The sequence below is a fragment of the Quercus suber genome, unplaced genomic scaffold (genome assembly GCF_002906115.3).
Source record: "Quercus suber isolate HL8 unplaced genomic scaffold, Cork oak 2.0 scaffold_4, whole genome shotgun sequence".
In the NCBI taxonomy this organism is placed as follows: Eukaryota; Viridiplantae; Streptophyta; class Magnoliopsida; order Fagales; family Fagaceae; genus Quercus; species Quercus suber.
Genome location: NW_027069470.1, coordinates 491,305 through 635,483, shown reverse-complemented (window position 1 = coordinate 635,483; position 144,179 = coordinate 491,305). Strand labels below are relative to the sequence as shown.

The 144,179-nt window shown below is 34.3% G+C and overlaps 10 protein-coding genes across 15 annotated transcripts; 3 read left to right on the top strand and 7 right to left on the bottom strand.

The window, feature by feature from the left end:
• The first annotated feature begins 4,537 nt into the window (after nt 1-4,537).
• LOC112028245 (protein DETOXIFICATION 55) lies at nt 4,538-6,520 on the top strand. Its single transcript, XM_024060922.2, has 2 exons — nt 4,538-4,797; nt 5,006-6,520. Exons 1-2 carry the CDS (start codon nt 4,753-4,755, stop codon nt 6,491-6,493), a joined length of 1,533 nt encoding a protein of 510 aa, XP_023916690.1. The 5' UTR covers nt 4,538-4,752; the 3' UTR covers nt 6,494-6,520.
• A 24,473-nt stretch (nt 6,521-30,993) lies between these two features.
• Nucleotides 30,994-31,941, top strand: LOC112028246 (FCS-Like Zinc finger 15). Its single transcript, XM_024060923.2, has 2 exons — nt 30,994-31,433; nt 31,566-31,941. Exons 1-2 carry the CDS (start codon nt 31,156-31,158, stop codon nt 31,753-31,755), a joined length of 468 nt encoding a protein of 155 aa, XP_023916691.1. The 5' UTR covers nt 30,994-31,155; the 3' UTR covers nt 31,756-31,941.
• Nucleotides 31,942-36,203: 4,262 nt separating this feature from the next.
• Nucleotides 36,204-41,204, bottom strand: LOC112026495 (uncharacterized). The gene is made up of 3 exons (XM_024059183.2): nt 40,810-41,204; nt 40,514-40,619; nt 36,204-36,488 (listed from the first exon to the last, which is right to left on the bottom strand). The coding sequence occupies exons 1-3, from the start codon at nt 40,990-40,992 to the stop codon at nt 36,406-36,408; spliced, it is 372 nt and encodes a 123-aa protein (XP_023914951.2). The 5' UTR covers nt 40,993-41,204; the 3' UTR covers nt 36,204-36,405.
• Nucleotides 41,205-42,234: 1,030 nt separating this feature from the next.
• Nucleotides 42,235-43,713, bottom strand: LOC136066378 (uncharacterized). Its single transcript, XM_065770565.1, has 3 exons — nt 43,575-43,713; nt 43,307-43,497; nt 42,235-43,230 (listed from the first exon to the last, which is right to left on the bottom strand). The coding sequence occupies exons 1-3, from the start codon at nt 43,585-43,587 to the stop codon at nt 42,796-42,798; spliced, it is 639 nt and encodes a 212-aa protein (XP_065626637.1). The 5' UTR covers nt 43,588-43,713; the 3' UTR covers nt 42,235-42,795.
• Nucleotides 43,714-43,718: 5 nt separating this feature from the next.
• LOC136066375 (uncharacterized) lies at nt 43,719-50,439 on the bottom strand. The gene is made up of 13 exons (XM_065770561.1): nt 49,316-50,439; nt 48,503-48,584; nt 48,197-48,388; nt 48,063-48,127; nt 47,825-47,984; nt 47,185-47,430; nt 46,967-47,083; nt 46,608-46,799; nt 46,431-46,512; nt 45,383-46,308; nt 44,752-45,253; nt 44,484-44,674; nt 43,719-44,399 (listed from the first exon to the last, which is right to left on the bottom strand). The coding sequence occupies exons 1-13, from the start codon at nt 50,338-50,340 to the stop codon at nt 43,965-43,967; spliced, it is 4,215 nt and encodes a 1,404-aa protein (XP_065626633.1). The 5' UTR covers nt 50,341-50,439; the 3' UTR covers nt 43,719-43,964.
• Nucleotides 50,440-68,307: 17,868 nt separating this feature from the next.
• LOC112007288 (uncharacterized) lies at nt 68,308-91,645 on the top strand. Of its 2 annotated transcripts, none has more exons than XM_024039621.2 (25): nt 68,308-68,669; nt 68,857-68,965; nt 70,703-71,054; nt 71,286-71,440; nt 71,776-72,015; nt 73,811-73,920; nt 74,063-74,140; nt 74,243-74,349; nt 77,602-77,696; nt 77,780-77,895; nt 78,085-78,188; nt 78,269-78,346; nt 78,554-78,632; nt 78,913-79,081; nt 80,502-80,572; nt 82,259-82,339; nt 82,421-82,491; nt 86,352-86,448; nt 86,623-86,682; nt 87,567-87,621; nt 87,723-88,120; nt 88,203-90,053; nt 90,215-90,793; nt 90,870-90,928; nt 91,124-91,645. In XM_024039621.2, exons 2-25 carry the CDS (start codon nt 68,950-68,952, stop codon nt 91,317-91,319), a joined length of 5,217 nt encoding a protein of 1,738 aa, XP_023895389.2. In that variant the 5' UTR covers nt 68,308-68,669; nt 68,857-68,949; the 3' UTR covers nt 91,320-91,645. The 2 variants fall into 2 exon arrangements, with proteins under 2 accessions (XP_023895389.2, XP_065626623.1); XM_065770551.1 differs by having other exon boundaries at nt 70,694-71,054.
• A 640-nt stretch (nt 91,646-92,285) lies between these two features.
• On the bottom strand, nt 92,286-97,491 carry LOC112007307 (DNA-directed RNA polymerases II, IV and V subunit 9A). The gene is made up of 4 exons (XM_065770557.1): nt 97,313-97,491; nt 97,052-97,127; nt 95,447-95,605; nt 92,286-92,744 (listed from the first exon to the last, which is right to left on the bottom strand). Exons 1-4 carry the CDS (start codon nt 97,339-97,341, stop codon nt 92,664-92,666), a joined length of 345 nt encoding a protein of 114 aa, XP_065626629.1. The 5' UTR covers nt 97,342-97,491; the 3' UTR covers nt 92,286-92,663.
• Nucleotides 97,492-100,183: 2,692 nt separating this feature from the next.
• Nucleotides 100,184-103,048, bottom strand: LOC112007295 (uncharacterized). Its single transcript, XM_024039628.2, has 2 exons — nt 102,862-103,048; nt 100,184-101,289 (listed from the first exon to the last, which is right to left on the bottom strand). Exon 2 carries the CDS (start codon nt 101,224-101,226, stop codon nt 100,441-100,443), a length of 786 nt encoding a protein of 261 aa, XP_023895396.1. The 5' UTR covers nt 101,227-101,289; nt 102,862-103,048; the 3' UTR covers nt 100,184-100,440.
• A 3,990-nt stretch (nt 103,049-107,038) lies between these two features.
• On the bottom strand, nt 107,039-111,679 carry LOC112007333 (outer envelope pore protein 16-2, chloroplastic). Of its 2 annotated transcripts, none has more exons than XM_065770581.1 (7): nt 111,369-111,679; nt 110,490-110,541; nt 110,265-110,339; nt 109,055-109,086; nt 108,712-108,745; nt 107,882-107,949; nt 107,039-107,329 (listed from the first exon to the last, which is right to left on the bottom strand). In XM_065770581.1, the coding sequence occupies exons 1-7, from the start codon at nt 111,498-111,500 to the stop codon at nt 107,186-107,188; spliced, it is 537 nt and encodes a 178-aa protein (XP_065626653.1). In that variant the 5' UTR covers nt 111,501-111,679; the 3' UTR covers nt 107,039-107,185. The 2 variants fall into 2 exon arrangements, with proteins under 2 accessions (XP_065626653.1, XP_023895441.1); XM_024039673.2 differs by having other exon boundaries at nt 110,265-110,345; nt 111,369-111,677.
• Nucleotides 111,680-114,713: 3,034 nt separating this feature from the next.
• On the bottom strand, nt 114,714-131,381 carry LOC112007285 (uncharacterized). 4 transcript variants are annotated; one of them, XM_065770536.1, is made up of 25 exons: nt 130,936-131,377; nt 130,014-130,037; nt 128,166-128,246; nt 127,930-128,029; nt 127,731-127,815; nt 127,575-127,624; nt 125,890-125,969; nt 122,945-123,004; nt 122,559-122,658; nt 122,386-122,463; nt 121,756-121,823; nt 121,574-121,642; nt 121,413-121,490; nt 121,237-121,332; nt 119,957-120,027; nt 119,704-119,781; nt 119,485-119,578; nt 118,309-118,407; nt 117,431-117,648; nt 117,220-117,334; nt 116,516-116,647; nt 116,325-116,432; nt 116,143-116,252; nt 115,960-116,061; nt 114,714-115,858 (listed from the first exon to the last, which is right to left on the bottom strand). In XM_065770536.1, exons 1-25 carry the CDS (start codon nt 130,981-130,983, stop codon nt 115,327-115,329), a joined length of 2,676 nt encoding a protein of 891 aa, XP_065626608.1. In that variant the 5' UTR covers nt 130,984-131,377; the 3' UTR covers nt 114,714-115,326. The 4 variants fall into 4 exon arrangements, with proteins under 4 accessions (XP_065626608.1, XP_065626614.1, XP_023895385.1 ...); XM_065770542.1 differs by lacking the exon at nt 116,325-116,432 and having other exon boundaries at nt 130,936-131,378; XM_024039617.2 differs by lacking the exon at nt 130,014-130,037.
• Nucleotides 131,382-144,179: the final 12,798 nt, after the last annotated feature.

Genomic DNA, 144,179 nt, shown 5'->3' with positions numbered 1-144,179 from the left:
GAACTAACTGGAACCAGCCTTAAGATAATAATTTTAAGTGACGCATTTTTTTAAATATTTGAATAGAAATTTAAATAAATACTATAAAAAATTGAAGTTTAAAAGTTGTACTTTGAAAAGATAGATCTCAATCCTCTCCATTTCAAGGCCATGATTTAGATTTAGCCACCTCATTTAACTCTAGTTTAATTTAACTGCACATTTAAAAATTTTAAAGCTAAAATGCAAAATTCATTTTCTAAGTTTTACCAAAATTCATTTCAATTCTCTAAACTTACTTTCGTTTATTTCAGTCCTCTAAGTTTCAACTTTATTCAATTAAGAAATTTTCATCGATCAACTTCCATTAAATTTTTTTTTCTTAAAATTCTAGAAAATATTTTTCAATCATTAATTGGACTGTTTAATTTAAAAATTGTGAACAATTAACTACAATATTTAACAAAAGTTAACGAAGAGACCTTAATTGAATAAGCTTGAAATTTAGAGAACCGAAACAAATAAAAGTAAAGTTAAATGACTGAAATAATTGATGAAATATAGATGATAAGTTTTGCATTTTAGCCAAAATTAAATGAGTTGGCAAAATCTAGGCTTTTGATTTATTTTCAACTTCAAATGATTGCTATTGAAATTGATTCTTTCCATTTCAAAGTGTGATGTAGAGGATTCAAATCCTGAAAAGATATAGTTTGACAAAGTTTTACCAAACTGCAATTAGTCCCTCTTTATTTATTTATTTCAATAAATGACAAATTTATTTGTATGCTTTTTGTGTTATCTAATATTAAAAAACGGTTTAGATTTTGTGAGTGCAGCTTAAAAAAATAAAAGGAAGTGATTATGTGGACTGATCCTTCAAATAAACATATATAGATTATTATTGAGACACAACTTGGGGGGAATTAGCTCTGGAAAGTGTTGAAAGCTTCCATTGTTGTCATGTTTGCAACAAATACTTACAGGACATCTCTAGTGGTACATTCTTTTCCAACTTGTTTCCCATTAAAATAAAGGGAGTCAAAGAGATTAGATAAAGCATCGATCCCACATTTTGAAAAAACATTCCATGTTCAATCTTAGAATTTTTTTTTATATATTTTGATCCGTAGGAAGGAGATGAGTGCAGGTCAAAAGGCCTATATATGGTTCACTAGTAATCTTCTTCTTTTGACTCAAAGATCCACCTCTAGCAATATTTTGGCACTTGATAAGGCCAAGAGACCAAATAATGTGGACAATATCGAAGAGAAAGATTTTCTCCACTGAGATATCCCATTATAGGTGTGCTATCATCATATTTAGGGTTTAATACAAATGAAACCATTTTGACTAAATCAAACAAAGAGAAATTAGTACCATATCAAGTAAGAAAAATCAAACCTATGGGCTCCCACCAAGGATTATTACCCTAAGATACACAAAATCTCTTTATTTAGCTCTAGCTAGGTTTTTAATTTCACTTAAGTCGGTGTCACTAAAGTATATTTGTCTTAGCTTTAAGCAAATAAACTGGTTAAACGCACACAGAATAGTGAAAACGTTCCTTTTTTGTTATTTTTTAGTTTCTACGATTCATATCTTTTTCAACCAAATAACACGGTATGCAAGCAACCAACACGTTAATGTGGGGGCATAGATGAAGGCATCATATCAACTATAGTGCAAGATGTGTATTAATATTTGCCTATTAAGCTTTTGGACTGAGATAATGGATCTCTACAATGTGATTGGTAGTTAGTGATATCCTTCTCTATCAAATATTGAGGGGATTCTACGTCAGACTTCTCCACGAAATGATGGAAGATATGAGTACTCTTTGTCACTTGTAAGGGGGGAAGTGGGAAAGGCGTTGATATATTGTTGTAGTTCTTCCACACAAATGTCTGAGACTGTGGTCTCTCTGTGGGACTGATGAAACTTTAACTACACAGCCTCATCAACACCCTGAAAGATGTGACTGCTTGAAACACTATAATTTCCTCCCTAACAACCATTTGATTATTATATGTGTTGAAATGGCCGGTATTGGCTCGGAAGGTATGAAATCCCATCTAATTTTAGTTTAGACATTATAGAAAAGGTGATTGAAATGCAAAATTGTCAACAAGATTATCAAAAGTTGGGTGTAATAACTTTTTTATAAGGATTGATTCCTTTACGGATTTGGTGTAACTAGATGCACATGCATGGTCCCATGTAAGTGTGACAAGAAGATAATTTCTGTAGGTAGTGATGATGATTCTAAATATCATTTGTATAAGCATGCAACTAAAAAGAGAGAGAGTATTAATGGGAGCATATGTTGCTGAGTTTTGTGTAGAGTGAGTGTGGGACATTTGTACACATATATATAGTTAATAACTGTGTTGGGAGAGGCTCAGATATTTCAAAGCAGTGAGTTGAATAATTTCAAGATGATTATCTATTAAAACTTTGATTCTAATAGTCTCAAAGGGTTTGTACATTCTTGACAATATGAACAACCAAAAGGAAGAATAGTAGATAAGATAACCATGCCTAGCTGCCACGTAAAAAAAGCATTCAAAGTTCAAACTTGGCACCGCCTTTAGGTTTGAAAATTATTACGTCAATGCATACTTTTAAAACTATGTTGCCCATCGAAATGATCAAACTGCTTTTCAGTTTTCACCCTGATATCGTATTGGAAGAAGGAACTTTGAACTATGATAAAAAACAAAGAAAAATTCAAAACTACGGAAAGATTGCAAGCAACTCAGTGACAGAGTAAACTACAAAACCAACTAACTAGTATGATAATTATTATGGTTTTGTAAATAGGATAGAGAGGTGCCATTTCGTCAATATTCAAACCAAACTGATAAAATTATAGAAGAAATTTATAGAATATGATAAGAAAAGGAATTGCTGGTTGTAGTAACTTTTTTGGACAAGGTGTGTGTGCTTCTATTCAAACGTGGGGGGTGATTGGTCCTATATAGATCTATTGGTTTTGGATCCATCCAAGATATATTGGGAACACATGTGCAAAAAAGCTTCTTGCTTCCAATTCAATTTAAATCTTCTACAATGTGATGTGGACGCAGAGGTACCACACCCCTCCCAACGTTCATTATAGGCCCTAGTGATGATATAAGAAAGTGACCTAATACTATCAGTTGAAATGTTCTTCTCAAGATCCCTCAAGAAGTCTAGAATATAGCTTAATGTTACAATGTACAGGCATATATATGTTTTGGCTTAATACACTTGATGGATAATTGAAGTATATATAGAGCAATGAGCTTATCATTGGACATATTTTAGATGTTTATGTACAAATCAATGCCAAACCTAATCTAAACATGATCCAGTTATATATGATATAACTCTTTTTAATGCCACACTACTTCATATATATTTTAAATTTCAATGTTGGATTATATGTTACTTACTATTGGTCTTAACATGTACACCAAATTTAATGTAAATTGAATATTATTTATCATTCAATCTATAAATTCAAGTCTTATCTCAGTATAGTTTTAAAAGACAAAAAAGAAGAAGATATTTAAGCATTTTATAGATGAGAGAATTCTTTATATCTAATTATATAAAAAATTTACAAATATATTAAGGGAAAAGAAGAAAAAGTATTTCAACAATAAATTTATCATAATATATATCCAACAAATTAAAAATAGTTAAATACCGTAACAAGTCCAAATTAAAGTTACAACATATAATTTAAAATGTAGCTTAATTGGTGTCTTCTAATATTTTTAATAAAGACAATCAGATTTAAAATAATCAAATTTAAATTACACAGTATATTATCTTCACCCTAAAAAGGACAGCCCATTAAAGATGTACTATCAAGCAGTTGCCTTCAATGCTCGGAAAAAATAAATTGTGAAGACAGTTAAAAAGAATTTGATACACGCAAAAAAACACATGGGAAAGGCCAAAGAATAGTAGATGCCAGAAGAACATCTCCCGCAAACATGTAAAACTCCAGATTAACCGATTAAAAAGACATACAAAACACCAAATATAATTTAACCTATTATCAAGTACACATACAAGACACCAGATATAATTGATGATAATAATGATATGGTCACAATCACCTCGCGTGAATAAAGATTCAGGAACTATAAACGTATCTGTATGATTTTTCCGAAGAGAAGGTGGATCTGATTGATCTATTTTGGAAAAATGACAAATTAAATTATGGAAATAGTAGGGGCTTGGCACGACTTCTTCGATAGCACACTATTCAAGTTTTAAACAAGATTGAGCAGTGATTGTTGCACACAGTGTATGTACGTATACACTGTGTGCACCAGGAATTACGGTCTATTTTTATCAAAATGACATCAAGCACTTGATATATAGAGTGCAATGCTATACTTTTTTTTAATTTTCTTAGAAGACAATGCTATACAAAACAGATGTTAAATATATGCAAGTGGGATTTTTTTTTTTTTTCCATATAATATAAAAGAAGATGAAACCCCACCACCTCCGCTCCTTATAAAATTTAAATACTTCTCACTCTTCTAAGTCTAACCATTGAGCTATTGAGCACATACACACACTGTCTCTCTCTCGCTCCCTCTCTCTCTCTCTCTCTCTCTCTCTCTCTCTCTCTCTCTGTGTGGTGTGAGCGTGCGTTAGAAAAAAGGAGATCCCACCATCAAACACATAGCTCTACAAATCCTTCATATTGCTCAGACACTGAAAACACAAAGGAAACAAGAAAAGAAGACCAGGCCAAAAGAAACAAAGATGGTTGCAGCAGAGAAGCCCCAAAAGCACCCGACAATGCAAGAGGTACGAAATCTCATATATTCCTACAAAATCTTCTTATCTTTTCCAAGTCCAATATGGGGTTGGAGCTTTAACCCAGCCCAGTAGTACCAACACCTTCTATGGTACTCAGTGCTTGGAGTTCGAATCCCAACTTCCCCTTATTTGCGTACCTAAAATAAATTCAATATACAATGTGATACTTTTTGCTTTTTTTTTTTTTAATCTTTAGGTGGTGGAGGAGCTAAAGAGAACGACCGGCATAGGATTCCCTTTAGCAGCCACAAGCTTGGTGGGCTATCTGAAAAACATGGTCTTAGTCGTGTGCATGGGAAGACTAGGAAGCCTAGAGCTAGCAGGTGGGGCTTTAGCTATTGGCTTCACCAACATCACTGGCTACTCAGTCCTCTCAGGCCTTGCCATGGGCATGGAGCCCCTTTGCAGCCAAGCGATTGGTTCAAGAAACTTCTCCATAGTAACTCTTACTTTACAAAGAACAATTCTCATGCTACTTCTTGCTTCGTTCTCCATTGGATTAATATGGATGAACCTTGAACCTCTCATGCTTATCCTTCACCAAAACCCAGAAATAACGAAAGTGGCAAGCCTATATTGCCGCTTTGCTATCCCTGATCTCATTGCCAATAGCCTTCTTCATCCCCTTCGTATTTACCTTCGTAGCAAAGGCACAACATGGCCTTTAATGTGGTGCAATCTACTAGCAATTCTTCTACACATTCCTATCACCATCTACTTGGCCTTCACACTTGGTCTTGGGGTACGAGGAATAGCAATCTCAACATTTGTAACCAACTTCAACACCCTGTTGTTTCTAATTTGTTACATTTTCTACACTCGTACCCCTGAGGATCCTTTGTACATGCCAATGTTATCACAACCTTTGCCTTTTCCGTTTCCTTTTACTACTTCCACATCATCTCAAAGAGAGGAATGGGCTACGTTGCTTGGATTTGCTATACCAAGCTGTCTAGCTGTTTGTTTAGAGTGGTGGTGGTACGAGTTTATGACAATCCTAGCTGGCTACCTTCAAAATCCAAGAGTGGCACTTGCAACATCAGCTATAGTAATACAAACCACATCACTCATGTATTCATTACCAACAGCACTGAGTGCATCAGCATCAACCCGAGTAGGGAATGAGCTTGGAGCAAATCGACCAGATAGGGCCCGTTTGGCCACAACGGTAGCCATAGGATTGGCCCTACTGAGTTCATTAGTGGGCTTGTTATGGACCACTCTTGGAAGAGAACCATGGGGAAGAGTGTTCACAAAGGATAATGAGGTTCTAAAACTAACTATGACTGTGCTGCCTATAATTGGACTATGTGAACTAGCAAATTGTCCACAAACCACAAGTTGTGGGATACTAAGAGGAAGTGCTAGGCCAGGTATCGGGGCAGGAATCAATTTTTATTCTTTCTACTTGGTGGGTGCACCCGTAGCTATAGTCTTAGCCTTTGTTTGGAAGCTAGGGTTTGTGGGTCTTTGTTATGGCCTTTTAGCAGCTCAAATTGCATGTGCAGTCTCCATCTTAGCTGTGGTGTTCAACACTGATTGGGAGAGAGAATCTTTAAAAGCCAAGGACTTGGTGGGAAAGACTAGTATTAGTGATGCATCTTCACTGGCAGACCAAACAGTCAAACAAGAAGAAGGTGGTACTGATCTTGGGTTTCTCAAAGAAAAGGAATTTGAAAAGTGAAAAAAAAAAAAAAAAAAAAAAATCAAACACAGATTTGAGGAACAACAAGCAGCAGAATTTGGATTTTAACATGACAAATTCAACGTACACTTTTATTTTATCAAGCCACCTTATATGTACGTGTCTCTTTTGCTTTGTCCTTTTATAATATTATTTTTGTCTCTATTGTCTGTCTCCATGCATATTGGTCTGATTAAAAGTTGGGTTGTAAGCAGATGATGCTAGAGTGACTAGATATTATTTCTTTTTTTTCTTTTTCTTTTTTTTCTTAAGCTGTTGTGAGGTGAGCTAATTAGGTCGACTTATTCTTCATTTTGCCAATGTAACAGCCTTCTTTCTCTACTTTTATTTCATCATGTGTAATATAGCCCATTTAGCCAATTAGCCGTATTCAACTGGAATTTTCTTTTTCATATATAAAAATTGAAGTGAATTATAAGTTCAAATTAAGCTTGTGTTTAACAAGGGACAATTTTTTGACAACATACTCAAATGAAAAATTGTGATTGAAACAATATCAGTTCCACATCAGTCTATAATTGATACCATTTTTGCTATGCACTAATCACACGTGACGTTAGCACTTGTAAACAATTTTATATTTTTAGATTTATTATTCAACAAAAGATGAATTGTCTTTATCTATATATGGACCTTCATAAAGCAATTATTATCTTACTTATCCTGGAAATTTTCTTCTTGTGTATTAATCTAAGAAGAGTATTATTGTGTTTCGATATGTTTATTTTTATTGGCTTATTTTGTTTAGAAGATTAAATTGTGTGAAAGCATATATATAGCATATAATTAGAAAGCAAAAAAGAAAAGAGTGAGGTTTATTAGTTTATAACTTACAACAAGTGTTTGGGAAATTACTAGACTTTTTCTAACAAAAGGTTTTAAAAAGTAGTAATACCTAATCAAACAACCAAAAGAAGTCAAAAAAAAAATATGCTTTCCTAATTAAGCACACACCTTTGTCCATGTGTGCAAATATTTTATAAAAAAAATGTTATATTCATAATATATTTACAACAATCTTAGTTGGTAAAATTATTATTTGTTCTAATTTAGGTCCATCTGACCCCTAGCTATAACAGTCAATAATGATTTATCATATAAGATTTATTGTGAAATTGTTGTAAAACTAATATGGGAGTAAATCAACAATTATGAAGCAGACGTGGAAACACATGCACATGTGGATATGTATGGGCACCTAATAAAATAAAGCATGCATGTGAGTAGGCAAGAGATGGTACCTTGATGACAATGGTACTAACCGAACGTGGAATATAATTCTGTAAGGTCATCACTCACCACGTTGGAATTACAGTAATATGATTCGAAATGCGAAACTTTATACATAGATCCATTTCATCTATATATATATATATATACACACACACACACGAGTAGCATAGTAACATATATACATAATAATATGGGTATAAAATGAAATTGTAAGAGACATGCAATTTTCCTATATGGTAATGAAAAATAATGCCTTATCCTCTGAAAATGACATACGAGTAGCATAGTAATATATATACGTAATAATATCAGCAGGGCCGGCTCAACGAATTTGGGGGTCCTAGGCGAAAGTTTTAAATGGGGCCCTTTATTATATTTAATTATAAATTTATATATTGTTTTTAATTAAAATTTTTTTTTTTTTTTGAGAAAGAAAATTTATTTTTCTTGATTTTGAAGAGGCAAAATTACTAATTAAATTTTTGCATTCAAGTAGACATTTGTAATTAAGAAATATTTATGAATAAATGAAACACAATCTATAATAAAAAAAAAATTACAATTTAACTAGAATAATATAAATTTAATGTATAAAACAATAGAACCTGGTTTATGAAATACACAATTGCAACTTTACTTAATATGATCACTTTACATTTTAAACCTGCACAAAAAAATTAAAATTAATATTAATACAAAGTAAATTATTCTAAATTTATAATTTTGTTATCAATACTTTTTTTTTTTTTTTTGTGTAGTATTATACTTTTTTTTTTTTTAGTAAAATGTATAAGACTCAACTTGCTTAGATCCCTTAAGACCAACCCACTGACAAAATGTGTAGGACTTAAACTTGATCCACACTAAGACTAAGACCAGCCTAGGGCCCAGTATCCCTCCATGGCTCCATCCCACTAAATCTGATTTCTTAAAAAAAAAAAAAAAATTGTGTAAGACTAGAGAAGTCTAGAATCCCTGCTTTAAATCTTTAAGGGGTCCATTCGGACCATTCCATAGCTAGATGGCCTTCTAGAGAATTCTAAATTTGAAAGAACAAACAAAAAAGAGTACAACTAAACAAGAGGCAAAATTACTAATTAAATTTCTGCATTCAAGTAGACATTTGTAATTAAGAAATATTTATGAATAAATGAAACACAATCTATAATAAAAAAAAAATTACAATTTAACTAGAATAATATAAATTTAATGTATAAAACAATAGAACCTGGTTTATGAAATACACAATTGCAACTTTACTTAATATGATCACTTTACATTTTAAACTTGCACAAAAAAATTAAAATTAATATTAATACAAAGTAAATTATTCTAAATTTATAATTTTGTTATCAATACTTTTTTTTTTTTTTTGTGTAGTATTATATTTTTTTTGTTTAGTAAAATGTATAAGACTCAACTTGATTAAGTCCCTTAAGACCAACCCACTGACAAAATGTGTAGGACTTAAACTTGATCCACACTAAGACTAAGACCAGCCTAGGGCCACTATCCCTCCATGGCTCCATCCCACTAAATCTGATTTCTTTAAAAAAAAAAAAAAAAAAAAAAAAACCCGTGTAAGACTAGAGAAGTCTAGAATCCCTACTTTAAATCTTTAAGGGGTCCATTCGGACCATTCCATAGCTAGATGGCCTTCTAGAGAATTCTAAATTTAAAAGAACAAACAAAAAAGAGTACAACTAAACTAAAAACCCAGCAGCTCCTCTTCAAAAAAAAAAAAAAAAAAACTCAGACACCCAGCAACTGAAGAAGATGAAAGAGGCAAAGGAAGAGAAAACAAAAAAGAACCTGAAATGAAGATCTGTGAACACTCTATTGCCAACACCAATCGATGAGTAAGTCAACTAAAAAGAGTGTTTTTTTTTTTTTTTTTTTTAGAATCAAGGTGGAGAGAGTCAGCGAGTGAGAGTGTATTTTTTTTTTTTTTTTCTAGCTTCTCTTATTTGTTTCTTCTTTCTGCGGTTCTGCCTTTAAGTTTAAGATTTTTGCCTTTTTGCAATCTTTTCTTCTACAAGCAAAAGATTTGGGGATGGGAATAGTGTCACTTCAGTGTGAGAAACAACTCTCTGCTTTTCTTTTTTTTTTCTTCAGATAATGGGAATTGGGATTAGCTTTCATGTCAGTTCACGGGCTCCCTTTTTTTTCTTTTTTTTTTAGCTGAGAAAGTATTATTATATAATATATTATTGCTATTTGGGGGCCCCTTACCAGCAAGGGGCCTTAGGCCGTGGCCTAAATGGCCTATAGCTTCAGCCGGCCCTGAATATCAGTATAAAATGAAATTGTAAGAGACATGCAATTTTCATATACAGTAATGAACAAATAATGCCTTATCATCTGAAAATGACTTGGTGGTGATGGTGATAATAATAAAAATTGAAAAAAATGGTGATCTTTTTTGACGTTATTACCTTGTGTTGCCAAAAATCTCTATCACGCAGATATCCCCATGCAATAAAGTTTTTAAAAGGTATGTTTGTACTTCTATGGCACGGGAAAACGACATTTTACCCAACAATAATGCTACCTTTTGGTTCAAAAAATATTTATAAAATTTAAAAACTCTTACAGATATGTCATATTTGGGTCGGTCCAACTCAAGATTTCGTTGAACCCTACCTGTAATTAATTAAAATCTAATTGCTTATATTAACTTTGGTCCCTCTTCTTCTTCTCAAAAAAAAAAACTTTGGTCCCTCTTCTTCTCAAAAAAAAAAAAAAAAAGGTTCCTCTTGCTTACTTTATCAGTCAATTAAATAGACTCAACTTTTATATTTTGAATCTAGGATTTTTATCTTGGTCGGTGTCGGTAAAACATTTCTTCCAATAGCAAGAGTTTCATAAATGAAAAGTGTGACATTAAAAATGGTGTGAAGGTCTCATTTTACCAAACTAGCTTTAGAAAGATTCACTATTTCTAATTTGAAATTCAGTAATCAGGGACTTATATATCAATTTTTAACTAGAGGCCAAATAAAATAGAAGATTAGGGGCATCCTATAATCAATATAGGTCGGTTAGTTAAGAATTATATAACTTGAGAATTATGATTAAGCAAGTCGGGCTAATAATTATGGGTGGAAAAACTGGCTATGTACTTTTAATGATTTTCTAGGTTGTAATAAAGAAGAAATCATTGCATAATGTCGGGGATTCACCCTGGATGGGTTGAGATTATAACATTATGGTAGAATGGTATGAAAAGATTACCTTATATTTGGACGGAGAGAAGAGACAAATAGTTACAAATAGAATGAAAAGTTAATTACCTATATTTTATATGAATTGAGATTTTAAAATTATGATTTAATGATTTTAAACTTAAAAGATTACCTTATAATTAGATTATCCTTTATTTTAACACGTATTGGGATTCTAAAACTATGGTTTAATGATGCAAAAAGATTAGTTTATATTTGGATGGAGAGAAAAGACAGATAATTTAATAGTGTGAAAAAATACCATATATTTAAATTAATATTAAGATTTTGATATTACGGCTTAATGATACGAAAAGAAAGGAAGTGGGAAACAGTTTCATAGTGTGAAAAGATCACACTATATTTAAACTTGTATTCAGATTTTAACAATATTGGTTGACTGTGTTCAGTGACGAAGCCAGGAATTTAGGTCGGGGGTCAAGATTAAAAGACAATATTGAAAGTAAAAAATTAATCTAAAAAAATTAATCAATATTAATAACAAAATAAATAAACTACTATATAATAATAATTGTCATACAAAATCTAACATAAAATGTAAATTTTAATTTATTTTTTTTTACCCCTATCTTATTTTACTCAATTGCCTTCGACGATTTTTTATATTTTGAAACTACTGCATGATTTCTTCACACTTAATAGTCTTGAATATATCTTTCTCAATATATGTGACTAAGCAATCATTCATCCACTGATCTCCTATTCAATTAGATAATTGATTTTAATTTTGTTCATTGCCCAAAAAACTCTTTCAACGATAACTGTTGCAATTAGTAAGATCAATGCCAAAGCCACTAATAAATAATCTTTTTTTTTTTTTTTTTTTAAGAAACCACTAATAAGTAAACTAATGGATATGTCATATGAAACATTTTTTTTTTAATTATTACCAACTGGGACCCATGGTTTTATACTATAGTTATACGTTTTTGTTTTAAAAAGTCCATCAAGCTATTATGTAGTGTGTTCAGACTCCTATTGAACTATTCAATGTAGAGATTTTTTTTTTTTTAATAAATGGGATCCATTGGTTTTATATATTAGAATTGTAGTAGGAGGAGACTGAGAAAAGGTACCATGAATTGATAAAAAAAAAAAATATAATAATAAATAAAAAAAAATTGTCTTTTGTGTCAAGGGGGGCAAATAAGGCCTTTTAGGTCATTATAATATTATTAGTAAAAAAATTTGAAAGTTCAGAGGGGGCACCTGCCCCCCTCGCCCCCCTTCCCTCCGCCCCTGACTGTGTTAGTGTAAAAAAATTAACCTATATTTGAAAAGAGATCGAGTTGAGAAGAAGAGAGTGAAAGGTAACTAAAATATAATTCTAAAAAAATGTGAATCTTAACGCTTTAGGTGCTGTAATTAGGAATTAATATTGTTTAATGAGATGTTATCCCCGCTAGCTATAACAATACTTGTACCTCTATCAAGTAATTTTGTGTGCTATTAAAAACAAATTGTGCTATTGGAAGATGGATCTAGTTAGGCTATTGAAAATAGGATTTTTAAGGCTTAATGTATATAATAGAACTTAATGGCTTAATGCAATGTCACATCAAAAGAAAGAAGAAGAAAAAAAGTGATTAAACTTTATTGAGCAATTCAACTACAAAAAAACCAAAAGACCCCACTTCAAAATTTTCAAATCCAATTGCCTTTTTTATACCTTGAGAAAGCTATAAAATATTGAATCATTTATTCAACAAAGTCCAACAAAAAGCTTCCTTCTAGTATGTAGAACCTAAATATTATAGGTAGAATGCATTAATGGACTTCGCATTGGCTTCATAAAGTTTCATGGATCCCATTTTTAAAGGGTTATTGTCCAAAATCACTGATTGCAATGCATGCATGTTGCATAATATTGCTTCCACTTGCCTTAAACTTTTTTTTTTTATATAGAATCTAAACCCCTAACCTGCCCTATAGAGGAGGCCTTTTCTTCCACTCACTTGGCCTATATGTTGGAGCCTAACTTTCTCTTATTAATTTCTTTTTTCTCTCATTTTATTGAATGCTAGCCCCTTTTTTTTAAAGAGAGAGAGAATGGTACCCATTTGACTTATAGATCATTAGCATTTGTCATGTTAGTGTGCCAAAGCCTAGAAAACTAAGAAAAGGCTTTGCGATCGAATTGAATTTTACTTCCATGACAATGATGTAACCCAACTTAATGGTGAACTAAATAGATAAGATAAAGTATTTGAACCTTTTTAATCCACAAGAAACTGTCACAATTAGGACATCCCTTGGCTTCAAGCTATGAGTTATATATATGTATGATATGACAAGAGGAATTTAGGGCTTAGTGCTAAAGATGGCCTGAATAAACTGACTTATTTTCTAGAGTGATTTTTAGATTTCAAAGTACACCAATTAAGACCAGACAATATGCTAAGATTAAATTATTAGCTAAAACTCATAAGCCAAACGGGTGCTCAAACTCTTAGACCAAATTTTCATTTAATTAAGCAATATGCAATCATTTAATGGCTAAACATCACTCATATAAAGCTAGATTACATAGATGTGCGCTAGACCAAATTGTAGCACGCTGTATTAATTTATTCACGTCCTCTAGTCCTAATTACTCCATCCTTTTTTATCTTCTCCTTTTAGGGTGAGTGCTTGGGGATTTTAGGGAGGATAAAATGTGTATATATATATATAATAAACTTTATGAAGAGTATTTGGTTGGAAGGGGGAGTGAAAATGTGTGGTAGGGCCCGACTATGTTCTCTCCAAACCCGCCAAAAAATTTTCTCTCCAAAATGGAGAGAAAACTAAGGAGAGAGAAAATCACTCACCTAAGCTTACCAAAATGTCCATCTGCGTAGTGCACATGCCACATGGGCCCCCTTTTTTTTCATCCAGAGCTCTTTTTTTCATCTAGGACTTTTTTTTTCCCACTTGCACTGCACATACACAATTATTTTTGCTAAAAAATGTGTTACTTTTTTGTTTGCAAATACACAATTTTTTTGCTAAAATATATATATATATATATATATTTTTTTAATTTATTTAATGAGGACATAATTGTAAATTTATACCAGTTTCACTTTTCCATCCTCTCATTTTTCTTCTTAACCTAACAAATAAGTTTTCATTTCTCCACTTTTCCATCCTCCCAACCAAAGACAAATAGGAGAAAACTAAATTTTTTTTCTATCCTCCCACTGTTCTATCCCCTCCTCATTTTCTATATCCTCCCACTTTTTCACTTCTCAAACCAAACAGACCCTTAGTTTTAAGTAGTACTTATTATACAGAAGGGCCTCAAGTGGTGACAACTACAACAACTTGAGAAAAATCTATTGAATTCTAAGTGGGATTAAGAATGTCTTAAACCAGTTTAAATCACTATTATATTCTAATTGATAAGGAATTAAAGATAGGATTTCTTTTAGTTATTATTATTATTATTATTATTATTATTATTATAGATACGGTAGAATTTAAATTTAAGCAATCCATTTCACGATGATTGCTCTTATCAAGCGAAAACATTAGTTAATTTTTAGTGTAGGTGGGATTCAAATCTCAGATCTTTCTTTTAGTGTAAGCAGGGTTTAAACCTCGAATCTATTATTTAACAATAAAAGACTTTACCGATTAAGTTAATTGGTAGCACTTATGTAATCTTTCTTTGATAAAGGAATATGTAGATTTTATTTATTTTAAAGTAACAAGTTTTATTTATCTCCTCTTCAGCTCAGAGGCGGGGTCCTCCAAAAGGACCAAAACTACACTAAATCCTTTGTAAACTTAAAATCTTCATATAGAAAAAAAAGATCTTTCTTATTCCATTGGCTAGATTTAAGAGTTCTTTTTTTATTTTAAAGCCAGATTTAAGATTTCTTAATTACCACCAGTAAGAGCATAGGCACAACCGGACAAACTATTTCGAAGCCTAAGTTTAGACTTTAAACGGAGCCGAAGAAATTTATTTGGGCTTTCAGGCCCACGAAGCCCATTACGTTAAAATTGGTCAAGAAAAAAAATTCTAAAGTGGGTAAGGCAGACCCAACTATCATGCCCAACTCAAAGTTCAACCAAACACTTTTTCTTTTTTGGGCAAAAAGCAGTCAGCCATTAGTCAAGGACTCAAACAAAAACAAATAATAATAACAATAATAATAATTTCACCTAAAAATCATAAACACCATGGTTTGCAAGTTTGGGCCTTATAAATGAAGCGACTCTTTGGATACTCATAGGCCCACTTAAAATATTGGTTGCACCACACTTTTTTTTTTTATAATATTGCTACGTAAGTTTAAAAACATGTTTTCAGTTTTTAAATAATATTACACGTATTTTTATATACTTTTTCACCCACACGTATTTTAAAAAAAATTAAAAACTGTTATTTAAACATATATACCAAACAGGCTCTTATTCTAAGACCATAACAAATTATACACATATTTTCACAACTATTTTAAAATGGCATATTGTAACTGACTGCTTATTACTTTTACTGTTTTACGTGGACCATTTTTTTTTCACTACTCATAGCCAATCACATCAGATTGTTATAAAAATGGGCATAGAATTGGTTGTGATCCTATAATTTTTTTTTTCCACCGTGAAATACTAAAGGCAGCTAAAGAATGTTGATTGAGTTTGTCATCTTATGTACATAACCAAATAACCAATCAATAAGTACACCTATTAAGCTATTATTATGGAACTAGAACATCATAGACATTCGAGTTGCGCTGCGAGTTAAATATAAGTAAGGTCATTGAGGGAGGCATGACCTCTTTGAAAGGTTGTGAGGTCAATCCTGGTGGTCCAAGCCTGTGAAACAAAGTTTGTAACTTGCAAGCCCTTTTTAGAAAAGCTTTTTCTTATTTTCACTTTATTTACATTTTACACCACCATTTTTCTTTTTTTTGATCAACAATGACAATGTCTACTTTTCCATTTGTTTTCATCTTTATGGTGATCAAAACTAACTAAGCTGACAGTGACTAATTGGGCATCATAAGTATGTACTTGGTCTTTCATTTCCCAAAAGGCCAAAATGAATAAGTACAATGTACATGCAGCTCTGGAGTTTTGCTCCTTGGTATGGGGATTGGGGACCAACCATATATCATCATGGTTCATTGAATACCAGTATACCACCAATGGATTATGGGGTCATTTTTATGTTGAAAGGAACTAATGGTATAAATAGAAAAACAATTTAACATAATTGTTTGGGGGTAGTGTTGGTTGCGTTTGTTTTATTTTTGTGAATTACAAAAAGAGAAGTTCAAAAATTGATGACATGGAACTCCATATGTAATTGTATATTCTCCAGTGGCGTTCATTAAATTGGGATAAAATATTGTTTTGGATAGGAACTAGGAAGGTATCTTTGTATGAAGTATAAGCTAATTTCAAGGTTATTTGCCACTGTAATGGCTGGCATGTTGGATTATGTTTTTTATTTGAGTTTTAATCCTCGGTTAAAGCGTGTCCTTAGGATATCTTTTAATGAGCCAAAGTTTTAATATTATTTTTATGAAAAATATAAAAATTGTTAAAAAAATAATTTGTTTTTTCTTTTTTCATAAAAATTTTCTAAAATTATTTCTTAAACCAATATTCTTAGAGCATCCATTAAATTCTCCATTAATTCCTAATAGAGCATAAAATGATTCTGCTTGATTATAAAATTATATATATATATATATATAATTTTAAAGGTCACAACCAAATACATGAAAACAAGCTAATTTTTCAAAAAAAAAAAGGGGGTTATTTTCTAGTAAATATTTTAGGCCAAATGAAAATAAGTGAGAATTTCATGTGGCTAATGAGTCTTAAGCCAGGAGTTAGTGTTTGAGTAAAAATCTTAATCCCACATTGATAAGGAGACTGAGTCCTTATTAATTTATAAATATTTTAAGCTATTGAGATTAATTTTGCTTGGATAATTTCTTATTGAACAAATCAGAGTTTGTTTATAAGTTATTTGAAATTTTTATTCCTTTTCCAGATTTAGAAAATACCACAACTAAAATTTTCTATCATTTTCAAATCATTTTAATAATTAATGAATATATTATAACCAAAAATATACCATACAGTAGATAAAATGATTTCATTTATGAAGTTATAAAACTTAGATTTATAAACATTGTATTAATATATATAGATACACACATAACATTTCATATTTTTTAAATTGAGTATCATGTTTATAAGTTTATTCACAAATATATTATAATGGTTGAATTTTAGTTCATTAAATAATTGAGTTTATATTATGATTTTTTTTTATTAGGTAAAAACACTACATAATTACCTCACCCTTCCCTCTCGCGGTTCGAATTGAGGCTCTCACGTTGGTATGGGAAGGTGTCATCAAACTCAACTCTGGTGGTAGTCTATATTAGAACTTGTTACTGGACTTATTTATTAAATAAACAAGTATAAATTTTTTTTTTCTTTTAACCTAGTGTGAGTTTGAATAGTGGCAGAAGTGGCATTTTGGGCTGCTGTATTTTTTTGGCTGACTCCCATATACAATTACGAAACTCGTAAATACGTAATTTTAAAAATTTTGCTTTAAAACTGAGCCTTATGATATTATTTATACATTTAAAAATTATTTTACTACAATATTTTTAACAATAAATTTTTAATTTTTAATAACAAACAATATTCAAACACATCTTTAATTCCTATCTATTGATTCACACCTTAGGCTCTAAACGTAGGAAGTAGGAACAAAGGAGAAAACAAAAAACAAAATGAAACCGACAAAAACATAAAGTAAGAAATCGTGCTTGACTTCAAAGTTCTTAACTTGCCTTTAAACTTTGGTCCTTGTATCCATGGATTGTCAACACGTATCATAAAGCTTTTTAGCTACGAAAATCTTGTGGAGGGCCCTTCTTTTTGTCTCAACGTTACAAAACAATTGGTCCCCTTACCGCTGGTCGGACCCGCTTATAAGTTTGATTGACCGCTCACCTTAGTTGTTATGTTTTTAGATAAATTTTAATTGGCAAATTATTATTTTTATATACATATATATAAATTATGTCTGTGATATACTAAGTTAAAATTAATAATAATATATTAATATGTAATTTAAGGTTTATCGTAAAAATGTTATTATATATCATGGTTTGGATGATAAGGGTTTTCCTTGTAAACCACCACGTGGCGGATTAGAATGATGGGGCGTAGGGTTGCACTGAGAACGATGGAACTGAGTTTGAAGTTGAAGTTGACATGACGTGTAAGTTTTTAACATAAATTGACCAGTGTTTGGAAACAAGTTATATTTATCTTGTAGGGTTTTCGGTTCAATTCCTAAAATTATCCCATCCTTAATTTAACCTAACCCAGTGTTGTAAGTCCCAACAAAAAACGAAACAAAAGAGTCCTTGTGCGCAGTCAGCGATGGCTACTTGACAAAGAACTTGTCATGGACACTAGCTTCGCAACTAAAAAGGAACATCAAGATGGGGATTTGAGATGGGGATTGGCGAACAGCCCAAAAGCGATGGAGATATTTATCTTTAGCGGAAATTAAAATTCAATCTTTAATACTTTTATGAATATTCTGCTATTAGTACAAATGGCAAACTTTCAGCATTATTTGGACAGAATGATATTGGACGGATACAAGATTGATGCGTATAATGTTTGTGTCGCATCTAGTGTATTCAAAACCTAATATAAAAATCTGAACACAAATTATCATTGGACGAGAATTAGCGTACTCACAAAACTTTTAAAGATGGAGCTTAACTCGTTAGAGCATCCACATTGATAGAGCTATAGTTTCAGCTATTTGATACTACAAAAAACTACTTTATCTATTTTACCTTCTTACTTTACAAAACATTCAATATCATTAATTTTATTTTAACTTTCAACACAATAAAATAATATATCAACTACAATAAAAATAAAAAAGTTTTTTTTTTTTTTTTTTTACTATTGAGCTACGGTGCATAGTTATCTTTGGCTGCCCACTATAGCAAAGAAGCCAAAAATTTTGGCTATAGCTCCGCCAATGGAGCCTTACTTTTGCATTTGCTAATGCTCTTATTTTACCGTGCCATGGGAATGTTTTATGGATTTGAATAAAAATACTAGCTAGTTCAACCTTGTGAAGTAAAATAACCCTGTCACGTGCCTTTAAGTTTAACTCCTTAGATACACTATAATTTATGTAGTCAAAAACTGTTAAAACTTGGAGTTAACTCATTATTCTAACATGCTATGGGAATGTTTTACGGATTTGATACTCACAAAACTTTAAAGTTTGAGCTAATTGTCACAAAACTTTCAAGGACTCAAGGTTTATTGACTTTAACATTGTTGATAAGCAAGACAAAATTACTAATAGTAAGTAAACATTTAGGTTTACTCTGAGTCCGTTTAGATAGCACTTATTGTTACTGAAAGTTGATAAAAACTGATTGTTGTTGAAAACACTGTAGCAAAATAATTTTTAAATGTGTAAATAGTATTGTGGGACCCACTTTTAATATTAAATATTGCGTAAACAGTACATAAACAGTGTATTTTGTCCCCCCAAAGTCAACAAGTGCGGCCAAAAAAAAAAAAAAAAAGAGAAAACACACAGGAAGAAAATGCACCACAACTAAACCTTCTATCCAAACCCACACTCTATCTTTTTGTTATACAGATGGTGGACCCAATGGTTAACATTATTGTGTACTCTTATCTATTTGTTAAACGGATGGCGGAACCCAATGTTTTACATTATTTTTTTATATTAAAAATAAAAACTATTCATACCAAACTATAATGTTTCTTATGTTAACTATAAAATTAGAAACACAATAAAAATTCATGATAATTTCATAAAATTTTAAATTAGTCTTAACTCTCATATAAGAATTCACCCCAATTTTTAATATAGATTGTTTTAATAGCCCATGTATGATGTCGTAGAAATATTTATCATCCAAAAAAAAAAAAGGAAAACCAGAGTTTTTGTTTAAAGAAATGCCTTGAGAAAGGAAAAATGTATAGAACTTTTCAATGAGATAGTGCTTTTACATAAACTTTTAAAAGTCCACATTTTTCGATGTCATTATTTTAGTATATGTTTTTCTATTTGAGTTTAACTTCAATAGATAATCTATATTTATAATATATATGATAATTTATATCTAACTCAAAAATGTAGTGAAATTGCTGTGAATTTTTGTTACGAAAGATTCACTAGTTGATTAAACTCAGTAGATAATTCCATTTTTTTTTTCTTTTCTATTTTTCTTGTCCATAATTTCACAATTAACATCAAGGAACATTTTGGAGCCATTCAATGGATAATCTATGTATAATGTATTATGTCATTCTTCATATAAGGGTAGGTTCCACTTAGCGTGCGTTTGTAACACACGAAAAATGTGCATTCCAGTGTTTAGCTGAAATAATGGTGGGTCTCATGCATTGTTCACGAGACTCGCAAGTACTTTTTTTTTTCAAAAAAATAACTTCAAAACTAAGTCCCACGGCACTATTTACACATTTAAAATTTATTTTACTACAGTGTTTTCAATTTTCAGCAATAAACAGTATTTAAACAGACTCTTATATGAAAGAAAGGCCTAATAGTTATTGGGTGCATAATGACATATTTCATATAAGATTAAGAAATAAGAATGCAAGTCCCCTTAGTCACATAAGCAAGTCTACCAAAAAGGAGTTGGGGGGGGGGGGGGCGGGGAGGAGAGGAGGGGTTTGCATATGAGACTCTAACATATGCACCTATCTAACATCCTCCCTGAAATCAAGCCTTTTATAAATGTTAGTAATTATAAGATTTTCACCAATTTTAATATATTTTACTTATGGATTGTTGGCTTATATAATAGAGTAATCACAATTCACATCCACGTGTTTTTTCTTATGATTTTATCTATGTATCTCGGTTTTATGAGAATCTCTAGTTTGCAAAGCCAATATCTAATGCACTAAACATATATAACACCCACCTCTCACATGGAGGTGGGTCCCAGGCTTATGGGGTCCACCCCCATCTCAGGGAGTTATTGTATATACACGTTACATCTTATACTATTTTTTATCCTAGCCATTTCTTTTTCTCTCAGGTAAAATAGATGCAACTTTGTTTCAAAGGCCAATCTTATTGATGTTATGGTGAGATAATATGGAGGTCCAAAGGAAACATGATTTGGGATAAAATATTAGGTTGATTTTGTGATTTTTGGATTTTATTTACTTGATTCTAGATATTTTAAAAACTTTCCTGGTTATATTAGAACTTTGTTATGGTAATGTATCAATTAAGATCTATTTAGGAGTATTCGTACCTGGAAAATAGTTTTGTAGTCTTTAAATATGCTTGTAATCTATAAAACAAAAATGAAATCTATTGTTAATAAGATTGTTATTAGTTTATTTTTCACTCATCCAGTGAATTTCAAAGTATTTCTTGTGAATTCAGAAAAACACCTCCTGGATTTAAAGAGATGATTTCCATTTTGCGTCAAAACGTGTTTATTGGGTGTTAAAAAAAAGTGACCACAAAATTGTTTATTTTAGGAATTAAAAAGAGAAGGGATTTAGAAGCAAGGGAGTCGATTCCGTACCGTACCAGCCGGTACCACCAGTATATACCGTACTAGCAAGCAAACCGGTACATATAACCCTCATGTTTCGTACCAGAAAAAAATACCGGCCGTACCGGCCAATTTCGGACAATACCGGTTGGTACCGGGCGTACCGGCCGGTACAGAAAAAAGTTTTTTTTTTTAATTTTATTTAGTTTTGTAATTTTTGAATTTTTGTTAGGGAAAAATGGTAATTTATTTGCATTAACTTATTAGCATTATTTGTTTTTTTAGTATGCAATGGTAACTTTTAAGCTTTTTTTTTTTTTTTTTCCTTTTAATTGATACTAAAGTCTAAAACCATGAATAATTAGTTCTGAATTGAGGAAATGTTTTATGGTAAACTTTTATATTTATTATAATATATACATATATACATATATTTATTTATTTATAAATATAAAAAATAGCGGTAAACCCGAAACGATACATCAGTATTGACCCGTATCCGAAATATATTGTATCGCTGGCCAAACTGGTACAACCTTCAGAACGGTATTGACTCCCTTGTTTAGAAGAGATCCTTTTTTCTCCCCCTATATAAGTAAAACATTTGAAATGGTATGATTATTAATAAAAATGTAGTGCAGGTACAATTAGTGCAGGATATGTAATCCAAGGGTGATTTTTTTTTTTTTTTTTTTTTTTTGTGGGGTGGAGGGGTATTGAGCTTCCAATGGGATTTATAGCTCATAAAGATTAAAAAAAAAAAAAAAAAAATTCGGTGAGTATGTTCAACACTCAACTAGTCGAATGCACTTCTCTCTGCCGTCTAGTACTGGATTTTGGCTCTTGGACAACAACTTAACAATGTGGGCCAAATTGGTCTTACTAATCTTAACGTTTCTCTAGAGGATACTGTTGTCGTGGACTCTTCCAGCTAGTTTGATTCATAGTGGCCAACAGGAATGCAAATAGGGTTATCGCAAATCTTTTCAAATTTGAGATAATGTGTGCCCAAAAAAAAAAAAGTTTTTCTTTCATAGAATTAAATAATATTACTTTCTAAAGTTTTAACTAAGAATTGCCTTGCGGTGAGTTATGTTTTAGTCTTATAAAATAGAGATTTTTATATTGAAAAGAATAAGATGAGTTATGATTGCCTAACGAAGTTAGTTTCGTCCGGGATAAATAAAGTCAAAATTTTCAAATCACATATGATATAAGCAACGATTTTAGGACAAATGGATAAAGACATAAAGTAATCACTTATCCTTAGAAGGAAAGAATATTACTTATAACAATGATATGCTTCAATACTAGTTGTTTAACGAAGAACTAATTAGCAAGAAAATGTTGATTAAAGAAAGAAAAGCAAGAAAATCTTCAAATGACAGATTAAACTTTCTTTTTCACACGACCTGATCCTTCCATATATATGTATCCTGGTCACAATTTACAACAAAACCCTTATCTGTTATCATCCATGAAAAACGAATAGAAAAAGAAAGCCCTCCTCTTAGTAGAGTGGATTTACATGATATCAATATGAAGTAATCAGGAGAGAACACGTGCCCCAATCCACACCAGTTCCCTGTAGCGCCGGCTTTTACATAAAGGAATCTTTGTACTGGGTAGCTACTGCAATAAAATTTTGTATTTTTGTGTAGTGTAGTAGTAGTAGGGATTTGTAGCAAAAGAGAAGGCAAAGCCAGAAGCCACATTGCTGCGACACCTCACCCTTTATTTGTAGCTCCGAGTTGTACCACCTGGAAAAAGCAGTGTTCTTTTACCTCCAAAGTAGCATTAAAACCCTCTCACCATCTCTATCTTTTCTTTTTTTCTTTTTTCTCTTTGAGCTTATCATCGAACACTGTGCTTACTTGCTCATCTACATCAAACAAATTATACTTGACAACTTTGTTATAACACTTGTTTTCTTCCACTCATGTTGGGGCCCCTATTGACATCGTTTCCTTAGAGCTAAAGTTTCCCATCCATTGCTTGATCATGAATTTATGGGATAAGACACACAGACACTATTTTTTTTTTTTTTTTTGTTATTATGTTCATGTTTATGGCATCTAGTTTTTTGTTTTTCAGTGTACTGATTTTGACTGTACTTATTGTCCTTAATCCCAATTCTATTTTATTGTAAGGTTGCAATATATACATGTTGCCAAAAATTCCAATGGGCTTCCAGGTTGTCGTTTTCCATTTATCCTTAATCCTTATCATAAATTTCGTGAATTATGTCTCATGTTAGTTGAATTTGTCAAGCTATAAATATATGTAACCATCACCCAGAAATATCTAAAAAAAGTATGTATGGGCTAAAGTATTAGTAGTCTACTGTCTACTTCTAGCTAGTTGATGGACATCATTTCATGCACTGTAAGATAAATCTCACCTTGTAATGTGTTTTATTTTTTAATTCACTCTTCCAATTATTTGAGGTGGCCCAGTTTCACCTTTAATTCAACTTTCAGTACTCCCAGAAAAAAGGAAAATCATTGTGCAGAGTCTGCAGACCAGTTAGCAGAAGCAATAATGGAAATTTTTTGACCACAAACCGTAAGATAGTTGTGAAAAATAATGTAATAAATATGATATGGTCTGTAATTACTATGAAAGAATTAGCTGAAGGAGAATTTTTGTGATATATTCTACCCACTTTTTAAGCCAACCTCTGGCATATGCAGCATGCAGTCTTGTAATCTAGCTTCTGGCACATGCATGTGAGTGTTGTTTACTCTAGATTATTTTGTTTTTAATATTTTGTTAATTTAAATTCCCCTTTCCACCCAAAAAAAAAAAATATTTCTACTAGATGAAAAAAAAAAGGAACAAATTAATAAAATTTTACTAACTTTGAGGAGTTTTACAAGAGGCTCACGTCCATTGGTTGAGGAGTTTGGCATTTCAATGGTGTGCTACAAAACATTCCTGAGTTTATCTTCCATCAGGATGGTGACTATGGAGTGATCAGGCTCCGTTGGCCTTAACTAAAATTGATTCTCGAAAAATAATTTTTGTATTTATGGGTATTTAAAAATAATTTCAAATTGTCGATAAAATAAAGACTTTTTTTGTGTAAAATATTTTACGCCCTAAGGGCTGTAATTTGTGGTCCTAAAATTTTCTATTCCAAAATCATTCACATTTGAGCAAGAGAATCCCCTACTCAACTACTAGACCTAATTGACCATCACGACCCACCCACGACCCAATTGGACTTCCGTGACTCACCTAGCCGCTACACCTTTGCTACTCTCTCCCATCCATGTCACCAATCGATTTGTGGTGGCCCACATATCTATGTTTATCCACATTGCCAACCACTTGTTGCCCCACCCAAGCACCATCTTGCTACCATTGGCATCGGTATGTTCTCAGCCACCACCCTAAGACCCTAGTAGATCTATGTTTCGCGACCTCCGTCATGCTTTCTCTCTTTTTTAACTTCTCCCTTTTAAAAAAAAAAAAAAAGATTTTTGGGTTGGAATGTAAATATTTTGGTTTATTATATACTTATTTGAGGGTAGAGAAAATAGTAGAAAATATGTTTTCTAGAACATTCTCAAGAACACAACCAAACACTTAAAACTATTTTCTTTTTCCAAAAATAATCTCAAATGAAACAAATGCAGTTTTATATACCAAATGTGAATCATAAATTCAAAATGGGCATAGCAAAACAAATGCAGTTTTATATACCAAATGTGAGTCAAAAATTTTAAAAGGGCACAACAAATTTCATAGCTGCTAAGGTGGCAGTTTGTGATTGGTGTGCAATAAAGTAATAACAGCTGTGAATGTCTAATGTGAAAGTGGTGTGTCACTAATCATAATTAATATGCCACCTCAACAAAAATTGTTTAAAAAAAAATTGTGAAATTTGTGTACGTAGCATTATTGTGAGTGAGTAGACAGTGAATTATTTCTAAGGTTAATGATGGGGAAGGTCAGAAAAATTAAGAGAACTTATAAATCAGATATTGACTGGCATGAAAAATGAAAGCGTGAGCAACAAAACAAGCTCTAGTTTCCTTCTATAGTGAAATTGAACCTATGCTTTGTTTGCCTTTGAAATGATTTTCTTGCTTCAAGACTCGAGATTTAGGATTCATAGTTGGGGTAGATAAAGAGGGAAAGTCTCGTACGGAAATTTAGTAGGTCTACTTTGAAATCATCAAGACTAGTAAAAGAAATCCAACCGTAAAAATCATTTTCAGGTAGAGATACAAATTGGATTTTAGATAATTCTGTTTCAGATCATTTTAAATAGCCGAATGGAATCTTCATTTTATAAAAAGGTTTCTTCAATACGCAATACAAAAATAAAATTATTGAATAGTTTATATATATATACACACACACATATTTTAGGTTTATTTGTAGGCTCCAGAATTTTTTTTGGGAACAAAAATATTCTATTTGAAAAATCCTAATAAAACCGTTTAAAGTAAGAAACTTAAACATCTAGAATCTGAAAATCCAAAAATTAGATTAAAACACACCTTGAACTTTTCTATCTCTTTTTTCCTACCATATATTATAAGAGTTATGAAGTGAATGTTACAGATTCAAATTCTATCCCTTGAAATTACCAATATCTCAGATGTTGGCTGGTATTTTTTTAATTGATATCAAATTAATGAACTATCTAGGTTGGATAGATGAAGATAAGATAAACAAAGAAAGTGCAAATATGAAAAGAACCTACTTGTATGTCGTATATATGTGATCTAATTTCATTACTTGTGTGTTCCGCTTTCTCTGGTTAAAGGTCCCTATATAATTGTATGCTATAAGTTAGGCCAGCAATGTATTGTAAAATAAAAGGCTTTGACCCTCCAATTAATTAAAATTAAAGCATGCACGTGCTACTTCGCCTATGGTTAATAAGACTTGAGATTGGATTGGAACATAAAGATTATTGGTAAGGATAACAGTTAAAGGTAGCTACTTATCAAACTCGATCGGTCTTAATGATTTGTTTTGTCAAAGCACCTTTGGAATGTTATACAAATAAAAGAGAGGTTTTTCTACTTCATCTGTGTGCTTCACCTCCTTTTAACCTAACCTTTTTTGGTTGACTAAGGTTAGGGACACTAAAAATTTCTAAATCATTTTTCTCAATGCTTGATATTATGATTGTTTTTAATGATATAATAGTTCTAACAGAGGTAGTAGATTTGAACACTACCTCTTTTTTTGGAAAAACCACCGTATATATTAGTTGAGTTTAACTTACAAGACTTTTGATAATTATGGTCTGTTTGGATACCGCTTATTACTGAAAACTGAAAATACTATAGCAAAATAATTTTTAAATATGTGAAATGTGCCATGGGATCCAATTTTATAGTTTTTTTTTTTTTTTTGCTGAAAAGTACTTGCAAGTGAACAGTGCACGAAACCCACTATTTTTCAACAAAACACAAAAACACACGTTTTCCGCGCGTTCCAAACACACACTCAGTGACATGATAAATTTGCAATTTGAACGACATTATTTTTAGACTAAACAACATTTTCAGTCCATAAAATTTTGGATTCTTTTTATTTTGGTCATTTATATTTCAAAATTTTCATTTTAATCATTTATGTTAATTAAGTTTTCTATTTAGTCTTTCATGAAAAATGAAAAATTTTGATAGGTAAAGAGTCAATATGAAAACGAATCAACATAGAAGGTCAAAATAAAAGCATTCTGAAACTTTACGGATCAAAAATGTATTTTAATATTATTTTATTTATATAATTTCACTAATTTTATTACTCAATCTTTTTTTTACAATTATTGATGTGATAAATTGTGATTTGAACAACGTTATTTATATCAATTTTATTAGTATGAATAACAATGTATCATCTAAGTAGTTAAAAAATAGATTACAAAAAAATTTATTATCTCAAAGCTTATTACCTGTGTTTTGATGGGGACTTTTTTCCCCTGAGCATTATTAAAAATCTGCATCACCTAGTAGTTCAAAAGATAAGAACATCTATGTTCATTGATGAGAATATATATATATATATATATATATATATTTATTTATTTATTTATTTGCGTGTGTGTGTGAGACACGTTTGCATGCTAAGTATGCATAACATTGGAAACCACTTTATATTGTGTTTTCGGACTCATGCTAGAATTTAATTTTTAGATATGGATAGACTACACATATCATGCCATCTCATGCTTACAAAGAGTTCCCGTAAAAAATTACTCATGTTATTTTTGTTTTCAGAAGTCTCTTTCTAACTTGTCCTACCAATTTCCTAAACAAACTTTTTGAGCAAGTTTTCGTGAGACTAATCAATTTATTTCACTGAGTCAAACATTCTTATCTCTTTTATGCATCTGATGTAGACCATGTATCAAGAATTTTTGTTCTCTAATTTACAAGCTCTTTATTTATATATATATATATATAGCTACAAAATTGGTTGTAGTAGACTATAATCTTACTCAATATTTTTTTATTGAAGGTAAATTTTGACAAATTCACCATTCAATTACATCTTTTTATAATATCCCTTATGCTTACAAAATTTTTAGAAAATTAAATATCAATAACTATATCACCAATAAATTATTTAAATAACAAGTTTTTGTAATTTAAAATTAAGCATAAAATATAAGCTTATAGATCATATAGTAAATAATATCTGATTAACATAAAATTTGACATGTGTATTAAGAGTGTAAAAACATGCAATTCAACGGTTAGATTTTCAAAATATATAATAATTTTTATTTTATTGAGTAAGGTTGTAGCCAATTTTGTATATATTAAAAAATTAATAATTACAACAATGGAGAAAAGAAGATTTAAATATTATAAACGCATATGAAAATATGACACCTTACACCTATTGAATTACGGGTTTGGCTTATCTCCAGTACTTTGGCTTATCTCCAGTACTTTTTTAACTGGACATGTCTTTTTATTTTAAATATACAATAACAAGTGATAATGAATTTTAATTTTCACGTTTTATTTAGATAGTGGATGACCTGAAAGTTTCTTATTAAAACAAAAGGAAATTTCAGTTAAAAAAATACTGAAAGTAAGCTTAACCCTTGAATTACGATAACAAGATCTACACTAGATTATTGTTGGATGAGGTAAGATGATTAAACCATACAAACGTGTATGCATGCAAATATGACAATTTACACCTATTGAATTATTGCAACAAGATTTATGCTAGATTATTGTCGGATAAAGTGATAAATTATTTGATACCACAAATAATTTATCTTTCTACACCTCCTTTATATAGGATAGCTAGCTGGTCATGTAAGGTGACAAATTACATGAATTTATTCAAGTTTACATTATTTCATAAATGAAGTGCTGCTTAGTGCCGACGGTGGAATGGGGGCGTGTCATTCACATGTGCCTCTCAATTTTCAGTCCTCTCTATATAGACCCGAGTCCACAAAATGCCATTGTTTTATGTTAGTTACAAGAATCATGAACCAACGGAATGTACTAAGACACAAAAAGACCATGTGAAAACATTACTATATATAAATCTTAGTTGAAGTTTGTGTTGGTGCGCCAAAGACAAATCCAGACTGCTTCTTTGTCTCGTTCAGATCAGATGTAATCACACAAGACAAAACCGGCCCATGCAATACTCAAAGAAAAAGCTCAAACTACCGTAAATTAATTACTACCACATCATGCAAATCAAGGTGTTACAATTGAGTAGCTTAATTAATCACTCACTCAATGGACGGTGTTTTAAATATTTTATCTTAAGAAAATGCTAACAAATGTCCTTAGGGCATTAATTAATAATTCATTTAAAGAAAGTTTTTATAGGAAAAGAAAAAAAAATAATTAATTTTTTGACAGCTTTTATTTTCATTTTCCATAAAAGTTATATCAAAACTTTTCTAAAATAAATTGTTAACTAATGCCCTAAGGGCACTCTTAACATGACCCTTTATTTTATTTGGATCCTCAAACTTGTGATAATGATGCCGTACAGCCAATCAGTGGACTGGATTTGGGTTTGCACAGTAAGAAAAATCAACTGCCTAAGTTGTGCAGCAAAATAGTCTGGAAGTGATTACCCAAGTAACTTGAGCCATATACTATTTACTAATTTATCCAGCTCTAGATCTATCTGTTAAAGCCAAAGTAACATTAATAAACTTAATAACATGTAGTACTTTATTTTTTTTAATATTATTGAAGTGTTATGATTTATGCATAACAAAAGTTATATTAACAAGGGTTAACTTAAAAGTGACATTAAACTAATCAAACTTATTACCTCAAGAAATTGTGAAAAAATATTTCTTTTGTTTTGTGTTTTTAAATTTGACATTACTTAAGCATCTCCAACAAGTTCGGTATCCGGGTTTATTAGCTAAAATTTGAAAATTTTGTGCACTATTCATTCTCCAATAGGTTCGGTATACCTGGATATTTTTTTGGCTAATGAACAGTAGCCCATCAAGTCGATGGGCTACTGTTCATTCTTCAAATGCTTTTTTTCTATTATAATAATTAGGTGTTGAATAAAAAAAATTGGAAGATGTGTAGTTATTAAAAAAAGAATAAATAATTAATGAAGAAATAATATTTAAATGAGATAAATAATCTGTTGGAAAGTGTATTTGAAAAAGTTGGTAGATAAAGATAAAAGTCACTGTTCATTCTCCAAACAGTACAAAAATTTAATGAATTTGCTGAAGATGCTCTTATGTACTATTTTTTACACCACTTATATTTGTTGAGTAAATTACAAGATTTTCATAAATTTATTCAAACTTGCAATTTTATTTTAAGAGAGAGAGGGAATTAAGAATATAAAAAGGAAGCAGAATCAGGGAGTGGGATTTTCATGGGGTGGCCTTCAGTTGCATCAATTAATAAAAAAGAATTCTAAAAGTTTGAGTTCCCTGCAAAGCCAGAAGCGGTAGCTCTGGTGGGTTTATTTTATCCTCAGCCAACAGACTTGTTTAAGGAACCGAGGGCTGAAGAGTACCAAAGAAAAACAGATATAATTATTCTTTGCCAAAGAAACGTACAAATTTGCTTCTCTTTCTATCTCAAAAGGAAAAAAAAAAACATCACGCAAACCATGCACGGAAAAAAGCACACACACGAGTCACGACCGTTGTGACTGGGCCAACATTTACATCTTTATCTCTCTCTCTCTCCCCCTAATAATAATGGAAAAAGAAAAAACAAATTAAGCAAATTCTAATTAGAAATTAGCACGTAAACACAAGCAGACAAAACAACCCCTAGAATCAAAAATAAATGAAAATGAAATGGAAACTGAAGCCCATATACGTGGCACTTAACCACCAAAAGGAGTCAAATCGTTCGCTACGCTAATCGTCCTTATTACTGCTCCCATAGCTGTAGGGGTCCCACACCTCCCTTCTGTTCCGTACCTCTCTCTCTCATATCGCTTCTATTTACTCAAAATTTTATCATACAAACCCTTTCCATTACTACCAAACCAAAGCTCCTCCACATAGAGAAAACACAAACACACACACACGCACACACCCACATAGAAAGAGAGAATGATATAATAATATTGTATCATAATAATGGTGGGACTTAGTGTAGTATTGGAAGCGCAAAAGAGTGGTAGCAGTAGTAGTGGTAGTAATAGCGGTGGAGGTGGTGGTGGTGGTGGTGTTAGCAAGAAGAATCATCCACAAGTAATTAACAAGACCACCATGTTGCTCAACAACAACAACAACAACAAGCTCTCTCCTTTGCAAGCTCATCACTCTAGTGGTTATTTCCCAACACCTACTTTTCTTGACCAATGCTTTCTCTGCAACCAAAAGCTCTTGCCTGGGAAAGACATCTACATGTACAAGTAAGCTAGCTACTACAAAACCCAGATCTTTGTTTTTGATTTTTTAAGGTTTTTGGAATCATGGGTTTGTTTTATTTTATGATAAAGTTTTGATCTTTAAGGTGATATGTATTGTGTGTGTGTATTGTGCAGAGGAGACAGGGCTTTTTGTAGCGTGGAGTGCAGGTGCAGGCAGATTTTAATGGACGAGGAAGAAAGTCTTCATAAAGATCACTGTTCATTGGCTGCAATGAAACCCACTTCTTCTTCTTCGTCTTCTTCCTCTAGTGCTCGTAATCATCGCAAAGGAACAAGAAACCGAGCGGGTGGGTTTGTGAACTGAGCGTGAGAAAGATGAAAATCAGACCCAAAAAAAAAAAAAAAAAAAATTGTGAATGAAAATTTGGGGGGTTTTTGGAGTTGTATTCCAGTTTTACCTTGGATAAATTTTGTAATGACGATGATATCCTCAAAGTCTTTTTGTCCTGCTACCTAGTATGAAGCCAAAAAAGGTCTCATTTTTAACTTATTAGTCCCCACTATGACTTTGAGTTTGCCATTTTTTAACTTAGTTTGATGGTGCTTTGGTTTTTGCCCATAAAAAGAAAAAAAATTCGGTGGGGAGGGGTGGGATTTGGTGAAAGTTTAAGGGCATTTGTGGTATTTGATTATTTGTTTACATGATTAGATTTTAGTATATTAATTATGGTTTTGAATTTATAAAGTTGAGTGAGTTTTTTTTTTAACCCAAGGTTTGTTGTGGGAGTTATCTTGTTCTTGGGAAAAGCACTGTTTTGGTGTTTGTTCTTTATAGCAGGATGACAATGCAAACCTAAGTGGTTTCTTGGATGCGAATTTTAGTGAAATTGTGTGTGTATATAGTGAAATGGAGAATTAGTACAACTTTCTTTTTTTTTTTTTGGCTGAATAAGAATTAGTGCTACTAGGAAACAAAACAAAATGCCATGGTCCCAATAAGAAAAATTATCGCTGTGAATCATTTGATTTGAAATGTTTTTTCCCAAACCCCTTCCCTTTTTTGTTCTTTTGCTTAATGTCTTGTTTTTTTTTTAAGTGGAATGAAATGCATTGACAAGTGACAACCAACTATATGAGCACTCATAATCTCACATGCATCACATTCTTAAAAGCATACATCACATGAGCTGGACGGGTTTCTTCTCAAAAAAAAAAAAAATGAGCTGGACGGGTTCCAAAATTAATAAGCTTTTTTTTTTTTTTTTTTGCTGAGAATAAAGCTAAATTTGTTTTTTTTGTTAAATGGCCCTGCATCTGTATAGGGCATGTTTGTCTCCTGCAATAATGATGGGAAATGATTTTGATCATCAATGTCTTGTTTATCAGTCCCCATTCTTGAATAGATATGATTTATTGGGATATGAAAATATTTTCAATGAAAACTAGTGACTATAACAATGTTGAGCAAGGAAAGGTGTGACAAATAAAGTAAAGAAATAAGAGGTTTTACATTTATTAACTTTGGATTTTGACTAGAGAGTCAATTTAGTTTTGAGAGTTTTTGATTTTAACAATTAACACCATGTACATCATGTTTGTGATGAATTGAACCTCCCCTCATTGTTTTTTATTAAAAATTTAGTAGATTTAATTATGTGTATGTGTACATGACTTAAAATCATTGATAATTTGACACCAAAAATAAATAAATAAAAAGATTATGCACAAGTCCTCTGATTAAATTCGTTAGTTTTTAATAGAAAACTCTAGTAAAAACCAGAAAGGTTTGATTTTCCACAAATCTTATGTACAGGAGATTAATTGTTCAAACCCAAAGTTGCAGGACCAAATTGAAATTCATATTAAAGTTTTAAGGGTGTTATTTATAAAATCCCCCAGAAATTCAATGAGAATAAGGCATTGAAAGGAGACAGTCGGTGAAGAATAAGCACTCTAGTGATAATTGATAAAGTTACACTCCTTTTGAAATCAGTACCATGCATTATGTATGTTGGGAACACGCCAAGTCAGTATCAATCAACAGAGCTATTTTACACCCAAAAAAGAAAGTGAATGGATTCATAGCATTTTCAGGACCCAAAAAAAAAATGCTGTTCATTGGCCCAGGCTACCATCATCCATGCAGTAGCAGAGGCTATCTTTGCACAATGCTCCCATTCCACGGGTCACGCAAATTCCATTCTTGTAATTTGGAATCAAAACATGATGCTTTGGCTGGAACATTTCCTTTACTAGAAGTAGAATCTGTTTGGCATAATTAATTTTGTCAACATATTTTTGTTACTATTCATAGGTCTTAACTGCACTTTTTAGTACTATTTATAGATCTCTTTATACTATTTCAGCTCATTTTTACATTTATTTTCAATATTTTCAGCAAAAAATTTTCAGTTCCAGCAAAATAAGCAGATTTCAAATAGACCCATAATATACTAGTATACTCTTTCACTCAATTGTAGTAGGTCTTGCTGATAAAATTTTGCAAAATTAAGTCCCTAATCATTTTTGAAAATTTGGTTTATATTTATAAAGCATCCACATGCATGGACAGTAGTTAAAAAACAAACAAACCAATGGGATTGGAGAAATTAGAACATCGATTCTTTTTATAAAGAGAATTGGATAATGCCATTAAGTTAATATCTGACTTTTCCAATTTAATAGTTCAGACTTCAAAGTACACAATAGTTAAAGCTTCAAGGGACAGTCATTTGCTTAATTGGACATATTTTAGCTCTAATGCTTCAGTGAACTGGAGCTTACACAATACAGACATATGTCTAATTTTTGCCACGTGTCCACATCATGTTAACTCCATTGCTCAATTGTACTATAGCTAAGCCTATCATGCTTGATTTATTCCATGCATCAAGTAGAACTTGCAAATATATAAATTAGAGACTATAAACAAACAAAAAATAAAATACAAAAAATGAAGAAATATCATACATGTCAGGCCAATAAATAAGAAAATGTAATAGGAGGATTTAACAAGCACGGAGTTATCAGGGTGAAAAATGAAAATCACCCACATGGCTGACTGGTAGGAAGGGTGGGCATGAAATATTGGTCCAAAGAAAAGAATATAATAATGGGGATTAGGAATTAGGACCATAGAATCTTATACTTTCCTATGTGCCCATGAAGTTATGAAAGTTGGAACTTTTTTTTTTTTTTTTGGGCTGAGTATGAAAGTTGGAACTTGGAACCCTAGAAAGAGCACCACAATGGAAAGAGAGATTGGATGTACAAATTGGAATAAATAGGGTTTGCCACTTATTTGTCCTTATGCTCTACTACAGTCCATATAACATTCCTGGAAAAAGACAGAGAGGCACTTCTTTGTCTTGCAAGATGAAATGCATTTTCAATCAATTTGAGAGGTGGAGAATGCATTCATACTGGAAATTCAAAACCTTAAAAAAAGGAAATGGAAAAGGAAAAAAGGGCATAGGAAAAGCATTCCGCTTATACCCACCAAATATTGACATTAAGCCCTTCTTTGGCAGCATTGTCAAACACTCAAACTCTAGAGTATAGAGTCTAGACTGAAACTCGGGCTTCTATTTTGATGTCACTTAGAAAACCCCACGATATGGCACAGGTTGGGCATCACATATAGCTTCCAGATGTATGAAACCTAAGGTTGGTCCAAAGATTTTCATAGCCAAAAGTGAAACACCAAAGCTTATAATGAGACTTACAACTGGTTATGTATAATTTTTTTTTACAAAATAGAATTCTATTCTAGCCTAATTTAAGTGTATATGTGTGTGAAGCTTCCTTCTGAAAACTTGAACTCCGGCCCTTACCCCTCACACCCCACAAGCATTTATACTTGTAGAGTGACTATCGCATCAAAGATGTGCAATGGTACTAGTTATGTATACTTAAATACATATATTTGTGTACAATTTCCAGCAATCCCTTTAGAGATGTGCATTTTCTCTCTCATTTCCATAAATAGCAATTATCATAACCTTTGCGGACACCTTTCAGCAAGGGGTGGGTGGGACTAGACTAGACGCCTCACCACATGATTTCTATAGAAGATCTCAAATTCCAAATCCAAACCCAATTATATATAATAATTCTAATTCAACAGCCCACTTGAATTTCAAATTGGACCAAACCTCCTTTTTTTTTTTTCTTTTTTTTTTTTTGGGTCCTGTGGGTACGTTTAAAGATTTCAAGACAGAAGCTTCTTTCCAATAGCTCTAGCAACAAAACCACAGGACCCAAAAGCATTCTTATGACCAAAAGATTGAATAGCCATAGGTAGAAGTATAACTACAAGCCTAAATATCAGGTAAATCTGGGAATACCAGAGCCGAACAAGCTAACTAGAAATCTTATAGTCTGCAATGTGGCCTCAAAAGCTCTCATCCATATACCCTTCTAGGCGGGCCTCACTGTTTTCAGTAAAGTCTAGTAACACAAAATTTCATAACTTTTATCATAAATGTGGCTTGCTGTGATTAGTGTATAATAAAAGTGATGTTAGTGATAAACTCATGAAAGTATGCTACTCTGATTATAATTTTTCACCTAAACAAATTGTGAAAAAGGTTGAAGTTCATAGCATTACTCGATAATTTGCTACAATAAATGGATACAAGTCAAGCCATTTATAACCAAATTTGAATTAACTCTAAATTGGACTAGAACAGATGACATAAATATGCTTTCAGACCCAACGTACTCACTTCAACTTCTACATGAGGCATTTGGGAGCCATTTAGCTTCCCGGGAACACCAAATTCCCCAATCCAGTCTAATAAAGCATGGGAATTAAAAGGCAAAAAGCTTGATACACCACAGCTGATATTGAAAGTTCAAAGCCAATTCAGGTGATATTAGATATACAAGTTAAGCACAAGAATGTCCTGAAAAGGTTTGCATACTAGTGATTTCAGTTAATAAATACAGATTCTAATTATAACGCCCTAATCACAGACTCTTCATTGTCGTCATCACCACATCACAATGATAGTCAACCAGATTTGAATAGCAAAACAGCTTTCTGATCCAAATAGAAATAAACAAAGTGGTTTGTTTCATGAGTCACATAAGAACCTGCACAGAAAACAAATAAATTTGTCAGCATGAGTTAATTTTAGAATAAGAATCTGTAGTTACAGCTTTGACATATATCCAACGGAATATCACCAAGGTAACACAGTAAAGTTACATTTATAGTTAATTGTTTAACCATCTTGATGTACTATGAAAAACAACATTGTCATGAAACATTAAGAATAAATAGATGCAGGTGTATTTATATAAGAGTTTATAACGGCAAGCAGATATAGAAGTGGGTGCTTTTGGAAGTCCATAACTGTCTGGAGCTGGAATGCCATCATCGCTAGGACAATAAATCAAAGCATTTTCTTATAACGTATGGCATCCCACATCCCACACATCAACAGCAGAACATTGAAAATTATGTTGCAGCTATCCTAGTAACTGTAGGCAAAAATTTAGTACGCAAACAAATATGAAGCAACTATGTCAGCCCTTGTAACAGAATTGCCCATCAAGGACCGCTGGAAAATTGCAAGGCAATTTCAAACAAGCAAGATGCCTCAAACTCCTGAAGGAGACATGACAAGCTGACAGCCTAGCTGAAACCAAAGAAGTATTGTTCCAATAAAAAATAATATAAAAAGAGAATATTTCTTTTTAAATGTGAAAGGGATTGGGGTCACCCCAGCCAGTGGTGGTTAGTCTACTCCAAATTGAGCAGTAGAATATTATCTTATTGGTTCCCCAGTTGGACCAATCTTCTTGCTTGCTCAAACTAGATGCCAAATTGGCAATAAGCAAGTAAATATGAAAGTCTGCCCAAGTAGACCCAAACAATCTGGACCTCAGATGAACATTCATAACCAGACATGACCCCATTTAAGAGGACATCCTGGCGAACCTGATCAAAGATTATATGATTCAAACAAAATATTGGTTAAATGGCATAAAGTAGCCAACCCTGACCCAGATAAATTATGTTCCCAAGATTAGTCATGATGCCACCATAGTCTTTAAAAGCTCCTAAGTAAAATCAACATATTGCTTGTGGTTTCTATATGTTATGGCATAGAAGATGAGCAGTGATAGACACCAAATTGTTTTTGAGTTAATTAGGAAACTGAATAATCTAAATCATCAATCATATTTAATGGTCAAGTATCACTTGAAACCAAAACCTTAAATTTTATATGTATTTTAGATATAAGGGCTTGGGATGGTAAAAAAAATATATGATAAATCAATATTTGAGATGTATCCCATCAATTAGATTTTTTCAATGGATACCCAAATTTATGCTTATACAAAACTGGAACTACTGAATTTAAATTCTTGCTCATAAACTACAGGTTATCTGGACTTCCCAAAAGTCACAGCAAAGGGCACATGTGCCTGGTGCCAACTGTATTCTGTATGGGCACTGCACTGCGGTAAGTCTATCAGTCCCAAATCCAATTTGTATTTTGAATTTCACTCATATACAAGCTGGAGATGGTGACCTTTTTATCTTCCAGGGGACAGAAAGCCTTGAACCCTTCTGTTAAATTACCACTTCCCCAAAAAGCTTAAGCTATTAGAAAATGGTGCCAACTGTATTCTGGATGGGCACTGCACCGCGGTAAGTCTATCAGTCCCAAACCCAATTTGTATTTTGAATTTCACTCATATACAAGCTGGAGATGGTGACCTTTTTATCTTCCAGGGGACAGAAAGCCTTGAACCCTTCTGTTAAATTACCACTTCTCCAAAAAGCTTAACCTATTAGAAAATGGTGAATTTAATCACTTAACCATAATTCTAACACTCCTCCTCACATGTAGTCCTAAACTCCCCCTTAATAAGTGGAGCTCAACACGTGGGATTTGTAACATGTTAAATGGGAGGTAGAGTAAAGCCAAGGTCAAACTCAAGATCTCCTGCTCTAATATCATATTAAATTACTCATTCTCCCAAAAGCTTGAGCTGTTAGGAAAGCTTAAGCTACCAATTCTAACACCTTCCATGTACCGCAGAAAATTGTTGTTTAGATTGATGAATAGTTGTTTTATTTCTTGTCTGGGCCTGAGCTCCATGCAAACTCTCCTTTCATAGTATTTTTTATTCATTATGACCTACACAACTACTCACTACCAGCACCCGGTATATCACTTTTCATCATGCCTAAGCAAATTGCAATGCATATTCAGAAGTATAGAATCTGTGCCGTAGGCATAACTAGAAAAATGATATACAAAGACACATAGGCAGACAACTACAAATGTATGGGCTTGGACTACAAATGTATGGGCTGCCTGTTGTGCGATAGTGCATTGCAACCCAACCAATGTATGGGCTTGGACTGCAAATTCTGACTTTCCATTACTTGCATTTTCTAGCATGCTATCAGTTGTATTTGATCAATGGCTAGTATCAATAAGGTCGAAAATATACATGTCTTTACGAAGTGTAGATATCATAGCCTAAGCCAGCTGGAGGGAAAACATAACGTCTAGCCGTTACCTCATAGAGACTACGGAACCTATCAAGGCTGGGCTGGGCTTGCCTTGTGAACAATCCAACCCAACCAATCCAAGTTGAAACCATACAGATATGAGATTAAATAGATCTCTTAAAGAAATCTGTCTATCCACTAACATGCTGAGAGTTTCTATTGCACCAAATGAATTACCAATTTAATAGGTTTATAAAGAGTCATAGCCAATTGACATAAGTTAAAATAATGATCAACCTATACTACTATCTAGCATGTTTTAGTTTTTTCCAATAAAGTAATATGGCATGAGTTTTGCTTAATCTAGAGTATAATGTAAAAGATCCCTTTCTCTCATGGTCTTCCATTCCTCTAACTTCTACAAATTCAATGGGCATACAATTCTAATTTAAGAAAGATGGTTGATGGAGCCAATTAAAAATCCCCATCCCCTCTCGTCTACCTGAACATCACCCTATCTGTTCATAATGCCAGATAACTTGAATCATTCACACTCAGTGCACTAAAAATTTTAATTGATCACATGACCTAAAATTGAAACAATTCGGTCAAGTCACAATGAATCCACAACAAAGGACATGCATTTTGGGACACATAAGAAATAAAGAAAACTAAATTAATTTCTATTTCAACCTAAGAGGCTTGAACTTGAAATCTCTAACTAGAGATCACTTGAAAGCCCTTCCAAATGCCTTAACACCATGGCTGCATTCCTTATCTCTAATATCACTCCCAAATTGTTACAGATCTCTTATTTACTTCTCCCTTCATGAAATGAGATGATCGCTATGTCCGAGCAAAAACTATTAAGTGAAGCAACTCAACATCAAGGACCTTCCAAACATCATTTGTATATTGGATTTTCAATCATGTGTTGTCAACATTTAAGGTTTCCATATCACAGAACAGAGAAAAGGGAACGACGCACATTCATGAACCAGATCAAGATCCAAACTCACTTTCCCTCATACTTTTGTTTTGTCCAAACTACAGCAACAGCAAAGTCCAGCCAATGAATTGGTATAATGCCTAACAATGAGGTAAACTGAAGATTAAATGGGTTTCGGGCTTCAACTATAGTTTACCCTAAATGAACCATTGAACTACAACTATTAAGCATTCTTTTAAGTTCTCAAACAAAGTCCAAACAGTCAGCTCAGCATTACCCTTAGTTATTGATTACACCAGAGAAACACAAAGATACAGAGCTGCGACTGCATTAACTTCTTACCTTAATTACTAAAAACCACAAAAAGAAAGTAAATAAATAACACCAATCTACCCAGAGCCCCACAAATAAGTAAAAAAATTTAAAGTCCAACTTAAAACTCAACCACTAAATATAAAACCATTAACCACATTCCTAGTATCCAATCAATAGCTTTAAAACTAGATCTATCCCATACCATCTCTCACAACACAAAATGCCCAAAAATAAATAACTAAAACCAATACAGAAACTCCAATTTCCCCAAAAAAAAAAAAAAAAAAAAACCCAAATACCATTAAATCCAAATCTGAACCCCACCCCAAAAAAAACCCAGAAAGGAAAGGTTGTGCAATATGGATTGGGAAGTGTTGTTACCAAAGTTTCTACCGACGATACAGTGCCAAGTGGAGCCATGCTTTTTATCAAACTCTTTCTTTATATGCTCTGCAACGTCTTTCTCCACACCGTGCTTCTCAAATGCCTAATCCAAAACCAAAAACAAAAATACATTCTCACATACCAATACTTCAATTTCCCACCCCCCAAAAAAAAAACACAAACCCAGATATAAAAATAATTAAAAATCACAAACCCAACTAAAAAAAAAAATTGATTTTTTTTTTTTTTTTTGGGATATAAAGTGAGATAGAAAGAGAGAAAGAGAGGCTAACGGAGATAGCGGTGTCGACGGCCTCCTTCTGCATTTCGGGGAGCATGTCGGCGCTCTTGATGATGACGCGCTTGCCAGTGGGAGGGGTGGCTGCAGCCGCCGCAGACGAGGGTTTCCGGTCATCGGAGCTCAGTGGTTTCATCGCCAGTGCTCCTTGGATGCTTCTCTTAGCGTCTTCGCTCATTTTTTTTTTCCTCTTTCTTTCTACACTCTGTATTTTTTTTTTTTAGCTCTCTCTCTCTCTCTTGCTCTGTGATATCAACTAAACTAAAACGAGAGAGAAGTAAACACTGCTGCTACTTTGCTACGAGCTTAAGCTCTTTCACTCTCTGTGTGGGGTTTGGTATTAAATGTGAGACACCGAGAAAACGAAGAGACTTACTATGTAATCTTAAATCTGAACTATAATAAGTTATTACTATAGTTTTTTTTTTTTTAATAATAATAAAAACTATACACATTAATTTATAATTTGTTTATAATAATGATTGTCGTGATTAGAGTATCATTATTTATACCTAGATTCACTACTGACTATTACACCAATTTATTATTTGGTAAAAAAAAATCAAAAAGTTAAAAGGAGAAAACAAAATTTAAAAATATAGTATGATGAGATTTAATTATTAAGATACAAACATAAAATAGATAATTAAATTTAAGAAACTTTTTTTTTTTTTTGATTTGGTCAAATTTAAGAAACTAAAAAGGGAAAGAATATAGTGCTGCTTGTGCTGATGTAATAATCTTTCAAAATTAGATTTTTTTTTTTTAATTGCAATAATAGCAACAAGAGAGTTAGCAAATTTTTCAATAATTATGTGATGTCGCTATATTTGCAATTAATAATAACCTAATTTTGAAAGATAACTACGTCCACATTCGTGGCTGTAGAGATTGTTTAAGATATGATATAACACATCAATGTAGAGACTAGAGGGATTAAAAAAAAAAAAATATGGCATATTATTAAGGGTTGCTCCAAAAAAAAAAAAAAAAAAAAAGTGTTTTAACATTATATTATAGTAAATTAAGTGGTGGAGTCAGAAAATTTTCTTAAGACCGGTAAATATATTTTTGTGTAATTTTTAAATTTATTACAAATGTAAAAAAAAATAAATAAATAATAATAATGAAAATTTTCAAAAGCTAAAAATTGCACTCCTAGCCCCGCCTATTAGTAATACAAAAAGTATTCTCAAACAAATTTAAAATGTTAAAAGACATTCATGTGAAAGCACACACCAATTGATTGAAATGAAAATTAAAAACTATTTTCATTGAAAGATCCCAATAAAAGTCCCCACCTGTTTTCAAAATGAAAGAAAAGTGTATAACATTTTTCAATTATCAGATACGCTTTTACCTTCCATGTCTTGCTGTCCAGCATATGATAATGGTTTGAAAACATCACTTTCCTAGTGCATTTTTAAAATAAGAATTGTTTATTTATTTATTATTATAATAAATTTGAAATTGTTTTGGTTATGGAAACCAAAAGGAGGTTAAACTGTACATATATCACTACCAACTCATTGGTCTCGAATATTTCATTTGAAGCATCACCTTATCCTTGTCTTCATCTCACACTTGGTGCCGAAGAGCTGTCTTCTAACTTCCACCATTTTTTTAACGATAAAAGATGAACTAGATGCTTCCAATTTGTTGTCAAATGGTTAATCATAAAATAATTCCCCAGCTATAAACATATAAAATTGCTCATCTGGAAATTGCACACGAGTTATAAACAAAGATAACTCTTCAAAATCAAATTGCTGTACAAGCAGAGTCACGGACTCTGGAGTCTGGAATGACAGACAATCACTATTTCTTTTTTTTTTTCCCCCACTTTTCTTTTTTTACCATTTCTCATTCACAATTGTGCCATAGCTTAAACTCATGTCAATAAGGAGCACCAAATTTAATATATACAACTACTCTCAATTCCCTCCATATGATATTAATCTGCTTAATTTGTTCAAAACTTCTATGTTTCATCATCAGAGTCCTGCACTACTCTCCCCCTCTTCACCCTTTTGGCATTGGGAAGAGCATCACCATCTTCACCATCAGAGCCAGAATCCTTTGCAGCCAAAGGACTACAAGAGTTGGGTGATAATATTTTCTCTGATCCATTTCCTTCATTGTCTTCAGAATCCTCACATGATTCGTTTTCAACTGCAGTGGGATCATTATGGTTTGGAACATCTTCTTCCCTGGTCATTTCGTTGGGGTCCACAATTTTGAAATCCCGAGAAGTGCTACGTTTCGCATGCCTCAATAAATTGACTTTGCTCACCTTGCTAAGCTGGATGAGATACTTTTCATAATCTTCTATCTGAAAGATCAGGTCCGGTATGCATCTGTTCTCCCTCTTAATTTTTTTGATGATCCCTTTACTAATAGCATTTTCTTGTTGTTTCTGAAAGTAGAATGGAACCCATTAAGAACCAAAATGTCACCAGCAAATAAACTTTCCAAAGGATCCAGAGCCATACCTTTTGCACCAGCATCACAAAGTTATACAGAGGAACCGTGAGCTGCTTGCAAGTTAGTTCCACAAGCTTCTCAAATTTGAGGCTAGGAAGAAGCTGCTTGCAACCTTTAGGAGCAATCCTCAGCTTTGACATCTGAGCTAAATGTTTATAGAACTTAGCAGCCAGTCTTAGCAAATGCTCTGCTTGAGGTTCTGCATACGATAGCAAAATGCATAAATTTAGAGTAAAAAAGATTGGATTGCTTTTTCAGCTCAAACTGCATACCTACCTTTGAGGCTCATCAGAACAAAGAAAGATAATACTTTCACCACTGCCTCAGCCCTTGTGTAAAGATTTTCCTCAAATGCCAATCCAGGAGCATGTTCTCCACTTTTACTAAGGTTAATACTTCTTTGAGTGACTAAAGAGAAAATTATAAACAAAGATAACTCTTCAAAATCAAATTGCTGTACAAGCAGAGTCACGGACTCTGGAGTCTGGAATGACAGACAATCACTATTTCTTTTTTTTTTTCCCCCACTTTTCTTTTTTTACCATTTCTCATTCACAATTGTGCCATAGCTTAAACTCATGTCAACAAGGAGCACCAAATTTAATATATACAACTACTCTCAATTCCCTCCATATGATATTAATCTGCTTAATTTGTTCAAAACTTCTATGTTTCATCATCAGAGTCCTGCACTACTCTCCCCCTCTTCACCCTTTTGGCATTGGGAAGAGCATCACCATCTTCACCATCAGAGCCAGAATCCTTTGCAGCCAAAGGACTACAAGAGTTGGGTGATAATATTTTCTCTGATCCATTTCCTTCATTGTCTTCAGAATCCTCACATGATTCGTTTTCAACTGCAGTGGGATCATTATGGTTTGGAACATCTTCTTCCCTGGTCATTTCGTTGGGGTCCACAATTTTGAAATCCCGAGAAGTGCTACGTTTCGCATGCCTCAATAAATTGACTTTGCTCACCTTGCTAAGCTGGATGAGATACTTTTCATAATCTTCTATCTGAAAGATCAGGTCCGGTATGCATCTGTTCTCCCTCTTAATTTTTTTGATGATCCCTTTACTAATAGCATTTTCTTGTTGTTTCTGAAAGTAGAATGGAACCCATTAATAACCAAAACCTTCAAATGTCACCAGCAAATAAACTTTCCAAAGGATCCAGAGCCATACCTTTTGCACCAGCATCACAAAGTTATACAGAGGAACCGTGAGCTGCTTGCAAGTTAGTTCCACAAGCTTCTCAAATTTGAGGCTAGGAAGAAGCTGCTTGCAACCTTTAGGAGCAATCCTCAGCTTTGACATCTGAGCTAAATGTTTATAGAACTTAGCAGCCAGTCTTAGCAAATGCTCTGCTTGAGGTTCTGCATACGATAGCAAAATGCATAAATTTAGAGTAAAAAAGATTGGATTGCTTTTTCAGCTCAAACTGCATACCTACCTTTGAGGCTCATCAGAACAAAGAAAGATAATACTTTCACCACTGCCTCAGCCCTTGTGTAAAGATTTTCCTCAAATGCCAATCCAGGAGCATGTTCTCCACTTTTACTAAGGTTAATACTTCTTTGAGTGACTAAAGAGAAAATCTTCAGTTTTTTTGTGGTCCAATCCATATCAACAAGAATTGCTTCAATCAATTGCAGAATACAAGAATTTATTGCAGCACTTGTTGAATGGTTTATCACAGGGTATGATTCAGACATCTCTATTGGGTCAATCGTCTCTGATCCAGTGACTTTTAACAGCTCTGAGGCCATGTCTTGAGCCACAATTAAATCATTTGGAGGCAAGCTTAAAGAAAGGGCAACCGTAACAATGCCTTTCACTACTTTGGAATTCATTATGTGATTGCGTTTGCCGACACGAACAGCCCAAGCACCATGAATGTTCTTCCACTTATATGGCAATTTGTTCCCAATCATCAATATCATATAACAGATAATCTGAGAACAATGTAACGTTTTAAATGAATTTGTGCTCCTTATAAATAGACATACTAGCAAGGCAGCAAACCACTAAAAGTATATTAAAACAATGCATAATTGAAAAGAGGAAGGTAAGAGTGCATTTACCTCAACTTCACCAAAATATGAAAGTGCAAGACATTCAGAGAACAACGGCATCAAGATTTTCCTAATAAATAATTCTTTGCTTCTTATCTGTTGATCATCAATCCTAGTGGCTGCTTCACAATCATCATCTGAACCACGGCACTCAAGAGGGGAAACTGACACCATCTCTTCAAGCAAACCAGACAGGTTTGGGCTCCATAAACTAACCATTATCAGTTCCTTAATGCAGATTAAGGCTAGATGGAGATTCTCCCTTCGATCTTCATCATTTTTTTCCCCCTTAGCTTCTTTTTTCTTTTGATCTGTCACAAACTTTGGCACAGACTTGAGCAAAAAAATCAATTTCAGCAATTGTGGCCCAAGCATCTTAATGTCCCCATAGATCAAAGTCTTCAATGAATTTTCAGTTCCGGTAACAGATAAGGACTTCAAATGACGAAGAAAGGCATTTAAGGCAAAAGAAATAATCTTAGAGCAGCATTTTGATGAATTGCCCATGGACAACTGGCTACGATTCTGGGAAGCTCCAACAGTGTTAGAACAATCAGTATTGTATAGTTTTAGTGCTGTTTGCAATAGCTGATAGATGCTTGAAGTTGCCAAAAATGGAATTCGTCCTTGGGTGAATTTTATGTGGCCTGAATCTATATTGTTGGGTATATCTTGAGTAGCAGTTCGTAGATTCCCTCTTCTGATGCCATTATTTTGTCTTGATGTACATGTATCCTTATCCAATGAATCATGAAGGTCAACAAACTCAGTAATCTCCTTTTCAAGATCCACCTTCTTTATATCCGTTGCTTTCTCTAACTCAGTAGCAATAGCATTCAACAACACTTCAATTATTCCTGATAAAATTAAAGCACATGTACTTTTCTCTTCTTCAAGAGGTTTAGAGCCTGCATCCTGAGCTTGACCAAGAATGCCTGATCTGACATTTAACGATAGAAACTAATAAGAAGCCATGGATCTGTTTTAAAATCCTTGCAAGAAGCTATGTCCAGAAAAAGACATGCTGTAAACTGTATCAAGTAAAAACCCTACAGACCTTCCAGATTTTGGTTTCTTAGAAACTTTCGAATCTTCAAGAAGGCACTGGAGAATGACTCACCAGACAAATTCCTTCCTACCTGCAGTAGTTCCATTAAAATAATGAACATTAAATTCAGTTGTAATCATTGCTTATGTGAACAGTTTTGTTTACATTTGATAGTGATTACAATACCTCATTCTCTTGCGAAAGAGAGAAGCCCAAATTTGCCCATGAAGAATCAGAAACTCTATCAGTTTGGCCATGTGACTGAAGAATGAGAATCCAAGAGACACAAGATAGGAGACAATCTAGAGGCTCTTCGATTAAGACCTTGCCGCACTCTACTCTAACACAATTTCTAATTTCAAGTTGAACTTCGGCATCCTGCTAACATTGTTTTTAATGCTAAGTGTGGAACTCAATTACATACGCAGAGTAACTGATATGAAAGATGCATGGGTAACATTATTTGCACTTTCCTTCCATAAAAGTTGAATATGATTACCAGTAAGTATATCAAAGAAAGATAACATGAGCCAATGAATAATTACCTCCCTGAAATAACGAAGGAAGTGCGGCAACAAAAAATCAAAGATAGCACCTGCACTTGAGGGGTCCATTAAGATTACCCTCACAAGCCCATGATACATCACTTCTTTGACTTTTGCCTGTACGCAACCATCTGATAGCAATGAGAAACAGGTTCCAGGGAAAAAGAAAAGAATAAATCACCATTTAAGAAGGGAAAGTATGAAAAAGCATAAACAACCTGCTGATAAAGACATCTCTGCAGCAAACCACTCAGCTCTTGAAAGAGACCTTCCCCCGGGCCACAGGGTATCTCAGCTTGCTGGCTGGAACTGGCTTGGCTAGAAGACTCTTGAAAAGAAAATGGACCATCTCTCTTAGATTGTTTTTCTGCCAAAATAAGATCAATAATGCTAGTAGTTGCTGCAATACGAACTGTATCTTCTCGTCTAAACATCGCCTTACGCAGTACCAGAATGGTGTAATCCTGCATCATTGAATACAAGTATACAAGAATGCTTTATACATTAAGAGGATTAAACATAATTTCTTATTCAAGCACTGTTTCCAAAGGATCGTACTTCATTGGATAGAAAGCCCAATACAATAGTGTGGTTGAACTTCAAGAAAATTTATACATGGTGGCATGCTTAACACACACAAATGATCCCGATATAGAAAAAAAGGGAACATGGGAATCTTATAATGACTTGGTTTTCAAATCTATTTGTGAGAATGCATAGTAAAGGCATTTGTTTTCACTGAGCTAAAACATGTCAATGTTTTCATGCTCTTTTCAATACATATAAGGACTTCGGACTTCCCATCACAAGAATAACCACGTCCTTTTTTATAATAGTTATAAACTACAAAGAAAATACCTGAAGATCACGGCTGAACTTGATGAGAGGCAATAGAGCAGTGACAAGATAAGCAGCAACATTGCCATGCATGAAAGTGAAATAATCCAACAATTCCTTCAAACGGGAAACATGTTCCAACATGGGATAAGGATAAGTCTGAATAAGATTACTGAGAAGCCTGCATAAAAAAATTACGATCATGCCACTGTTTATCACTCATCAAACCAAGAGTTAACATTAATTTAATTGCAGTTACCTTATAATTGGCATGCTCTGTTCAGGCTTCAAAGAGAGTATGCGAAATTTGCATTGCTCAATTATCTGCTTTACATTCACTAAATCAACTACTATTATCATAAATCAAAGCAACATTATTCTAGTTGTATCTACCTCATTTCTTGCCATATCATGGACCTCAAATAGAACTTTCAGCATCTGAATACCAAGGTCCTCAATGCCCAATAGACCGCTAGAATTCCACAGCTCTTTACTGCTTCTCTCTTCTACTGACTCTAGCAATACAAAACCAAACTGCACAATGCTGGGCACAATATGCTCTCTTCCATAGCTGCTCTCATTTACCTAAACTTCAGCAGAAGAGTAAATAGTTTATAGTTAAAGCATATTTTATTTAAATTGTATCATTGTTAAGACACAGTTTTGCAAATTAATTGACATAATAGGAGAGGAAAGTACAGCTCTTAACACAGCCTTCTCTACTAATTTGACATTCTCCAGATATTCTTCCTTCAAATCATCTGAAAGCCACTTACAGTCTCTGTAAAGCATTCACAAACAAGTTACTGAGAAATAATAAGAAATAAAATCTTACATGCTATGAAATTTAACTACTTCCTGCTTAATTATGTTTCACAAAAAAAACGATGGTGGCGTTTGCACATCAGCCCAGATTGTTTTAGATAGTATTAAGTGAATGTGAATTATCTACTGCACCATACAGAGATGTCTATCATAATATGTTGTGACCATCATTCCTTTACATAAGTGAAACATACAACCACCAAAGAACTAGTCCTTAAATCCCACCTAATTTCCAATACACATGCCCCAACTAATTTCCAGCTTATTTGGTAAATATTTCCACCTGATTGCCGATGTTTGGTATACTATATTTGACACTTATTTGGTTTACTTTTTTACTGAAATGTTCACTTGGAATGAACATGCATTTAGAAGAACAATGTGAAAAGTCAATTATAAGCAAAATAAACATATCTGTAAAATTTAATTCAACAAATTTACAGTTGCCTTGATAACAACAAATGGATTTTTTACAAATAACTATCCAAACCACATTTAACTTTTTTCAAAATTCATGTATAACATTTAGGAAGGAGTAAGCTTCAATGGGGCACCCCAGACATTCATCAAAGACCAATACACCCGATACCACTAATTCATAGATAGGTAATTATATATGCTTTAATGACCTCAATTTCAAAAGCGAACTAAACTAATAGAAACTTGTTAGAGACCTTTGACCCTTACTTGGCAAACTTATAATCACGATATGCAGTAAGCACTGCCGTCTTCAAAATCCCTAATGAACTCTCACTGAACCTCCGAACCCTTGCGACTGACAACAAAATGGCTACCGTGAAATGATTAAAAGCTCGAAAATCTGACCTCACAAGCCCCATTACCTCCTGCCCCAAAGACAAGTCCTGCTTCACTGCGAAATTCACATGGAGCAACACTGTCCCTTCAACTTGCCTAAATATGGAGCTCATCTTTGACCCCATTTTCGACCCAAAAAACATCACAATCCCTTCAATCACCTCTCTCTTGCTAAACCCTTTTGACGCGGCCGACAAGACCAATAACTGGTACACAAGCGAAGGCAAGTCCTGCAAGTCCACCCGCTTCATCCCAACAAACACTTTGTCCAAAAACTCTCTCCTCCTCACCTTATCAAGAAATGCAAACTCCCCCACAATCGAAACCATCTTCATCAACAACTCCTTCGGCCAATTACATTCAAGCATTTTATCAAACACCTGGTGTGCATAATCCCCACCTGAATCAAAAACCAAGTTCAAACAACTTGGGAGAAGATCGAGGATCTGGGTATCCTCGGAATCATCAATTTGAGGCAAATAGGAGAGAATGGAATCGATAACTGCTTCGAGAGAAGTAACGGGTATGTGGTGGAGGAGGGAGACAAAGAATTGTATGGTTTTGAGGGAGTTGGAGTCGTGGGGAATGAGAAGGGAAGCGAAGAGGTGAGTGTAGGAGGAGAGGAGAGAGGAGAGGAGGGAAGAGAGGGAAGGAGTGTGAGGGGAAAGGGAAATGAGGGAGAGGAGGGAAAGAGTGTAGTCGGAGACGGCGAGAGAAGGAGAGGGAGAAGAGGCGCGAGCGTGGAGGAAGGAAAGGAGTTTGGGGTGAGAGTCAAGGGAGAGTAAATAGGAGGGAAGGGGTGTTTGTGTCTGTGTTTGGGCATGGTGGTGCTGGGAAGCTAGGCGTATTATATCTGTGTCGCTTAGCGGAGCTGTAGTTGTGGCGGCGGTGACCATGGTGGTGGTGGTGGTGGCGACGGAGATGGGTTTGTGAAATACGACAGCTTTTTGTATTTGTGATTTGTGAAAAGGCTGGGCGGGGAGTTGAGGAGTTTGGTTTTGGCCTTGGGGGGCTTTGTATTTTGCGCGGGATCTGCAAATTAAATGCTACTTTTTTCTTTTCTTTTTTGGGTAAATTACTGTATTTATTTAATTATTTCAAAAAAAAAAATGCTACTGTATTTATTTAATTATTTCTTGAATTTTATTTTTTGATAGGAGTGGAGTGGAGGATAATTACGTCACTTTGATATGTGATTTTTTAGGGGATTTTTTAAAATTTCTAATGGTAATGTTTACAACATTTTCTCAATATTTTTATCAAAGAGGCTCTCATTTTCTTGCATTTTATGAAGTTGAAAGATAGACAAAAAAGTGTAGGGACATCTCCAACTTTTATTACATTATCTTGCACTTTCTGGACAACCAAACACAATAACACAAAGATAATCTTAGTGAATTCAAATACCGATCCAACTACACTATATGATGCTTTCTAAACGATTGATTTTAAAACAAATAATACAATTATACAAACACATAAAATGAAATAGTTTTCACAATACACCAATTTATAAATTCCAAATCAAACCTAAAGTACTTTAGAGAATTGCAACATTATTGCAAATTTCAAGTAATAAGATCTTAGATTCACAATAGAATTTCCATATATAAAGCCTTGATGAAAACAAATAAAATTTCTCTTCAAACTAGTTTGGAAAGAAACCCTTTAAACTCCTTATATATCATTATACTGGGTGTATATTTTGAAAATTTAACTATTAGATTTAATGTTCTTACTATATACTTTATATTTGCAAAATTTTAAAAATATCAAAGATAAATTGCTATATCATCAAATAAATATTAATATTTAAAATTGTGTACAAAAAATAATTTTATTGATCAAATAGTAAATTGGTGAGTGTAGGAGGAGAGGAGAGAGGAGAGGAGGGAAGAGAGGGAAGGAGTGTGAGGGGAAAGGGAAATGAGGGAGAGGAGGGAAAGAGTGTAGTCGGAGACGGCGAGAGAAGGAGAGGGAGAAGAGGCGCGAGCGTGGAGGAAGGAAAGGAGTTTGGGGTGAGAGTCAAGGGAGAGTAAATAGGAGGGAAGGGGTGTTTGTGTCTGTGTTTGGGCATGGTGGTGCTGGGAAGCTAGGCGTATTATATCTGTGTCGCTTAGCGGAGCTGTAGTTGTGGCGGCGGTGACCATGGTGGTGGTGGTGGTGGCGGCGGAGATGGGTTTGTGAAATACGACAGCTTTTTGTATTTGTGATTTGTGAAAAGGCTGGGCGGGGAGTTGAGGAGTTTGGTTTTGGCCTTGGGGGGCTTTGTATTTTGCGCGGGATCTGCAAATTAAATGCTACTTTTTTCTTTTCTTTTTTGGGTAAATTACTGTGTTTATTTAATTATTTCAAAAAAAAATGCTACTGTATTTATTTAATTATTTCTTGAATTTTATTTTTTGATAGGAGTGGAGTGGAGGATAATTACGTCACTTTGATATGTGATTTTTTAGGGGATTTTTTTAAATTTTTAATGATTATGTTTACAACATTTTCTCAATATTTTTACCAAAGAGACTCTCATTTTCTTGCATTTTATGAAGTTGAAAGATAGACAAAAAAATGTAGGGACATCTCCAACTTTTATTACATTATCTTGCACTTTCTGGACAACTAAAGACAATAACACAAAGATAATCTTAGTGAATTCAAACACCGATCCAACTACATTATATGATGCTTTCTAAACGATTGATTTTAAAACAAATAATACAATTATACAAACCCATAAAATGAAATAGTTTTCACAATACACCAATTTATAAATTCCAAATCAAACCTAAAGTACTTTAGAGAATTGCAACATTATTGCAAATTTCAAGTAATAAGATCTTAGATTCACAATAGAATTTCCATATATAAAGCCTTGATGAAAACAAATAAAATTTCTCTTCAAACTAGTTTGGAAAGAAACCCTTTAAACTCCTTATATATCATTATACTGGGTGTATATTTTGAAAATTTAACTATTAGATTTAATGTTCTTACTATATACTTTATATTTGCAAAATTTTAAAAATATCAAAGATAAATTGCTATATCATCAAATAAATATTAATATTTAAAATTGTGTACAAAAAATAATTTTATTGATCAAATAGTAAATGTAGGGACCCAATTTGGCTTGACCCTGAATACGAATGGGTTTTCAGCCCAACCAACCCAAACAATAAATTTATAGAGAGTGGATTGAAAGGTTTAGGTGCTGGCCCTCGATCACCATGCACGAACTTTTCTTATAAAAAATGCTAAGAGTGCATTTACAGATGGGGGACGCTCCTCGGCCCGTGGCCGAGGAGGCCTTATTCTTCTCTCTCTTTCCCCCCCCCTTTTTACTTTACTAGCTTTTCTTTTATAGTTTTTCTCTTCCTATCCCCTTCTTCCATCTGTTGATCATCTATTTGCCTTTTCTTCTGGTCGTCCGTCCCATCAGAGGCCTTATCGGTACTCAAGTGGTTCACTCTGATCAACGTTATCCTGCCAAGGGGTTACCTCCCCATTAATGCGGCCAGGGGGGTTAGTTGAATGCATTAAATGTGAGAGTGACAGCTTACTTTGGGGTTAGTCTCTCCCCAAAATTACCTTCGTCAGGCCGAGGATAAGGTGGTCCTCGGTGTGGATTGGGAAGGAAAGGCTTTCCCTCACCTTGGCCCTGAATAGCCTGTGTCAGAGGCCTTATCGGTACTCAAGTGGTTCACTCTGATCAACGTTATCCTGCCAAGGGGTTACCTCCCCATTAATGCGGTCAGGGGGGTTAGTTGAATGCATTAAATGTGAGAGTGACAGCTTACTTTGGGGTTAGTCTCTCCCCAAAATCACCTTCGTCAGGCCGAGGATAAGGTGGTCCTCTGTGTGGATTGGGAAGGAAAGACTTTCCCTCACCTTGGCCCTGAATAGCCTGTGCTCCTCGGCCTGGGCCTTGGGCCTGCTACATGATGGGCCGAGGCTATCAGGCCCATGGGCCCCACAATATATATATATTGTAAAAACACTGTCAACTTTTGTGCCCAATAAAAATATAATAGGAGAGAAACAAAATGGATGCCTTAACATCATCATATACTTCATGGTTCAATTTAGAATTAATACTAGATTTAGTGGGTATAAAATACATTTTAGCTTTTTTTTTTTTTTGGTTTAATGTGCTTGGTCGATAATAAGTGCAATTACAAAACCTTATTTCATATAAATATTTTTATCCAAGAGAAAATACTATTAAACACCCTATTACACACTCTTATACATGAACATTTCAAGTTTGTAATAGGGTGTGTATAATAAACAATAAACACTACCCTTTTATCCAATGTTAATCTTTTGAACAATTATTCATAGGAGAGAGAGAGAGGTCAATCTAGAACTCAATCTACATCACCTCAAACCCTTTAGCTAAAAAATGGTTATGGAAAGTGTTACAACGTCTGAAATCATGCTTTGGCAGGCAGTCATAGAATAGAACCATTTTGTTATCATTGTGGGTGGATCATGTACATGATAGTAGGAAGGGGAAGCACACCTAGTACTAGCATGACTTATGGCACCCAAAGCCAAAAGGCCCTCCATGGTTGCATTATAATTCAAGGGTACCGGTACAATTAAATGCTATATATAGGTACAAAATTTTATTAGGTAATCAGGAATATCTCATGGCATCTGCCTCCAACAAGGTCCATCAATTGGGATATGCAAAGGGCTGTAGTATAAGTCATTTTTCCCCAGAACTAAGTAGGATAGTATTATGACAGACTATATATATATATATATATATTTTTTTTGAGAAACTTGACAGACTATAATTAGATTCAACTGGCTAAGTTAAAAAAGGTCAATAAAAACATATCTATATTATATATTCTTGTTTTGATTCTAAGCAGGAATTGTAAACGGATACATACAGATCAAATCTTTTGATGATTAGATAAATTTGCAAGTAATAGCTTAAGAAAACTCCACAAAAAACAGAAAAGGGAGGAAAAAATGTATTCCTGATGATCTGAACTCTACATTCTACAACACATTGTCTTTATAATCTTTACCTCATAGAATGGCACACCGGCCGATTCTCACTTCTCTAATGGAGTTCCCCCTCCACTTTCTCTAGATGTTCTCTGAGCTTATGAATTTCATCATTTGATTTCATTTGAGTTAAATGTGCTAGCTCTTCAGGCCTCAGACGTGTAACTTGCTCTTCTACCAACTGTTGCTCAAGCCTAGTAGTTGTCTCTCTAAGCTTTGTCTTGACCTACAAAACAGTGCATCATTCATTACTAGACAAATTAAAGTAACAATCCAAAAGTAATTTTCTTCGCAAAGCAAGATTTGAACCTGAAAATTAAACACACTACCACAAGCCCACCCACCTTACAGCTTACACTAACCATTTTCCACCTAAATCAAGGTCTTGTGATGTACATAAGCTGTGCACAATAGTTTGCTAAATGGTTTTGAACCTTAGGGTCCGTTTGTTTTGACTTCAAACCAATTTTGGAAATGCTTTTCCGTAAAAGTGTGTGTTTAGTAAAATTGGGTCAAACTGAAAATATTTTCGGCGTTGACCGTAAAATAAGGCGTACAGGCGTCAAAGCATTTCTGTTTTTATTTTACCTTCAAATCACTTCCGGGAAGAGAGAAAGAGAGAGAGAAAGAAGGACAAGACGCGCAAAGAGAGAAAGAGAGAGACAAAGGACTTAGACGCGCAAACACAAAGAGAGAGAGAGAGATCGCGCCGGAAAATCAGATCGTCGTCCTCGTCCCCTCCACGCGACGGTGAGATCGCGCCACGAACCCACGAACCAATCGACCCATCCCTCATCCTCACCGACCCATCCCACTCTGCTGACCCACCCTTAAGTGGATCTGTCCATCGGCAAGTCGCACCGCGTTGATTGCACCGCGACCCATCCCACCCTTGATGTTTTTTTTTTCTTTGGTTTTGTTTCTTTTGTGTTTGTGGACTGAGAAATGATATTATATATTTGTTTAGAAGCTGAGAAAATGTGAGCAACAAGTAAAAAATGTGTTTTCTATAGAATTTTCAAGAATACAGCCAAACACCGGAAAATATTTTTCAAAGCATTTTTTAAAATGCAACCAAACACTTGAAAATATTTTCCTTTCTCGAAAATAGTATTTCTAGAAAATATTTTACATGAAACAAACACGGCCTTAGATTACCTCATCAGATACATGTAGTTAAACTATCTAGAAAATGGATTCTAGTATTCAAACTAAACAGGGCAAAACCAACACACACACAGAAAGATCTTTCAACTGCTCGCAAATGACCAATTAATCCTTAAAGATAAAAAGAACAAGAAAGGACAACCAAAACCAAATAATGAGAGCATCAACTATAAGCTGCTTGAGTGCAAATAGAATGATATTAAGTTACAAGCACTGATCCTTATTATTTTCTTTCACCAAGAATTATTGATGTGGTAAACACCAAATACTAATTAACAAATGAAATCCTACTTCACCAACTTCTATGTTATTAACCAGTCCACATTCTCCAAAATTCCAAACATACCAACTCAAAATGCAATTTATTACTTGTGAAATCAATGAAGTTCTGATGTAGAACTTCGTAGACTTCAAATACCTTGGTAGACTTCAATTGATATTTTAATATAAGGATACCACTTTTTGAATATATAAATTTGGGCTCAATTATAGTATATTAAATTAAATCTTTTTTTTTTAAAGTAAAAAGGTTTGTAATTCAATAGTACTATTACTGTTAGTGGCTATTCCAATGAAGAAAACATGGGTTTTAATTCCCATCCTTCACTTACTATAACCCCCAAAAAAAAATCCTTAATTTTGTAAGTAATTTTTTTCTTTAAATAAGATTCACTCAGGTGCATATCCAACAAAATCAACTGACTCATGGTGTATGGGGGTCATTTGTAGAGAGCCCATAATTCGTAAAATTTGTACCTAGTTGGCATTAAAAGAAAATAAGAATATTTCTCAAATCAATTGTATTCAAGTCCAATAGGCCATTCCAGTATTCCACACGTTGCCAAACTTTATTTTGATTTGACCCTCTTAACATGTGTCACATTAAGTGGTAGAATTAAAAGGTCAATTGGCCTGTAGACTCTACTCTATGACTAGAATAACGGTCCATTGTCTTAAAAAAAAAAAAAAGGGACAAAAAAAAAAAAGGAAGAGAACTTGTCCATTAAGAGCATTCACATCAGCACGTGTATTTTACACATCTATTTTTACACTAAAAATCTACTTTTTCTATTTTACACATCCACTTTTATAAAACACCTACATCAATTCATTTATTTTACAAGTTATTCCAATAAAATATACATTATACTCTATTTTTTTATTATTTCTCACCAACCAACTCTTACCAACTCTCTTAAATACGCGCCTCTCTCTTTCTCAATACCCATTTTCTGATTTCTCACTCTCTCACTCTCTCCATCTCTCTGGCATTCCTCTTCCAGATCACAAACACCGCTCCGCTCCGCTCCGATCCACCAAACTCTCCCTCTCTCCATCTCTCTGGCCTTCCTCTTCCAGATCACAAAACACCACTCCGCTCCGCTCCGGTCATCTCTCTCCCTCTCGGTCATCTCTCTATACCCATCTATACCCATCTCGTCTCCCTCTCGGTCATCTCTCCATACCCATCTCGTCTCCCTCTCGGTCTATCTCTCCACAGCTCCGATTTTTTCTAACTCTGATCCACAAGCCGGTCTCCCTAGCTCCGATCAGGCTCCGATCCACAGCTCCGATCTCCCTAACTCTGATCCACAAGCACCGGTCTTCCTGGCTCTGATCACAAGCTCCGATCCACAGCTCCGATCACAAGCACCAATCCACAGCTGCACCGATCCACAGCTCCGATCTCCCTAGCTCATGTATCTTTGTTTTTTTTTTTTTTTTTTTTTAGCAAGTGTATCTGAGTTGAGTTGTCTGTATGGATGTGTTGTGTGTGAGTTTGTTTGTGTGCATCTGAGGAAAAGAAGATGAGGAGGAGCTGAGGTTGTTGAGCACGGGGAAGAGAGAGAAAAATTGGTGCGAACGGTATATATTATTTTAATATATACACGAGCTACAGTACCCGTGTAAATATACACGGGTACTGTAGCTCATGGAAAAATATGGCCGAATTTACAAATTTTTACACCCACTGATGTGGGTGTCTTTTTGCTCAAAATGTGTAAAATTTACACTGTGTATTTTAGAAGACTATACCTGAGCTGATGCGAATGCTCTAAGGCATTAACTAATGCATTATCTCGCTCCCGTTCAGTTATTTAGACGGCAACAATGTTAGGGGTACAACTTTTATCATAATGTTTTTCTATATAGATTAGAGCAAATATTATTATGAATTAATATTGATGTTACTTGTATTTTATATCAATTGATCATGTTAGCGATTTAATAAAAAAAAAATTGTTTCTAGAAATTAATCAAAAAAAATATTTAGAAAATACGAATATTTTCTTAAAAAAAAATAAGTTTGTCAATTTCTCAACTTTCCAGGCATCCATATATCTTTTTTTTTTTTTTTTTTTTGCTTTTTTAACCTATTGAGAGAGAATAATCTTGGCCAAATCATCTCAATTAATCACAAGGACAGACCTAGGTGGAGGCCCAGGCCCCCGAGTCCAAATTTTTTTTTTTTTAACTTATTGTATATATAATTTTTGTAGTTGCCCACTTTCAAAACCTTAGGCACCCTCCAACTAGCAACTATCCAACCCAAAAACTTAACAAAAACAATAAAAATATTCTCAATTGTGATTGTATTTTAGCCAAAAAAACTATTTTACCACAAAAAAAAAAAAAAAAAAACAATGTGTTATTGGAGAAGCTAAAACTATTTTTTCTACAACTACAGTAAACTAGTATAAATATCAATTGACTGTAGCAAGTTGTTAAAAATAAAATATAATATTTTATTAATATTATCTCTCTATCTTCAATTAAAACACTCAAATTCTCTCTCTTCCTTTATTATTTTAATGAGTTGTTTATATTATTTTAAATAAAGTGGTAAAAAAATGGAACATTTTATATTTGGTGTATTGTAAAGTGGGGTGGTAAAATAGATAACTTAGTTTTTTGAGGTGCTAAAAGTTAAATTTTTTAGCACCATTACTGTAAACGCTCTAACTTAAAAAAAAAAAAAAAAAAAAAAAAAAAAAAAAAAAAAAAAATTCTAGCCAGCCTAATATTTAAAAAATACATTATTATTATTGTAGGGACACGATTTGAGGCCAAAGCCCAAGACGTGCAGGATGTTGGCCCAGTGAGCCCAGTACAATAAATTTGTAGAGACTAGGTTAAAGAACTAGGTCCTAATGAATTTAACAAAGGCTAGTATGGGTTTAAAAAATGATTAAACAAGAACAAGGCATAAAGGACCGAAGTATCTATTTCTTCGAACTCTCTTTTTCTCCTCGGCCTTCTTCCTTATGAGAACACTTTCTTCTTGCCATCCACGTTTACTTAGATGGGTAGATTTAAGCATTAAGTGGATTCTTCATCTAGAATAGAGGGTTTTAGGGCCAGATACCATATCCCACAGGGAGTGGGCTTACAATATTGTCCCCTAGACCGAATAATTACCAATAGGGAGGTGGGTGAAGTTGTCATTCCAATGATCGCCTTTATAGAGGGAGGAATAACACTTCCTATGGGTGGTATAAGTAGAGATTACCTGCTCAACCACAGGCTGTGTCCCCATTAATGCGCTCCCAACGTGTTTAGAATTCAGAGGAGCGGTAGACGCCCTAAACAACCAGATGAATCTTAGGCTTACATGGCACGATGTCGCTTACATGTATGAGTGTCATTCTCTTGCCGGGGGATATTACCTCAAATCTCGATCCGAGGAGGTGAGATTGATATCCTTCCTTCCCAAGTCCAACAAAGGCTTAAAGGATGATTACCTGGTCGTCTCCGGGGAGTAGCACGATGGTCTTCACTGCCCAGTTAGGACGGGAACACCAGGTGGGGTATCCCAGGACCAGGTCCCTGCCAAGGGACCTGAGTTTTGCTCAACTTTTCTTTTATTTGTTCCAAGCCATTCGTCTCCTCGGATAATAATTGTCATCGATCTAACCAAGATTTCCTTTTCGAATGTTTTTGAAGATAAAGTTCACGTCTCTCCAAAACTTAGCCACGTCAACATTCTAGGGCTTAACTACTTGCTGAGGTCAGAAATATTCACAAGCGAAGACGGACAGTTGCGGGCTACTCATCTGATCTTAGATTACGAGCCCTTGTCGCGCATATTTCAGGACGCGAGTCAAGCAATAAGAGCAGGTAGCCCCAAGCTTAATCGGATAGACATTTCTAAACCTGGGTTCTTAGCTTGGAGAGACCTTCCCTCTGTCATGCTGCTACCCCCACCAGTTCCACAACAAGTAGCTGCTCCGGGAGAGGAGTTAGCCTCGTCCTGCCATTCCCTAGACGCTGAGATCAACTAGTTCCACTTTGGAGAAGAGGAAGGGGCACCAAAAAGGCCAGTAGAGCTCTCAAAGTCCGAGATTGGGTCTGAAAGGCTTTCTATCGTCCATCATCCATGGTTAATAGTCGCTTGGCCAGACACTAGTTCTGAGGAAGAAGGAGGCATGGACCTAAAACAAAGAACCGGTATGAGGGGCCTAATGGCCAACAAGAACAAAGGGGGGTTAACTTCAAAAGAAGTTCCTAAGACCCAGGTTACTCCCAACCTTCATCCTCCTGCCCCTCAACTCCCTACTAACCTTGGATTGAAGGCCGATCCAAACTTAAAGAAGAAAAGGCCAATAGAGGATCTGGAAGAGGACGAGTGGCACGTCCAAAAGGTGCCAAGCAACAGAAGAAAGCCAAGGATCCCCAGGACAAGAGGGCTCAATCCATAGAAAGCTGGGGGGAGAATGAAGTGCGTCGAGGGTAGTGCTCCTAGGCCCCACGGCTAGAGGTGAAGGGTGCTCCCATTTCTTGGGACACTACAATCTGGGAGTCTCAAAGAGGGCACACTGGCATCCTCATCGATGCCCTAAAGCAGCCCCTCCTCCTTCCTAAAGACATGGAAGGTCTCAGGCGTATCAGGCAGCTTAACCTTTTCATGTCATTGAAGAGGGACCTTGCCATGTTAAGTCAGTCGGTATCCTTTTTTATTAAATACTAAGCAGCTCGTCTATTTGTGTATGTGTGCATCATTTATGACCCCTTTGCTATTTTCATATAGATCACTCAGCAAATTTATGTAGCTGAGGAGTGGGTTAGGAAAGCTTAGGACAAAGTTAAGGCTGAGGCCCACTCCTAGCTAGAGGTTAAGAAGCAGCTAGGAGCTCTAAGGTAGGAGTAAGTTGAGTTGTTTGAGAAGCTGAAAGAAGCGGACAAGGCTCGCTTGAGTGCCTTGGCGGGTTTAAAAATCGCGAAAAGGCAAGCCAAGGATCAGCGCCAGCAACTGCACATAACCGAGGTAAACCTAGCCACAGAAAAGCAAGCTGTTTTGGATCTTAAGGCCGAGCTGCAAAAAGTTAAAGACGCAGCCCGGGTGGCTAGGGAAGCCGTTGAGGCCACGGTGACGGCATCCTATGAGCGTAGGGTGAAGGATACGGACACCCGACTAGCAGAGGACATGGTCGTAGTGTGCAGGGACTACTGCATCGAATCCTGGGGAGTAGCAATGGACCGGGCGGGAGTTCCTGCAAACTCCGAGCTAAGGAGGGTCTAGAACATTTTCTTCCCAGCAAACATCCCAGAAATTCCAGATGCGGACCCTTCTCTCGAGCAACTCCCTCCCACCCAAGCTTTCATTCCTGAAGGGGTTGAGATAGGTAAGGAGGCTCAGTCCCCAATGAAGGACAAGCCCTTCGAGGACTCCCTTACAATCAAGGATATGGTTGCCCAGGCCAAGGATGCGGCAGCTAAGTCCAAAGCTGATGGTGTCCATTTCGAGGCTACTGATTCTAAGAAAGACCCTCCCCCAGCTGAAGCTTAGATGTAGGGTGTTTTCTTGAAATTTTTCCTTTGTATATATACTTTTTGTAACGGCGATCTGCCATCAAACATAATGTATTCCCCTTTCTGTTTAATGAAGATGTTTTTCTACCTTTTATCCCCGGTATTTTCATTTAGTATGCTTTGAAGTTTATCACTATTGCTTTGAACTGCTAATACTTCTTAACAATTTGGTTAAGTATCAGTAAAAGAAAAAAGAGGTCTAACACACATTTGTACTATGAATTGGATTGAACAATCAAAGACTATAACTTACACAGAGTTAGAAATCCAAGAAGCTGGTTATAACCTAGAATCTGTTTTGACACTTAATGAAAAACAAATGAAATCATAAAATGTTAATTTCACCACAGCAACACAGCATCTGGTCCAAGGACTTCAACCATGACTATGGTTCGTTTCAAACACTTATAAAAGATGTCATTATGTGTTAACTTCCCCACAACATCTAGTCCAAGGACTTTAGGCATGACTATGGCTTGATTTAAACACTTGTACAAGATATCATTATGCGTTAACTTTCCCATAGCATCTGGTCTGAAGACTTCAGGCATGACTATGACTCAATTTAAACACTTGTAAAAGATGTCATGGAGTGTTGATTCTACCCAGTTATGTGGTTCGAAGAGGCATACACAGTTTAAGATTCTATTTAAACATCTCTAAAAATGTCAGTGTGTTAATTTTCCCACAGTATCTGGTCTAAGGACTTCAGGCATGACTATGATTCAATTTGAACACTTATAAAAGATGTCAAAGTGTATTAATTTTCCCATAGCATCTGGTCCGAGGATTTCAAGCATGACTATGGTTCTGTTAATCACTTATAAAAATGTCATAGTGTGTTAATTTTCCCATAACATCTGGTCCGAGGATTTCAGGCATGACTATGGTTCTGTTTAACCACTTATAAAGATGTCATAGTTTGTTAATTTCCCCATAGCATCTGGTCCGAGAACTTCAAGCATGACTATAGTTCTGTTTAACTACTTATAAAGATGTCATAGTTTGTTAATTTTCCCATAGCATCTGATCCGAGAACTTCAGGCATGACTATGGTTCTGTTTAATACTTATAAAGATGTCATAGAATGTCAATTTTCCCATAGCATCTGGTCCGAAAACTTCAAGCATGACTATGGTTCTGTTTAACCACTTGTAAAGATGCCACAGTTTGTTAATTTTCCCATAGCATCTAGTCCGAGAACTTCAAGCATGACTATGGTTCTGTTTAACCACTTATAAAGATATCATAGAATGTTAATTTCCCCATAGCATCTGGTATGAGGACTTTAGGCATGACTATAGTTCTGTTTAATCACTTATAAAGATGTCATAATTTGTTAATTTCCCCATAGCATCTGGTCCGAGAACTTCAGGCATGACTATGATTCTGTTTAACCACTTATAAAGATCTCATAGTTTGTTAATTTTCTCATAGCATCTGGTCCGAGAACTTCAGGCATGACTATGGTTCTGTTTAACCACTTATAAAGATGTCATAGTGTGTTAATTTTCCCATAGCATCTGGCCCGAAGACTTCAGGCATGACTTATGGTTCGTTATAAACACTTATAAAGAATGAATAAAGGGAAGTGCAATGCCTTTATATAACAAATGAACATATCGACAAAGGAATCGTTCATTAAAAATAATATCTTTTTAGGTTAAATGTCCCTGCAGGGTGATTGTGCCAATCGATTTTCCACCCATGTGCTGTATTGCTGCCACTTCTTCTAATGAAGGCTCGGTGAATTCGGCCACTAGATCAGCAAGGACCTGGCCCTTAACAGAGGTGCGAGGCTTGTACTTAATGTCAAAAACCCCTAGAACTGTGTCCTATTTAGCAATCCTCCCCATGCAATAAAGGTTAACTCCTATCAGTATGTGTAGTATGCACACTTCTCTCACAGTCACCTCTCTACTCAAGGTTGACAAGAGGATCGTCATGCTAGGATCCCAACGACTCTGCCTGGTGTGGACCTGATCTTACCATAGTTAAGGATTGCACTCATTATTACACAAGTTCTTCCCACAGACGACACCAATTATAGGGACATGATTTGAGACCAAAGCCCAAGACGTTAAGATGTTGGCCTAGAAAGCCCAATACAATAAGTTTGTAGAGAGTGAGTTAAAGAACTAGGTCCTAATGAATTTAACAACGGCTAATATGAGTTTAAAAAATGATCAAGCAAGAACAAGGCACAAAGAACTGAATAAATTCCCTATTAGAGGAGGTTAATCTTGGCATAAATCAATAGAACTGATTACAAGCACAACTATGATTGTTACAGTATTCTTTTTCTCTTCTTCTCCCCCATTTTTGTGGAGAGTCTCTTACATTATATAGCTCCCTTTGAACCATCCTAATCATACACTTGTTGATCATCTGAACCTTTACTTGAGTGTCTGTCCCATCAGTCACCTTCTTTGGCTTTCTGTGAGTCGTGGTGGCCAAGACCGCACTGTTTAGGGATCTTCTCCACATAAATGCGGCCAGAAAAGTAGTTACAATACATTTAATGCGGAGGCAACAACTTTTCCTTAAATATTTCTAAGTTCCCATCTCTCCTATATATGTATGATGCATATCCTTGTCGCTGGAGCCTTCTAGAAAGTTACCTTGATCGTTTGGAATACATATTTGAACTATATTCATCATGTCCGAGGAGGAGTTCCTCCTCGGACGGAGGACCACCACCCATTCGTTTCTTACTTATGAGACTTTAAAAATTGGAATCCCTTACAATTACTTCCCCTTCCTTGGACGTTTCCTAGTTCTCGGATAAGGCCCAAGGCCCAATATATAATTTTGGGCCCTAATCCTTACAATTATTATTGTTGTTGTTGTTTTCATCTTTATTAGTAGATGATTGCATCTTAATGTATTAAGAAACAATGATTTTCTGTATTTATAATTTGTTAATTCTATATGGATGCCTATTTGAAGTTTTTTTTTTCCCCCTTATACTCTGGCCCCGTCTAGCTTGAAATCCTGGGTCTGTCCTTGGTTGAAATCACACATTTGGGCAAAGCAAGGTTGGAGCCATCATGTTTAATGTATAAAGCAAAAATTTATGCTATGGGTTCATTGAAATTCAAGACCATGTTGAATCTACTCTGTTTAGTGAGACAATTAAGTGGAAGATGATTTCCAATAAAATGTTACAAAGTGAAATTTTGATGGTGTAATCTTTGGGGGATTTGTGAAGTCATACTTGGAGCCCTAGTGCATGATTCTTTAGGCAGTGTTGGAGCAACTTTGAGTGAACAAAATTAGAAGGGTGGAGATCATGATGGTATAAAAACCTTGGTTGCACAAAAAGTTCCCGTGCTTACACAAGAATTAGGATTACTTGGTTAAAGGATATTCTTATTTGCTAATGTCAACTATGTAGTATTTGTTACTTAGCCTAGTTGAGGTTGGTTAAATATTAGATGATGTTAAATGCAAACAGATAGAACCTATTTGTTGTTTATTAGGAATGACTGTTATTAAATTGCTGATGCATTAGCAATAGATTATGCAAGAGAGAGAGAGAGAGAGAGAGAGAGAGAGAGAGAGAGAGAGAGCCCCTTGTAGATTGAATTGTTCATTCTTTTGGATGTAATTTCTAATCACTTGATAAAAACTATCAATTCTATTTATATATAAAAAATGTGATAATATATTATTCAAATTTATTTTTTGACTAAATCTTATTACACACTCCTTATTGCACATTCCCGTATACACTTCTTGTGAAATCATGTTTTCAAAACATGATTTCAATTATAATTATAAAACAAGAAAACACAATTTACAATTTTAATTGAAATCATGTTCAAACCCAACTATAACTATCATTACTTTTAGTTTTTTATGTCCAATTCTTCAAGCACAACGAAAATACACTTCACATATTCATGCTTGAAAATTACCAAAGGCCAAACAATTAAGACTAGACCAAATGAGTTTTGTCTCCCAATACCATGAACAAGTGGAATATTGGGAAAAAAAATTGATCAAGCACGAAAATATATGAATACATAGATAACCAATACCAGAGCATGTTAAATTATCGATTCTCCTAAAAGCTTTAACTGTTAGGAAATGATGAATTTAATCACTTAACCATAATTCTAACATTCCCCCTCACATGTGGGCCTAAACTTCCCCTTAATAGGTGGGGCCCAACACATGTGATTTTTAACATTTTAAATGAGAAGTAAAGTATAAATAGGGATCAAACTCAGGATTTCTTGCTTTGATACTATATTAAATTACCGATCCTCTCCAAAACTTAAGCTGTTAGAAAATTGTAAATTTAATCACTTAACTATAATTCTAACAAAGCAATGCCACATGCTAGATGAAAAACGAGGCAATATGAATACAAAATCCCAAAATCAAAGCTTGTTCTTCATGAAGCTATTATTTGGCTTAAGTCCAAAATTAATTTCATCATCTTGTTCAAGCTCACATAAAAACCCATAGGGGAAAGTGTTGGAGTCACGGCCTCAAGGCATAAAATCGTATATTTTTCCACACTTGTTTTGAGCTCTATATGTGACCATGCAAATGTGCTTGGAATGCTTACGAGTCGTGAGTTCATGATGGGTTTATTGTGTAGAAAAGCTTAACACATATGGAAGGCTCATATACATGCTAAAATGAAAACCTATAGTTATAACCTTAATTCCAAATGTTGATTGGCATGAACCCACAAATTTAGCAACTCCAGAAGAAGTCATTTGTCATACAAAAACAGACCAAACCAAAATAGATTAGACAAACTTCCATTTTTGAAGAAATTGGTCCAATATTCCATGAATTGCACTACCCAACGCATTTATAGAAGGCCAGGAAGAGTAGCACAACCCAAATTCCTTTTTCTTTCTCTTCACCAAACTTTTGCCTTCTCATGTTTATATAATTTAATGCAAATTATTACTTTATGTGTGATCACGCGCATGTGTGTGCTATCATATTGATTTGGCATGACAACGAATGCACCATAATCATCATTGATTCCCTTATTGGTATGAGTAGTAGACTTGACCCCAAAACCAAACCTAGATCCAATAACACACTAATCAAAGCTCAGCACGTGGTAATAAAACAAATTCAATAATTAAAAATTGTCAAATCTTGAGTGCCAACCAAATTAAAACTCATTCTTTTGCACATTAATAGAAGCATGAACTTTGGCTCATTGAAAGATTGTTTTTTCATGAATTTGTGATAAAAATGAGCATCTCTAGAGCTTTTTAAGTACCTAATTATTCTATTAGATGTGTAAAAGTTAAATTCATCGAAAGCAAGTGGGGGAACGATTTAAATCAAAAGAAGTCAAAGTGCCAAAAGAAGTTAAACTGCTATAATGGAAAACGAAGATTGAATTGGGGAAAAAAAAATTAAAACCTTTTAAATATTAACAAACCACAAAGTAAAATACTTCTTATAGGAGGATAAGGTCTGAGGAAAAAACATCACTAGGCAAGCAGACTCGAGGAGAAGGTGGGCTTGACTTCTCATCAACTTCGGCCCATCACTCAACAAAAGCCCAGATATTGAAACCGAAGAAGTGGCCCATCCGAGAAGCCCTAGAAGTGAGCACTCTTTGGAAGATTGTATATAAGCCACTTGGGCCAGATGATTGAAGACCGAGGAAAGAAGTAGAGATGTACAAGAAGATGGGGAGTTTCCAAGTAAGGTGTCTATCATCTCTACATTCAATGCACTACAACAATTCAGCTGGCTACATTAAAGGCAAAATGACTCATGAACAGTACTCTCACAGCTTGCAACACGTCTAATCACTCCACAAAGTCCTGATGGGACAAACATCCAAATGAAGATTAGTGATGTACAAGTGGAGGGTTGAGATGCACTTCAAGTATCTATATAAGAAAATGTGACTACTCCAAATTGGGGGGGCAAAGAAATTTAGAGAAAAACATACTTGGTGTAACCACAAACTTTGTAACAAAGACTTGGAAATTATATGAACCAATGATCCTCAGACTAACTTGAGGAAGAACAAATTTAGAAATTTCTTTCTTTTAACCTCTCGTAATCCAGCTAGGCTAAACGAAACCAATAAGGCTTGAAAAGGTTGACCTTGATAACCCGTCTTTATAAATTAATTGTATTGAGTTGTCACACTTTAGGGTATGTTTGGTAATGTTGTTCTAATAACATTGTTTATATATTGTGAAAATACGTATAGGTAAAAAAGTGTTGTAGAAATATATGTTGTATTGTTTAAATAACGAAAACTGTTGTTTAAATAACACAGCCAAACACCCCTCTTGATTTTCCGTCCAATCTGTGTTTGCAGTTGATTTTGGTTCCACTACACTTCTGAATAACAAGTTTAACAATCAAACAAAATCGACATATTGTCATTGGCACTGACAAACACTATCTGTCATAGTATTAATTATTAGCAAAAAAAGCTATCATTAATTTATTATTTGAAAAAAAAAAATTAAGATTTGAAGAAAAAAATTGTTTCTTTTCCATGTTGATATATTAAAATTAAAAAAATTTCTAAAAAGACTAAACAGAAAAATAATCAGAGGTGGGGGGGACAAAACAAAGCAGGGGACAAATCCCTGAATGTGCATCCTACGATCCCATGAAAGTACACAAACAGTCAAACACACACACACACATACACACACACACACACACACACAACAAAAAAAACGTACATTGTCATTGGCACTGACTAACAAGCTGCAAAAGCCAAAACTAGATCACGAAAACGTCGTCGTTCTTATCGTGCCGTATACGCGCTCAACTCGCGTGCAACACCGCTATTTTTTTGGTTCTTAGATATATATATTTATATTTTACATATTTTTTCCTTCGTAAGCATATCTTCACAGGAAGAGTTAAGCGTAAAAGGTTTAAAACGCTGCGTTTCGCTCACCTTCTCTCTATTTCTCTTCGTTCTCTCTGCCTCTCTCTCTCTGTCTCTCTGTCTCTCTGTGAAGTAGAAAATCCAAGAACAAAGCCTGACTCGCAGAGCTCCCTCCAAGAATCTAAAACAAAAATTCTAAGTCTCAGCGCGTGTTCTCACTCGCTATTCCTTTTCCAAATTTTACTCTTTTTTTAATTTTAAATTTTTTTTTTTTTAATCTCTGAAACTCTACAGAGATCCCTATTCACTATCACTCAATCCACAGTACTCGAATACACAAACACAAAACGCTGTCGTTTCGTCCATCTCCATTGAAAGGTACTTGTTGCAACGAAACGCTTCTCAATTTTCTTGATTAATGCTTTTTTTTTTTTTTTTTATGAATTATTCTTGAGATATTATCGTATAATGAATGCACGTATTGGATTTTATCTCAAATTTCAATTATTTATTTTCCATAATTTGAGTGCTTGAAAAGTTAGGGTTTCGTTTTGGTTTGTCACAGAGAATGCATTATGAATTCTGCGAGCTCAGGGTTTCGAAAGAGTAGGACAAAGCTTCTTCGTGTTTCTTTGGATTGCTTATTTAGTTCAATTGTATGGCACTTACAAAAGGTATATAAATTTGTATATTTCTGTTTATTTATTTTTGAAATTTTATAAATAGCACTAATTTGGTTCAATTGTATGGTTTTAATTTGAATTTTCTTGTTATAAAATTTATCTTTATTTTTTTGATTTATGCTTAGGCTTGTTGATACATTTTGCGTCGAATTTATTTATTTTTATTGCTGTTGAGATTGCTTTGCATTTACATATTTGTTTAGTTTAGGGCCTCTAACAATGAAGCTCAAGAGATATTTTTTTTAGTTTGTTAGGTATTAGGGATTTAGGGTTTTTCTTTGGGGGTTGGGGGAACAAGTAATAAAGACTGGGGATAAACTGCTTACTCGTCAGGGGTGAAAAGCATATGGATTACTCAGTAATTGATTCTGGCAGGCGGGTCATTTGCTCGTAGGAGTTTGATTAATAGTTAGGATTACAAGTAAATAATCACAAGCTACCCTTTTTTTTTTTTTTTTTTTTTTTTTTTTTTTTGATAAGTAAAAGTTTATTGATCTCAAAAAAATGGAACACCCTAGTACACAGGGAGTGTACAAGAGGTCAAACAATCAAGAACAAAAATTACAAGAATCTAAGAAATCAAGAAAGGATGAGAAGGATTGGTTCTGCAATGCAGCCAACCAATCCATTAAAGTTCTAAAGAAAAATAGCTTCAAGTTTGATATGGATCTCTCCTTATCTTCAAAGCACCGTCTATTTCTATCCCTCCAAAGGCACCACAATAAGCAATGGGGAACCATAAGCCATATATACCCATTTCGATGACGGCCAAAACTGCCTTGCCAACATGCTAGAAAGAAGCACAAGAAAGAAGCCTCGAGTTTAAATAGAAAGCGCAAGAAAGAAGCCTCGAGTTTAACCACGGATCTCTTTGCTCCTTCAAAAGTACGAATATTTCGTTCCCTCCAAATTATCAATGTGACACAATGAGTCACAGACCAAATAAAACTATTCCTGTGCCTCCCATATAGCTGTTTCAATCACTTATTAAAAAAGAAGAAGCCCTTTTTATCAAGATAAAACATAGACCTTCTTGTCACCCAATGCACCCCAAAAGCAGTAAAAACAAAAATCACAAACCATGAGCAGTGTGAGGTCCAGGAGAAATTATTGTGTGCACCAGGTGTGCTAGGCCTTTCTTTCACGTAAGGACGGACCTGGGACTCACAAGTGGGGCCAACCTAATATGGAATGAAGGCGTAGTACACTAGGTGCATCGAATAATTTCAGGAGGCAAACCATGTTTGAGTTTGGAAAATGAGAGATTCAGTTTAGATTTTTCATTATTAATTGCAATTGATCTAGTGATCTTGTAAGTGGTTAGTTTAGCGACTTTAGCAAGTTGTGTTATTGGGAGGTGTCTTTAACGTTTCATTCAGCATGCTCTCGTATGTTCAAGTTGAGAATTATACATTATCAAAATTGAATTTCCTTTGTCTGGCTAAGTGTAAAAAATATGATAGATGTTCACTACTTTTGTCTTTTTCAGACATTTGTCCATGAAGCCAGACTTTTCTTTTACCCTGAAGCAATTTAGCCAATTTTAAATTAATAAAAAATGTCTGTGTGTTATTAAAAATAATATAATGTAGTTCTAAAGGAGGTTAGAGAGAGAGAGAGAGAAGTTGCGTGTTTTAGCTTTTGTATTGTATATGTTTTTGGATATATTATGTTTGCATTTGATGGTTGTTAAATGATTTCTTAATTAATTTTTTCTAGATCTTACAGGAAATATGGCCTTTAGGAAATATGTCCCTTCTGGTGATGCGCAGAAGGATTTGAAACCTTTGAGATTTTCCATTAAGGGGCATGAGAAGACTCAACTTGTGGATCCAAATACAAGTCATACTATGGAGCGTGATGTGGATGTTGACCACAGAGAAATTTATTTTCTTATTATGCATTTTCTTTCAGCTGGGCCATGTCATAGAACTTACGGCCAGTTGTGGAATGAACTTCTCGAACATCAACTTTTACCTAGAAGATATCATGCTTGGTATTCGAGGAATGGGACACATAGTGGGGATGAAAATGATGATGGCATGTCCTTTCCATTAAATTACGCCATGTTGGTGGAGAGGTATGTAATATGTTAAAGGGTAATTGGTTTTATATTTCATCTTTAAGCGTAATAGTTAGTTGATACGGCTATTTGCAATATTCAGACTTCCTTGTATATCCTGTTCTTGTTTATGATGTGGGTTATGTTATAATTAGGGGCCAATTAAATATCAGATTACTTCTTTGTTTACTTTTTTTTTTCCTTATAGTTTCCTTGATTAATTCCCTGTTATAATTGATACTTACTTAGGTATCCTCACATTGAAAAGGATCACTTGTTAAAGCTTTTGAAGCAGCTGTTGCTAAGTGCACCTTCTCCATCACGTGGCATATGTGGTAAAAATGCTCCAAATGCAGCTGATGTGCCTACTCTTCTTGGGAGGAATTCATTTTCACTATTAAGCTGTAGGTGTTTTCGCTTTTTACTGCAGTTTATAAATTAGTGTGTCATACATGCAAAGCTTGAAGTTGGGATTTTCTTAATTGATTGACGAGAAATATTTATGTATATCATGCTTAAATATTAAGTTTCTGTACTGTTTTAATCTAAATTATTCATTCACTGGTGTATGGAAGTTTTGGCTGTTCTATTCCTCCTCCTTTACTACAAGTACTTCTGCCTCATTTGGTTTAATAAAATTTGTTACTTATCAAAAAAGCACTGCTATATTTGCACCCACTTTGCTGGTAAAGGTAGTTTTGCCACTTATTTATAATTATGAGCTTCCTATCCTTTTCAGATGATAGGGACAAAGGAAACAATGAAGTCAAGAGGCCCCCTGCTTACATGCGATGGCCTCATATGAGAGCCGATCAAGTTCGTGGGCTAAGTTTGAGGGAAATTGGGGGTGGTTTTGCAAGACATTGCCGTGCCCCTTCGATTCGTGCAGCAAGTTATGCCATTGCAAAACCATCTACCATGGTGCAGAAGATGCAAAATACCAAGAGACTAAGGGGACACAGGAATGCTGTATATTGTGGTATGCCTTTTACTCTTAGACCTGTATTTTAAATTCTAGATCCATGTGGAAGATGATCCCTTGCATGTTATGGACTGATAATCAACAAACAGCATGTAGTGAAGTTAAATTTGGTATTGAGTTGCTTTGCCTTTTAGTCCAAAGGTTAGCATTAGACTTATTTTTTCTAAGTTTACTATTGTTGCTGCTGCTGGTGCTATGTCTTTTAAAAGAAAAAAAATGCAAAAAAACCTCTTGAACTTTGGGAAAATATTAAACTGATCCTTTGATCTTTTAATTTTGAAATTAGAAGCCCTTGTGTGATGTCCCAATTTGATTGTTTGTGTATTGCGTGGGTGTGTGACGAGTCCCACATGGGGCATATACTGGGTTGAACTGAGTTTTATTTACAACTACAAGGAGCCTAAATTGTAACTAGTCCTTTTGAGGTATAATGCAGATGTGGCTAGTGCTTTTCCTTGAACTTTGAAAAAATGTTTTTATTCAATAAAAATTCATTTTATAATATATTTTATTTTAAAAAATGTCCTTTAATCTAAAATTTAACGAAAAATACTAATTTTTAAAATTCTTTAAAAATTTTCCTCATCCTTCTCCTTCTTCTTCTTCTTCTTCTTCTCCTTTTGGTCTCTCTCATTCTCTCTCTCTCCACCATATACATGTAAAGACCCTTGACCATACTATATCTGAGATGCAAACAATTGATGGAGGAAAGTAGCTCATATCTCCTCTTTTGATTAAGAGTACTTTGACCAATCTTCCAACTTATTTTCTCTCTTTTTCCTATCCCAGTGGAGGTTGAAAACTGTATTGAACAACTTCAACGAAACTTTCTTTGGAGTGGTATGGGGGATGATAAAAAAAAAGCTCACCTGGTGAAATGGGCTATAGTTTGTGCTCCTTGTCATTCCTTGTCATTCTGGAGCTTGGCTATTAGGCTACAACCTTGACTCCTCGACCCTAAACTGCCACAACAATTAAAATTTTGCATGCCATTTCTGCTCAAGTTAGACATAAGCTTCTAGAGACTTTTATGGAGTTTATTTGAGACTTTATAATTGGAGCACATTGGGAATGCATAAGTAGACTTGATTTTGACTGTTTTGGTATGTGGATATCTGAATTAAAACTTTCATCCTAATTTTTTTCCCGACACAATCTTCTTCACAAGTATGTGCTCTCTCATTTGTTATGCTTTCAACCAGCCAAATTATATCTGTTTGTGGAACTCATGCTTCCTTGTGTTCTTTGTCAAAGCTTTATTATATGAGAGAAATAACACTTCAATGGAGGATATCCACACTAAGTATAAATCCTTAAACTTTACTGTAGTTATTGTCTTTTATCTTTTTTCAGTTCATAAAAACAGGTTTGCTCCTAATTAAAACCTCTTATGACTTTAAAGTTCAAGCTTAACTAATTTTATATTTTTCTTCTACTCCAGTGTGTTGAAACTTGAAACTTGAAACTGGAAACTGGATTCTTGATTTTCCAAAAATATTAACTCCATAATGTTAAACGTGGTGTCATACCTTCCATCTTGTGAAGGAATATTAATCTAAAAGTTTGGGCAACAAAGGCTCCAATGCCCTTATACTATTAAAGGAGTATATGTAAATCAAGTAAAGTTACTTTGGCATTGGCTTATTTTTACTTTCTGTTCAATTATCACTGTCTATATATAGTTTGGCCACTCTCTCTCTCTCTCTATTAGAAAGTAATAATGGAAGAATAAATTCCTTTAAATGTTATTGTAAGTTTTAGTGATGGTTTTACCTTCATGTATAACCTGTAGCAATGTTTGATCGCTCTGGGAGATATGTTGTTACTGGTTCAGATGATCGTCTTGTTAAAATCTGGTCAATGGAAACTGCATATTGTTTGGCCAGTTGCCGTGGACATGAAGTAAGTCTGGATGGTCTATAGGACACTCCTTTGCATCATTTGATCATTTGTTACATTTAGAACCAAAAGAGAAAGAACAAAGGAGAGATTTTTCATTTTGTTATATCTTGTTATATTTAATATCTTATTTTATGCTCAAAAGGGTGATATCACTGATTTGGCTGTGAGTTCCAACAATGCTTTGGTGGCATCGTCTTCAAATGACTGTAGCATTCGAGTTGTAAGATATGATTGTTAATATATGCACTTTTCCCTATTGTTTCCCACCCTGTGTTTGGATACTTGATGATTATTTGACTCTTTTATTTCCTGCTTTTGATAGTGGCGTTTGCCTGATGGGTTCCCAATCTCAGTCCTGAAGGGGCATACTGGAGCTGTTACTGCTATTGCATTTAGCCCCAAACCTAACTCTATTTACAACCTTCTATCGTAAGGCTGGTCCTTTCTGTTTTTAAATACTTATATATGTATGTGTGGCGTTGTTGATTTGCAGTAAAAAAATTGATGTTCTGTTTGACCTTGTAGATTTGTGGTATATTCTTTTTGATTTGAAGTTTAATTATTAATTGCTTTGAATTATTCTTTTTGGTTTTTACAAATTTGATTATTTACTGTTCTTAAGATCCATACCCAGTAAGGGGCATGCCCACTGAAGGAGCAAAAATTACTTGACCTAATCTGCTAGCATGGTTTTGGATGATTTCTTGGATTTTGTTCCTGCATCACTCACCCTGTAGCATGGTAGTTACACTGCATAATATTACAGTTGTTGCTATCGATTGCTAGAAGCTGATTGCCGAGAGCCTTATAGCTCAGCGGCATTGATTGATCTTTACAAGAACAACCATGGTTCAAATCCCCCATTCCCCTCTTGTTGTAACAGTATATAAAACAACAGAGACTAAGTTCCAATTTTTTTGGGGTCAGCTATGGATGCTCAACAGGTCAATTAGGATCAGTCACATGTATTCTTTTTCTCCATTCTATTCTATGTGAAGCCATACTCTTTATTACTTCCTTAATTAACAAATCTTTGTTACTACTACTATTAATGTTATTTTTGGTCACTCTTTCTTACTGGTGCATTAAATATTAATTGCTTTCATCTGAACATGATCAAACCATCTTAAGTGACTCCCTTATCTTTCATCTATCTTTAAACTGTTTTCCTCATTCTTTCCGTGTATTTCTACTTATTCATCTTAACATTCTCATTTTAGCTACACATTCTATGAGTATGTTTCTTTTTAACAGCCCAACATTTAGTACCATTGGACATAGTTGTTTCTGAAACAGTGTTATAAAACTTTCCCATATTGGGACTTAATGGCTAATATAGAATTCCCAAAAGTGGTTCTCAAGCTCTTTTAAAGGTTGGTCACATTTATTCTTTTCAGCCATCCATCTTATCCAAAATTGTGTTCTCTGTCACTTTGACATTTTTTTTTACCACTTCTACTAATGTTATTTTAGGTCTTTCTTTATCTATTTTTGTTCCCCAGACTTGAACAACCCACTTTCTCATTGATGTATTAATCACTCCTTAAAACATGACCAAACCATCGCAAGCAATTCTCTCTATTCTCAAGTGGATCATTGGCAGCCTATCTTTTTTTTTTTAAATTTCGCCCAAAAAAAGTCTGTTGTCCAGGGAAATGGTAAAGCCTTGGGCTGATAAGCGCTAGTGCTTGGGTTTAATTCTTGAGAGTGGCCATTTTACATACTAAAATGCTGAAGGTTAGGACTGTATCCAATTCTTCTCTCCCAGGACTGTGGGTCTGACATTGGGTAATGACTCCTTCTTAAGTTTTTGTAGAATAGCATCTGAAACCACTGTTTGGTTCAAACTCATTATATTTGTTTGTTAAATTTTAGTATTTTAAACTGATGCATTCAGTTTCCGCATTAGTTGAAGTGATTAATGACCCTTCATCTGCCGTAATGAAATTTCGTTTTTCTTCATTTCTAGGGGATATAGTCCTATTCTTTTTTGTACTTAGGGTCCGTTTGGTTGCCGTAAAATATTTTCCGGAAAATAGATATTTTCCGGAAATGCTATTTTCCGGAAAAGGAAAATATTTTTAAGTGTTTGGTTATATTAGGAAAATAGCATTGTGGTAAGGAGCAAAAATTACTTGACCTAATCTGCTAGCATGGTTTTGGATGATTTCTTGGATTTTGTTCCTGCATCACTCACCCTGTAGCATGGTAGTTACACTGCATAATATTACAGTTGTTGCTATCGATTGCTAGAAGCTGATTGCCGAGAGCCTTATAGCTCAGCGGCATTGATTGATCTTTACAAGAACAACCATGGTTCAAATCCCCCATTCCCCTCTTGTTGTAACAGTATATAAAACAACAGAGACTAAGTTCCAATTTTTTTGGGGTCAGCTATGGATGCTCAACAGGTCAATTAGGATCAGTCACATATATTCTTTTTCTCCATTCTATTCTATGTGAAGCCATACTCTTTATTACTTCCTTAATTAACAAATCTTTGTTACTACTACTATTAATGTTATTTTTGGTCACTCTTTCTTACTGGTGTATTAAATATTAATTGCTTTCATCTGAACATGATCAAACCATCTTAAGTGACTCCCTTATCTTTCATCTATCTTTAAACTGTTTTCCTCATTCTTTCCGTGTATTTCTACTTATCCATCTTAACATTCTCATTTTAGCTACACATTCTATGAGTATGTTTCTTTTTAACAGCCCAACATTTAGTACCATTGGAAATAGTTGTTTCTGAAACAGTGTTATAAAACTTTCCCATATTGGGACTTAATGGCTAATATAGAATTCCCAAAAGTGGTTCTCAAGCTCTTTTAAAGGTTGGTCACATTTATTCTTTTCAGCCATCCATCTTATCCAAAATTGTGTTCTCTGTCACTTTGACATTTTTTTTTACCACTTCTACTAATGTTATTTTAGGTCTTTCTTTATCTATTTTTGTTCCCCAGACTTGAACAACCCACTTTCTCATTGATGTATTAATCACTCCTTAAAACATGACCAAACCATCGCAAGCAATTCTCTCTATTCTCAAGTGGATCATTGGCAGCCTATCTTTTTTTTTTTAAATTTCGCCCAAAAAAAGTCTGTTGTCCAGGGAAATGGTAAAGCCTTGGGCTGATAAGCGCTAGTGCTTGGGTTTAATTCTTGAGAGTGGCCATTTTACATACTAAAATGCTGAAGGTTAGGACTGTATCCAATTCTTCTCTCCCAGGACTGTGGGTCTGACATTGGGTAATGACTCCTTCTTAAGTTTTTGTAGAATAGCATCTGAAACCACTGTTTGGTTCAAACTCATTATATTTGTTTGTTAAATTTTAGTATTTTAAACTGATGCATTCAGTTTCCGCATTAGTTGAAGTGATTAATGACCCTTCATCTGCCGTAATGAAATTTCGTTTTTCTTCATTTCTAGGGGATATAGTCCTATTCTTTTTTGTACTTAGTGAAGTTCTGAAGTCTTGTTTTATTATGTTTTTATAGTATCTGCTACCATCAAGCAATCTCTCTCCCCTTTAATTTTTTTTTTTTTTTTTTAAACAATGAATTCCTTTGGCTATGGAATTTGTTTGCTGTGGAGGAGAAAATTCCTTTACACATTCTTCTGTCAATTGATTTATTTTAAATGTAATTTACTTTGTGTATCCTTGTCCTCTGCAGGTCATCTGATGATGGAACATGTAGGATATGGGATGCTAGGAATTCCCAGTTCAGTCCAAGGATATATGTTCCAAGGCCTTCAGATTCTCTAGCTGGTTAGTTTGCCTTTTTTAAGTGTCCTTATGATTGATGTCTGCTTCATTGGTGTAAAAAGTTTGAAATAACTAATTGGCTGCAGGAAAGAACAATGGTCCATCCTCAAGTAGTGTTCCACAGAGCCATCAAATTTTTTGTTGTGCATTTAATGCTAATGGAACTGTCTTTGTTACCGGTAGCTCTGACACTCTTGCCAGGGTATGTTAAACATATTTGCTCTTGTTTATCTTGTAAATGTCTTCTGCGTATACTTTATATTGCTTCAACTTTCTACAAAAGCAAATGTAAATGTTTTGCACAATCTTTAGTTCTTTACTGCATTAGTATTCAGAGTGAAGTGTAGCTATAGATGTAAGGTTTTTTATATTAAGAACTATATGCTTGCAGGTGTGGAATGCTTGTAAACCAAATGCAGAAGACTTGGACCAACCAAATCATGAGATAGATGTGTTATCTGGCCATGAGAATGATGTCAATTATGTGCAATTTAGGTTAGATTGGCATGGTACATTGCCAATTATCTTTAATAAACTTTTGCATGCTGATATATATGTTACTCCATATTTTGCAGTGGATGTGCTGTAGCATCTAAATTTACTATGTCTGACACCTCTAAGGAAGAGAATATTCCAAAATTTAGGAATTCCTGGTATGTTTCTTTGTTTCTCTGCCAGTACTCTATCTTTAGGGGTTGGGGTTGGGGAGTTAAAATTGAATGTTATATGGTCTATCCTTCTTTTTAATGTGGGTTCTCCCTTCAGCTTCCCATTTTAATATTGCATTATAGGTTAAATATTATTGCTTTGGTTTGATATAAGCTATATAAGAAATATTTGCATTGTTTGTATGTTTGCAGGTTCACTCACGACAACATAGTTACCTGTTCTCGTGATGGCAGTGCAATTATTTGGATTCCCAGATCACGTAGATCACATGTAAGCTCTCATGAATGAAGACTTGGACTTTCTTGTTCTTGCGGCCCTCCCCGACCCCCACCCTTCTAAAATCTATTGTTGTGAGACAATGAGTGACATAATTGCTGATAAACAATTACCTATCCTAATAGCTTAAACTATTAGGAAATTGGGAATTTAATGATTTAACCATTATTCTAACAAGTCCCTTCCAAACTGTGAAGTTAAATTTGGTGATTTGACTAGGTGTTTGATTTGTGATTTTTAGATAAAAATTTGTGCTTCTATTATCTTGTTTCAGGGGAAATCTGGCCGTTGGACAAGAGCTTATCATCTCAAAGTTCCACCTCCACCAATGCCTCCTCAACCTTCACGAGGGGGTCCTCGTCAGAGAATGCTTCCAACTCCTCGTGGTGTTAATATGATTGTTTGGAGCTTAGACAATCGCTTTGTCCTTGCTGCTATCATGGGTAACTTGCTTGTTGCTGTTATTTAATTTAATTCTCTTAGTGTTTTGGTATGTGTTGCTGACACTTCCTTGAATGGATGATTATAGTTAATCAACTGAAAATGAATCCATTGAGTATAGATTCCCCAAGTGGTTTGTGTGAGATAGTTCTAGAGAAAAGTGCATTATGATGTTAATTTTGATGTCTTCACTTTCTAGGCTGCTTGTGCTTTGGAGTTAGAAGGACTAACACTTCATTTGGGGTGCCGTACCCATGTCATAACAATGTCCTATTTGCCATATCATGTTATAGTTTTTCAAAAATTGCTCGTGTCGTTGTATTGTACCCGTACCCATGTCATGCATCCTAGGTCCCAATTAGCACATGCTCTCTGAGAAAATGGGGATTCGATGGTCACCATTGGGTTTCTTCTTCTTCTACTACCCTATTCCTCACTTTTTTATTAGTAAGTTGTACATGCACCCAACGGGTCTTGAACCCATAATCTCACACTCCATCTAGAACTTTTGAGGGGAGAACATGCAAGTTGAGCTAGAGCTCATTGGTCCCATTCCTCAAATTCTAGAGCATTCCCCATTTTATTTTTCAAACACAAGAATGTTCTTTTTGTTTGGATTGGTCATTATTGGTTTAATTAATTGTGGACTCCTCTTGAACAACAGAGCATTCCTTGCCCTCAATTTTATTATAGTCGTTGGGGACTAGTCTCACTTTAAGTTTTCTAGGATTTAGTTTACAATGTGGCACTCTTTTATAAAATTTCTCTAATTTTATGAACAATATCATTCAATGGGTTAGCAGGTTTATTTGCTTGATCTGTATAGGGATGGATATGACAGTTTGAAGACTAGTAAATTATGAGTTCAGCATAAGGGGTGGCATTTAGCATGCCACAGTAATGGATCTTTTATGTAGTTTCAGAAGGGTGAGTCCAGTTCATGGCTGTGTCCTCTGAGTTCAAAACTTTGAGGATTAGGATCTTGGGTGATTAGTCATCTCAATTATCTGATCCTCGTGGTATTGAAGGAGTCAAATTGTGGGTGATAGATACCTGATGGTGTGGTACCATTCTTTGTTTGATTTTCTAATAATAAATGTGGGGACTGATGGGACAGTCTGAAGTAAATAGAAGCCGCCATTTTCATTTAAGGTTCTTTGCTGTATTCAATTGTAATTGTTGTTCTTTTTTTTCCCCCATCTTGCGTGCAGCTTGAATAAAGCATTACTTCATACGTTTATGTATTTAATTTTTAGTCTGTTCATGTGCACTTCTGCACGTGTAATATGAAAATCTCAAGAATTTATGTTTGAATACCTCTAATAACTAGGAGTAAGCAGCAGTATGGTCTCTTGTTTTTACTTGTTTGGTGGAGATATAAGCTGTGATTTTTAACCATAGGATTTTTTTTTTGTTATGCAGATTGCAGAATATGTGTTTGGAATGCTGCTGATGGTAGCTTAGTACATTCTTTGACAGGTCATACTGAATCTGTAAGTGGTTTTATCTTTTGGTAATGGAATTTTTTTTCCCTGATTCTTATTGTTTTATCTTGCTTTCAGAAGGAAAGGAACTGATTCTGCTGTTTATTATTATTTTTTTAACCTATCCGCAAGTCAGGATGACTTATGTGTTGAGTACTCTAATCATTTTCGTGATCTCACTTTTTTTGATAGATGGAAAAAAGTGCCCCATGTGCTACTTTTTTTTGCCCTAGTTTTTAACGGTCACAGATGTTATTAAGTTCCCCTTTTGCCCAGTGCTTGTTAATGTTATAGCTTCTTGTCAACATTGGTATTTACTAGGCAATAACAATGCTTTAGCTTTTTCTCCTGTTAAATCCTTTTAAATCCTTAAAACCAGCCTTCCCTCCCATGTTATTAGATCACTATATTGCCCCCACCCAGGTTGCCTCAGCGGTAAGGGAGAGTGCCTGGAGTAACTATAAATCCAGAAGTCTCTGGTTTGACTCCTAGCTGAGGCATTTTGCAATTTACCTGATGCCTGCTCAGTGGGGGTGGTCCCACAGGTCCATACCTTGAGGGGTTTCCTTGTCATAAAAAAAAATGTTATTAGATGAATGGTAATAATAACAGGGTATGAGGAGGAAGTAGGACTTCTCTTAACCTTTATTGCCAGTGAGTGACTCAACTTTGTAATTTGCATATTGTTTCTGGTTACCAGTCTCTTATGCTGGTCCTTAAACTTATGCAAATGTTGTCTGCACTGTTGGGAAAAGTGCGCTTAAGCAAAGTGCCTGTAGCTCAGAGCTTATGTGCCTCTCACTTTTAGCAACATGAGTTTTCTGCCCAACATCCTGTTATTGTCTTTTTTCTCTCTTATGGAATGTCCTATTGTTGAATTCTGTGTCACGACTTTGGAAGCATTTGTCTGTCCAAGCCTTATAGCCTGTTTGTGAGGTTACATTAAATTCACACTTGGCTTGCACCATGCAAGCCTTGCTATTTGTGAAAGGATTTTTAAAACATTTTATAACTTTGATAGAACATAATTAATTGATTAAATTCTTCCACACCCATAAACTTAGGTTTTGGGGGGAAAATGGTAATTTATTATGGTACCAGGGTGTAGGTTTATGTGTTCAAATTGTATTTCATCCCCCCCCCAATGAAGTTCCTAATCCACATGTTAGGTCCCATCATTGAAGGGCTCAGCATGCGGATGGCCCACGTCTGAGGGGTCACATGTGAGGGGGAAATGTTTAGAAAGATACACTTGTTCTCACCTATCAAAAAAGAAAAAGGAAAAAAAAAAAATAAAGACACTTGTTCTCTCTAAGTTTAGAGGTTCTAGCTAATTGGTATCAAGGCCAAATTACAATGACATGAATGCCTAGCCCAATGAGGGGCCACGTGCTCACATGGAGGGTCAACATATGAGAGGCCAATTTGAGTGGTATAGTTAAAATTAATTAATGATTATATTTCTGAGCATCCATTAGCTTAGGCTTTGGAGGGCCTTTTGTAATCCAATAATCTTTCAAAACCAACAAGCTTCTAGTTACCTGCAGTTTTTGGTTACCACTTACCATCATCTCTTGATGGCTTATGCTGCTGCTTTTTCTTTTTAAGTACGCGTATTAAGATGGTTTCTCTGTTATTTATGAAGCATACCATATGATGCAGAGATATTCTGACTACCAACTTGTCTTTTTATAGACATATGTTCTGGATGTTCATCCTTTCAACCCACGGATAGCTATGAGCGCTGGTTACGATGGAAAAACCATAGTGTGGGATGTGAGTTTCTAGTTTCTTTAATCACCTTGAAGTTTCTTATGATTTTCTATGTTTCTGAGCACTCATATTTTGTGATTTTAGATATGGGAAGGTACACCTATCCGGATATATGATACTTCACGTTTCAAGCTGGTAGATGGGAAGTTTTCACCGTAAGTGAATAATAAATGTGTACTAGAAGTATAAATTATTCATGTAATTGAAATTTCAGTTTAGTTCTGCACTTGTTAAAATCAAATTTGAAAGGTACTTTGGAATAGACTCAGAACTAAGGTACTTTGGAGAATGATCTCTCATTGCTTTATTTGGGTCATTTGGAGGGAAAGGAATACACGTACTTTTGAAGGTGAAGGGATAGAGAGATTGATTCATGAGTTGAAGCTTCTTTTATTTCAGACCTTATGTGATTGGGCAAATGCTTCGGGTGTTTTTTCTTTCATTTCATTACCTGATATGCTTGATTTTTGTACTTTCATTGTTACTTAGTTTTTCTTTGTCGCTTCTAGCACACTGCCTGTGCTTTTTTTCCCTTATATTTTCTTACATATTTTTTCAAATTTGAAAGGAAGTATTTTATTTTCTGTTTGTGCTTCCCTTTATGTTTTGCTTTCTTAAATGTCATTAAAATTGCTCCTAACTTTTGTACTGTTATCTGACTAGACATTTCTTGATTTAATGTGGTCGAAGTCTTTATTCTGGATGTAGAGATCACTGTTGCCATTTATGATTTTGGCATACAAATGTTGATTCTCTTGTGCTTTTGGGACTTTTTATCAGTTGGCAATTCTTTCTAATGCTTTAACACGCTACTTCAAGACAAATTTTCCCCTTTTAGTGAAGGTTTCTGCTAAGCAAGGGTATTCGTAAGATTTCCTATAGTGGTTTCAAATTTTAAACCTGTTATTTAGGCTAACTCTCAGTTCTTTTATTTGTTTAGAACAATACTGTCCATACTTCGTCTCTGTATAATGGCAGCTGTAAATGATATTCAATCTAGAAATTTTTTACTATAGTATTATGCTAGTTTAAGCAATTTTAGCTTCAAATCTTCTATGTTCACTTAGATGAACTTTTAACTAAGACTTGGCTGATGTCATGGCTAATTTCTGAAACCTTTGTTCTAACTGAGGTAGCAAGTGTACAGACATGGGCCTAGCTATTGGTAAATGCATATGAGATCCTGTCCTCAGAATTTTGATAATTATTGAAATATGGTGCACATGTTTGAAAATGTGCCCTAAAGAAATTCTTAACTACCAATTAAAAGCATTCTTGCCTTTTAAGTTTGTTTTGTGAGTTCTCAAACTGTTTATATTTAAAGAGAATGGTTGCACATGGAAAGAGGCATGACAGATGATTACTTTAATTGGTAAAACAGCTATTGGCATTATAGTTAGTTTTCTTCAGGATTTACTTCTGTGGGAGCTTAGAGCATTCAGCTTATGGCTTGCTTGTCAGAGATCATGACATAGGAAAGGTCTGATATCTAACTAATCTAGGACATTGCATTTTTTGTAGAATATTGCTGCCTAGAATTTGTTATGTTATGGACTAAAGTTGTGGATATATGAATTTCGGGGTTGCAGATCAAATAATGTAAAAGGTCCCTTGTGTTGTGAAATGGTTTTTCAGGAAAATATCTATGTGGGAATGCTAGGCTAGAGTTAATGGCACTGAAAGTATGTGGGATTTGTGTGGCTATGGAGGATAAGGTGAATTGGTTTGGGGACTTACTAGTAGTGGGTGTTTTAGTGTGCTTTCATTTTATGAGGCATTGAGAGGTGTTGCCTCCTTATTTTATGAGGCATCATTGGTACTCCAAGATATTTGGAAATAGTTTTTGGAATGCAGTCCCTTCTTGTTAAATGTGAGCTTATGAATGCTGTCCCTTTGGGAATAGGGACTCAAAACTCAGTTTGTTCAGTCCTTATTTTTATTGGCTAATCTTTGGATGAGAGTAGACCTAAGATGATTTATGATTACACTGTAGTATGATCTGATGGATTCTTAGGGTATTAATCTAGTATAGTCCATTGGTTCCCTTTTGTGTTTCCTTTTTGATGGTCAAGAGATATAAAGAGAGAGAGCTTTCGATATCTTGGATCAATAATTCATAAAGATATACAAATTTGAAGAGAATGTGACTCATGGGATAAAAGCAAGGTGGATGAAGTGGAGAAGCACATTAGGAGTATTGTGTGATCATAGATACCTATTAAGTAAAGGGAAAATTATATAAGATTGCTGTAAGACCAGTTATGCTATATGGTACCAAATGTTGGGCTGTTAAGAAGTAAAATATTTATAAAATGAGTGTAGTTGAAATGAGAATGCTAAGATGAATAAGTGGAAATACATGGAAAGATAGGGTTCAAAATGAGGAAATCAGCTTAAAGATAGGGTAGTCCCTATTGATGAAAAGACGAGGGAGAGCTATAGGTTTGGTCATGTTTAGAGGATAGCGATTAATGCACTGGTAAGAAATAAGTTGATCCAAGTTGAGGAACTAAAAAAAGGTAGGAGACCCAAATAACATTAGTAAAATTTATTAAAACGGACTTTTCAATTAAGGATGAACAGAGAATATAACTTTAGATAGAATAGAATAGAGGAAAAGAATACATGTGGCCGACCTAACTTATCTACTTAGGACCATAGCTGACCCCAAAAATTTGGGATCAAGGCTTGTTGTATTAAAAAAAAAAATGTTGCAAGAGTATATACATATGTATATATATAGTATTATTTGGTCTAAAGGAAGGCAAGACCACAATAAATGAGGTGTTGCTCTAGGAGATGAGATTGACAGAGGAATCTAGTGGAGTTGGAAGCGTAATGTAAGTGTAAGAATTCAACTGGTGAAACAGAGTATATGTATGTGTATGTGTGTGTGTGTATTTTTTTACAATATTTCATTTCATGAGCTTCTTGTTGCACTTCTACCACATACTTGATACTATAAGCGAAAGAGTATGTAAAGTCTACCATTAAAGCAGCCCAATGGAGACTTGCAATATTCTCATGAATTATATCCCCTACCTTTATAGATATCAGGATACATTGTTGCAATAGATGACTAATTCCTTTCCCTGATTGTTTTCGTGTCAAATCACTCAGTCTTTTGTGGTAGAAAGACGACATCTTCTAAATCACTAAAAAAAAAAAAAAGATTCAGCAAAGAAAATAAGAAATATATTTTGGAAAGTGGTTAGTATTGATAGCTATGGCTGGTCTTAATCTTTTCTGTGATAGTATGTAACCATGTAAATCTTTTAAAATAAGCTAAATTAAACTAAAGCTCTAATGCTGATTGGCTTTCATTTTTGTTTTTTCTTTGGTTTCTTTTTCTTGTATTTTCTAGGGTTGCTCTATGTTATTCATGCATAGAGTAGCCTTTCGTATATATAACATTCTTACTTATCAAAAAAAAAAAAAAAACTAAAGCTCTAATCCCAACTAAAGTGTAGTCAAGAAAACCAAACTAATGTATTTTTTTTAACATAAGCTTTGACAAGATCTGTTTTGCATCGTATCTATGGGATTCCTTGATTCAGGCCAAAGAAGCAATATCACTTGATTATTATCAAGCTGATTGCAATATTGGAAATATGTATTTTATAATTGTGTGTGATCCAATATTATGCATGGCCATAGATAGGGCAGAATGACAATAATTTTTCTTGCCAGCCCTTAGTAATTTGGTTAAGGGATTTCCTAATTGAGTTGATCTGTGCTTGCAACTCAAAAGAATTTGACCCAGAAAGAAGTTATTCGATTATTATTTCATATAGTAGGGTCCTTGATTGAAATGCTTCCTGCTGTTACATTCTTCTTATGTAATTAGACATTTTTATATTATATTCTACAATCCTTCTGAGATGCTAACTCTTGAAATATTTCTTTCCTAGAAATGTGTACCAATCTTCATATTGCTAGATATGCAATTTTCTTTATTCTTGTAAATCCATTGTTGATTTTTTTGTTTTAATGAAACTTTTCTCTATTTTGCCAGGGATGGGACATCAATTATACTTTCAGATGATGTTGGTCAACTGTATATATTAAACACTGGCCAAGGCGAGTCCCAAATGGATGCCAAATATGATCAGGTAGTAATGCATTTTGTTAAACAACCCCCCCCCCCCCTCCCACTCCAAAAAAATGTGGGAACCCTTCTACAAAAAAAAAAAAAAAAAAAAAAAAAAAAAAAAAGGAAGAAGAAGAAGAATATAAGGTTTTTGCATCTCTTTTTGATGCTTGTTTTGTGTGCTCTTGTATAACAGTTCTTCCTTGGTGATTATCGACCCCTTATTTATGATACGCTTGGAAATGCACTTGACCAGGTTAGTTGTTTATTTGCAACTTTGGGTGTTGGTGATTTTCCATATATGCAATTTTATCTGTACTTTCAAAGTTCTATTGCTTAGAAAAAAATGATGTGCTAAAATTGTGATACACTTCTTTAGGAAATGACTTATCATTGGTTTATGGTTGGTCAGTTGGTGTATGTTGATTTTGAACAGTTTTCCTACCACAATGAACTTCTTAAATCAAATGCAAATTTTGGTTCTACATGCGCACTTGAAAGAAATATTATGCGAATGTGTGTGTGCATGTGTGGGAGAGAGATAGAGAGGGAGAGAGCTAGGTTTATGTGACTAACAGAAAGAATTGGATGGATACTAGGTATATTATGTCTGAGAGAGAGAGAGAGGGCCTTTTTTTTTTTTTTTTGATAGGGCTTGGGACTCACATCTAGTGACTCTCTTCCTCTATTCCTTAGCTCTCTTTCTTTGTAAACTAAGTTTTTTTTTTTTTTTTTTTTTATTTATTTTGAGAGAGTGCCTTTTCATGGTTTGTGTTTGGAACCAGAACAACCTTTTGATTATGTGGCATTCCTTTTTCTTTGGTAATCAGCCATGGATCCCCCTACTCCCACAGTTAGTTCTAAGGTAGCATCTGTTTCTAATGCTGATGCTTGTAGGATACTTCATGATAGGTAACTTTCATACTTCATTATAAATTTTGAATAGGAATATGGATGTATAAACAGGACTTAGGACTCAGGATTGACACTATAGTGTTCGCAACATCTTTTTTCTAGATGAGTGGATTAGAAAACCTTTTATAACTTACAGATACAGGGTTTTTAAACACTTAAAGAGTTTGATACATCATGTTCTTACTATCCCTTCTTAATTCTAAAGCATGACAACATTTGATTCAGGAAACTCAGCTTCCACCATACCGACGGAATATGGAAGATCTTCTTTGTGGCTCAGGTTCACTCAACTCTAAGTGCTGAATTTAACATGTATTTTCTTTATGGAATTCTGTGACAATATCAGTATCTCAAGTACTTGTTATGTGGTTGAAATGCTAGACATGGTGCCGTACCCAGAACCCTATCAGACTGCATACCAAAAAAGACGGTTAGGAGCTTTGGGTAAAGAATGGCATCCTTCTTCATTGAGACTTGCTGTTGGGCCTGATTTCAGTGTAGATCCGGACTACCAAATGCTTCCTTTGGCAGACTTGGATTTATCGATTGAACCACTGCCTGAAATTGTAGATGCCATGGATTGGGAACCAGAAAATGAAGTGCAAAGTGAAGATAATGATTCAGAATACAATGTTACCGAAGATTTTTTCCCCGGAGGGGAGCAAGGAAGTTTAAGTTCAATTTCCTCTGGTGATCCAGAGTGCAGTGCAGAAGACAGTGAGGATGAGGACTCAGTGGATGGCCTTCGTCGATCGAAGAGGAAAAAACAGAAGGCAGAAGTAAGTTTCCTTTTTTGGAAGACTGAAGTTCTAACTTAAGACTTTTGTTAGCATTTGCTTGAATTAATTTCCCCCTTTTCAGGTTGAGATCATGACTTCTTCTGGGAGGCGTGTTAAGAGGAGGAATCTGGATGAGTGTGATGGCAATCCACACAGATTTAATAGAACTAGGAAATCAAGAAATGGCCGAAAAGCTTCAAAGAGGAAATCCACATCAAAGTCTTTGAGACCTCAAAGGGCTGCTGCACGCAATGCACTTAATTTGTTCTCAAAAATCACAGGAACATCTACAGATGGTGAAGACGAAGATGGCTCTGAAGATAATTTGTCAGAAAGTGAATCTTCTCTACAAGATTCGATCATTGAGAGTGATAAATCTGATAGTTCTTTGCAAAACGAGCAAAGCAAATATTTAAAAGGAAAAGAAGTGTCCCTGGATGACTGTGAGGATCTTGTTGAACCTTGTGAATTACCTGAATCTCATTTCAATGATGGAAACAGGAAGAGATTGATTTTCAAATTGCCTATTCGGGATTCAAATAAGCTTGTACTTCCAAGGAGCATATCACATAAAAGCAACTACCAGGCTGATCTGGTGGGATCATCATCTAAAGCTTCTCAGGAGGCCTATGAAGAAAATGGGAACCATACAAGCTCTCAGGATCAAGGGCACTTTTCTGGTGATGCAAGCTGCAGTACTATAGAAAGAAAAGGGAGAGGGAGATTAGACAAGGTTGAAGATCATTTAGACCTGTCTGAATTTTACAGTAATGGCCAAATTAGATGGGGAGGGGTCAAGGCTCGTACATCCAAGCGTCTGAGATTTGGTGAAGTAATGCCATCAGATGCATATGACAGATCTCATGTATGTCAAGTTGGTCAAGGTGAAAAAGAGAATAACGTCGATGGGAACATGAAAACTCAACAGGATAGTGTTATGATATCCCCCCCTACTATAGAAATCCAAAATTTTGGGGATAATATCGACAGGATGGCAGTAATGAATGGTAAAGATATTGGTGATAGTACCTCTGAGGAATTTAAAGGTGAGTCACCAAAATCTGTTCATGTGGTTGCTCAGGATACTACAATCTCCTCTTTACCGTACAAAAATGGGACTGATCACCACCCTGAGCAAATTGAGAGAGGCACGCCTAGCTCAACAAAGTTAAGGATATCGTCGAAAAGGATTTTAGAGGATCCTGAAAGTCCTTCCAAGCAGGAAATGAGATTTTTGGTAGAAAATCAGAACAATGGTTGGCATGAAAGCCCTTCAAACAAGGAACAGGATCCCGTTGCACCTGATGGTGAAGGAACCAGTGGAGTTAATGCAGATCATGAAGATGAATCGGACTCTCAGATTGATAAAATTTCCTTGTCCCTGGCACATGATTCACAGGAGTTGCATTTGAATTCAAACAAAAGGTATGCGGCTGTTTACAAGAGGTCAAAATCACACAGGAGTAGGGCTAATTTAGAAGTTGATAGTGGTGGCATGGGGGAAAGCACTTCAAATGCTAGCAACAATAGTATAATTGCAGGACTGGACTCTCAAGAAGGCTTTATTAATGGGGCTCGTAGGACAAGGTCCACTAGACTGAAGGAATCTACACATGATTCAGACAATGTCAGTGATGGTCTCAAGTCAGGGCCAGGAGATGAATCAGGGAATACATTTAGAAGTACCCATAATAATTCCACTCACAGCTGTCAACCCCCTACCGAAAATTGGGGATCAACTGCAAGAATTACTGTTGGACTGAGGTCAACTAGAAACAGGAGGGCCAGTAATCATGTTCATGACAGAATTCCAGTGGATAGAAGGAAGTCACATCAATCAGCAAAAAAAAGATCATGGTTAATGTTATCAACACATGAGGAGGGTTCCCGATATATTCCCCAGCAAGGGGATGAAGTTGTATATTTGAGACAGGTTAGTTGTTAAGCAATATATCACATGATTTATTGTTGCTGATATTTATCATCTTCTTGTCAACCCCCTCCCCCTTTTCCTTTTTTTTTCTTGGGGGTTGGTGACTTGGTGCTTTAGGATCAATGGTCTCAGTTATTTACCTATGAACCTCTACTTTTCAGGGGCATCAAGAGTATATTGATTATTTTAATTCAAGAGAACCGGGCCCTTGGACATACATGAAGGGCATCATAAGAGCTGTGGAATTTTGTAAAGTTGAAGACCTCAAGTATTCCTCACTTGCAGGGTCTGGGGAGTGCTGCTGTAAAATGATACTTAAATTTGTAGATCTGGATTCCAATGTGTACCAACAATCTTTTAAATTGACTCTGCCTGAAGTGATGGGCTTCCCGGACTTTCTTGTTGAAAGGACTCGGTTTGATGCTGCTATGGCCAAAAAATGGACCTTCAGGGATAAGTGCAAAGTATGGTGGAGAAATGAAGTTGAAGGTGAAGAAGATGGTAGTTGGTGGGATGGTCGGATAACGTCCTCGCAGGCCAAATCAGTAGATTTTCCTGATAGTCCGTGGGAGAGGTATACTATTCAGTACAAGACTGACCCCAGAGAAAAGCATAATCATAGTCCTTGGGAACTCTTTGATACTGATACTCAATGGGAGGAACCACACATCGATAATGAGATCAGAAATAAGCTGCTGTCTGCTTTTGCCAAGTTAGAGCAGTCAGGCAACAAAGCCCAGGTATATAGGCAGAAAACTTCCTTTCATACTGATTTGCTATGGATTTCCTTGTCTTAATTTGTTGTGAACATTTCAGGATCGTTATGGAGTTCAAAAATTGAAAATTGTTTCAGACAAGTCACATTTTACAAACAGGTATATATTGTCTATCTTTGTGGAACTCGTTCTATATGTTGCTAATTGTATGGGGTGAAAATGTGTCCTATTTAATATAGGTCTCAGTGCATGCTGTGACATACACTTGTGCTATACTGGTATCTAATGAAAACCTTCATTTCTCTCTTGTTAAAGAATTTTGAAATGTAATGTTGACTTATGAAATTTTTGCAGGTTTCCTGTTGCGTTGTCTCTCGAAGTGATCCAGGCAAGATTAGAGAACAACTACTATAGAAGTATGGAGGCATTGAAGCATGACGCCAAGGTCATGCTGTCAAATGCCGAATCTTACTTTGCAAAGAATGTGGAAATGTTAGACAAGATAAAACGCCTTTCAGAATGGTTCACACGGACATTAGCCTCTTTGTAGCTCCTCGTAGAGAGTTCTATAGAGAAGTAGGCTTGTAATGCGGTTGAAAGTGCGAATGGGATTTCTGCCCCTTCTTTTTCTTTTTTTTCTTTTTTGTAGATATTACATTGATTGTAAGTATTGAAAGGCTTTTTCATTTTATCTTTTAGATCCAATTTTGGGAATTGGGTAGTCTTTTGGGAATTCTTTTTAGCGGGAGATAAATGTCAGGGCAATTAGCCAGTTGCCGTGGAATTTTTCCACCAGATCATTCATTCATGTATAGACAGACACTTGATACCATCATTAATAACAACGAAGGCAAAGAAGAAATGTTAAACATTCTAGTCTGGTGCCCTTTTTCTTCTCTCTCTCTCTTTCTCTCTCTCTCTCTCTCTCGCGCGCGTCCATTTTAGAGTCTTGGTGGTGCATGCTGCATACCATACAAGTGGCCATGTTCTTCCCAAATCTTTTAACTGTTATTTACCTCGCTTGATTCGAACTAGTACTTTGGTCTTCAGCCTTTGTTGGTTTATTTTGTTTCTTGGATTCAAACAATATTCATCTTCAATGCCACAGATATTATCATTCAAAATCTCATTTTTCAATTTTCTTTCTATAATGACCGTTTTGGTCCCTGCCGTAAGTTAAAGGGCCCTGACCTCTGAGATTCCCAAGACATTACATTGAGCCAAGAGGCTCTCCGCCATAACCATTGTTAGAGCAATTCGTTCTTATGACTTTTCTTTTCTCCGAGTAAAATTTATAATAATACTTGCAATTCTTGACCCTACGAACAATCTTAACCAACATAATATTATCATTAACAGCTTTATTTTTGCACGAGACTCCTGAACCAGAATTCGCAAGTCTGGTAAGTTTTCCGCTCTGCCTCCCAGTCTTTGCAACTAGAATCAAAATTCTAATGATCAGACCTGTGCTCAAGCAAGAAAATAAGTGCAGCCATAATAAACAAGGCACCCAGTCTATACTGAAAATTAATTACACTAACTCAAAACCATCAGAGCGGAAATTCTGTTACAGAAACTAAGGAAGTTAAGGTTACAGTTTTTCAAGACTCACTCCCTGCTCTGACATGTTTGTGTTACCAAACTCTAAACAGTGAAAAATTGTGCAGACTGCTAATGCTCTGGCTTCTCGACCACAATCCAAAAGGTTCTCAGTTGTTTGTCAAGCAAATGCCAACTCCTAAAATAAATTTTACAAAATCCCTTAACATGAAGGTCCATGGATCCATAATAAAAGTCTTCTAAATTTCATATGACATGCTATCATCACATAACACTACTACTATTTCCATGGTAGTGAAGATCAGCATGTAACATTGCATCAAAACTTAGATTCTCAATCTCTCCACCGATGGCCACAGTTTGGATTGCAGCAGACAAAAAAGAGCGTCATGCCCTCCTCCCCTCTAGCAGTTGCCTGCACATGTTATAAAAACAAATGGAATAGGTGAAAAATCCTCATCATGAACTTGATTAAGGGATTGCCATTTTTAGAATACAGGAGCATATGATTTCCCAGCAAAAAATAAACATTGAAAACGAAACTTGGCCCTTTGCCTACAGCTTGAAATTGAAGCAGGTTTGCACAACAATACCTTCAAAGAACCCAACTTGACTTTTGATAGACGAAATGTGAGCATAATAAAGTTCAAGAGTTCAGGAAGAAGGTAAATGATGATATTATTTCTTCCTTTGTCTTGCAATGGTAAGAAGGATCTTAAGCAAACACAGGCAGCAAAGTTTTCCTTGCCACCAATTGTACAAGAAAATCCCTTAGAATGCATGAAACTAATGCTAGAAAAAGCTGAGTTGAGACAGTTTCAGCCAAGCAGCACTGTAGGTGATAAAAATAAAGGTATTCAAGCTTGTCTAGAGCTCAAGCGAAAGTCAGCCTATCAACAAGAAATTTATGTCCAGAGCAATTAAATAAGGCTCGGGATGTTTAGGTCAGCTCAAGCTTGAGCTAGGGCTTGAGCTCAGGCTTGACTGATTTAACAATTATGTAGCGTTTGGTTCAAAGAATTTGATATGCCTCTAGCATCTGGATTTCACAGAATATAATGCCTGGGAAACATGCTCCTGAATGTAACTATGCTTACAATTGGTTTGATTATAATCTGAAAGAGTCCTAAGAATGATTTATTCTTCTCAAAATATCCTAAGGCTTATAAAAGTTAGTGAGCTAATATTGTCGTATGAGTGATATCATTGTGGGTACTCTTCTAGAAGAATCTAGAATCCTCTACAATAGGGTATTGATGAGGTGTCCTCACCAGGTGTCATTCTCAAAAATATTCCCAACTCTCTTGTAACAAACTTCCTTATCCTTATATATATGGAATTGTAAAGGGTGAGGTCTGACACAAGATTTTCAAGTCCTCTTTTGAATCTTTCTTCTTGAATAATTCTCTTCTAAATATTCCTCACTAACAACAAACACAATATCAAATGTATTACCCATGTGGCTTCCTACAAATATATAATAAGAATAATAATACGAACCATGAATTAAGTCAAATATCCTAAAAGGGTAGCCTTTTCAAATGACACATACAAGACCAAAGTAATTAATTTAAATAAATTTCTCCTTCATGGCTTAATCAATCAAAATTATTAATTTCATTAAAACACTAAAACAATTCCAAATAGGAGATATAAAAGTAAATTAACGAAAAAATAAAGAAGAAAAGTAAGTCAACAAATCCTTCAGGTGAATGTAACCATAATATTTTTTTTTTAGTAATAAAATTTGGGAAAGATTTGGGAAAGACTGCTCAATTTTATTTATTTATTGAATAAGTAATAAAATTTTATTGAAAATGGAAAAAAAATTACTCTATGTTCACGATGACGAACATAAAGCACCTTGGATATATACAAGCAACTCAAACAGAAAATGCAAGAGAAAGTTTGAAATAAAAAAATTGAAGTCCAATTAGTGAAACCCCGTGTCAGATTTATAACTAACGATTATAAGATTGGCTCATCTAAAGGAATAATCAACTGATTTATAACTATTGATTATGACACATGTAGAAATCCCATGTTAATTCTAACATCTAGCACAATCCAATGTTACAAAAGTTGGATTGGAATGCTGAAACAACCAAAAATAAAGACAGAACATAAAAGCCCACATCATGTGAAGTATCTAGTTAAAAGAAGCATCATAACAGGAATAGAAAGGAATGTGAAACTAAATAGAGGTGATGATGACATTCCATGCTAAAAGCATAGCTCTTTCAGTTTTGTTAGCCTCCAGTGTTACACAATGGCAGAACAAGCTGATCGTCTATATCTAACAGGTATCGTTAAGTAAAGATTGTTTGTTCAAAGTACTTATCAAAAAAAAAAAAAAAACACATTGTTTGTTCAAAGTAGGCACTCCAAATGTTGTTCTAAACCACTTAAATAGTCAACCCCTTTGCTTTAATAGGCTTTAGTGTTGCACCCAAAAAAATGTGTGAAAAACTGAGCCCTCATGGTTTATGATCTACAGATAAAATATAAATCAGCCTTTACATTGTGATTCCTTGATAATTTAGGTGCATCCCTCAACTACTACAACTTTTAAACTCAGAACCAGTATATGTATTATGTTTAAGAATACTCTCCTCCATTTAGAACTTTCAATATCAATGAGAGAAAATTAATACCAAATTATAAGGTTCCAGGAACTTGGGCCATGATTCCCCACAACATTATTGTAATCTTGACACAGATGCTCCATCAAATACCTATGCTTCAAGTAACCATGTTTCCCTCCTATTATTTTATTTTTTATTGCTTTGTTTGGTTTTGAAAGTTAAATTTTATATGGGAAGTTCAAAGATTACAACTACACTCTTAAGGAGTCAACAATTACATTTTATCTTGAGAATGAGGCCCCATATGACGACACAGTGCTTTTTATTAACTCTTTAGTTCCTACCTCTTCAAACCCTCCTCTCCAATAAAAAATAAATTATTAAAAAAAATCATATTTAAATTAACTAATTCATTTAATTACCACAGACCACTTATCCCAAAAAAAAAAAAAAAAAAAAAGCAGCAGTAAGCAATTCTTTTTTTTTACTACCAGCAATATCCAGAAAAATTTAAATCAAACAGGAACTCAACCTGGAAGAAGACAGCTTCTCCATGGTTGCATTGAGTACAACGAACAGATTTAGTGCGAGGAAGAGTTGGATCTGCAGTGACATCTTGTAAAACCTGAGTGCGCTCTCCAACAGAGTGATGTATCTCATTTCTATAGACACAGTTGTTATCAGCAACCTCCTGCACAGTGATGGAAAATAATAAGCACATAAAGGACAGAGAAAACAAAATCTATAATTAAAAAAAAAAAAAAAAAAGTATCAGTCTATGCAAAGCTGAACCCCACTCTTGCAAAAAGACTTCATTGCCAATTAACCAAAGCATATAATTTTTAAAAAGGACACGCAACCATGTGATAATTACTTTATTCAACTATTGTGTTTACACCACAGTAAATATCTAAAATTAGTCACCAATGAGTTATAGCTCAGCTAGCACTTCCTTCTCCCATAATAATGGGATGGGGAGTGAGGTTGTAGGTTCAAGACCCACTGGTGTGTAACTTACCAATTAAAAAAAAAATAAAATAAAATAAAAGTCAAGTGGTTGAGTACAAAGTGACAGTGAGACTAAAACTTTGGGGTTTTCTTTTTTTTTTTTTTTTTTTTTTTTTTTTTTTGTAATAAAAACTTTATTGAAGCAAAAAATACCCAAATACACCAGGGGTGTACTGTGGGAGTAGTACAATCAATCAATCTCAAATTACAATGCTCAAACATATCAATCAATAAGAGTGAAACTTGAAAATTCAGGTTCAATTAATTCATAAACTAGGAAATTATAAAGCATTTTTAGAATTTATTTTAATACAATATGCGGACTAGGGTTTCGAAACAGAATGAATTCTCTTTGGGCTTTAGCTTATATGTACCCATATATAAATATGTAACATAAATTCTTATAATATAGCAATCAAAGTTACTAGCTGGATTAAGAATCTAATTTCATAAAATATAGCAAGAATCACATTAGGGTTTTTAGACCTAATCACCAAAAATAAAAGGAAAAAATATATATACCAACCTCCTTTAAGCTATAAAAGGAATTTTTTGCTCTTGAGAATTGAAGTATATAAAAAAAAATGACAAAACTTAGACACAATAACTTAGATGTGTTCCTTAGGTTTCTTTTAAGATTTAGCCATATGACTACTTATATAAAAAAATATACATTTTCATCCCATAAAGAAGAGTCAATGTGACAGAATCTTAGCCAAATGGCTGAACCTTAAGAAGGAAATAGCATCTAAGTATTATATCTAAGTCATGTCAAAAAAAAAAAATTATGAAAGCTTAATTGAATAACTCAAGGGTATCTATAGGGTAAAATAGATACTTGCATTTGTTATGTATGTTTTGGGTATAGGACTGTCATTTTTGAAAAAAAAATGATAGGTAAAAATAAATAAATAAAATAAAACCTTTGGGGCTAGCTATTCTAATTTTCCCTCAAAAAAAAAAAAAAAAAAAAAAACAGAGAAGTAAAATTAGGGTTTTTTTTTAGCACTGAATCAAGAAATGTATATATTAAAAAAAAAAAGTGTATAAGAACAAATAAATGAAATAGAAACCCTAACCATAATTTAAAAATAATAATAATAATAATAATGAGAGAGAGAGAGAGGACCTGGTGATCGCAATTGCGGCAAGCGTAGAGAAGGATTTTCTGATCCTTATCTTCCTTAGGGTACAGAATGTTGTTACTGAAATTTGTTTTTTTTTTTTAACAAAGAAAAATTAAAATTTTCACAATGAAACTGATATACAGTTTTTTTTTTTTAAATTTAATTTTAAAATTTTGGGTAAAATAAAAGCATGAGGAATAGATGGTGTTAATAAATGTGAATGCATGTATGTAATGTATGATGAGTGTGAGTGTGATACTGACCATTCGCGGCAAAATTTCATGGTACTCATCTTGGAAGCTAAAAGGAGAGAGAGAGATGAGGTGACGGAGCAGTGTGGTTTCAGAGTTTTCTTTAGCGGGCTCTCTCTCTCTCTCTCTCTCTCTCTCTGCTTTTGCTTTCTTTTCACTCGGCCTTTCTAGTTTCTGCTGGTGGCTCTTTCACACTGAAATTATACTCATTTTAAAAGGGCAAAAACGGGTGATCTGCCCCTTTTTTTTTTTTAATTTTTTCAATTCAAAAATCGGGTTTTTCTTCTTTAAAAAATCGGGTTTTAAAATCATGATTAAAAAAAGAAAAATTATTAAGTCCTCTAGAACAACATAAATACATATTTTTTCTTCTCACATAAATAGTGAGTCTCATCATAAATTTAATTAGTGAAATTTACTATTCATATGAGATGAGAAAATACATATTTATAGTACTCCAAAAATACACAATAATTTTCCTTAAAAAAATTGAGACTAAGTTGTTAAATACTGTATTATTTTGCAATTTTTCCTTATTCATCTGCCCCCTCTTTTTCTCAATTATTTTTTTTTTCCAAGAAAACATATTCAACTAATTTGGTGGCGTCCACTAACCCAAGGACAAAAGGACATGCTAAGGTCAACTCAAGACCAGCGGACTACGTAATTCCAACCAAGACAATTTTTCCATTTTTTCAATCTCCTTAATGCCTTACTTAGTTACAAACTCACGTTATTAAGCTCGATCATCTTTATTTTAAGTTTTTAACGGTTGCCCTTAGGGCATTTGTTAATGTATAATCTTAAGAAACTTAATACAGTGTTCATGTTTTTATTTTTTAGAAGATAAAAAGTAGTCAATTTTATTTTTCCTTTTTTCATTAAAAATTATAATAATACTTCTTAAACCAATACACTTAAGGCATTCATTAAATTTTACCTTGCTTAAGAAAAGAAATTTTGAAATTGAGAATCATTTTTTCCTCTAAGCTTTACCCCACAATACTAAGGCCGGAGTTGGATGTTAGCTTTTTAAGTGTCTAAACTATCTTCGAAGTAGAGTAATCCTAGCCTTACCATTAGATAAAGACTCAAACATAGGAATATAATTTCTTATCCTTACACTACACATTTAAATTGAAGCTTTTACCATGGGCTCATTTACATAATTACAATTTCACACTACTTGAATTGATGAGTCAAACATGTCCAACCATAATCTTGACTTTCTTCTATAATTTATCCTTTTTTAATTAATTCATAATTAGTAATCACTTTGAAACTTTTACCTTCGACTCGTTAACGTAATTACAATTTTACTTTACTCCAATTGATGAATATTATTAAGAACGAACGTCATAAGTTGAAACTCTCTAAAAAAAAAAAAAAAAAAAAAAATTGTGCCCAACTACAGCCTTCTTTTATTTTTTTACCTTTTGAGGTGAATTCTTATCACTCTAAAGCTTTTATCGTAGGCTCATTTGAATAATTACAATTTGAACTTATTCAATGTGACCAATCAAAATCCTAACTTTCTTTTATCTTTTTACTTTTTTGGGTTAATCCATAATCACTTTGACATGGGATAAGTAGATTGTCAAGGGCGAGAGTGAAATTCGGGAATTCTTAGTTCAAAAAGAAAAGGGGGGCTTAAGTTGGAAATCGAAATAATTAAATTGAAAAATTTTCACTTTAAAACACATAATTCTAAGGGTAGTCTAAATTAAATCCTATAGTTTCAATAGTAAACAAATTAAACATGAGAGTTTTAAAAGGTAAGAAATTAGACCCTAGAGTCAAAAAGCGATCTTAACGCCATTATTTAACCGTTTACTATAAAAGGTAAGGATAAATTGTTATGATCAATGAGAATGACAGCATGACTGGTGACCTTGTCAGAGGCGTCTCTCAGCGGAAAAGGTCATCACGAAGCCATAAATAACCCTTAGAGGTGGCATGGTCGTGGCCTATTGCAGCAAAACCACGGATTGCTTGATCTTGGTCAGCTAATAATCTGGCCTTCGAATACTACTGTAGTTATGGTGATGGTGTCTATGAATTCTCAATAAAACTACGAAGAGAGATTTTTTTCTTGCTTTCTATCTCTGCTTTTAGAGTGTTTCCCTGAAATCTTTCTTTTTCGTCCAAACTGCAACCCCAGTACCCCATCTCCATCTCCACCTCCACCTCCACCTCCACTCCAGATCTAATCTAACCCAATATGACTCACCAAAATGGGGCTTGAATATGCAGCTCACTAATCCAAGAAAGCAAAAAGCTCACAGTTCACATTGTACAAGTTTCAGTGGTAATAACTAATAACATCCTTCATGGTTCAAATCAGCACCCTCTACTACTATCTATAATAATAAATAAATAAATAAATAAAGAAAACAAAAGACCCTTGTATTGGAATTAATTACATCCATAATTCCATATTCCTAACATCTTTTCTTTTGTACTGAAAATTTTCAGTGAGGATGCCAAGGGTCTTTGGCAACCTTTTCTTTTCACTGCTCAGCCTGACTTGGATTCAATAAAAAAATTGATTTAAAGTTTTGACTGCACACCATTTTAGATGAAGATCCAGAATCATAGAACATAAGAAGCTGACAAGGCCAGATGTATGCAAGCACTGAAGAAGGTTCTAAAGCTCTCTGCAAAGGGTGATATGGTTCAGATGCAACAGTAGCGAAATTTATCCAGCTAAGACTAAATGCAGTTTTCATTTCCCGCAACTACCAAATTTATTACTTCAAAGCCATGATAGCCAGTCTTGGTCCTCAAAACTAGCAACAGTAAACTCAAACTACAGAAAAATCTGATGCTTTACTTGCACCAATAGACTAATCTTGTTTGACAAACTTAAAGGAGAACTGAAAAGGTCAAGAACAAACTGCAATATGAAAAGGCAAACAAGGTAAAATCTTAAGTATTTTATCATACAATAACAGAAAAAAGAAAACATCTACTAAGCTTATTTTACAAGGCACAGCTTGCAACATGCATAAAACCTTCACAAAGTTCCATAGGTGCTGATGAAAATATATTTGGAGCTCGTAGAGGTTAATAACACACAAGAAAAATAGCAAAGCAAATACTACTCCATGCCAATGATCCTTACTGTTCAACTACCTCCTTTAGCGCCTTCGGCTGTGCCTCCTGCTCTTCCTGCGGCTGCTCCTATCATCAGAATCAGACTCTGAAGCCGAGTCCGAATCAGAAGACTCAGACGAAGTACTATACCTCTTACTACGCCTCCCCCTCTTCTGCTTCTTTTTCTTCCTTCGCCGCCTCCTTTCCTCCTCTGAATCAGATGATGAACTATAATCCGAACTACTCTCTGAAGAATAACCAGATCCAGTAACTGATGATGCTCCACTGTCAGTCTCAAAAACTGAAGCCTCGCTGTCACTACCAGAATCAGAATCTGACCGTTGCTTCCTTTTGCTTTTCTTAGAACTCTTTTCAGGTTTCTCCTCCTCCTTAACATCAGGATTATCTAAATCATAAGAGATTGACACCTTCATCCTCAACTTGGGGTTCTTAAGTTGCTGGGTCCGAGAGGGTCGTGAGATGTAAACACGTTCATTTTTGCATTCATATGTCCAATGACCACTCTGGAAACACTTCTGGCATTGTGAAGCCACACCACTCGTGGTAGCCGTAGTAGCCTTAAGGTCTTTCCTTTCACCCAATCTCACAGCCTTTTCAGTACTGTTCAAATACATCTGCCTCTTTGCCTCCCTTTTCTCCTGCCATCTGCTAGGCCCTTCTTCCTTCTGCCCATAAGCATTGACATTTCGTGCTGCAGCTGCTGCAGCCCGTTCAGCCTGAGCACGACTAAGACCTTTCGCAGCACTCAAGGTTGCAGCCTTGATTCTTTCAGCTGCAACCTGAGCTTTATCTTCTTTCTTACTCGACATTTTCTAAATCAGAATACGCAGAATTTTTAATCTCTCAAAGAAATACTCCAACCCTCCTTCACCCTGCATTCAGAAATTATTTGAGTCATTTTCATTGGCTGATTCTTTACCATTTCTTGGTATGTAACCCAAAATTCAGTAAAACTAAAAGTCCTTTGATTCAACAAATTTAATGCAAAGAAAAATCAGAGAAACTTATACAAGTCTTTAAAAGTTCCAACAAAGACCTCCAGAATTTATAACCAAAACACCCATATCTTTTTCTTCCCCTTTATAATTATACACACACCCTATAGGTTTTGAACCAAAACACCATATCTTTACAAAATATTAGAGACACCCAATCAACAACCAGAAAAACATCACAAGCTTTCCAAAACCAAACAGAAACAGAAACTTACATATACTTCAGTATACCCAATTCAATTAAATTACCTCCAACAATAACAAAAACAAAGCCTTAATCTCAAAATTTTAGGGTCAGCTAAAGGTTTTGAATAGACTAGTTAAGGTTAGCCACATGTAAAATTTTCTATTTTCTATCCAAAGTCATACTCTCTGTTATCTCCTTAATAGAAAACTACTTCTTATTACTTCTACTAATGACATTTTAGTAGAAGTAATGATAATAATGATACTTTAAAATTATTGATGATGTTGTAGAAATTGTGTAATTCATGTGATTAAAACTTTGGTTTTTAATGAAAAAAAAATACTAATGTAAGGTTTTATTTGACAATTTCTTATATAAGCTGTTTATTGAACTATGGATAAGTAGGTCAACCCAACCCAACTCAACACCTTGCGTTAGTTTTTCATGGGTTGGTGAGTTGGTTTTAAAAAAAAATTTCTTGACTTCAAGCTTGTTTATAAACACAAGGACAGACGCAAAGCTAGTAATTGTTTCAGTTTACCTAGATGAACCAAAATGAGAGATGAAAAATGATAAAGCATATCAAATCCACAATTCACGAGCTAGTAACCTTGAAACTTGGACAAAATACAGTCAACGGAAACCCCCAACCATATAGTGCAAGGACCATTTGGGTTTTTGGTCTTGCTTAATTTCTAACTACCAAAACTAAATTTTCATAGCAAAAATAGATTTTTTTTTTTTGGGGGCCTTTTTAATTCATTGTGCATCTTATGTTCTCATCTCAAATGACTAAGTTATGGTTCTATTAGAGTGCAAAATTACTTTCTTCAAAATTCAAGGTTTTCCTTTTGATATGAGAGTAATTACAGGGTCCTAAATAGCTGCAAGACAAAGAAACAAGGATTTCCTTTATAAATCAACCATTTTGCTTTTTAATTGTAACCAAAATTAAGAAATTTTTTTGAAATATAATATTTCTTTAGATTTCATATTGATTTCTCTTTTCCCAAATTACTCAACAGTCGAATACATATTTTTAACCAAAAAATACCACCCCATCCTCTGAAGAACCACAATCAGATTCGCTTAGGGGTTAAACCCTAACACTTAGAAATCTAATCAAAACCCCATCAAGTAACCAAAATACAGAAAAACAAAAACCCATACCAAATCAAGTTATTAAAGTCCAAAAAAGCAATCCAAACCCATCAATAATTTGAAATCCAAATTGGGAAAAAAAAATTCACGAAAAAACAAACCTTGGGATGGCGGCGACACCACGCTCACGGGGTTTCCAAGCTCCAGCGACGAATCCGGTGACTTGTGTGTGGATGTGCGTGGTGGGGGTGGAGATCTAGGCAAGAGGAAACAGAGCGAGGAGATTTCTTGATTAGGTCTGAATTCTGATACGTGTTTGTGGATTTGGGATTTAAGTGTTATTATTGTGTTTGTGTGGTAAAGCGTATTCAGGTTTTACTGAAATAATGATGTGTAGTGTTTTCATTGGACTGCGTAAAACCAGCGTTTTACTTAAAATTAAAACTCAACAAAATACCAATCAAAAAAGTAAATAAATAAAAACTCAATAAAATAAAAACTAATTGCCCCACCATCCCCTCCCTCCTCTCTCAATCCAAACAGGCCATAAGGCTCTCACTTAAAAATTTAAAATTAAAAAAAGGCTAAAATTCAAAATTGATCATCTAAGTTTCAACTTTTGTCATGATAGAATGCAATATCTATCTTATGATATAAAATTTTAATTAAATGCCAAAAATTTGATAAATAAAAATTATTTTTAAAATATATACTCTTTTCAAATGTTCAACATTTTATTAATATATTTTAGTAAACATTAAATTTTATAAGCATATGGTGTAAAACCCCAAGTTTTACACCATCCAATACCATTATACAACAACATCATATAACATATTAAAGAATAGACATAACAACATCCAATCAATTCTAATACCCATATGAAAGTCTAACTCAACTAGTAGTTTATTAAAATGTTATTAGATATGGTAGAATGTACTGAATTCTAAGTAGAAAATTGATGTTACAATTTCTTATTAGATTGTGTAAGACATAAGTTTTACATCCCATCATTACCAAATTTGAACTCATTTTAGTATGCTTATGGTAGTTTTAAGAGTTTAAAATTTTTCAATCTCCCAACAATTTTATTCTTCCATTTTCTCTCTATCAAAATTGAAATTAGAAATAATTGAGATAAATTCACTACTTAAATCCATTTTTCAAAAACTGAAGTCCAGTATTGCCAAGAGAGACAATGACCATCTAAAATATATTATTTATTCTGATATTGATTGTTTCAATATTTTTAGAATTAAAAATTTTAAAATATATTTTTATAAATATATGAAAATAGTCCAATTAATGTATTAAATTATATTAAAAAAAATATTGGATTCTCTTTTCTGATTAGTGTATCTCTTATAAAATATTAAGTAATAGTTGGTTGTGTTCATGATGCTGTTTAGTGTGATTTTGGGCCATTTTTAGCACCGCACCATGCAGTGTGGTTTGCCGAAAACCCTTATTACACCTCACCTTAATTGATCGATCACCATGCAATGCGATGCAATTTGGTCGATTTTCATATATATTAAAAACATATATAAAATATATGTTAGATATATAGTTAATATATTAATTATAAATTATATATTATATATTAAATATAAAATAGAACTTATATATTAATAGGTGTGGTGCAGATTTTGTGGTTTTCTAAAAATAGAAGCACAAATTGCACCACATTGGTTTTTGCACCTCTAACGCAGTCAGCAGTGCGACAACCATATTTTGTGATAGGTTTAGGTGTGGTTAGAGCGTGTTTTTATATAGCTTTAATAATAATACATTTTACATTTGTGCTTGACCCCAAAATGTTTTTAGTCGGTCCTAGACTATGGCCTATTTTTTGTGAACCGTGAATTTGAGCAAAGTTTGAAAATAATCTAGTTAAAGCTTAATTGTGGTATTTAATAAAAATAACACCATTTAGAATTTACATTATTTTAAGACTTTTTATTTTATATTTAAAATACTCTAGGCAAATGAAAAATCTTCATAGCAATATGGCCATATTTTGAATAAAATGCATTTAACATGTCAATATCATAGTTAATGTTTCATGATTTTGACATGATCATAGTGGTATTTAAGAAAAAAACCAACTCAATCAAGGCTAAAGTTGTTTAAAGAAAAAATACATACATCAAATTGATGGCTATGCAAAGAAGTGTTGATCAAGTACCACTATTGAGATATTGAAGAAAACTAATAGGGCACGTTTGGTACACTATATTATTACATGAGAATAGGAATAACTATTATAAGGAATACATTAAGTTGGAATGTAATAAGTTTTACTATTCATTAGTTTGATGACCATTTAGAAATAGAATCCTGAATATGCATCCACAATTTAGTAGAATAAAAAAAGAATGTGTAATTAAATTATTTTTAAGTCAAATTTCCTAAAATACACTTATTTTAGGGTGTTCAAAATAGAGCTAATAATTAACAATAAGATAAATTTATTTTCTTTCCTTTTGAAGATGTGGCAACTAATGACTTTTTAGGAAATTTTTAAAAAAAATTATTACATAAGGTGAAGGAATAGATATTCAGTACTTTTGATAAGAAATAGTTATTCTTCATTTTGAAGAATAGCTATTCATAAGGAATAGTTATTCATTGTAATAAAAACATAACCAAACAACCGAATAGTTATGCCATAGGAATACCTATTACATTACAATATATATTACAGTTTACCAAACGTGCCCATAATGTTTATTAAAGATCTCGTTTTAGATTGTAATTAGAGGTGAGCAAGAACCTGTCTAATCCGACCCGACGCAAAGAGTTTTGGGTGGGTTAGATGAATGCTCGAGTCAGGTCCGTGCCAAAAATTCAGGTGAAAACTACCCTATGAGAGATGCTTTCCCAAAAAAAACCTTTGACAATAAGAATATCATAAATCAATACAGGGTGGTTTTTGTGCAAAAAGTATTGCTTAGAATTCCACAAGAAGACAAGCCTGCTTGTGTACAATCAATGGTTTTCGATACAAACAAACCTAATTAAAATAAAACAACAAGGTTCAGACACATTTTCCCTCTTTTGCCTAAGCATTTTGTTATAATATTATTATAACAAAATAAAATTCCAAGGAAACCTTTGCATGCCTCCGTTGCGTTTTGGGAGGCCTACACCCCATAGAAACTGTCGACTTGAAACTGTCCCTTGGCCTGTAGGTCCTTCAGTTACTCAACTGAGCGAATGGGTCACTAGGTTACATTATGAGCGAATGGGTCACTAGGTTACATTAGGAGGTTTTCACAGTCTCTTTTGAGTACTCCACCAGTGCACCAGGCGTTTCTTCATCAACTCACACAAGTAGGTGATCTATTTCTTGCGGGTTTTAATCTCCCTAGACAGCAACCATTTATTGCGGATTTTAATCTCCCTAAACAGCAACCATAAATAGCAAAATCAACAAGTACAGATTCAAAAGCTACAGGCCCAAGCCCAGGCCATCAACCTCTAGTCCCAAGACCAAGTCAAGGACTAGCAGATCCATACCAGGAGGAAATGGAAGCAGTTTTTTAGCAAGCAGACAATTCCTTAATCAAGAACTCGGCCGTTCTAGATTTTTGTGATTGGTATAGATTAGTGTTAAAACACAATTTTTGTGGATTTGATTGGCCCTTATTAGGGTTCTTGGACTAGTTCATGTTTCTGATTGATATAGATTTTAGTGTTAAAACACAATTTTTGTTGATGTGATTGGCCTTGTACAAATGGATGTTTGAGATTGGAATATATTTTAGTGTTAACAAAGTGCCAAGCAATGCATTTTAATGCTAGCCATTACCAAAAAAAAAAAACTAGTAAGTATTTAATATTGAGAAATAAATGAGAGACAACACAAAAATTTGATGAAATATCTATGCATGAGCAAATTTTGACTTGTATGCAGTCAAAAATGTAATCTGGAATGAGTCTAAAAGATATTCAAAACGCTAACCACCGATATCCCAATAATATTGAACATTAGCCACAGATATGAGTAGATCATCAAACAAGCCACTGTCTTCATATGATTTAAAATGCTCAAAGGTTAGCCTTGGTACTGTTACATTTGCCAAAGAAGAAGGGGGAAAAAAAAAAAAAGCAAATGAATACAGCTCCTCCAAGTTGAAACCAAATCAAGCATTTTGGACGATTCAATGCCCAAGATGGTAAGATGACATCATGAAGACCTTCAAGCTATCAAAACCATGATAAAATTACCACTTGTCCTAAATAAATAGCTAAAAGGGTGAATTCAATTATTTAACTATTATTCTAACTTACTTCAAAAACAGGGAAAAAAAAGTGCTCACAAAAGAAAGAACATACCAGTCCAAGAAAGTGCCATAACCTTTATAATTATTAAGGGAAAAGACCATCTCAAGGAAAATCCTAGCAACAACATTCTTAGACAAGTACCAACAATAACATATCAAAGTAAAACAGGAAGGCAGCTACATTTCTTTGGTGGCCTTAAAATATCCCAGTAAGAAGATTTGCAGCAGTGGAAATTGCAGCTCCAGTGATTGCACATTGCACAATCTGCTCATGTGAGGAGTCCTCAGATGTAAGTGCCAATGCCATCCCAGTTATTGCTCCTGCAACTGCACTGTTTTTCTGCAGTAAAATAAAGCTTAACGAAATCAACAAAGTTACTGAATTAATTTTCAGATGAGAAGCTCTGCTTGTTGCCTAGTCTCAAACCGCAATTTTTAGAACAATGGTTACATATTACAATTCATCATTTCCCAATTAATTAGGCCTTTGGGACAAGGGATTGTTTATCATAGTATCAAAGCAAGAGATCCTACACCCACGTGTGAAAAGTTTAAATTTTTACATGTTGGACTTGGGAACCCACTTATTAAGCGTAAGTTTGAATCTACACATGAGAGGTGTGTTAAAATAATGGTCAAATAATTAAATTCACCATTTCCTCGTAGTATTATCATTTGAGACGTGTTTATTTATCAACAATCATATCATATACAGCTCTACATTTGCTAATTTAATGTCTTCACAAAAATTAAGAAACTATGAAAATAAACATGAGAGAGAGAGAGAGAGAGAGAGAGTACACAGATAAGCCAGTTCACCAGGAATTTTAATCAGATATAATCCACAGCATTGTGAGATGACAGATATAATCATCATGAATATGAACATTACCCAATCATGAGATCCACGAGCCTCCTTTAGCCCATAAGTGAGACCTGAATACACTCCAGCAGCCAGTCCTACAGTAGAAAACAAACTGTTAGTGTTAGCTCCTCCCTGCCATTATATGTTAGCAAACGTACATTGAATCATGCACATTGCAACAACAACCAATTAAAAAAACCAGGCTGCTTTAGTTTGTGACTTAAATCAAAACTTTTATTTCAATATGGTGCTAGGGATGGCATAAATATTATTACGTAAATCTTACAAACTACAAACTGATGTGTTAACTTTTATACACCCAAAAAAAAAATTAATAAATTTATTTATCATGTTGCTAATGTGAGACCAATCACATTCTTTGTTATATCAATTTGAAAGCATTCTGTAGTAAAATTGCTAATGCTTGCTAATGCCTTTTAACATTGTTCTTATTTCAATATTAGAAAAGAAAACATTCAATAGCATACGGATTCTTGTCAAGAATCGAAACAAGCAAGCATTCAATTTAATCTTAAACTTGGACAACTTTGGTCTCAACTGTAGAAAAGAAGACCTTCAATAACATATGAATTCTTGCCAAGACTCATAACAAGCAAGTGAGCATTCAATTTAATCTAAACTTGGGCAACTTCAGTCTCACCTGTAGAAAAGAAGACCTTCAATAACATATGAATTCTTGCCAAGAGTCAAAACAAGCAAGTAAACATACAATTTAAGCTTAAACTCAGGCAACTCTAGTGACTCCAGTTTACATTCAATCCTTTTGATGCTGAAATATTCAAAACAAAACAAACAAACAAACAAAAATCATTTTGAGTATGGCCATGCAGGCTTACCCCACTGCAAAGATTCTTTTCCCGTATTCTTCACCTGAAAATCATGGTTACAAGACCAAACCATTAAATCAAGCATTGATCACATAAACAATGAGCAAGAGTAAATGCCAGTGAATGAACTGCGCAAACACCAACAATCATATACGTCCCAGGAATATGACACGTTTGAGATGTCCTAACAAACTAGACAGATTAACTTTAGCCAGTACTGTTAAAGTGAGATCTAAAAAAACAAAGATGTTGCTGCGTGTGGATCCAAATGCTATTACAATTAATTCCCACAAGGCTTTGTAATGGTTCTTAGTGTGTCTAAGAACAAAAAGGTAGAGAGTTCAAAACTCACCATGGCTTCAAGGGATTTTCTGTTGGTTTCTCCTGCAAACACATGAGCAACAACAAGACAAGGTCATTGCAATATACGTATCATGACATGATGTTGTCATTGTCAGTGTAAAGCATCTGTGCAACACTTAAAAGAGTATAGACATGCTTAGTATCTATTCCAATAATTTCTGTACAAATTATAATATGCTTGAAACAGGGATATTCCCTCCCTCCCTCCCTCCCTCCCTCCCACATGAATATGTTTTATTTATTGTTGGACATATTTTTTGTTTATATTATGCTCACAAAATAATAACTACTAGTAAAATCTTTAAAAAGACGTCTAAAATCAAAAGAATATTTTAAAATATTTTTTCCCTCCCAACTAACTAATAACAAATGTGCAAGATATTTCTAGAGGCGTCCAACATGTATTCTGAGCATTGAACACACAGGAAACTGAATTTCCAAGTATTAAACACAAAGGAAATTGAAATTTGGGGTGTTCGTCCTCCTTAATAGTATACAGATAGGGTAAAATTTAGGTACAAAGCCTTAATATATTATGTTTTTCAATTAAATGTCAAATATTTAAGCTAAATTACAAATTGTACCTCTTAACTTTGCCTAAAATTCAATTTAATTTTCTAACATCACTGTCATTCAATTCAATCTTTTAATGTTCAACTTTATTCAATCTAGCCTTTAAGGACTCCCAAAATGATATAGTTTTGTATTGAAAAAAGTTAAAAGTTAACGGCACAATTCTAACAGAGAAATAAAGGAGGTTTGAATTGAACAAAATTGAAAGTTGAGAGACTGAATTTAACAAAAATAAAGTTAGAGGAATAATCTCAATTTCAGGCAAAGTTAGAGCTTACAATTTGTAATCTAGCCTTAAATTTAATTGTCCTTGAAGAAAAATATATATCTCACTTGTTAATGTATCTAGCTAATTAGATGTCAGATTGAAAGTTAAGAGACTAAATTTAACGAAAATGAAGTTAGAGGACTAATTTTAATTATTAGGCAAAGTTAGAGCTTACAATTTGTAATTTAGCCTTAAATTTAATTGTCCTTGAAAAATATAAAAATATATATGTTTCACTCGTTAATGTAACTAGGTAATTGGATGTTTTAATTTAATTAATCTAATGTACTACACATAAAAATAAATAAAAATAAAAATTTAGCCGTCAAAGTATTAGGAGTGTTGTCATGTTGTTTACCTCTAAGGTCTGGGAACCGACGTTTCTTGGCACCTGAGAGCTCCGATGACACATCACCACCACCTGAATCAAGTCCTGCACCTAATAAAAATCCACATATGTACTAATCAAGTCCTAAATAATTTTTTAGAAAAGGAAGTCTTAAAAGAATTGTGTTTAAGTATGGACTAGACAATTTGCACTTGCACTATAAGAATCAAAGATTTGCACTGGAAATCATTGTACCTTCGATGGCTGTAAAATAAGCCTCGCGTGACACAGCCTGAATAGCTCCGATCTGTGAAGCAGAAGACACCCATTTTAGAATTTACTGATTTAGATAGGTGTACACTGTAAAATATTACAATATATATGCACACACCATTTTTCACAAAGGTTGAAATGACCTATAATATTGTGATTAGATCAATATTATTTTCACTTGATCCACTGACATAATTTTTATTTTACATTTTTATTTACGCCAATCACAACAAACTAGCCATACCAATTAATGGTTGTGAAAAAAAAATTATGAAAAGAAAAAAATTCTGTCCTTGGATTTATTTGATACATGCACACACGCACAAGAAGATAATAAGATTGCAAGTAAAATCATAGGTTCTTGAAAACCCTCTTGGTGGGTTTATGTAACTTAGGGTCTATTTGTTACTGTTGTTTAAACAACAATTTTCAATATTTAAGTTTAAACAACATTACACATTTTTTCACCCACACTTACACTTATTTCCAAAAAATACAATCAACTTTATTAGAAATTTCTTATCAAATGGGCCTTAGCCATTAAAACTATACGTACATGATCTACTAATATACACACATACAAACTTAAATACTACCCAAATAGATAAATATCGTTAAATTACCGATTCTCTCAAAAGCTTAAACTTTTAGGAAATTGTGAATTTAATCAGCTCATCTAACACTCTCTCCTTCTCTCCTCACATGTGAGCCACCAATAAGTGAGGTGGGACCCATTACATAATATTTAATAAGGTAAGGTGAAGAATATAGAATCTCGTACTCTAAATTACTAATTTTTCAAAAAATTTAATCTGAGTTACGTATAAACATGCATGCATGAGAGAGAGAGAGAGAGAGTACCCCGGCGGCTTTGACGAAGCTCTCAGCGATGCGGTTGAGGAGAGGGTGGCCGAGGTCAAAGAAGCCACCCTTCTCGAAGCTACTCAGCTCATCCAGCAATGACCTTGTCTCCAAGTTACTGCTGCTGCTCATTTTTTTTTTTTTTCCTGATATTATCCTTCAATTAATAAAAGCCTAAAAAGTAAAAACAATACCAGATCAAAAGGAATTATACTTTATATATTTATAACCTCTTCGCTATCATATCTGAATTATAAGATCATATATGCACACTACTGATCTTTCTCTTGAACTGAAAGTGAAACACATAAAAAGAAGAAAGAAGAAAAGGAAGCGGTTATATATTATAGGACAAAATCAGTTAGAGAAAGAACACGTGTTGGCGTTCCCATACGTGTCTGCTTCTATAACAAGAATGCAGACCTTCGTGGCGACCTTTTGGGATCGACTTGCCCACGTGTCTCGTTCTTCGAATTTGGAATTCAATGTCGACGACCAAATACCAGGTGGCCTCTGCCATGGATTATCTATTAAAATTAAAAAATAAAATATATTGTTTGGTTTTTTTTTTTTTTTTTTTGATAGAAAAATATATTTGGTGTTTTCTTTTTTTAATATAAGATAGAAATAATATTTTATTTTAATTTAAGTGTATATGTATGAAATATAAAATAAATAAATAAATAACTTAAATCCCAACCAATCTTAGTAATTCAAGCTTATAACTAAGTAGGGTTTGAATTTGTATTTGAAATTACTTAAGAGTTGGATGCGTTTGGCTGTTGTGGTTTGTGTTCCCCAAACAACAGGATGGATCAGCAAGATATTTGGTGTTGACTGTTGAGCATCGGGTGATCTTTTTTTTTTTCTTTATTTATTTCTTTTCTCAAGAGATATAACCATATCAAATAGTTGAATAATAAAGTGTGATTTTTTTTTTTTGAGAAAAATAAAGTGTGAATTTGTGATTAAAGTATCATTTTCAAGTGAATTATATAATTATGATATCCCATAACTCTCTCTATATTATATATTTCACTTTTCATTTCTTTGAATCATCACACAGGAGAACGACCGTCGTTTTCAGACCCACATCAAATAAACCCTAATTCTTGATACCAAATTTTTTTTCAGAAAAAATAACTCTTTCACACACCTCACTTCTGTACCTCTTGACTTTTTTTTTTTTTTTTGATAGCACCTCTTGACTTTTCTTGATAATTGATATGACTCTTAAATAGTCGCACTCTTGGGTACTGTTTGTGCTAGGCTAAAAATAAAATATTTTTCACATATGTGATCATGTGAATCAGTTACTTGAGTGGCTGGATTTTTGTCAGCCATGGCCCAAAATATGCAAACTTGCCAGGCCCATTATAACAGAGAATATCACGGGAGGTAGTAACGTGTAACTAAAAGTTTTTGTAAAGTTTTCACATGTGTGAGCATGTGAGTCAGTTTTCCACTAAAGGGTGACTTGAGGGGCTGGACCTTGATCAATGTAAACCATGGCCCAAATAAGCAAAACTTGCGAGACCTGTTATAACAAGAGAATATTATAGTCAGTTATCCACTAAGTCAGAGTGCAATAAAAGTTACCAAAAAATAAGGAGGAGTACAGTAACTGTTTTGTCTACAATAAATAAAGATTAAAGGTATATTAGAGGACATAACAAAAATCTGATAAACTTGATTCACATACCTAGTCAATGAAAGGATAACTTCATGTTTGTAAGTGTGTTTGCCTCACATGAATTATCTAATTATAATTTTTGTAATTTAACTTAGGAGTTTGTGTGATTTGAATATTTCTTATTTGTATGAACTTGAATTAAGATATCTACATACTGTGATTACATTGTTTGCTCCCTTATTTTTCTTAGTTGAATATTTTGTACTTTTGAAGTCCTATTAGTTTAGGCAGTGGTAGAGCCCATCAATTTGGTGCGAAATCTTGTCTTGCAAGTAGTTCTTTTCAAGAAAGTTTGTATTCTCACAAACAATTTGGTTGGGATGGAAATGTGGGAGATAAAAAATGATGAGGATGGAAATGTGAAGAATTAAAAAATATATATAAAAAAAAATAGTTTTCCCTTGCGTGTATTTGGTTTGAGGTAGAAAAGTAGAGAATTAGAAAATTTTTTTATTTGGTTGAGAAAAAAAATAAGATTATAGAAAATGGTGTTTATATAAATTCACTTTTATGCTCATATTAAATAAAAAATATTAATAGTTTATAAGAAAAAAATAACATTTAAACCTTAAAAAAGAAATTTAAAAGAAAAGAAAAGAAAACCAACTTGTAAGCAGAGAGAGTGGCAGATGAGTAATTTTATATCTTAAGCCCATTTTCTCCCCAATTTAGGAAGAAAACTCCCTCTTCACCAAAAAGTGGGCCCAGAAAGAAATTATTCTCTTTCCCATTTTCCATCTCTCCAACTAAACACATTCACTTACTACTTTTTCTCCCTCATTTTGTATCCTTCATGTATTCATTCCAACCAAATGGACTCTAGTGCGAACAAAAGATCAAACACTTTTAGATAATAACGAGTCATACCATTTCATGATAGATTAATGCTCTTAGCTGGGAAAGATATCTCATATATAGGATACATGCATCATCTCTTAACTGGGAAAGGTATCTCATATATAGAATACATACATCGTCCCTCTTTTGGTGCATAGAAAACTTACCGTGAGAGCTAGAAAATACTCACATATAAATTCAATGTAATACTCACATATAAATTCATGAGATAGTAATTAGTTATTGCGGATCTTGTGTATTTTATTATTTTAAATTTAGGCTGCAATGCCCTATTTATAAATAAACCTGAAAATGGCCAAGCATAATCATGTTTCTCATTGAGAGTAATACACAAACTATTTTACAACATTTTTACAAATTGTTGATGTAGTTTTAGCATTTTCCGAATAGTTATTGCAAGTAAAAATGTAATGTTAGTGATTGGCCCATATTAGAACTAGTAAAGATTTGCCACATCAACAGTTTGTAAAAATATTATAAAATAATTTGTCTATAGCATTACTCTTATTAAAGAAAAAAAAATAGAAATTAGGTCTCCAATATCTCGTAATTTCGGGATTACCATATAGGCAATTAAGCATAACAAGATGCACAAAAAAGTCTTCATAGGGTTGTCACAGTCCAATCTTCTAGTATGGTAACATAACTTCAAAGCCAATTAAACTAGGCTTCACTTGATACCGGAAGGAAAGCAATTCATTGAACATCAAGTGATGTAAATCCGAATTTTTTATTCCCAACAGAAAAGGAGAAAAAAAGTGAGAGGGCAACTGTGGCACCAAGTTTTGACTTGCTTTTATGCTGGAACAAGAACCTTCAATATAATAAGTGTTTAAAATCTAATTTACACTGGTCTATAATTAATTTCACTAGTACTACATTTGAGAAAATTTTGCCCTCTAACCAATTCACTAGACCTTCTCTATTACAAGAACCACACCCACCACAAAACTGAACAAAGAAACTATGCAGGGCAAACATTAGTGCCCTCTCTATGATATGGTTCACATAGCTAAAAATGGACAAAATAAAGGGTAATTAGAAGGGAGAAAAAAGTACAAAGAAAACATGTGAGAAAATTGGAAGAAGAAAATTAACGCTGATAAATGTTGTACAAAAGAGACAATTGGGAAGCTCAAAGCATCAGAGAGACCAAGTGAAGGGGGAGACTGGGCCCACATTGTAGTACAGACCGATTTCTTTTTTGCCGCTCAGTAGTTCTATACAGTATCCCCTCCTATTATCAATGTAAAGCCATCAACCAAATTCATCCCCCCTTGTACAGTTCTTCTCTTTAGAACTGCATTGTTTCCTTTGGTAGCCCACAACTCCACCACCAAGCACAGCCACAAATTGATGAAAGCAGAACAGAAAATGTCAATCTTGCTGAATATGGCTCTGAATATATTAGGATCCATTTACAGCCATTTCAGGTGAGGAGTTTGATGGTATTAATGGAGACTCCTCTCCACCCAACTGTCTACTGTCTGAATTGCTATGCAAGCGATCAGAACATACTCTAGAAGCAGCAGGTTCCTTCTCTTTATGGTTCTCATCTGTAGTGGTGGGGATATCAGAACAGCTTGTGTCTGTAGCAGGTTTCTCCTGATGATTTTCTTCAACTGAGCTTTGATTACCATCAGTTGTACGAGGAGTCCCATGCATGGTGCTAGCAATTTTCTTACTGGGTAGCACCGCCTGGCTTAGTGTTGTACACAAAGCAGCAAATACGTTATCTTTTGACCTGGAGTTCTTTCCAAACCGCTGCTTCTTTGTCACCTCGGGCTTGTTATCCTTAGATGCCAGTTTCCGCTTCAACCTAAGAGCCTCCATAGTTCCTTCAACTTCTTCAGAAGTTTCTGGCTGCTTCCTGGGTGGTGGTCTGTAGTCTTCATCATCCTCGTCATCCTCATAGTCAACCAGTCCACCAGATCTTGGACTACAAAAAAAATGGGAAATAAATCAAGAAAAAAGCATAGGTTTGATACAATTAACACACACACACTGAAATGTCATCAACATTTTTCACGATTCCTTTACCTTGATGGTGGGCAGCTTGCAGTAACTCCGTTGGATAAAACAGGTTGAGATTGTACTTTTTGGGTATGTGACATTGATGCAGATGCTGTATCTTCTTCATCACTGATTTAAATGTCCAAATTGAGAGGGTATGGCTAGAAAACCTAAACAAAGAATTCCTTAACATATTTTCCCTATACGTACCTGTCCTCATTGAAATAGTCCTCCTCTTCTTTCTCTAGAGCACGCTCATCAATTCGTTTTCTGTTCTCTGACACATTACCAGTGCCTTTTGTTCCACAATTCTCCAGGGACTGCAAACACAGTTGTGAGAACCAAAAAAATCTGAATCAATATGGTAAATATCAAGAATGATTGGAGAATACCTGCTCATATTTAACTTTTAGAGACTGAATAGAAACCAAATTCTCAAATTTGGTCAACTGGTCCCAAAATGAATCAACTATATATTTAAGCAATAATTTCAGGTTTTCCTGCATAGAACAAGATCATTAGCAGAGAATTACTTCCAGATATATCTAAAATCCAATGGCAAAGAGGTATTAAAAATAAGCACCTTTCGAATGTACTCAAAAAGTTCTAATACTGCAGAGTTGAGCAGATTGTAACGATTGCCATTACTAACAAAGGCATCCACAATTGGTTTGAGAAGGTTGTTCTTAACAATATGACTTATCAAATGCTCATCCTGCATATAAGCACACAATTTGAGTTGTTATACACTGCCCACAAGATATGCTAGTCCACTGGAACTTTGCAGACAACATAAGCAGAGTAAAAGCTAATGAAATGCACAACAACAATAATTAGCAATATAAAATTAGTAGATTACCAGAATATACAGAAATTATTAAGGGCTTAAAAAATATGCACAAACATCAGATTGAGACACAAGATGTCCAGATGAGATGATGGCATGTATTTGAGAGATGCTCATCTCGCCAGAAACTTGCACAATTTCCATTGATAAAGTTGGCTGCTAATACTGCATATGTATGATACCCATCACTAACCCTATGTTTGGATGGAGGGAGATTGGGGGGGGGGGAGGAGAGAGACACCCAAATGGGGCTAAGTGTTCCCACGTACTAAGCAGAAACACAGAAGCAAATGACGACTGTCTCCTATCACTCTTACAATCACCAGCTCACAAAAAACTGCCTCTTAATTGAATCTTTTGCAGTTAATATTCTACCAAGCACAGCTTTTAAAATAAAAATGGAGAATTGATATTATTCAGTATCAATTGAATTTACTTACACTGCGGGAAAGAATAGTGCGAACAAATCGAACAGCAGCAACAACTAGGTATCTTTCCCTTCTTCGCGTCAACAGCAAAACTTTATCTATCACATTATTAAGGAGAAAGTTACACCTGCAAACAGAAGAGAAATCCACACATTTACATGTTAAAATGTCTGGAGAAGGATTCAGTCATCAATGATTAAACAGAAGGCATCCAAAATATTACTTTATCCTGTATGGATGGTGCAGAACACAAAAGCACAGCAATTCACATATGTTTGACAGTATTTCAGGCTTTGTGCCATTTTCATTTCCAATACTTCCACCGGATCCTTCAGATTTATCACTTGATTGAGCTCCACTTTCCGAAGGACAAGATGCTGTTATAACATCAATTAGTTGACCCAAATGCCTCTCATAGAAAATCTCTATAATAGTATCTCTCTGCACAAAACAGCAAGACCAAACACTCAATGACACAATAAACACACACAAACATATTTAATCTGAAGCATGGAAAAGAAATCCATCTTACATGAAAGTTTTACGGACAACTTTTTCCAACAATTCAGCAGAAATATAATAAAATACAAATCAACATTCAAAATGTCACACCTGCATAAATAAACTCAAACACGTCGCAGACTCCAAGTGCAAGGATATTACAAAATAAGTACAGAAATTTTACGATTGCATATGAGAGAAAGAGTGACAGTGATGACAAATTGATACCCCAAAAGAGGTCCAAATCTTTCAACTGCCCTGCTAGGAGACTGATACAAGCCTTTCTTGGAGTGGGGGAGGGAGAGAAGGTTTTATTGCCAATAAAGTAAAGTTTGAAATGCTTTATTCAGGCTTGTTATTTTTGAACAAGTTCAAATTCAGGCTCAGCTAGAAGCTACAGAATGGACCTCATGCTTAGTTACATGGAAAGAAATATGCAACGCAAACAAGCCAAGCTGACATGCATGAAATGAAAGGGTATAAAGTAGAGTAAAAAGTAAAAACACAAAGTAAAAAAAATTTACTGAAACTTCAAAAAACCAGAAATTCAGGAAAAGGCAATTGAAAGAAATATTAGGAGTGAATGGTAAAGGCAGGCACCTGTGCTCCAGACAATGTGTATGAATCCAGTAAACTGCGAAGAATTTCAAGAAACTGGCAGTGCATGTCCTCCTCAAAATCTGTAATCATTCCTTTAACCTACACATTAACAAACAACCCTATGTAAATATTGGTTGGTAAACATGTGTCCTTCCGATGAGATGGTGGCAGAGTCAAAGAAATGAGGATCTGATCTGATTAGCTACAGCAGCTGTTTACTACCATGTATGCCCATGAAGTTGAACAAAGTAAAGTTTGAATTAATGTTATTATTATGGCAATATAAACTTGTCAAAAAAAAATATTGTGGCAATGTAAGCAGATGACTTTTCAAGACACTCGTTACCGTTAAAGAACAGTCTACACTCATCTACAACACTGACTTTGCATTCATTAATTAGAGCGATTCCGCATCTCCATCTTTTTAAATATTACATGTCTACACATTTACACTCATCTATGATACTGACTTAGCACTAGTGATGGCAACCTACATGCAGGGCTCAAATAACAAGCCCTCTTTCCAATTCAGGTTAAGAGAGACATCATTCTTCACTACCATATTTACCAGTTCTTAACTAAATGTTTTATTAAAAAACACAAAACTGGATGCAACCCCAATACACCTGGAAGTATATACAAAAGGTACACCAACAATCAAGCATGAAAAGTAATTCATCTAACAATAAGTTTTACATGTTTTTGTAAATTAATTAATCTAACAATGGGTTTTGTAACAAGGTGGTCGCCTTGATAGCCTAGGCTCTAAAGGCAAGTGCCTCGCTTTAGAGCCTTAGATGAGCCTTAGTGGTGCCACAACTTGCCCAGGCACCTCAGCAAGCATATCCAGGTCACCTTTGACTACCATATATGCCACAAATATATTCTCCACAAATCATCTATCATTAAAATCTCCCCAAATAAGCAAATCTAAATCAACCTGTAAGGTGTTGAAACTCAGCTTTATATCTATCTAGTTAAATCTGTTTCATATTTTTCATCTCCACAAACCCTCCCCCCCCCCCTCCCCCCTTTCCCCCCACCTAATTCCCCACGTTTTATTATTATAAATCATGCTTCAGTTGTTAGGCCATTGATGCAGCCCCACTTGGTGAATATTTTTCTAAGGTGAGTGAAATGAGCTGTTTGGTGTATGAGCCATATTGCAATGCATACCAAGAGTCCAAAAAGTAGAATTCCTTCCTGCTGAACAACGTAAGAACGAAGAAGGTTTGGATCCTGATTCAAGAAAAGAATAAGGATATCTGTCCTGCATCCATTAGAATGACTTATTATTAGGACAATGACTATTCTTTGAATTTATTATGCAAACATGCATGTTCTTAATAATAAAACACAAAAAGCAATAGACTTATAATAGGAGTTCACTATTACCCAGTTAATACAAGCCTTTTGTCTTGACTCTGCAAAGCAACAGTGATGATGTCAAAGATACCTTCATTCATGAGATCCCTGCAAGAATTTTAAACTCTCGCTCTTAAAACTAGTAAAATAATGCAAAGCAAAACTATGCACTGATTTGATAATCACAAAGATAACACTTAAGCAGCAACCACTTTCAAACAAAGGGTTGGCTACAAAGAATTCAACACCTACATCAACATAAATAATTGCAGAAATAGCATACCTAAATAGCCGGAGCTGTTGGACCATCTGCAGGCTCTTGCTTAAACTACAAAACTCGTGCAAGAAATACACCTATTTCATGGAGAAAAAAAATACAGGGTTGTTATTGATGGTTAAAGAACATGATCCACTATCATTACCAGGAGAAACTCCACAAATACCCACTATCTCTAACAAACTAAACTCACAATCTTACTGCTTTATCCTGAAGCAAGTTAAGAATCAAATAGAATCATTTAAAAAGCCAATAATTGCATGTTTTTAAAGGAAATAACAAGATGACATCATAGGAGAAAAGGGTTTCACGGCTTAATTTATCTCTACAACCAGTGCTCTTAAAATGTTCATCAATTAAAATAGTGACCGAGAAACAAGCACATCGGGTCCGTTTGGTTGGGAGGATGGAAAAGTGGGAGGATAGAAAATATTTTGTTTTCCCTCATTTGTATTTGGTTAGGGAGGGTGGAAAAGTGGAGAGATTGAAAATTTTTTGGCTTGGTTGAGAAGAAAAGTGAAAAGATAGAAAATTTAATTTATATAAATTGACTCATGCCCTTATTTATTTTTATTTTTTTAAAATTAACTAGTTAAAATTACAAAAAAGAATTCATGCCCAGTTTAAAATTATAAAAAAATAAAATAAAATAAAATCGAATTGAAGATGAAATTAAAAAAATAAAAACTATTTGTGCTTCTCATGTTTCTCTTTTATTAATAATATTCTCTTCTTACTTATCAAAAAAAAAATAGGAAGCAAAGGCAGCAACACGTACACAGTGGGATTTGGCATAGCTAATTTTGTCCAAAAATTTTTACACAATTTTCTCTCCCATTTTCTCCCCAATTTGGGGAGACTGTGTTTTGATGGCCTGGGGAGAAAACTCCTGAGCCCCACCAAAATTCCCTCCCCTCCCCTCCCAACCAAACACTTCTCCCAACAATTTTCTCTCCTATTTTCTCTCTTCTTTTTTTTCCATCCTACCTATTTCACCTCCAACCAAACACACCCATAGTCTAGGATCTAGACACGGACAATCCAACCTCATGACCGTCCTGAAATTGAGTAAAAATTAAGATGACCAAAAACAAAAACAAAACATTGTTCAGACACTCTATAGCAGTATCAAGGGGACTGATTACATATTCAAAAAAAGGAATCCAAACTGTAATTTCCTACAGCACTAAGCGGACTAATCACATATCCATGTTGGAATTGGATAATACTATTAACATGCACAAGAAAGACAAATGGATGTAATTACTTCAAGATTCAAAAATTACCAAATTCTTCTTAGACTCTGCAGAAGTGGAGGGTGATCTCAACCTAGCAAATAATTCCTGAATAAAGGTACTGTCATCCTTTAACAAAGAAACAACCTACAAGAGAATAACACAATTAGAGGAAAAATAACATAGTACTCAATATGTTTAAAAAGAATGAACTTTTAAAATCTTACAAGTGCATTGTTTCCATGAATTATGGAATTGAGATTTGCAATTGTGCCCTCATCCAGTACTCGAGCCAAAACAACATCCTAAACAAGGTAATATAAAAGGATTGCTTAAATTACAAACAAGAAAGCTAGTAATCCAAGGTTGTGTCATGAATGATTCACACCTTCAAATAACCAACTCTGTATGTCTGGTGTATTTTTGACAGAACTAAAGGATCTTTGATTGGTATGGCCTATAACAAATGAAAAAATGTCCAGAAATTAGTACATAGCAATTTTCTTCCATCCACCCATCTCAACCTCCCCTTTCATGAAAGAGAAGAATAACCAGCTACAAAGATGTTACCTCCTTGTAAACAACATGCTCTTTTAAAAAATTACGATGATGTTGGACACGAGGGACCTCTGGATCATCTGCAAGTTACATTTAGAGTGGTTCAACATGATAAAAGAATTAGTGAATAATAAAGAACTAAGAACCAAACCATCAGCCAAGCCACCACAAATTCTGTGTACTTACCCAGAATATACAACTATGACATAGATGAAGAAGAGGGTTTTAAAGGATAAAATCATTAAATATAACGATTCTGCCCAATGTAGGTATTACTTAAGTAACTCAGTAAAGTTAGAAGTAGAAATGTAAAAAATAAGTAGACACAAAAAGGAACATCCCCCCTTTCTCTCTCTTGCCCTTCAACAACAAGAAACAAAGTCATTTACATGTTAACAGCTACAAATATATATTTATTTTTACTTATCCAAAAAAAAAAAAAAAATTGTAGCTGTTCATGCTAATATAATGGAAGCTAACAATATTTTTAAACCCCAAGACTGACCCAGCATTTTATATAAAGAATGTTTCAGACATAAAAATTGGCCTTATAATCACCAAAATAGACAAAACATATCTCAAATATTTGAACTCCATTCTAATATGAGAGGTTATCATAAACAAATGAAAAATGAAACTTACACTCCAGTGCACCAATAATATCCATGATCAAGTCATCACCAAATATCTTCTCGAAGATCTGAGGACTATTGAGCAAAACTGTAGGTAACCACACACAAGTCGCTCTAATGAGGGATGTGCATACAAGTAGCATATAACAAGGACAAAATGGTGGAACAAAAAGGATTACTTACTAATCCCTTTGACTATTTTGTATATCATGTGAAGGCCATCAACATTCTCCAATTCCTCACAGATTCTAAACAGGTCCATCAGCTTTCGAAAAAATTCTTGCTGTGTCAAGACAAAATAGAAAATAAAATAAAATTGTAAGATCTGAAAAATTGATCACCCAAAATACAATTAAGTCAGGAAATTTTCAAGATTATAGGAAAACATGGTCGGGCATCAGGTATGAAATGCATCAAACAAAAAAAATATATTGTCTTAGACAACTATGATATGAAGTATATGAAAAGGATAAGGTAGGAGAAAGAAAATCTTATTTAAAAGTGACACACTTGGACTATCTTAAATGGGCAAGGTCTCACTATATATCAAGAAGATATACAACACTTACATCATTCCCAAAGAGTTCGGTCAGCCGCATTTGATCAGCAATGCCACTCTCAGCCACAGTCTGCAAAACAAAGATTGATCAATTTGATTCAATGATCCAGTGACTGGGTGCATGCGTATGTGTTTAAAAAGAAAATGGAAGCAAGAAAATCGATGTTCCAACAAAAGGAAAAGGATCTACCAAAAAATAAAAAGATAATACTATATAGCATGTAACTCCACCTATGTCTGAGCTTAGTGTCACATATTTGTTCACAGACAGTCCCAAGCTCGGGAAAAGGCTGGTTGCAGTAGGTTAACAGCTAACATAAAATTTTAGTCACTCTTTTATGAATGGATCCTATACAAATACTAGGTGGGGCGTCCCCTACTAGGAATGTGCTGCATCAGACCTCGGGTGCAGTGAAAAGTGGGCAAGGGTTAGCTAGGGAAATCCCCATAAGCTATGAACTACATCAACAGATTCAACACTCAGGTGTAGTGAAAAATGGGCAAGAGTTCCCGCATTTTGGTGGATGGGTGCAGGTAAAAAAGTTTGTCCAAGAGAATAAAATTTGAATAGGTCCTTGGAATATAGGGTCTTTAACTGAGAAAATTAATGAAACTAGTAGATACAATGACTAGGAGAAGAAAAAACATAATGTCAACAAGAAACTATGTAGGTAGACAAGAAATCTAGAGAAATTGAACATACTGGATATAAATTGTGGCATACAAGAAAAGATAAAAATATAAATGGGGCAGGGATAATAATAGAAAAAGTCTTAAAAACGAAGTCGTTGAGGTAAAGAGGATAGAAGATAGAATTTCGTTAATAAAACTTTTTTTTTGATAAGTAGAATTTCGTTAATAAAACTTGTCCTAGGAGAAGAAACAATTAACATAATTAGTGCGTATGCTCCTCAAACAGGATTGGAAGAACCAATAGCAAAAATTTTGGGAGGACATGGATGACAATCCAAGGGTTACCATACGGAGAAAAGATTATTGAAGGAGAGCTTTATTTTATTTTTGATAAAAAATAAAAATTTTATTGCAATCAATAACAGACCCAAGTACACAGGAAATGTATTATTGGAGAATACCTGAATGGCCATGTTGGAAAAGATAGTGGGGGCGCTTTGAAAGAGTTCATGGAGGCCAGGGATACGGAACAATGTATGATTTGATATTAACGAACGCTTGGTTCAAAAAGGAAAGCATCACACTTAATTACCTTTAAAAGTGGGACAAATGTTGGTTAAATAGATTTTTCACTCACTCGAAAAGTGGATAGTGAATTTTGTAAAGATTGTAAGGTGATACTAGGAGAGAGCGCACCCACTCAACATAGGTATGGTATTCATATTAAAAGATGGAAAAGAAGAGATACTCATAATAGACAAAGAAACCCAAGGATGGGTGGCGGATTTTGAAGGGAGAGAAACAAGATGTGTTTAAAGATAAAATGATCAAAAAAGGTAAGTGGAATTTAGACAAAGACATTGATAAAATGTGGAATGAAATGGCTACTTGTACTAAAAGAGTGATTAAAGACGTCTGGGAGAATCTAAAGGATGTGGGCAACCTACTAAGGAGACTTGGTGGAATACAGTGGTTCAAGCAGAAATTAAATCAAAGAGAGCTATAGATGCCGGCCTAAATTTAGAGACACTGCTACTTTATGAAAATTATAAGGTGTCAAAGAATGAGGGAGAGAAACATACATATATTTATATAATTGCTAAGAAAAAGGAAATGAAAACAAGAGGCTTAAATGGTCTTTGGTGCATTAAAGATGATGATCAAAGAGTGTTAGTAAAAGAAGAACATAATAAAAAGAAATGGAAAAGTTATTTTGATAAACTTTTTAATGGAAACAATATGAAAGATTGGAGCAATCTAGATAACCCAATGGGGGATGGAAACCATATATTTGTTCGAAGAATCAGGATGGCCGAGGTAAAGGATGCATTAAGGAGGATGAAAATGGGAAAAGCCGTGGGACCAGATGAAATCCCCATTGAAGATGCCTAATGAGTGGAGAAGTACTTTAATTCCTATTTATAAGAACAAGAAACATATTCAAAACTGTATAATTATCGTGGAATTAAACTTATGAGTTGTGCTATGCCATGACAATCTACTATGGAAGCTATTTTCTTACTTAGATATCTAATAGAAAAATATACAGGCCTGTAAAGACCTTCATATGGTTTTCATTGCTTTAAATCCCTCCCCCCCCCTCCCCCCCCCCCCCCCCACCCCACGCTGCAGTCCACATAAAGAAAAATACCCTTTTCAAGGCTTTGGCACACCTAATTCCTCTCATTAAAAAGAAATCTCCCTTGGGGCTTGCAGTGCACCATAATAAAACCAAACATCAAACAACTTAGTGCCTCTCAAATTCTGTTGCACTATGTCTGGACCCTCCCTCTCTAGCGTATTGGAGTACATTAAGCCAAGCATGGAAGCAACAAAATCTGAACTTTCCACAAAAAGATATCAGTAATCACAATCCTTCAAAGGCTTTATCCCATATGTCAGTAATCACAATTGGTGAAGCTTCTGTTCATACTGTAGTTTCATAAGAGGACATGAAGGAGGTATAAAGCTCTGACTGACTCTAGAAATCTTTTTTTACTTAAACAAGACAAGCTACCAAAAAGATGGAAAGCATGCTACTGCAATGAATAACTTTTCCTTGTCAACCCACTTCCCTCACATGCTCGATCATTAGATTTTACACACAGCCATCCAGCTAAAGGATATCAGGATAATAAAAATAATAAATAAATAAACAAGATAAATTAATAACTCAGAGAGATAACAACATCACAAATTAAATGCTACAAACATTAAAACACGAAGGCATAGTAAAGCTACTTGGCCAAAAATGAATAAGCATTAAATATAAAATTTAAACAGACTATAAAATAAGATAAAAATAAAGCATCCTTTTGAAACCTTAAGTATTAGAGGAAGTGTGGATAGCTCAACAGCAGGTAACTCCCTCAACTCACTGTTCACACTGTGAAATGTATCGTCTGCATATATCACAAAGAGAACATAAATAATGGTTCATACCAAAAAATTAAAAAAACTCCAAATGCAATCTAGAATAAGAAAGATAAAAATGTAATAGAGAAACTTTTAACGCACAAATGGATCAGACGATATTCCTTCTAATAATTTGGACTTATTCTCAATGAGAAGGAACTCTCAATTGTGAAAGTTATTTGATTCCTTGTGGAAGTTTGTCATAAATCTTCAATTCCCTCCAGAAATTTGATTCTTTATTTGCACCACCACTATGGAAAAAAATTCTTACCATGGATACGATAAATTAGATTATTACAAGTCAGATATCTTTGCAAATTAATTTGAACCATTAATGTATACAGTTCCTATTTACTTCTTACACATGAACCAAACTCTTGGATTTTTTTTTTTATATAAGTAAAATACAATTTTATTCAAAAGCAGAAATAGATCGCATCACAATATGCAGCTTGACCTACTCTGGAAGAATTACAATCTCTTTTTTGACTCAGAAGATCTACAAAATATTTATAAAAAAAATACTAAGGGATGCTGCTAGGCAATCATCCACTCATTCAGAGACCATAACATTATTGGCTTAACTAAATGAATAGGCTGTTCAACACCATCAAAAGTTCTATTCCTCACTTACCAAATGGTCCACAACACATGATGCAGTAATTTCCAAGTTTCTATAACGACGACATTTTCATTGCCAACACTCCAACAGCTGAATAACGATTTTCAGTATGACCCATGAAACCCCAAAAAGAGTAAACACAAATTACCACTATTATGCAAAAGAAAATGATCTACCGACTCTCAGTTACTCTCACACACGAAACACCAATCAATAATCTTAAGGGATTGTTACCAAATAATATCCACAGTTAAATTATTAACCCTCGCTGCTGTCCAAACAAAGAAAGCAATCTTGCTAGGTACCTTTACAGTCTAAATATTCCTCCATAGGAAATGTGTCTAGTAGATCCTCTGAAACTCATACTTGCTTGGATTTGAATTATACTGGCTGATGAGCCCACAGGTATGGCCCATCTAGAAGAAAGAAAGTAGAAAGCATTTTTACAGCTTCAAGAGGGAGTCCAAGAGGGAGTCCAAGATTATGGTCATCAATATGGTCAAATTGGCTGTTGTTGGTGTTTCCCTACTGTTAGAAGATTTGTTTAAGGGCTTCACTACTACAAATAAGAAACTACCATATATAGTTTTTGATGGGGAAGCTACTATATATAATTGACTACATCAAATTATTTCATGGATGACAGGCACTTCTCTTTCAGCTGCCTTTCAGCTTTATTCTTCTAGAAGTTGAGCTTTTTTTTTTTTGGATGAATCTAGAAGTTGAGCTTACATGCTTACATAACACTCCCATTTCTATATAAGTCCACTTAAGTCTGAACCCAAAACACAAGGTCACAGGTAAAGTTGGGGGGAGTAAGCTGAAAGATTCTTGATATACAAAGGTTCAAGATGCATCTAAGGTATAATTCACCTGGAGATAATAAGCTTTGAGATATACATAGGTTAAGAATCAAGATGCAAATCAACAGATTATAAAATGGAAAATTTTAAATCTTACAAATACTTACTGTTAAGAGTATTAAAATGCAGATTTCTTTGCACATTGCAGATATTGTCCCTATATAAAACAGGCATGATATTTAGTAGGCATCAATGATGGCTGAAGCAGAAATTTTTCAAGGGAAGAAAAAAAGATTTGTGAATAATAAATATTTAGTTATTACCATATGTAAGTGCATCCAGTAGTCTCTTGAAAGCTGAGTGCCAATTCCGTCGAATATTCTGGATCTCTCCATGAGATAATGGTATCTAAATATAAATAGAAGTACTTATCAGCCTGACATTTAAACCACTTGCCATAAAATATTAGCTACAACAGGAAAAGAAAAATCTAACAATTCATCTGTTGAAACACAAAAATACCTTCTTGCTTTCTGTAAATGTCATCTGAGCTGATACGATGCAAAAGTAACGTCTCATTGTCTTCTTCATCAACAACAAACAAACCCAACTCTTCTGATCGCTGTGATATAAATTTTGCAATAAATCAAAATGCATGGAATATTTTAGATGCATTTTTAGAATGAGAACTCTTTGGAATCTAAAATCTTCTTGTCAATGTCAGACAAACATCAAAGAAGATTAAGATATGAACAAACCTCCATATAGTCAACACTGACGTGCCCAGTGCCTTGGTCATCCCATTTCCCATCATCATTCAAACGGTAGACCTTTACACGCTGAAATTAAAAAATAATAATGAAAAGAATTATATGGGCTACTTCTATCAGTCATCCAGTCAACATAAGCAATAAGCATAAATTTCAAAAGAGCAGAACTTTGACTCCAGGAAAACTTGTGAAGCAGCTAAGCATCCCCAAAATTTCAAATTGAATAAGAAGATAATACATCAAAAGATAACAAACATAAATTAAACATAATGCTGGATGTAGGGTGCGCAAAGGACAATAAGTAATAAGGCAATTGCACATCAACCACAACAAAGTCATCCTTATAACTACTCAGCAAAAACCCAAAAAATCATGCTGATTGAACAAAGGGTAACTATTATGATTTTTGAAAACTAATAAGCACATAACAAATTTAGGGCTACCCTGTGTAATTGAATGCAAGAATTTGAAAAGCAAAATCATGCAAGTAAGCTATAAAACAATCTGGAGCTATTAAAAATCCGGCAAAAATAAGAACTGTGGTCATTTATCAAAAAATAAAAATATAGAAATGGTACTCACTAATATGCTAACATCAGAGTAATACTTAGGTACAAACACTTCAATAAAAAATTGTATTACAAACTAACATGGCACCTTATTTGGCAGTGCCACGTCAGCCATATTTATAATGCACAGTTATCCAATCTCCTTAGCTAAAGATATGACATAACTGAAATATAACTACATGAATTTAAAACAGAATCTAGACATCAGTACCAATTTTAAATCCTAAGATTATGAAGAGCTCTATGTCAACTAATTGAAATTATAAATAGAATCTTGACATAAGTACTCAAATTTGAATCATAAGTCTATAAAGAGCTCCAACATCCACATAAGTCAATTACATAAGGGTATTTCCAATAACAAATATGTGCAAAGATTCCTTTACTAACCAAGTTCTCAGCTCTGGTAAAGATATCCTGGTGATGAAAGTAATCTGCTCTAGTAAAGATTTTTTGATCATGCAAGAGTTAAGTTGTTATATATCTGAAGCTAATTTCCTCTGATGTCAATTGTAGTAATCGAATGTTGGAATGTTAGATAGAACAATAAGAGTGCTCTCTCTCTCTCTCTCTCTCTCTCTCTCTCTCTCTCTCTCTCATATGTTCATGCTCAAGCACATTTGCAAACCTGTTTTTCCTTTTTGATAAGTAATATTTGTAATCTTTGTATGTATGTATAGTAATGAGAGAATATCCTCAAGAGGGAATAACAATAAATATCGAGCATATCTTACAAGGGTGAAGCTGGCATTATAAAACTCACACATATATGCATAAAAGTGTGGACTTTTTGTTTTTGCTAGGTGAATAGGGGAGGGGAGCTAGTGGGTTAGAATTCTAGTGCCCAAACACCACAAGAGGTGTTAAATCCACTGGGATATCCCTCAAACCCCCCACAAGATAGTGGATCAAAAAGAAATAGAGTGAGAGGATGAATTGTAATAGTTACCATACATTCATTTTAAAGAGAGCATAAATAGAATTTTAAACTAAAGTGAGTCCTAACTCCTAATATGATAGATGTAATACAGATGAAATTAAGGCCAAATCAGCAGCATATGGCATTGTCTCAATGCGGTGTTAAAAAGTTTGTTATTCAAGAGTATTGGAGTACAAGAAAAAGTTAGTCATCCCATAAAAATAGCATATTAACTGGGTCTATTCCACAAAAGAAAGTTGTCATTTTAAAAGAAATTTGAACAGTAGGGACCAGAGACTTATGCACCGAGAAAATCACAAAAGAAAATCCTTCAAATCCATGACTCACCAAGATAGCAACAAACACCTGTATCTGGAAAACGAACAATATTATCAAACAAAATCAAATTTGTTTCAAAATTATGAGCCCTCAAAAAATCAAACTTAAAATGGCTATGGGAATTCAAATTGAGCTTAAATACACTTGTGCAAAATGAATATAGAGCTTCTGCTCAAGCATAAAAAAAAACAACTAAAAATTTCCAAACTTCAAGCCTAGACTGTCCAACACAAGGCCACCATACTACCGCTTTAACTCATTCTCCACTCTAAGGATCAAATTCAATCAACATATGAAAATACTCATACAGTTAAGCTCAGACCACCCAATGGGTATTGAACCCACAACCTCACGCTCCACCTTGCCCTTAAAAGGGGACAATGTGCCATTTGAGTTAGAGCTCATTAGCAGCTCAGACTACAATTATTAATCCTGTCCCACTGGAAAAGTAGTTCATATCTAACCCAACCCTTCAATTTACTGTAGTAATTTTGCTCAAAAATTCAACAAACAATTACTTCGAAACATATCAGCACCCGGGCCACAACAATATTACTCGTTTTGACATTTTCGGGCAACTTAACTGTTTTAGCAACTAACGAACTAAAAAATTGATTAACGAAAAAAAACCAATACACGGCAACACAATACAACCAAAGCAAATTACAAAGAAAACCCTAATCGAATCAAATTATAAATATTTCACACTGACTCAATAAAAATTAATCTAAATCCACCACAATTAAATTAACCGAAAGTACACAATTACACCCAAAAAAAAAAAAAACAATTATATAATTCATAGACTAACAGTAACACCAAACTCAAACCTTCAAAAGGGCCAGCAACAAAACATAGAGTATCTAAATCAAGCTCAATTTCAGGGCAAAAAAAGTAATGAGGCTTCGATTTCAACTAAACTGGAACTCACCTGCATCGAATTGTTGGCGTTGGCCTGTGACTTCTCTGGAGCGCCCATGGAGGAAGGAGCTCCTGTATCCGCGATTTTCGAATTCGAAGCCCCGAAATTTTCGAGAAATTTAATCCGAATCGAAATGAAGAGACGCGCCTCTAGAAAGTTCAAATTAGGGTTTTTTTTTTTTTTTTGGGTGTGTGTTTGTTAATTTAAAAAAAAAAAAAGAGAGAAGAGAAAGAGAGAAGAAACAAAAGAATTAAGGTTTTTCTAGAAAGGGATTTGGGGGATCAATGAAAAACCCTAACCGCCATTAAAATAGATAGAACTGTGAAAAACTCTCTCCCTCTCTCTCTCTCTCTTTTTATTCTTTTTTCTGTGCTAAGTGTTTTACTCTCTCTCTCTCTCTCTCTCTCTCTCTCTCTGCCCGACCTTCTTTCGATTAAGAGAGGAAAGAGAAAAGTAGAGGGGAAAAAAAAACCATTACGCATGTAGGGGAAACGAGTTTTTTTTTTTTTTTTTTCGGATTTCCGGAATTGACCTTGGGTGTTTAAGTGAAATTACGTTGGGTGTGCCATTTTAATTGTGTTGTGTTGTGGTGGCGCAAACACTGGCTCTCTCTCTCTCTCGCGCTTTCTTTCTTTTCGCGATCCAATCACAAGGGAGTGAGTGCGGAGAGCTTTGTGAGAGAAATTGTGGGTCTCTTACCTGCCTGTGACTCAAAGGCGCACACGGGTTTCACTGATTGGTTCCTGGATTACATAACACGTGTTTCTGAGCTAAAAAATGACAAATAGCAGGTTATTTTGGTTTTTTTTTTTTTTAATGCGTATTTCGGTTTATTATTGGTGTGGTATGTTCAAATTAGAACCAATAATAACTTACCACATTTGAAAGTATTGTAAAAATATTATGAACGTAGAACTTTTCTTCTATGTATGGTATGGGGTTTGGAACATTTTTTCACAAAAATGCTACTACACAACATTTTCATGGCAAATGTTATTTGGTAAACTATTACTGGTTCTATTTTGGGCCAACCACTAAAATTATTATTTTTGTTTATTAGTAGTAATAGCCGGTAACAGTTTGTCATCTACAATTTGTTGTGAATATGTTGTAAATATAGCATTTTTTTTTTGCAAGTATCTGTACGAGAATTGCTGATTGCTTATTTCTAATAGATTATTTGTGTAAACTTTATCAAAGATTTTTTTTTTTCCAGCTTAATTAGTTAGTTTTAATGTACAATTTTTTGAAATATCACTTGTTTGACTTCATTTCAATTTTTGAAATTACAAGTATGCTTTTACAATTTATACATTTTCTAAAAAGAAAAATCGTCAAATAGCTAAATAAGTTGATGTCAAAATATACACATAGTTTTTTTCTTTGGTAACTTTTATGTTAAATACATTAAAAATATATATAAAAAAAAGGCTAATTTATTTCAATGAAGCTAAAAAAAAAAAATCAAAACTTCCCAAATTGCACCAAATCTTAGGTGGCAATATGTCCCCAGTACTCGTTTGTATTTACTATTAATATTATTTTTTTATCTACTAACAATTTTCCATATAAAATATTATTGGAGTGATTCTTGTACCGCAAACTAAACCACAACTATTACTACAATTATCTTACATAATAAATTTGAAAAATTATTAGGTAATCTGGAGTACCATAAATGCATAATCTTTTCTCTCATATAAACTGTAGGTTCCACAATGAATTTAATTAATGGGACTCATCATTTATGTGAGAAAAAAAATACACATTTATAATACTCTTAAAATACATAATAATTTCTCAATAAATTATGATTAATTATTTATTATTTTCACATAAATTTATTGTTTATTGCGGCTAAAATTGTGATACGAAAATTTTGGATACAGCAGCAAAACCAGTACAACCAAAGTGGATTGTCATCTCTGATGATGAGATGCATCGTGGCAATCGGGGATTGGTCTTTGGTCGCACTGTTACAATTCAGAAAAGGAGAGAATCTTTATGTCCTTTCAACGATAATATCTTCTTCCTTTTTCTTTTTTTCCAAAAAAATAAAAATAAAAAAATCATTCAAACATTGCAATGCAGAATACTCCACTGTCGTGGCATGGCAGCGAAATTCTGGGGCCGCGTTGTCACTTTAAGAGACACCACAATCAGGTGGCGGGAAGGAACACGTGGCATAAATGATCCCATTTATTCAACTGTAAATTTATTAGTGATATATATATATATATATATATTTTTTAAATATTTGTGATTGCAACTAATAATTTTTTTTTTTTTTTTAAGTTTTAACTTATGGTGTTCACTTTTAATTATATATATATATATTTTTTAAATATTTGTGATTGCAACTAATAATTTTTTTTTTTTTTTTTAAGTTTTAACTTATGGTGTTCACTTTTAATGATAGTTCTTTATTATCAGACAAGACACCAATCAGTTTTTTGTGTTAGCGGAGATTGAACTCTAAATTTCTTGTACAATCATAAGAGACTTTACCAATTGAGCTAACTAAAATCAACAATTGCAACTAATAACTTAATTAGTTATTTAGTAATATAAACCAGCATCACCTTTCCAAGCCTACATTAGAAAATGTTATTACGCTAATCATAACTAACTACATGAAAAATATATTAAGATATTTTTGTATTAAATGATTGTATGAAAAAGGTGGGAATATATAATATGAAGCATAATTTAAATATGTGTGACCTATATTAGGTTTGTCCCCAATATAATTAAATTCAATTACGTAACTAATTAACTATCGTAACTATATAACTAAATTTAATTAGAAATTTGAAATAAACCATCCAACAATTGTACCTAAGCTTTACCTTATAAACAGTGTTAGGTAGTAGAACTTTATCTACCCAACATATAGGAAATGAGGGCCTGATTGAGGACATTTTCAAGGATAAATCATAATATAGTCTTTACTCTTTCCTATAGAATTTTTTTTTTTATTCGATTTCCTATAGAATTATTCTAAAGTATTTAGGTACTAAAGTTAGTCAATAAGTATTAAGTAATAAGGTGCGTGTGCTAATAATGGGGTTAACTCATTTGATAGTGTTTAAGGCATTATTAATAGTTACGAATCAATGGAAAAGTTAGGAAAGTTAAAATTCTCTCTTTATGCTAAATTGGGTGAGTAATATATATATATATATATATATTTTATTATTTTTTTTTTACGTGTGAATAATACTTTGAATTGAGTATTTGTTCTGGTTGGAGGGAAAAGAAGTATGTATGTGGATTCTAGTTATATCAACTAGTAAAATCTCTGATGGTTGTATAAGAAATTTGGGGTTCAATCACCGCCTACACCAAAAACTGATTGGTGTCTTGGTCTGATGATAAAGAACTATCATAAAAAACGGATGCCATAAGTCGAAACTCTCTCAAAAAACAAAACAAAAAAAAGTATATATGTAATTTCAAGGAAAGGTTACCATTGACTTGTAAGTTGTAAAGAAGCTCCCATGCGAATATTCCATTTTTGCTAATGCCACTTGCTTAGTCCATCACATTCATTATTTATATGTATCTTTCTTTCTTTTTAAAAAAAGAGTAAAACGTAGGTGTTGTTCCTTATATTTCTCTTTTAAAATTCTGTCATGTAAATTTTTTGTGACCTTAAGAAACACCACTATCAGGTGGTGGAAAGGGACATGTCGCATAAATGATCTCATTTAGTCAACCATAAATTTATTAGTGATACAATTTTTTCATAGCTTTAAAAAAAAAAAAAAAATTGATTGCAACTAATAATATTTTTTTTTAATCTTTTGCAACTAATAACTTGGTTGTTTATTTGGTAATATATAATTAGAATTATCTTTCCAAGTCTACAACAGAAAGTGTTATTACACTAATCATAACTTACTACATGAAAAACATAATAAGAAATTTTTGTATTAAATGATTGTATGAAAATGTGGGAATATGTAATTTGAAGCATAATTTAAATATGTGTGATGCATATTAGGTTTGTCTCAAATATAATTAAATTCAATTATGTGACTTATTAACTAATGCAATTATATAACTAAATTTAATTAAAATTTTGAAATAAACCATCTAAAATTTTTTACCTAAACTTTACCTTATAAGCATTGTTAGGTAGCAGAACTTAATCTACCCAACATATAGGAAATGAGGGCCTGATCGAGGACATTTTCAAGGACAAATCATAATGTAGTCTTTCCTATAGAATTATTCTAAAGTATTTAGGTACTAAAGTTAGTCAATAAGTAATAAGGTGTGTGTGCTAATAATGGGGCTAACTCATTTGATAGTGTTTAAGGCATTATTAACGGTTACGAATCAATGGAAAAGTTAGGAAAGTTAAATTATCTCTTTATGCTAAATTAGGCGAGTAATTTATGCATATTTGTTGATAATTGTGAATAATACTTTGAATGGAGTATTTGTTCTGGTTGGAGGGAAAAGAAATATATATATATATATATGTGTGTGTGTACTTTCAAGGAAAGGTTTCCATTGACTTGTAAGTTGCAACGAAGCTCCCTTGTGAATATTCCATTTTTGCTAATGCCACTTGCTTGGTCCATCACATTCATTATTTACATGTATCTTTCTTTCCTTTTAAAATAATATACGTATCTTTCTTTCCTTTAAAAAAAATATACACATAAATAAGTTTTTTCCTTCTTCTTTTTTTTGCTGCGAACGTACATATGATTTTTTTTTTTTTTAAATTTTAGAAATAAACAAATTACTAAACACACACTTAATTACACTTTCTCACTAAAATCAAACTCATGCACATATGATATGTATCAATGAATTGTGAAGAATTCAAATATGCTAGTATGATGCAATAAAGGATTGCCAAGCTTTCAAATGAGGCATTGTACACCAATAATGGCGGAGAGAGGCAATCCCCAACTAGAATTTATTTCTTTATCCACACATTTGATGTGGTAATTTGGCAGATTTAGTATGCTTTCATCATGTGTTTTGTTTTTTTCATACAATGTAAGTTGTTTTTAGTATTTTCTTTCATCACATAAGTCTCGTAAAGATATGTAAATTAAAAAGCAATTTGACCCAAACAAACGATAAAATGAAAAGTTATGCACACTCAAAATAAGAGAGCTAAATTATAAAAGTCATTATCATGGAATAAACATCATAAGTTGAAATTTTATTGTATTTATCAAAAACTTAAAAATAAGAGAGCTAAATGCCACATCAACTAAACTATTGCCTTAATAAAACTTTGCATAACATCCATGGCAATCTCTTTTACTAAAAATAAGCAATAAGTTGAGAGCTTCTTAAATTTCAACTAAATTGTTCGCTTTGATAAGCACTATCATAATGCTTTATGAGGACTTCATTAAAATCGACAAAATTTCCTCATTAAAAGTCAAACATTGTCTTAATGGACGAAATTGTAGCATGTTTTAGAGGCACATCACCATTGCTTTTTAAGGAAACTCGTTGAATTGTAATGGAAAAATATATTGTTTTTAACTTTTTACAAATTTAAAATTGATGTTGAGGACAATAAAAGTGAAACACCATATGTGGGTACCATAGGCATGCTTGACAATGTCCTAGGCATGCTTTTGCAACGTCCTCAGGTCCTTGGGATCTCGGGCATGCTTGGCAACGTCCTAGGCATGCTTCGTAATGTCCTCGGCATGGTTGGCAACGTCCTAGGACGCTGTCCTAAGAGTCCCACATTGAAGGAAAACCCCCTCACTTGCTGCCTTATAAGCTGTGAAGCGAAGGGAGTAGTGTACCATCAGTTTATAGTACTACTCCCTTCGCTTCACAGCTTATAAGGCAGCAAGTGAGGGGGGTTTTCCTACGATGTGGGACTCCTAGGACAGCGTCCTAGGACGTTGCCAATCATGCCGAGGACATTACGAAGCATGCCTAGGATGTTGCCAAGCATGCCCGAGGTCCCGAGGACGTTGCAAAAGCATGCCTAGGACGTTGCCAAGCATACCTGTGGTACCCACACCATAATATTGCACTTGATTGTCTATTTGAATTTTTTTTGTTTCCTGCAATTTTTTTTTTATGCAATTTTTTGAGACATAAGTGACAGAACAATAATGAGCATGACATCTTATTGCTGTTTTATTATTCAATTTCAAAACGGAGTACTCTTAAATATAATGGTACTAAAATATCCAAAGTAAACCCATTCATTCACAATCATAAACTTTAAGTTTATTAACCAAAATAGCTTGTGTTAATTGTTAGATCAATAAAAATAAATATAAACAGTAACACTATTTTCTCTGTCGCTAAGAAAGTTGGCTCTCCCTTCTTCTCTTAGGCAGTAGAATAATCGTCCCTTCTCGCAAGGCTTTTTCTCCTTTTCTACTCTTTCTTTCAGGGGTGGAGAAACAATTTGTAGGTTTCTTCTTTCTTCTCTCTTTCTTTCTCTTACTGTTCTCAACCTAGTTGTTTGTTTAGTATTTGTTGAGGTCCAAAATTTCACAAGAAAGCTCATTTTATGAAAAGTAAAGAAGGCCCAATTTGTGCAGCAAGAAGAATCGGCATCAAGGCCTTATGTATGTTCAGATTTTCAACAAAAAAAGGCCATTAAAAAATCCAGCAAAATCTAGTGAAAGAACTGGGCCGGGATACTCGGAGGCTCAGGATCCTCATGACGTGCAGCACAACTAAAGTGGGATTGAGACAGCTCAAAAGGAATACCACGAAATACAAGAAATGAAGAATAGATATGCCCTTCTCAAGCACTCAGTGTTGCAACAAAGAATCAAAAAGCTTGGAAAGTGACAATTCATGAATAGAAGGCTGGTACCTCGGGGAACTCAAAATGAAGAACTATAAGGGGAAATAGCTAGGAAAACCTTCAACTCAGCAGGAATGGATTCTGCTCACTTGGGAAAAATGACAGCAAGAAGGATAACCAAAAAGATAAGTCTAAGAGGTAAAAAACCTTGAAAGAAGAGAGGGTAAAGGTCAGCTCTCCAAAATGGGAAGTCAGTAAGTGGCTTTTAGGAAAACAGCACTCAAAAAGGGGAAAATTATGAGAAACAGGGAAATAATCAGCCATAAGAATGGCTAACATGACAGGGGCTCTGGTACCCAAGGAGCCAGGGGGGGAGAATCAATGGTATCCAAACCTTAAAATGACATTATAAAAGGGGAGAAGCAGCCAACATTAAGGGGCATTATGCAGAAAAGAAAATCACAACAAAATCATGGAGAAAACTCTATCAAAATTCAAAGAAAGTAAGAAAATATCTCCCAGTATCCTAGAAACAACCACTAGTACATACTTGGATTCAAAAGGATTCAAACTTTGCAAGTCTAAGAGGCTTAGATAACCATCTAAGTCTGTAATTTTTGAGCTTATTTAGACCTTTTATCACGTCTTAGTGAGCATATTGTAATCCACAATTAAGAAAAATAATAAAATATTTCATACCGATTAGAGGATCCTTAACAGTTATTTCATGTGTTTCTTTATTACATTGTTTTCCTTTGCTGTTTTCTTATTGTTCAATACTTATATTCTTGCTTGCTAATTTTCCTTTTACTCAGCCAAAAGCTAAGTCCTTTTATTGGGGTCCTCACTTCAAGTTGGGCCTTGGACACTTAGCCTCCAAAGAAACATATGTCAAAACATGCACACATTAGATATCACTCTCTCCCACAAAAATCCTTCTCACCTAACTATCTTAGAAGGCAAAGCCCAAGTAAAGCCACTTGGACTTAAGTTCCAAATCCCACAAGTCTTGTGTAAAAGCACTAAGTCTGTGAGAATTGGGGCCAGGATCCTCGTAGCTGAATAATTCTCATGAAATTCATTTACATATATGTATATGTATAAAAATATATATCCTAATCTAAGAAACTAACAATTATTTGAAGATATGTGTATTGTATAGTGTGTTTTATGTAGCACTTATAGAGGTAAAGGGAAAGGACAAAACTTTATTGCATCATAAATATGGAGAAAGATCATTTAGTTCAGAAAACCAGCATTCTGGGTTCTTACAGGCCTAGTACACTCCGGGATCCCACGACAGTATGCCTAGGATCCCACGACAATACGCCCGGGGTACCAAGTGAAGGAACTCTTTTAAAATGTTTATATAATAAAAGATAAGTCTTAAATATTCTATTTCAATCTCTTTCTCATTGTGAATATTATGAATACTTATTTTACTTATTTCGTAAGCGTAAATGGTCATTTTATGACACTAAAACACTTATAATGGTATTTTATTACTTAGGAGGAATCGCATTTTTGCCTTGAGGAGATTTATGTGATTTGCGCACAACTTGGTTCGTAATTAGCTCCCATTTAGCTGCGGTGAACCAAGCCCAGTCTACCAAACAACAAATATTTGGCCTGGGATCCTTGTCTCTACTTGGGCCTATGTGCTAAGAAAAAAAAGCACTCTCATAGTATTATCACAAAATAGAGGATCTCTCGAGGCAGAGGAATTGTATATCTCTTTTCGAAAGGGAAGGGGATGATATCAATTTTAAAAAAGATCGATGCCGGCAAGAGTTCATCATTGCTGCATTGTTCTTAACCCAACGTGCACTCAATATGGACGCAGTAGGTAGGACTTTCAAACCTCTTTGGCGATCCCAAAATGGTTTTAAGATTAGCAATGAAGGTGGTCACAAGGTTCTTTTCGTTTTCGATAAAGAGGAGGAAGTTAATAGGATTATGACCTCTGGACCATGGAGTTTCAACAAATCCTTTGTTGTTCTACAAAGGTATGACCTCTTTGCTCGAAGATTTGAGTTTTGACAAGGTCTCTTTCTGGGTGCAAGTCCACGATATTCCCATCAGCTATAGAAACATATCAGTAGCAGAGGATATTTGTGAAGCTATAGGAATGGTGGACTATTCAACAGACATCTCAGAGTGTGAGTGTGGGAGTTACATCCGAGTAAGGGTTACCATCGACGTCTGTTAAGGTCTAAAAATTCACAACACCCAGGCCCAAAGAAATAACATAAGGGGCCATAGAAAGTGAATCTTAAAAAAAAAAAAGATTGAGCCTATTGTGAGAGAAAAAAAGAGAGTGGTAAGCCCAAAAGGCTTGAAGCACAAAAGCCATAAAGGGACAAGCCTTAGAGCCTATGAAAAAAAAAAAAAAAGGGAAGAAAAGGAAAAGGTCCAGTCTGTCAAGACTAGAAGATTGAAAAGAGTCCAGTGTAAAGAACTACGCCGGGACCCCCAGAGGCTGCCAAAGGCTCAAGATCCCTAAGACGTGTAGCACAGCTAAGATAGGATCAAGACAGCTCAAAGGGCATACCAGAAAAACACGAGAAACGAGGGGCAGATATGTCCTTCTTAAGCACCCAGAGATGCAGCAAGAAAGTAGAAAAGCCTAAAGCAACCGCTTACGACACAAGGGAATGGTACCCTAGGGAATCCAGAATGAAGAGCTATAAAAGGAAGTAGCAGGAAAGATCTTGACCTCGTAAAAATGGATTTCACTCACTTAGGAAAAATGACAAAAAGGGAGGATGGCCAAAAGCTGGGTCTGAAAACGTAAGAAGTTTTGAGGAACATGAAATTGAGAACAGCTCCCTAATTACACCCTGGAATGGAAAGTTAGCTATGAGCTTTCAAAGAAACAGCACCTAAAGGAGGAGATTTTGAGAAATAGGAAAAGGCTCAGCCTTCTGAGTGATAGGCACCAAACGGGCTCTGGTTCCCAGGGAAATAAAAGAGGGGAATCAATAGTCCCTCGGGACCTTAGAATGACATTATAAAAGGGGGGAAGCAGTAGTGAATAAGCACGAAAAAAAAATTACGAAGAGAACTCTGTCAAATTTAAGGAAAAAACAGTGAAATATCTCCCGGTATCCCAGAAACAACTACTACAGCATATACTTAGATTCAAAAGGATTCAAATTTTGCAAGTTTTAGAGGCTTGAATAGCTATCAAAGTCTGCAATTTTTAGTTTATTTGAATCTTGTATCACGTCTTAGTGAACACACTGTAATCACAATCAAGAAAAAAAAAACTAATAAAGTATTTCTTATTAATTTGAGGATCCCTAACAATTGTTTTGTGTATTTCCTGAATACTTTGCACTCCTTTGCTATTTTCATTATTGTTCAATACGAATAGTCTCATTTTTTTTGCTAGTTTATGCGTATTGTAGAAAGTTTGCCATGTGCATCACTTAGTTCTTAAACAGCTCCCTTTAGCTGCGGTGAACCAAGCCCAGTCCACCAAACTACAATTATTTGGCCCAGGATCCTTAGGCCGGTGTGCTGAAGGAAAAGGCACTCTCACAACGTCTTTCTCAACAATTAAAGGATATTGACAACAATCTTGGGATTTATGAGGACCCCTTAATTTCAGCACAATTTGAGGAAGTTCAACCCCATCAAGAAAATTCTCCACTTTATGATTTGTGCACACTAGATAAGGATTTGGGAGATAATCATTGCTTATCACATGCCCCACGCTGGTACCCCCCTTGAAACAAAATTCAATCACCCCCTCTTGAATATCACAAACTCCTAAAACTTAACAGATGGTGTTGCTGCTCTTAACCAGGCCACATGGAAACGCATCCCCCGTTTTGCCACTGGAACTCAGCCACCATTATTTGATTCTTCTAGTTCGAGTGACCAATTGACATGGTTATTGATCATTGTGAGTTACCAAGTAAGAAAGCGTTGGTTTCAAGCATTGACAGAGAAAATTCACCTTCATTGGTGAGTTGCATAGTGTGGAACTGCAGGGGTCTTGGGAACCAACTCGCAATTCAGGAGCTTGTGGACTTGGTGCAAGCAAAAGCCCCCTCTGTCATGGTTTTAGCCGAAACTGGTAGATGAAGCTAAGCTAGATTACGTGAAAGACAAAATTCATTTTGATAAGAAGTTTCTTGTTCAAAGAGTAACTAGAGGTGGAGGTTTGGTGTTGTATTGGAAGAATGATATTGAGTTTAATGTTGAATCCTCTTCACTAAACCATATTGATACTATAATAAATAAAAATTCAGGTAAAGCTTGGATGTTCACAGGCTTTTATGGTAATCTTGAAACTCACAGGAGGAATAAATCATGGGACCTACTTCAGTAACTACATGGCAGAAACTCATTACAGTGGTTATGTGCCGGAGATTTTAACGAGATAGTGAAACAATGGGAGAAGTTGGGGAGGTGTTTAAGACCCCGAAATCAGATGCAACTGTTTAGAGAGGTCTTGGATGAATGCGAGTTAATGGACTTGGGATTCAAAGGACTCCCTTTCTCGTGAAGCAAGCATTATAGAGATGGTGTTTTGATCTGGGAAAGGTTGGACAGACCTGTAGCATCTCATGAATGGATTGTCAAATTTCCGGGTACTCGAGTCACTCATGTTAATAGTACAACTTCTGACCATAAGATGTTATGGATTGATTTGGCCGATTTGGATTTTCAGCAAAAGAAAAAAGTTTTTAGATTTGAAGAAGTATGGTTATCAGATAAAGGCTGCAGGAAATGATTAAAGGTGTATGGTAAGCAACCTTTGATGAGGCCGAAGATACAAGGGTGATTAGGAAGATTGAAGCGTGTGGGTCTAAGTTGACTAGGTGGAGTTGCAATCACTTTGGCAACATCCAAAGGGATTTGGAAAAAAAAAAGAGGAAAGAATTAGCATAGGCTGAATGTGTGGCTATTCAGGGGGGTAGTTCAAGCAAATTGTGACAAATTCAAAAAGAAGTTAATGCTCTCATGGATAAAGAAAAAAGGCTATGGAGGTAGAGATCCCGAACACTATACTTAAAAGATGGTGACCGCAACACTAAGTTCTTTCACTGTCGTGCAACTCAGAGAAAGAAGAAAATTTTTATCCCCGGTATTCGAAACCAAGCTGATTTGTGGTGTACACATACATAATAGATTGTAGAAACCTTCCTAAACTATTATAGTGAGCTTTTTGCTACATCAAGGCCAGACATTCTAACAAAAGATTTAGATTCCATTCCACAAGTGGTGACCGAGGATATGAACGCTACTTTGACAAGAGAGTTTAAAGCTTGGTAAGATAAGGCTGCTTTGAAACAAATGGCCCCACTTAAAGCTCCTGGACCTAGCGGAATGCCTCCACTTTTTTATCAAAACTTCTGGGATTTGGTAAGCTTTGATGTTACTAGTACTGTGTTGCATTTCTTGAATAAAGGTTCTTTGCCTAGTCCTCTAAACCACACATTCATTACTCTAATCCCAAAATCAAAAAACCCGGAGAATGTGACTGAGCATAGACCCATTAGTCTTTGCAATGTACTTTATAAAATTTTCTCACAAGTACTAGTGAATAGATTGAAGAGAGTCCTCCCACACATTATTTCTAAATACCAAAGTGCCTTTCTAAAGGGTTGTCTGATAACTGACAATATTCTAGTGGCTTTTAAGACTTTATGAAAAATCACAATTCTGGAAAATCAAGTTTTATGGCTCTTAAGTTAGACATGAGCAAAGCCTATGATCGGGTTGAGTGGTCTTTTCTAAAAGATATTATGAAGCAAATGGGGTTTAATGATAGGTGGGTGGCCCTAGTCATGGAATGTGTTACAATTGTCTCGCATTCTCTCTTGGTAAATAGGGAACGCCATGGCACTATCAAACCTAGTAGAGGTATTCGTCAAGGGGATCCGCTTTCACCGTATCTCTTCCTTTTGTGCTTAGAGGGGCTCTATAGACTTATTCAGAAAGCAGTAAATATGCATGAGATTCAAGGAGTTTCTATATGTTGTAATGGTCCTAAGCTAACACACTTATTATTTACAAATGATAGCCTTTTGTTTTGCAGAGCCACCAATCAAGATTGCCAGAAGTTGTTGGAGATTCTCTCTTCTTATGAGAGGGTTTCGAGACAAAAATTAAATAGAGACATGACATCCCTCTTTTTCAGCAAATCAATGGCACTTGACATGCAAAACTATATCATGGCTGAGTTTGGAGTATTTGAAGTGAAGCATTATGAGGACTATCTTGGTTTGTCGGCTTTGGTGGGAATGAATAAAAGGGCAAGCTTTGATAAATTAAAGCAACGTGTATGGAAGAGGCTTCAAGGTTGGGAAGGAAAGCTACTGTCTCAAGCTGGAAGAGAAGTAATAATAAAATCGATCATTCAATCAATCCCCACTTATGCTATGAGTTGTTTCAAGCTCTTGGTTACTTTGTGTCATGAGATTGAATCACTCGTTAAGAAATTTTGGTGGGGACAAAGAAGAGATAGAAGGAAAATCCA

Bases quoted from the DNA above. Each gene is read 5' to 3' on its own strand.
- LOC112028245 (XM_024060922.2), top strand. From the start codon at position 4,753: ATGGTTGCAGCAGAGAAGCCCCAAAAGCACCCGACAATGCAAGAG. The intron at 4,798-5,005 runs GTACGAAATCTC...TTTAATCTTTAG, and splicing joins AGCACCCGACAATGCAAGAG to GTGGTGGAGGAGCTAAAGAG.
- LOC112028246 (XM_024060923.2), top strand. From the start codon at position 31,156: ATGGTGGGACTTAGTGTAGTATTGGAAGCGCAAAAGAGTGGTAGCAGT. The intron at 31,434-31,565 runs GTAAGCTAGCTA...TGTATTGTGCAG, and splicing joins AAAGACATCTACATGTACAA to AGGAGACAGGGCTTTTTGTA.
- LOC112026495 (XM_024059183.2), bottom strand. From the start codon at position 40,992: ATGAGCGAAGACGCTAAGAGAAGCATCCAAGGAGCACTGGCGATGAAA. The intron at 40,620-40,809 runs GTTAGCCTCTCT...GTTTTGGATTAG, and splicing joins CCGTCGACACCGCTATCTCC to GCATTTGAGAAGCACGGTGT. The intron at 36,489-40,513 runs GTAACAACACTT...TTTTCTGTGCAG, and splicing joins TATCGTCGGTAGAAACTTTG to GTTCTTATGTGACTCATGAA.
- LOC136066378 (XM_065770565.1), bottom strand. The intron at 43,231-43,306 runs GTATGGCTCTGG...TTCTACTTTCAG, and splicing joins TTGTGATGCTGGTGCAAAAG to AAACAACAAGAAAATGCTAT.
- LOC136066375 (XM_065770561.1), bottom strand. From the start codon at position 50,340: ATGGTCACCGCCGCCACAACTACAGCTCCGCTAAGCGACACAGATATA. The intron at 46,309-46,430 runs GTCTGTAGGGTT...ATGTCAGATCAG, and splicing joins AAGAAACCAAAATCTGGAAG to GCATTCTTGGTCAAGCTCAG. The intron at 44,400-44,483 runs GTATGGCTCTGG...TTCTACTTTCAG, and splicing joins TTGTGATGCTGGTGCAAAAG to AAACAACAAGAAAATGCTAT.
- LOC112007288 (XM_065770551.1), top strand. The intron at 78,189-78,268 runs GTTAGATTGGCA...CATATTTTGCAG, and splicing joins GTCAATTATGTGCAATTTAG to TGGATGTGCTGTAGCATCTA. The intron at 78,633-78,912 runs GTAAGCTCTCAT...ATCTTGTTTCAG, and splicing joins CCAGATCACGTAGATCACAT to GGGAAATCTGGCCGTTGGAC.
- LOC112007307 (XM_065770557.1), bottom strand. From the start codon at position 97,341: ATGAGTACCATGAAATTTTGCCGCGAATG. The intron at 97,128-97,312 runs GTCAGTATCACA...AACAAATTTCAG, and splicing joins ATGAAATTTTGCCGCGAATG to TAACAACATTCTGTACCCTA. The intron at 92,745-95,446 runs GTTGAGTTCCTG...TAACATGTGCAG, and splicing joins GAGAAGCTGTCTTCTTCCAG to GCAACTGCTAGAGGGGAGGA.
- LOC112007295 (XM_024039628.2), bottom strand. From the start codon at position 101,226: ATGTCGAGTAAGAAAGAAGATAAAGCTCAGGTTGCAGCTGAAAGAATC.
- LOC112007333 (XM_024039673.2), bottom strand. From the start codon at position 111,500: ATGAGCAGCAGCAGTAACTTGGAGACAAGGTCATTGCTGGATGAGCTG. The intron at 110,346-110,489 runs GTACAATGATTT...GATTTTTATTAG, and splicing joins TTATTTTACAGCCATCGAAG to GTGCAGGACTTGATTCAGGT. The intron at 107,950-108,711 runs GTAAGCCTGCAT...TTTCTACTGTAG, and splicing joins AAAAGAATCTTTGCAGTGGG to GACTGGCTGCTGGAGTGTAT.
- LOC112007285 (XM_065770536.1), bottom strand. From the start codon at position 130,983: ATGGGCGCTCCAGAGAAGTCACAGGCCAACGCCAACAATTCGATGCAG. The intron at 121,333-121,412 runs GTAAGATTTTAA...ATTCTCTTGTAG, and splicing joins TTCATGGAAACAATGCACTT to GTTGTTTCTTTGTTAAAGGA. The intron at 120,028-121,236 runs GTAATTTTTGAA...TCCATGAAATAG, and splicing joins CAGAGTCTAAGAAGAATTTG to GTGTATTTCTTGCACGAGTT.